The following is a 104,328-nucleotide window of genomic DNA, read 5'->3' as shown; positions in this document are numbered from 1 at the left end:
GAAACATGTATGGTTGATGAATCATGAAAGTATCGCCAATAAAATTATATATGGTTCTGAAAGTATGGAAATAGAACCATATATTATCCTAATATTTTTTCATTTGATCTATATATATCTCACCTAGGAGAGTATATCGATGTTTGGCTCGCGAGCTGCCCGAGCTAGCTCGCGAGCCAGACCGAGCTAAGCCGAGCAGATTTTTGTGCTCGTTAGCTGAGCCGAGCCAGCTCGTTATCTTAGCGAGCCGGACCGAAGGCTCGTTATCCAGCCCCACACGTAGCCATGACCCTGCCAAAATTAGCAACCCCATCACTGAAGTATAGGCATGCAGCGCGCGAGATTGCATGACGACCATCCGCTTACTTGCCCTGGAAAGTGGCCACAAGAAACTCTCCACTACTGCAAAAAAGAAGAAAAGAAAAGAAAAATAGAGGAGAAAAAAATTAAAACCACACGAGAAGAGGACTTCCAGATTAATCAGCACTGTCGTTGTGCCTTGCAACATTTCATTTTCAGTGACTTATTAAATCCCATTTTAATTATTTCTTTATTATCATCATGAGTAGGGAAAGAAATTAGAGAGAGCACGGCAGGGACAGACAGTTCCTCCCAGCCACTAATTAACTCCACCGCTAAACGTCGAATCCCTCTCCTCCTGCCTGCTTTGCTTTCTCTCCTCCTCAGCTCCGCCGCTTTCTTCGATCGTCCGGTCCGGCCGGCCGGTGTCACCCACGGCACGGCACCAGCAGGGGAGTCGAATCGAAGCAATCCCACCCGGTGGCATCATCTATCATCAATTGTGTAGGTAGCTAGCTACAGCTAGTCGTCGATGGCGGCGGAGGGGTCGTCGTCGGAGGCGGCGGCGCGGGAGGCGCTGTCGACGGAGAAGGCGTTCGAGCGGGAGAAGCTGCCGGCGTGGTCGGAGCAGATCACGGTTCGCTCGGTGGTGGTGAGCACGGCTCTGGGGCTCTTCCTCAGCTTCATCGTCATGAAGCTCAACCTCACGTCCGGGATCGTGCCGTCGCTCAACATGTCGGCGGGCCTGCTCGCCTTCTTCCTCATGAAGACGTGGACCAGCGCGCTGGAGCGATGCGGCATCTTCCCCAAGCCCTTCACGCGCCAGGAGAACACCGTCGTGCAGACCTGCGTCATCTCCTGCTCCAGCATCGCATTCAGCGGTCGGTGTTGTTTGTTGGTGGTGATGATTCATAGCTATATATATGTATATATGTAAATCATCGGATGCATATATGTGTATATGATATCTATACGCAATGCATGCAGGCGGTTTCGGCACCTACATCCTGGGCATGAGCAAGAAGATCGCCGAGGGCTTCGACGAGGCCAAGACGAGCATCAACGTGGAAGAGCCGTCGCTGGGGCGGATCATCGCCTTCCTCTTCCTCGTCAGCTTCGTGGGCCTCTTCTCCATCGTGCCGCTGCGCAAGATCATGATCATCAGCTACAAGCTCACCTACCCCAGCGGCTCCGCCACGGCGCACCTCATCAACAGCTTCCACACGCCGCAGGGGGCCATCCAGGCCAAGCAGCAGGTCTCCATCCTCTTCAAGTCCTTCGCCGGCAGCTTCCTCTGGTCGCTCTTCCAGTGGTTCTACTCCGCGGGGCCCGGCTGCGGCTTCAGCTCCTTCCCCACCTTCGGCATGGAGGCCTACCGCCGCCGCTTCTTCTTCGACTTCTCCGCCACCTACGTCGGCGTGGGGATGATCTGCCCCTACATCATCAACTTCTCGCTGCTGCTGGGGTCCGTCGTGTCGTGGGGCCTCATGTGGCCCTACATCGAGAGCAAGCGGGGGCTCTGGTACGACGCCAAGCTGCCACGGAGCAGCCTCCACGGGCTCAACGGCTACCAGATCTTCATCTCCATCGCCATGATCATCGGCGACGGCCTCTTCAACTTCCTCTCCATCCTCGTCCGGACCACCTACGACATGTACCTCAAGCGGACCAAGCCCGCCGAGGCCGCGGCCAAGCCATTCGCCGGCGTCGACATCAACGAGCGCCAGGTGCTCAGCTTCGACGACCGCCGCCGGACGCAGGTCGTTCATCTAGCTGTTAGTGGTTCGTTGTGTGTGTTCAATGTTCCATGGCTGCTCCCGCTCTGAAGCTGAATCGCATGCAGGTTTTCCTCAAGGACCAGATCCCCACGTCGATCGCAGCCGGCGCGTACGTGCTCCTGGCCGCCATCTCCGTCGTGGCCATCCCGCACATCTTCCGGCAGCTCAAGCCCAAGCACGTGGTGTGGGCCTACGTGGTGGCGCCCGTCTTCGCCTTCTGCAACGCCTACGGCACGGGGCTCACCGACTGGTCCCTCTCCAGCAGCTACGGCAAGCTGGCCATCTTCATCTTCGGCGCCAGCATCGGGTCCCAGGACGGCGGCGTGGTGGCCGGCCTCGCGGCGTGCGGCCTCATGATGGGCATCGTCTCCACCGCCTCCGACCTCATCCAGGACTTCAAGACCGGGTACCTGACGCTCACCTCGCCGCGCTCCATGTTCGTGAGTCAGGTCATGGGCACGGGGCTCGGCTGCATCATCAGCCCCGTCGTGTTCTGGATCTTCTACAAGGCGTACGACATCGGCCTGGAGGAGGGCTACCCGGCGCCCTACGCCAAGATCTACCGGGGCATCGCGCTGCTGGGCGTCAACGGCTGGAACCAGCTGCCCAAGTACTGCCTCCGCTTCTGCCTCGCCTTCTTCCTCCTCGCGATCGCCATCTGCGCGCTCAAGGAGGTGGCCAAGACGCGCGGGTGGTGGCTGCAGGACTACATCCCCAGCGCGCTGGGCATGGCGGTGCCCTTCTTCCTGGGCTCCTTCTTCACCATCGACATGTGCGTGGGGAGCATCGTGCTCTACCTGTGGAGCAAGTCCGACCGCGTCCGCGCCCACATGTTCGCGCCGGCCGTCGCGTCGGGGCTCATCTGCGGCGACGGCATCTGGTCGCTGCCGTCGTCGATCCTGTCGCTGCTCAACATCAACCCGCCCATGTGCCTTAGGGTCTTCTCCGCCGAGACAAACTACCAGGTCGAGGAGTTCCTCTGGACGCTGCGCAACCCGGCAGCCACATAGCCACCGAATTCACCATACATTGGCTGGCCTCATTCCAAATCATCATCAGCTTTAATTAATTCACCATACATGAATGCGTTAGCTTTAGACAGTTTAGTGCATGTTAATTTCTTGATTCGCTAGCCGTCTTGATTGTACTTGTACCTGTAGGGTTACATACAGACACAGCATGTACTTTCTTCTTCATTTTGCTGAGTTGTTAAGTGTAGAAGAAGATGGTGATTGATCCTTGTAAAACAGCATTACTGTATGAAATCTTGAGAAATTAACATGTCCCTACCAAATCAGTCCTAGGCTCAACGGCTTGCGGCTTTGCATATTCAGGTTCTCTGCTTGGAACTGCGGCACTATTTATTCTTCTTCAAAGAGATTCTTTTTGGAGATGAGACAATAAGGCCAACTTCTGTGTTCTTGCCATGGTATTTCATTTGACACGATACGGTTTACCTTAAGATCTTTTATAACATTATGTAATCTTAGAGAACCATGGTAATTCCTCTTCCTCCAAAACTCCAATTAAAAAGAGAGAGGAAACTTTACATTCAAACAGCCCCTCAGCTTTGACTACCACCATGCCTTGCTATGTAAAACAACTTAACCTGCAATTCAAAAACAATTTAAAATTGATCAAATTAAAGGTGATGCATGCTTATGGCAAATAATTCTAATCATATTGTCTGCGAATGAACAGTGCTCAGACACACGCATGGAGCTGAAAAATTGTATTCACTTGTAAATTCAGACTGCAACTCTATTACAAGTGGATACAACACGGCAACTATGCCATGGTCTCCCCTACCGAAAATTTACAAAGATCCCAAGAAGAAGCTATGTCCTAGTCAGTGTAGCCAGGAAGGCGTCCAACTTGACGTTTTCGCTGCTCGACACGAACTTGATGCAGATGGGCGCCGTTGCGGGCGTCAGCGCTATCATTGACGACAGCAGGTTCCCGAGCCCGTCCCCGCATATCAGCCCCGATGCCACCGCCGCCGAGAACGCCCGTGCTTTGCTGGAGTCCGTGTGCCTCCATAGGCACATCGCCAGGCTGCCCACGAACATGTCGATGGGCATGCGCGCTGGCACCACGAAGGCGATGGCCACGCAGATGGTGCTCGGCATGTACGGCGCCATGCGCCACTGCTTCCGAGAGGCCACATCCCGGAGCACGCTCAGAGCCAGCGCCAGCACGAAGAAGAGCTTGCAGAGCCACAGGCTGTGCAAGGGCAGCCCGTTCTGGCCGGCGCTCAGCATGGCGATGCCGCGGTACACCCGGGCGTAGGGCGCGTCGAAGAGGTTGGTGTCGCCGTCCTGCGCCTTGTAGAAGGCCCAGAACATGACCGGGTTGATGACGCACCCGAGCCCCGTGCCGATCGCCTGGCTGATGAACACGGCGCGCGGTGAGGTCAGGGTTAGATACCCAGTCTTGAGTTCCTGCATCAGGTTGTTGCTGTTGGACATGGTCGCCATCACGATCCCGCAAGAGACGAGGCCAGCAATCACGCCGCCATTGTTACAGCCCACGACCGAGCCGACGGCGAGCATTGCCAGCTTGCCATAGGTACTCGACAGGTTCATGTCGGTCACGCCAAAGCCATAGGCGTCGCAGAAGGCGAAGACCGGAGCAGCCAGGTAGATGAGGGCAACATGGTGGGGCCTTATCTGCGGGTAGAGGTAGGGGATGGCGACGGTGGAGAGCGCCGACAGGAGGATGTAGCAAAGAATGCTGACCCAGTTAGGTATATGGTCCCGGACAAACACCTGCGCCCTGCGCCGGTCGTCGAAGCTCTGCATCGCCTTCTGCTGCTCAGCAGCATTGAGGCTGTGGAACGGCAACTGCATGTCACTGTCATCATCACCGCCAGCTTGTCCTGGCATTGGTGGCCTGCGCCTCTTGTACATGGCGCACAATGTGCAGAACATGATGGATAAGAAGTTGAAGAGGCCATCGGCAAGTATCATGGACACTCCAATGAAAACCTTATAGCCCTTCACGTTGCTGAGGGTTGCCGTGCTAAGGTCAGTAGTGTACCAGATACCCTCCTTTGCTGCAATGTACGGTGAAACGATCCCCCATGAGATAACACTCCCGATGAACAAGGAGACAGTGATTATGTATGGGCATAGCATGCCGATGGCGACATTGGTCATGCAGAAGTCGAAGTAGAATCTGATCAATGAAATTGAATGTGCAATCGTTAATTCCATACATTTGCGATGTGAAATGGATGATTAGTTGGTTGACAGCCTTGTTACGTACCCACGCTTATATGCCTCAAGGCCAAACACGGGGAAGGCTCTGAAGCCGCAGCCCTTTGTAGCAGTGAAAAACCATTGGAATGCGTTCCAGAATATGGTTCCCCCCAATGATCTGAACAACATGTGCACTTGTTGCCTGTAAGAGCAAGCACATAAATAAGTAGGCATGGATATATACAAATTTTTGACCCAACAAATGGATTTACTCCTTTTGAGTTCATTCAGCTAGCTGATGATACGTGCCTTGCGTTGTTGGCGCCTTGAGGGGTATGGAAGCTATTGATAAGTTGTGCCGTGGCCATTCCACTAGGGTATGTCAACCTGTGTCGAATGATCATGACCTTCCTGAAGGGCATGAGGATGAACATGCCAGAGAAACTGACGAGGAAGAGGAAAGTGATCAACCGAGCAATGCTTGGCTCGACAATATTCTTCCCATCCCTGATATCCCCTCCAGCTGCTTCCTTGCCCATCGCGAGGATGTACGTTCCAAACCCACCTGAAAATGAAATTAGCGAAGCATTTTACAACCTACAACCAATATTAATGTAATAGGATATCAACATGATGGAGTATGGTGACTAAAAACTTGCATGCTGTGCTCATAAATATATACCACTAAATGTAATGGCGGAGCAGGCGGCGACACAGGTTTGGATGACGGTGTTCTCCTGGCGGGTGAATGGCAGGTGTTCCACCTCAAAGTAATCAAGAAGACGGATCAATGCACGAGAGAGGTAAAAACCAATGAGGCCGGCGGGGATGGTGAGCGGTGGGAGGAAGCCTGAGTTCAGGCTAATCTTCATGGCGACGGCGCTGAGGGCTGCACTAAGGATGAGGCTAACCACCAATGACCGTAGGGTGATGGTCTCCGACAGCGACGGGATGGGATCTGCCTCAAAGGCGCGTTCTGTTGAGATGCCTTCCTGGAGATCGTTGACATGCTCCATTGTGGGGGTACTAATAATTAGTTCCTTTTGATGGAACAATAAGCTTTAGCTATTTATTTGATTCTGTGTGTATGTCTTGGAAAAAACCAAGACATACACACAGAATCAAATGCTGGATGCGATGGGAGAGAAGGGGAGAGGAGGCTTTTATAGAGAGCATGGTAGTTAATTAAGGAGCAATGTTCCTTCTAAGTATAGTGTGTCCGCCTTTGCTGCCTTAAAACTATCTTTAGCTTGCCTTTTTATCATAGTTGTGTGTTCCTTCTCCGAGGGACTAATCTATAATACATATCAAAACAAGTAGATTATTAGCATCACGTGACAAACACAAAGCGCAGTAAACTACACATTCAAAGAAAATGACAAGAACCAATAATGCACTGCTACTAAAAATAGCAAGGAAATAGAGCGGAGCATGTGAGGCACGATTAAATTGAAATATATCTCATATCGCCACCCGGTCTTGTCCGTTAATCACCTTCTAGTTTCCCCAACACTGTGTGGTTAGAATTGTCCCTCGATGCCACCAGCTGCAACAACCCAACCTGCAACCTCATTCTCTCTATAAAGAGCCAAACATTTTTAGCCAATTCAAGTTCTAGTGGTCGTATGCAATTTGTTGGAGAGAGGAAAGAGAGAGAGCATGGAGCCAGTTGGTGATCCAAGGGAGGGCCCACCAACAGAGCACGCATTTGAAGGAGAGCCGGTTCGAGCATGGACCGAGCAGATCACCGTGCGATCAGTGGTGGCAAGCGTATTACTTGGCACCATCTTAAGTAGTGTGGGCATGAATCTCGTCTTCATGACTGGGGTGGTGCCATCTCTCAACATCCCAGCAGCCATGCTAAGTCTATTTCTCCTTAAGATATGGACGCACATATTACGGAGATTCGATGCGTTCCATGAGCCCTTCACCCGTCAGGAGAACACCATCATCCAGACATGTGTGGTTGCGTGTGCCACCATGGTGTCCAGTGGTGAGTACATGGATGCATCTGAAAATCTCGATGACAGCTCGTAACAATTTCTTCATCAATGCAATTATCATTAACCAAAATAATTGGATGTGATCATGGCTCACCTCTATGCTAGCATGTTATCAGGGGGTTTTGGATCATTCTTGCTCTCAATGAGTTCAAGAGAAGCAGTGGAGACCAAAGCTGGACAGGATGACATAAACATCAGTGCACCAAGTCTAGGAAAATTGATAGTCTTCTATCTACTCATAAGCTTTGTTGGCTTGTTTGCCATTATTCCGATGAGGAAGGTAATGATAACTGCCACTGCAATATCAGCTACCATATTGGCTCATACACAATAATCAAATCCATACCGTTTAGCTAATGAGTAAACGCAAGCAAGGTTACAAATTTGGCAATTGGGCTCCCCCGTCCCCTCTAAATGTGTTCTTGTTTTCTTTTCTTTTGCGTGTTCTTAGAGCATGATCATCCGCCATCGGCTAACATATGCAACTGGCACAGCTACGGCACACCTCATCAACAGCTTCCATACCCCCCAAGGAGTTCAGCAAGCAAGGTGAGACATTAATGACTGCTATAATTTGGCTAACGAACTTGTAAACATATAACTAAATCACTTACATTTCTGCACTTTTTGAATGCAGGAGGCAAGTGTCTGTCATGCTTCAATCCTTCGCAGGAAGCCTGTGCTGGAACATTTTTCAATGGTTCTACACAGGTGGACCTAACTGTGGACTTGCTTCGATCCCGACGTTTGGACTCAAAGCATACCAAAGAGGGTAAGGAATAGATAAACAATTAAAAAAACAAGGGGACACAATCGAATTTGATGTGTATGCTACCAGCAAACGGGCAATTATATGTGCAGTTTTATTTGACAAAAAAACTAGGCAAAATATGCTTTAAAAGACATTGTGGTAGAAACACTAACAAAACTAAAAAATAATTCTAAAGGCATACATATTTTTTAGAAAGCGTATAGCGTACGTGCCAGTAACACGTAATCTGCTTGAAAAATCTAATTAGTCATGAGAATTGTTTTATATCCTTGCAGCTTCTACTTTAATTTCTCTGCAACTTACGTTGGTGTTGGAATGATCTGCCCAACAGTGGTAAGTATTTCAATGCTCGCTGGTAGCATCCTCTCCTCGGGAATCATGTTGCCCTACATTGAATCCAAGAAAGGAGTATGGTACAATGCAGCATACAAGGAAAGTAGTATGATGGGCATTTACGGGTACAAGGTAATCATGCTACATACTTCACACAGCTTTAGCAACATAAATAATACTGCTAACAATTTAACAACAAATTAGTTCATTTTCCTGTTACAAATTTGCCTTCGATGCTTACTTATGGTCATCCCAATTCATTCATGTGGAATAGGTGTTGATCTCCATAGCAATGATGCTTGGGGATGGGCTATTCCAGCTTCTCCTGATACCATTCAAAGCAATGAGGAATTTACGTAGAAAACAACAGCAGCTAGCAGCAGCAACCAATGCCTTCAGGAGCGTGGACGCCGTAAGACGCACTGTCCTTAGCTTTGATGATCGCCGTAGGACACATATATTTCTCAAAGATAGCATTCCCTTCTCCTATGCCATCATTGGCTACACTGTATTGGCAATTATTTCCACAATTGCGGTTCCACACATCTATTGCCAGATAAAATATCAGCACATCATCGTTGCCTACATATTTGCCCCTCTCCTGGCATTCTGCAATGCCTATGGTACTGGTATCACAGACCTGAACCTCTACAATCAGTACGCAAAGATTGTGATCATGATATTTGGGTTCTGGATCACTGCTGCAAAGGGTGGGGTGGTTGGTGGTCTTGTGATTTGTGTAATCATGACGCTGATCATCGGCATGGCTGGGGACTTCATGCAAGATCTCAAGACCGGCTATCTCACACTCACCTCACCAAGGTCCATGCTCCTGGCTCAGGCTATTGGAACAGCGATAGGCTGCATCGTCAACCCAACTATTTTCTGGGTGTTCTATCATTGCTACCTACATGACCCCATAGGAAGCTACCCAGCGCCGTTTGCCAGGGTCTACCACATCATAGCCCTGGTCGGTGCTGGAGGCTTTGTCGAGCTACCAAAGTATTCCATTGCACTCAGCATACCCATCTTCTTTTTAGCAATAGCCACGGGTGCTATTAGGGAGGTCGCCATGCATAAGAATTGGCGCATCCAACACTACATCCCAAGCATCGCTGCAATGTCAGTGGCATTTCTCATACATCCTACCACATCCATAGACATGTGCTTCGGCAGTTTAATACTACTAGCGTGGAACAAGGTCGACCCTGAAGATGCGAATCTTCTTGCTTCGGTAGTGGCATCCGGATTGATCTGTGGTGAAGGGATGTTTGCGATACCGGACTCATTGATGGGGATTTACAATGTCACTCCACCAATGTGCATAAGGTTCTTGGCTTCAGATGTGAACGAGAAGGTAGACGCGTTCCTAGCAAAACAAGCTTCTTGAAGGGTGGTTAATGGTAGCTCTGTAAATTGGCAGACAGTCCTTGTGTAAATTCTCCTTCTGACTCGATTTTTGTAGAGGTTAATGGTAGTTATTGGCCATATGTGGATACCCCCCCCCCCTCCTTGTATTTCTTCAAATTTTGTAATGAGGAGCTCTTGTAAGTACAGAATAATTTTTTCCAATTGTGGAACGGGAAGAACACTACTGTGTACAGTCAAATTGCATATCTAGTGTGCGCCTTGACCAGCACACCTTATACTTTATCTGATCGAGACCAAGGATTTGTTGACCAATGCGAAGCAACATCGGCTGGCGAGGACCGAGAAAAAGTGGAAGAATTTCTAGGTTTTGCGATTTCCCCGTATTCATTAGGAACCGGCGGTTAGCAACCACGTCTCGAATACAAACACGCTCCTTGAGACCAGCTAAGGACCTGTTTGGATCCTCCAGCTAATGGTTAGTTAGCTAAAATTAGCTGTTAGGAATCCAAACAGATCAGCTAATGGACTAGCCGATGATCCTTCAGCTAATTGAAACCATGTAATTCTATTAGCTAGCCCAACTTAAAAATATAAAAACACCTTATTATCCTCGGTCCTTCTATCAAATTACTCGTGGCGCCGAAAAGAAGAAGGGCAGTATGGTCCATCCATATTAACAATTAAGCTTATGGCTCCAAACACATCCAGCTAATGACTAACAAACCATTATCGATTAGCTAGCTGATCATTAGATGTTGAGCTAGCTAATAAAAATTATTATCAATTAGCTAGCTAATCATTAGCAGGGAAGGATCAAACTAAGTCTAAATGACAAAAGTATCAGTAGCAAACAGGAAAGATAAGAGAGAGGTTTTTCTTACTGTACTTGTTCAGATGACGCCGCCTGTCGCCGGCTCGCCGCCGGTGTACGGACAACGCCGAGCAACGCTGGTGAAGGCGAGAAGGGAGAGGGGCCAACGCGATGCAGTAGCTGCTGGACTAGTGGGCTTCATGCTTGCAAGAGGGAATCATAAGTGGGGCCCAGCTGTCAGTCATACGCACGAGGGATGGGTTGTAAGGTGGGCTTTCAGCCCAAAATGGACTAGGCCCATCTGTGACCTCTAGGGTTTCGAGGTGACCAACCAACCACGTTATGAAAGAGCCTCTCCCCTCCCTTCTCCCTCCCGCCGCCGCCGCTCCATTCTCTCTCGAGTCACCACTGCAAACTGCAAGCGCAGAGGCGATCAGGCGAACGGAGTTCTTCTCAGCCTCCAAGTCCGAGGTGAGCAGCACTCGCGCCTTTCTCGAGTCGTTCGCGAGCACAATCACCTCGCGCGTTCCATCACTCTGCGCTCGCTCGCTTATCTCGTGCCTGTCCCGCCGTTCTAATTTGAATCCCTGTGACTAAAATTGATTGTGGGTAGTGAAAGAACGACGAACAAGCTGCAAATCGTCTTTATTACCCTAGGTCGCTTTGTAGCTGTTGTTGTTTCCCCAGTAATCTTAGCTCTAATTCCAGGTGTCGCCGTTCGAGAGAGCAAGATCATAGACCTGGGCAGATTATCTTGCCTTGAGGAGGGGGGGGGGAGGTAGATGAATAGAAGCATTTGCCACCACCTTCTCTCCCAGTGCAAAACGCTCAGAGAGCTCCAGAAACTCCACGCCCAGGCCGTGGCACAGGGTCTCCACCCACATCGCCAGTCCGTTTCCTGCAAAATCTTCCGCTGCTATGCTGACTTTGGCCGTGCAGCTGATGCTCGCAAGCTGTTTGATGAGATCCCCCGCCCGGACCTTGTCTCCTTTACCAGCCTCATGTCCCTCCACATCCAGTTAGAGCGCCACCGCGAGGCTGTATCCTTGTTCTCGCTTGCTGTTTCCGATGGTCACCGCCCTGACGGCTTTGCTGTTGTCGGTGCCCTGTCGGCCTCCGGTGGGGCTGGTGACCAGCAGGTTGGTAGGGCGGTGCACGGCCTGATATTCCGGCTTGGATTGGACTCTGAGGTGGTTGTTGGAAATGCGTTGGTTGATATGTATAGTCGGTGTGGGAAGTTTGAGTCCGCGGTACTCGTGTTTGATAGAATGTTTCTGAAAGATGAGATTACTTGGGGTAGCATGCTGCATGGTTACATTAAGTGTGCTGGATTGGATTTGGCATTATCGTTCTTTGATCAGATGCCTGTGAAGAGTGTAGTCGCTTGGACAGCACTGATCACTAGTCATGTACAAGGCAGGTTGCCTGTACGGGCCCTTGAGCTTTTTGCTAGGATGATACTGGAGAGCCATCGCCCTACTCATGTCACAATTGTAGGTGTACTCTCAGCTTGTGCTGACATTGGTGCTCTGGATCTAGGACGAATCATTCATGGATATGGAAGCAAATGTAATGCTAGCTCAAACATAATTGTTAGCAATGCTCTGATGGATATGTATGCAAAGAGTGGAAGCATTGAGATGGCACTTTCCGTATTCCAAGAAGTTCAATCAAAGGATGCTTTCACGTGGACTACTATGATCTCATGTTTCACTGTCCAGGGAGATGGGAGGAAAGCTCTTGAGCTCTTTTGGGACATGCTTAGGTCTGGGGTAGTTCCGAACAGTGTAACATTTGTTTCTGTTTTGTCTGCGTGCAGCCATGCTGGACTAATAGAAGAAGGTAGAGAGTTGTTTGGCACAATGCGTGAAACATACAGTATTGATCCCCAGATTGAGCACTATGGATGCATGATTGATCTGTTAGGACGGGGAGGGCTGCTAGAGGAAGCCGAAGCTCTAATAGTTGATATGAATGTGGAACCTGATATTGTTATATGGAGGTCACTTCTTAGTGCGTGCCTGGTTCATCACAATGATAGGTTGGCTGAGATTGCTGGAAAGGAAATTATGAAGAGAGAACCTGGGGATGATGGGGTTTATGTGCTTCTTTGGAACATGTATGCCTCATCAAATAAATGGAGAGAAGCTCGAGAGATAAGGCAGCAAATGTTGACTAGGAAGATCTTCAAAAAACCAGGGTGTAGTTGGATAGAAGTTGATGGTGTTGTCCATGAATTCTTGGTGGAGGACAAGACACACAATGCTCGAAGGGAAATTTATGAAACCTTGGAGTACATGAATAGGCAGTTTAGGATGGAGCTTAGATCATTTTCATGGGAACAAAATGGTTCATCCATCTTTGTTGATGGAGAAATAATAATATAGATTCTAGATTCATATACTGTCCATTTCCAGTGTGATTCATTCATATGGGTCGTTCCACAAAATAGCATTTTTATTACTAATAAATCGAGTTTGATAATCTTACTGTAATTGGGATCGTATTGGTTTGGTCCATGTGACTCTAGATCAAAATTGTAGACATTTAATGCTTTTAAATTGATGGTAAAGCATTACTATAAATGTGGTGGGATTGCTTTTACATGTGTCATTGCAAACACAAAGTTTCAGAGAAATTTCTTTTAAATAGCATGTTGTTCTCCTTTAGTATATGAATCTGTAATAACTATTTAATGGAAATGTTTCATTCAGATGCTTCCTACATTATAACGCATGATTATGCATGTCACCTTTTTTTAATTGTGATTCTGTGATTGTTAGATGTGTTCTGGAGATGAGATCGATGGAGATGCAAGTGTTGGGCAGAAGGGTTTCAAGGATATAAGGCGCTACAAGTGTGAATTTTGCACTGTTGTCAGGTCAAAGAAATGCCTGATTCAAGCTCACATGGTTGCACATCATAAGGTACAAGCATTCTATGATATATTAGATGCATGTGCCAGTGCCTTTATCCTTGATAATGGCTGTATTGATATCCACATGTTTATCTTGTTTGTATTCTTGTATCAGTGTGTTCTATTGAGTTATCTATATTGACATCATTTAACTTTCTTATGACTGCCTTTGTATTATCATTGTTTTGGAGCATTGCAATAATTCCAGAGTTTTCCCCAAAATTTATCTGCAGGATGAACTGGACAAATCAGAAACTTACGACTCAAATGGGGAAAAGATTGTTTGTGAGGAAGAACATAGGTGCCTACAGTGCGGAGCTTGTTTCCAGAAACCAGCTCATCTAAAGCAGCACATGCAAAGTCACTCAAATGAGGTTGGTATTCAATATTCATCATTTCTGAGTCCTATATGAGCCGTCTTCTTTTATAGTGTTGGCACTAATGGACCGAAACATGTCAGATTTAAGATTTTGTAAAGAACATGCTTTAAGCATATTATATGCATTTGTGAGGCTGACTGTAGCATTGTTATTTTTTTACTACATGATTCACTAAATATTGTTTTGCAGGATATAGATAGTTAACAGCGTGAAGCATTGGATCCCATTTAAAGAACTCCAAAATGCGATGAGGCAATTTTCGTCTTGTCTGAACTAGTAACAGGTTGGGATGACCACCTGTGAAGCTTCAACAAGATTGCCTCCTTCACGCTCATTGAGTAGGTTGGTCCTTATGCAAACTTTCCTTTTCTTTTTACCATGGTGCTCATTGGATAAACACTGCATCCCTTGATTTCGAATGAAGGAATTACTTCTCACTCTTAACACACATGACGGTTTTATAGTTGACAGTGCTAATTTATATTTCACCTTTTGAATTCAGTGAATTTGGGAGTTCATTTCCTCCTTTGTTTCCTTATTCGCTATCTATTTATTTTTTATTTGGCCTATAACTTTGGAGGCCTCTGGCAATCTGGTGATCCAACATCAAAATATCATCTCAGGAAGCTTGGGCATTTGCAAAACGGGCTCCTTTAGCTTGTTATGGTGTTGAGTTTTGTTCGTCGACATTAAGCAGTTTAGTGCTGCAAAGATTAGATGCATATGGATCCTTTGGAGATAAGGCTGGAAATACCCTCCCTTCAGTCTGCTATGTCTTCACAGGCTTCCTCATGGGGTCGAGAAGATACTTGAGGATCCAATATCAAAATGTCATCTCAGAAAGCTAGGGCCATTCTTCATTGGCTCTCAGCTCGCTATGGTGACAACAGTCCTTTACCCTGTCACCATGCAAGGAAAAAACATTGTACTGAAGTGAAGTGCTGAACTTGGTCTAGTGCTGTAAGCATTAGGTGGGTATATGGATTCTTTGGAGATAAGGGTGGACTATCCTCCCTTCATCCTGCCATGTCTTCACAGGCTTCCTTATGGGAGCTTTAAGGAGATGATTGAGGATCCAATATTAAACTGTCGTCTCAGAAAGCTAGGGCCATTCTTCTTTGGTTCTCAGCTCGCTATGGTGCCAATAGTCCTGGTATAGTAGTACTCACAAAGCTGAGATTTTTTTTTTGCTTTGTTATATTTCTGTTGCTCACTTCACATGAAGTTACATAGTTTAGAAGTATATTCTTTTTACCGTTTTTGTTTAAGAGCGTTTTCTTCTATTTCTGTGTTATACCGTTTCTTCTGAATGTTATTCTGAACGAGATTCTACATTTGATTTTAATGGCTACAGTGAAATGATGTTGCTAACAGTTCCTGTGTGGTTCCCTCATCATAATCCAATAGTGTTTATAATTCTGAGTTGTTTTAGATAATCGATTGGTTAAAATGTTTGAAGCATCTGCCACAGTTGTAAACGTACCAGAATACTTTTCGAAAAAAAGTACCAGAATGGAAATATGTTCCTAACACATGTTCTTGCTTTGATTGTAGAGACTCTTCATTTGCCCACTCGAAGACTGCCCCTTCAGCTATAAAAGGAAAGATCACTTGAATAGACACATGCTTAAGCATCAGGGTAAGTTGTTTGGTTGCACTGTGGACGGTTGTGATAGGAGATTCAGTATCAAGGCAAATATGCAACGGCATGTTAAGGAATTTCATGAGGATGAAAATGTCACTAAGAGCAACCAGCAGTTTATCTGCAAGGAGGAGGGCTGTAACAAGGCTTTCAAGTATTTCTCAAAGTTGAAGAAACACGAGGAGTCACATGGTATGTCAATACTACCAGAAATATAGTTAGGATATTAAATCGAATTAACTGAAATTTATTTGGTGTTATGTTCATCAGGACCGTGCAATTTTTTTACAGCTTTTGGGATCTCCAAATTTGAGTGTTTTTATGTAATATTTTTCTTGCAGTTAAATTGAACTATATTGAGGTAGTGTGCTGTGAACCGGGCTGCATGAAGATGTTCACAAATGTTGACTGCCTGAGGGCTCATAACCAATCTTGCCATCAGCATGTTCAGTGTGAGATGTGTGGGGAAAAGCACCTGAAGAAGAACATCAAGCGCCACCTACAAGCCCATGACGAGGTGCCCTCCGGTGAAAGGATCAAATGCACCTTTGATGGTTGTGATCACTCCTTTTCCAATGTAAGCAATATTTATAGATTCTCAAGTGTACCTGGTGATGTCTCCTTTCAGTCCAATACTTAACTGTTTTGCAGATTTTGAACTGAAATGTTCATGTGTTCCTTTGCAGAAATCAAATCTGACTAAGCATATGAAGGCATGCCATGACCAACTGAAACCTTTCACATGCCGAGTTGCTGGGTGCGGCAAGGCGTTCACCTACAAGCACGTCAGGGACAACCATGAGAAATCCAGCGCACATGTATACGTTGAGGTTAGTGCCACTACCTGACCTATATAATTTTCAAACTAATAGATGGCCTTTGTCCTCGTAGACAAAACTACGAGCCGTTGAATTGTATCTTTGGAGCATAATGCTGCTCGTGCCTTGTGATCAAATCATTAACAAGGTACCACATGCAGGGAGACTTTGAGGAGATGGATGAGCAGCTGCGCTCGCGGCCGAGAGGTGGACGGAAGAGGAAAGCACTGACTGTGGAGACATTGACACGCAAGAGGGTGACCATTCTTGGCGAGGCATCGTCATTGGACGACGGGGAGGAGTATCTACGCTGGTTGCTATCGAGTGGTGATGATTCAGCTCAGTAGCCACGCGGCGTCTTTTGCTATGCTGGGAAGGTGTCACGCTGTTCTGTACATGGATATATTTTGGGGTATGTAAGTTGGTGTAGTTAGGTGTGTTTTTGTGTATAATGCAGCTGATCTAATATTAGTAGTTTAGTACAGTAGCGCTTGAGCTTTTGTAGGGAACTTGTTATCTCTGTTGTAGTTTGTGGCCAGTCAATTTAACGTCCTCACCCTACTAGTGTATCTTGACCATTGCACTTTTAAATGGAATGTCTGATCTGAGCTATGTTTGTTGGAAGAATGTTGGGTTTCTGCCGTCTCTTGGAAGATTCTTGCATTTCAATTGTGTGTTTTCTTGTTCGAGTCATTTGGTGGTTGTGAAGAACTAGGGAAGAATTTCTCCTGCTCCGAGGCTGATACTGTGAGTCAAGATCTATCACGAGCCTTTCTCCTTGCTGCATGCGTGGAGAAAAGACGGGCATGATTCATGAAGTGGACCCCTGATATGTCAGAGGGGGGAACTTTTGGTGCCGCCTCCGAGTCGCTGCTTAATTAGATTTAGAGCGCCTCAATTTGCTCCATCACAGGATCTACCCCTAAGATAATTGATTGTCCTTTGGAGCTTGATCTTGCAACATGGCCTTTTTGCCTTGCGTGGTTGCAAGAAAGCCACACCAAGGTTGGAGGCTTGGCATTCTTTGGTGGTAAGTCTCTAGCCTTGTGGCCTGGTCCACTCTACGATGTACTACTAATAACTTTGTCCTAAAACATTTGGGAATCGTTTTATTTAATTCTTTTTCTCTACATGGAAGTTGGGTCTATGTTTGTCAATTACTCACCGAAGGTTCATGTGCACAATATTTGAAATACAACAAACTAACTATGTTTTGAAACTGCTATCTCTTCGTACCATTTTCTTAAGTTCATTCAAATATTATATCAAGGTATAAATGATTGAACTAGAAACAATGTGATGGAGTAGAGTTTTGAGAAAGAGCTGAAATTAAAAGAGATGGAGAACAGGAAACTGAAGCACCAAAATAATTATACTATGTTGATGATTTTGTCAATATCAAGATCAGACAGCCACCGATACCTAATAGGAGGTGAGTGCGCGTGCGTATGTTAAAAAGGTGTTGACGTTTTTGGCTTAGTCTTTCCCTTGAAAGTGATTTATTTGCCTATTAGAATTTCCCAACCGCCCTATCGATTTTTTTGTTCAGGAAAAAAAAAACACAAAAAGTGCCTGAGAAGAACCCGTGGGCCCACATGTCAGCTGGCCGGTCGACGCAGGAGCCACGCGGCACGCCTCTCTCGCGTCCCGACCATTCCGAGTCCGGGCCGGGTCCTGCCACGCGACCCCAACCAATCCCACGGCTCCGCGCGGAAGAAGCCCATCCCGGCCGTCGGATGCGCTGCACGGACGGCCGCGGCGCCCCCAGCACAGAGGCCACCGCGATTGGCTCGGGCTTCCACGCGTCGCGCTCCTATTGGCCCAGGTCGGACGCATGACGTCCCGGCCAACGCGACGGGCGCAGCGAGATCCCGAGCCCCCGTTCACGGCAACCCACTATATAAGCCGGGGGCTCCTCTCTCTCCCCCTCTCCATCAGATTCGTCAGGCGCAGTTCGAAACCGAGGATCAAAAGCCACTCCCACGAAGAGAGGAGAAGCTTCCAGAGGAGAGGGAGCGCGCTGGTGCTGCAGCTGGTCGTGGTGCGGCCATGGATCGGGTTCGCGGATCCGCGTTCCTGCTCGCCGTCCTGCTCGCAGGTACGACGCGATCTCGTCTCGTCCCCCCTGCGGTTTCTCTGGGGGGTTTTGCGTGTTCGTTTGTTTTATTTGCTACGGGATCTGCGATTGGGATAGGTTTACTGCTGCTCTGGCCTCGATCTGCGATGTTTACGTACGAATGGATTGGGTGATGAATTGAGGGGATTGATTAGTAGTGAGGCTGGTGGATCAGAAAAGTTGATCACCCGGGGGGTTCGAGGACTGGGTGCTCAGTTTGATAATTGATAGGACCTGTTCATGTGATCTAGGGTTTAGAACCTTGCTTCTAGTACCGCCTTGATCTAATACTTGTAGGTAGTTCTGTCCCGCGAGGAATGGGTGTGGTGAATGCGATTTTCCCCCCTGTAAAACTCTGTTGCACTGGCTCTGACTGGGCTCTCGCAGTAGCTAGCGATTTGATTACACCTAATTGAACTGGTGCCTTGCCTTGATCTTGTGATTGGCTTGATCGGGATCATGGTATGACAAAGAGTTGGTGTTGTAATGTAAGGGTATGAAGTAAACTGTGATTTTCATCTCATGTCCTAAACATCCAAGGGCATAGAATTTGGAATTGGGATGAATATAACTGGCTAGTTTCCTCCCATAGAGGCACATTCAGTTTCAGTGGAGTAGTTGGGATGTATGTGCATTGGCTCTTTACTGATGGCAGTGTTGCCACAATTACATTTCAGTTGTAGCTGCTGTATATGTTCTGGTGACGTCCAGAGCAACCTTATGGTCAATGTCACTTAATCATTCTTGTTCTGTATGCAGGATCCCTGTTTGCATTCTCAGTTGCAAAGGAGGAGACCAAGAAGCTCGGGACTGTGATCGGTATCGATCTCGGTACCACCTACTCCTGTGTCGGTGTCTACAAGAACGGTCATGTTGAGATCATCGCCAATGACCAGGGTAACCGTATCACACCCTCATGGGTTGCCTTCACCGATGGCGAGAGGCTCATTGGTGAGGCTGCTAAGAACCAGGCAGCTGTCAACCCGGAGAGGACCATCTTTGACGTCAAGCGTCTCATTGGAAGAAAGTAATACCTCTCTCCCACAACCACTTTATCACATTTCTTCTTTCTGAGGACGTCTGGTGTCCTAACTGTAATCCCAATTGTTCAGGTTTGAGGACAAGGAAGTCCAGAGGGACATGAAACTTGTTCCCTACAAGATTGTTAACAAGGATGGTAAGCCCTACATTCAGGTCAAGATCAAGGATGGAGGGAACAAGGTCTTCAGCCCTGAGGAGATCAGTGCCATGATTCTTGGTAAGATGAAGGAGACTGCTGAGGCGTACCTTGGCAAGAAGATCAATGACGCTGTCGTCACTGTCCCTGGTTAGTAACGGTTCTGCAGCTTACCTATAAGTAGTTGTTATATCTATGTTGTGGCTTACATCTTTCTGTTCATGTTGTCAGCGTACTTCAACGATGCGCAGAGGCAGGCAACCAAGGATGCTGGTGTCATTGCTGGCCTCAATGTTGCTAGGATCATTAATGAGCCAACTGCTGCTGCTATTGCCTACGGTTTGGACAAGAAGGGTGGCGAGAAGAACATCCTTGTCTTTGACCTTGGTGGTGGTACTTTCGATGTCAGCATCTTGACCATTGACAACGGTGTGTTTGAGGTGCTTGCCACCAATGGTGACACCCATCTTGGAGGTGAGTGAAATGTTTTTTTTTGTCATTAAGTCAGCTGACTATCCAGCACATTTAGGCAATATGAAGCTGCTGATTACTATAAAATCATGATAATGACATACATTCATAGGCTTCTTTGAGAACCTGTATGGCTATGACTTCAGACATAATTGTAATTATATACATGCTATCTGCATTTAAATTTTATTATGATACATGCTCTGGTTTGAGATGAATTAACCAATCATAAATGTGGTATTTACGTTGAATTTTGTCTGCACCCTTACTTGACATGCATTGCTTCAGCTCTGTGAATTATTACTTGAGCAATCTGTTAGCACATTTACTGTGAACTTGTATTGTTGTTGGCATGACTGAAGCTGAGTTGTATCATGTCTTCAGGTGAGGACTTTGACCAGAGGATCATGGAGTACTTCATCAAGTTGATCAAGAAGAAGTACAGCAAGGACATCAGCAAGGACAACCGTGCTCTTGGAAAGCTGAGGAGGGAAGCTGAGCGTGCCAAGAGAGCCCTCAGCAACCAGCACCAGGTCCGTGTTGAGATTGAGTCCCTCTTCGACGGGACCGATTTCTCGGAGCCGCTGACCCGTGCCAGGTTCGAGGAGCTCAACAACGATCTGTTCCGCAAGACCATGGGCCCTGTCAAGAAGGCCATGGAGGATGCTGGCCTTGAAAAGAGCCAGATTCACGAGATTGTCCTTGTTGGTGGAAGCACCAGGATTCCCAAGGTCCAGCAGCTCCTGAGGGACTACTTTGATGGCAAGGAGCCCAACAAGGGTGTGAACCCTGATGAGGCTGTTGCCTTTGGTGCTGCGGTGCAGGGTAGCATCTTGAGCGGCGAGGGTGGCGATGAGACCAAAGGTTCGTCTCATCTTTCTGTGCTCTCTTTTTGACTGCTAGAAGATTTTTCAGTAGATCATCCTGCTTACACAAGTGTGGTTTTGCCTTTGGTGCAGATATCCTTCTCCTTGATGTTGCTCCCCTCACCCTTGGTATTGAGACTGTTGGTGGAGTCATGACCAAGTTGATCCCCAGGAACACTGTCATCCCCACCAAGAAGTCTCAGGTGTTCACCACCTACCAGGACCAACAGACCACTGTCTCCATCCAGGTAATGACGAGCAGCCTGCTTTGTACTCTGCTGGAAACTCCCACTATCAGCTGTGTCCTATAGGTGGTAACCTGCTTTATCTGCGTCTCTGCAGGTCTTTGAGGGTGAGCGCAGCATGACCAAGGACTGCCGCCTTCTCGGCAAGTTCGACCTCTCTGGCATTCCACCAGCTCCAAGGTGCGTTGCTTTTGTCCAGAGAAGAGATAACAGTCTGTGTGTTTAACCTAGTGAATGAATTGAGTCCGGTGTTGTCTGACCGATGATGGTACGTGAATTTTGCAGGGGCACTCCCCAGATTGAGGTGACCTTCGAGGTTGACGCCAACGGTATCCTGAACGTGAAGGCTGAGGACAAGGGCACTGGCAAGTCAGAGAAGATCACGATCACCAACGAGAAGGGCCGCCTGAGCCAGGAGGAGATTGACCGCATGGTCCGGGAGGCGGAGGAGTTTGCCGAGGAGGACAAGAAGGTGAAGGAGAAGATCGACGCCCGGAACCAGCTTGAGACATACGTGTACAACATGAAGAACACGATCGGCGACAAGGACAAGCTGGCCGACAAGCTGGAGAGCGAGGAGAAGGAGAAGGTGGAGGAGGCTCTCAAGGAGGCCCTCGAGTGGCTGGACGACAACCAGTCGGCCGAGAAGGACGACTTCGAGGAGAAGCTCAAGGAGGTGGAGGCCGTGTGCAACCCCATCATCTCGGCCGTGTACCAGAGGTCCGGCGGCGCCCCAGGTGGTGGCGCTGACGGCGAGGGCGGCGTCGACGACGACCATGACGAGCTGTAGATGGTTCTGGAAGGCCAAATTTTGTAATGGTGTTTAGGAGGGGGCATATGAATGACTCTTGGGGCTGGCCGGAAAGTTACGGAGACTAATCTTTCTTCCTCTGAATGGGTGCATCGCTGCTCTGTCTCTAGTCTTCTGAGTGTAGAACTCTGTTTTTTTTACTTCCTTGTGATTTTTCTTGTTGTTATAGCGGATTCGATTCGGAATTTATGTGAAGAAAAGAAGATGCTTGGGAATTTATCTTTGGTTGCCTCTGCTCTGCTTGTTAAGTGGTGCCACTTTATGAATCTGGATTGAATGGTGACGTGTTTGATTGCTTTGAACATAACGAATTTTGCAGAGACCTGAAGGTGGGGTGGTAAGTATGAGCACGAGAATCTGAAAGATGGGATGATCAATTTGAAAAGTTTAGAGGATTGAGTTGAACAAGAGAAGTGGCCCCTCCATCTCCTTATGGAGTGAGAAGTCAGAAAATCTGCTCCGCGTGGCAAACAAAACTCAGAGGAGAGGGCAGAGAGCATCAGCAGCAGGCAGACAGAAGAGTAAAAAAAGGCCAGACGGGCTTTCGCTGTAAAGCGCTGGGCTGGCAGATGATGTCGTCTAGGCCCAATACGTCGTTCCTTTCGGGCTCCTACCTACACAGCCAACTCCGCTTAATAAGTAATCCATCCCTCCGTTTTTAAAAATTATTAATCTTTTTGACTTTTCTAGCTACATAAGAATACATTTTACTATATATCTGCATACACGTTATGTCCAGATACATACATAGTAAAAGTCGTGTATCTTAGAAAAGTCAAAACGGCTAAATAATTGGAATCGTAAGGAGGAGTATTTTTTTCCTAGGGTTTTCTGGTGGGCGCAGGATCCTAGGATCTGAATCCAACGTTTCAACCAAATTGCCACCAGTGTTTCTGGCACTTTTACACATGAGTCCCCCAGCTCCTTTCCAAATTGCCACCGAGTCCTGGCAGGCCAACCAAATCCGGAGAAGAAGCTCGCTCTTTAGGCGCCGCCCCTCACCCCGTCGTCACGCCGCACTGGCCCCGCTGTGGCGCCACCTTGGCCCCGCCTCACCGCCGGCGCCTCCAGCTCGCCCCGCCTCACCGCCGGCGCCTCCACCTGGCCTGACCTCGTAGGCGGCGCCCACCTGGACCCGCCGTCTCCCTAGCCTCCGACTAGCGCCGCCGCAACATCGCCGCCCCCCCCCCCCAAACACCAAGAGCCCTCCTCATCCTCCTCTAGCACCACGGCATCCTCATCCTCCTCTGCCACCACGGCATCCAACTGTTCCTACTCCACTCAGACCCATGCCGTTGTCGTGTAGTACTGAAGCTTTCCCTGTCTACTTTCTGAGTATTACGCTAATTGCAGGTTTCAACATTGATGGTTGTCAGCTAATTGCAATGTCGTGAATTTGAATGTTGTGCCTCTGGTACTTTCTGACTATTGCGCTAATTGCAGGTTTGAACATCGATAGTAGCACTGCATCTTCTTTGCCAAAGGCCCTGGGTTTACTGCCTCTCTTTATGATTGACAATATTGTAGAGCACACGATATTAGACATTGTATAGCAGAGAATTATATTGTATAGCCATGAGAATTACAGATTGTATAGCACAGCAAATCAGACATTGTATAGCACAGATATTTAGAGATTGTACAGAGTTTTGTAAACTGAAATTGTAAAGCAAGCAAATCTGGAATGAAAGTACTGAAACTTCTCATATCACGTTGTTCTCCTTGACATTGTTATGAGTCAAACAAGATAATACAACACAAAGCAATATTAAGGGACTGATTTATTAGGGCAATTGCGTGGATCATGGTGCCCTATTTGCTTACAGCTGCTGCACGTACGAGTGCCTTTTCCCTTGCCTATCTCCTTGCTTTTCTTAATTCTTTTGCATCTCCCTTTGACCTGAGATCATTTGGTGGGTGAATGACTACTTCATTTGGAATTTTTGCACCAATGAAAGACTCAATTTCATCCTGTTTGGTACTGCTAACAGATGGTACCATGTCTTTGATAGCTACTTGTAGATTTGACAAACTGGAAGTTAAAAAGTCCATTCCTTCATTAGATTGCTTTGCCATATGGATAAGATCTTCAAACATGTTGCGCGCATCTGATTTTTTTTTCCGCATTGCCACCTCAACAGGATCTGCAGGTACATCTTCTAGTATGTTACCGTCATCATCAAAGAATACAGCCCTGCAAAAAAAAGGAATTAGAATATCACTAGAATAGAACATGTCACAATTGCATAGTGGCATATAGAAGACAAACCTTTTACACCGTTTCTGCCATCTTATCATAATATAATGGTCTGGTAATTCAATTAGTTTCTCAGCTCTAAGAACTTGTATGATGTGACGACACGGGACACCGTGAGACTCAAATAATTTACATGAGCACCTCGCCATCAAATTTGGCTTCATGAAATGATGCAAACGTTCCTTTCCAGATAGGCTGCCAATGGTGAAGATTTTTTGCTCCTCACCATCTGTTATACCTCGATAAAACAATGACTCTTGAGGCTAGTATTTGTTCCTGAAATTTAGTAAAAATTTCATGTGTATATATCAAACTACACTGCTTCTCCATGGCCCATTCTGTCTTCAATTTAGAAGTACCATGTAGCCTTTTGTGGTCCTATTTCAACTCATGTTCACGTTGGCATTCCAAAGTTGTGTCATACCTTAGCTAAAATTCAACGAACGACAATTTTCAGTGAATGAAACGACTGAAAAAGGAATTTTCACTCTCTGAGCATGATGTAGTCCTAAGGATGCCTGAGAGAGGTATATCCATCAGGTATGCTGGGATCCACGATTCACGAATGAGAAACATGGTGGAGAACCATTCATTACCCGTGAGCTGAAATTTAGTGATGAGAGAATACCATTGTGTCTCAAATTTCTCGATAGTTTCAGAGCCCCATACACATGAGTTCAGTGTGGCCCAAAACTCTTGATCCTCCCTTAGAGATGGACTGACCCTCTCAGGTACCTTCTCCATGATATGCCATATACATAGCCTATGAGTGGTATTTGGCAAAATCTGATTGATAGCAGCCTTCATGCTTGCACATTCATCAGTTACGATTAAATAAGGTGCTGCTCCTCCCATGGCTTTAAGAAAGATCTTGAACAACCATACATATGACTCGATCTTTTCATCAGCAATGAATGCCGGAAAAGACTTTGCAAGTGGTGATTGACTCCAGTAAATGGCACAAACTTCATGTTATATTGGTTCGTAGTGTATGTTGCATCAAGAGAAACCACATCACCAAAGATACTATAATTTTTTCAGCTCATGGCATCAGCCCAAAACACTCGCATCAGTCTTCCCTGATCATCCACCTCAAAGTCATAAAAAAATGCAGAATTAACTTCCTTCTTTCTCTCAAGCTGAGACACAAATATCTGGGCATCTGCATCCTTGATTTTTATCCTTAGGTCACGATGATAGTTTTTTAGATCACTCAACGTGCACCCAACATTCTGAAACCCACCATCACTTACCTGCATCAATCTAAATGCAAGGGATGTGCCAATACTAATTTTATGGCAATTCTGCAAAGTACTCTTTGTCAGACCCGGGGCCGCGGGACTGTGTACATAACGTAGTTTAAAGAGGTTTAAGAGATTAAGTCCGTCTTATCTCTTATTTATCTCGTTTATCTCTTATTTATCCCGTTTAGGTAGGAGATAAAGCTAACCGATACAGAAGAAATCTACTCGAGATATGTTTTGGTACGATTCCTTAGCTGGTGTTGGTTAGTATCCTTGTAACCCTGACCTCTTGGATATATAAGGGAGGACAGGGACCCCTCTCAAAACAAGATCTCTAGGTCATTCTACACCTAAGCCAATACAAACCACCATACAGGACGTAGGGTGTTACGCGCTTTGCGGCCCGAACCTGTCTAAGCTTTGTGTTACTTGCACCTTTGAGTTCCTGATCTCGGCGTCTCCTCACCCAAAACTTATCACCTTGGGTATACCCCTCAGTGGGCAGCCGGTTAAACACCGACACTCTTCGCTCTCTCTATGTAACGCCCATATTTTTATCTTATTTAAATTGCACTATCAATCACTCGCTTAAAAATCTTTTAAACGTTTCCGCCGCTTGAGCTCCCGAAGCCCACCTCCCGATTTTCCGCCATTCCGACATCACGCAATCTCTCCCTCTTTTTCCGTGGAGCCGCCCGTCCCTTTTCCTTTTCCACTGGCCCCGCTGTCCCGTTGCATCACCATCGTGTCGCGGTCGGCCGCGTGCGCCTGCCCGGCCGTGATCGTCGATGCCGCGCGCATGTTCCCTCTTTTCTTTTCTCATATTTTGTTCAAATCCATTTTATTTCTCTCTTCTAACTTTTTTCCCAGACTCTTTTTTTTTGCGCTGGCTTCCTCTTTCTTTTTCTCCCCTGTGCTGTCTGCTGCCTGCTCGAGCTGTAGCCCGCTCCTTGCACGCACGCGCGGGCCAGCGCACAACCCGCCACTGCCCCGTTGCTGGCTGTGCACACGCGCTCGCATCACGCCGCCCGCGTCACGCCACGGCCACCGCGGCCGCTGCTACTCGCTATGCCGCTGCGTGCTTGCTGCCTGTGCACGCCAAGCCGGCGTGCGGCCCGCTGCTGCGCCGGCCCGTCTCCGTCCCATCCCCTCGCCCTCGCAGCTTGCGCCTTGTCCCCGAGCATCCCGGCCGCCATTAATGGCGAGGTTCCTGTACTGCCCGTGACCCTCCCATGCCAGCCATCTCCCCTCTTCCTCTCGGCCTATACATTAGATTCCAAGCCGTCCCTCACTCCGCCCACACCGCCCCAGCACCTCCCCTCCTCTACCTCGCGCTGCAGCTCGCCGCCGCAGCTCACCATTGCCAGCCACCACCCATCCCCGTGGACAGCCCTCCGTAGACCGTCTCCGCACGAGGTGATGGTCAGAATTGGACCCCTTCGGCCTCCTCTCCGTTTTCCCCTCCTCCCCGGGTGTTGCCATGCACCAGGGACCAGCGCCCATGGCCTGGCCGCCCCCCCCCCCAATTCTACCATTCCCCTCCCCCTCCTATTCTGTCTCGAGGAAGAAGAAAGGCAGACTTGTGCATAACCCCCTCCATTTTTCCTCCTTAGGCAGTCCGCAACCCTCCACCTCCCTCTCACAAATATTTAACCAGAGCTCTTTCTATCTCTTTATTTCATTACAAATAGGTCCTCGTCCTTTTAAATTACTCCCTAAATGACCTTTAACTTATCAGTTCATGCGATATTTTGTTCCGAATCGATTCCAAACTCCACCACGTATCAAATATTTTCTCCAAGTCTCAGGATCCACATCCGACAAATATAATAGTCTTCTCTATTTTTTTATCGAAGCTTTCTATTTCCCTCTCTTTTTTTTAGCTCGTCAGCGAACTTTGTTTTTATTGTGTGATTGTTTGTGTGTCGTAGCCGACGGTGTGACTGAGGAGGAGCAGGACCGTGAGCCGGAGCCCGAAGACCCGTACCTCGAGGAGGAGCTTCCGGAAGGCTTCGAGGACGGCAAGTCCAATCCCATCCTTCGATGCATATTTATTCCAGTTTCATAAACACAACCTATTGGCCTGTTTTATAAAATGCATTGTTTTATTGCAAGACATGGTTGGATAGCTACCCCTTGATTGCTATGACTATTCCATGATGACCTAGGTTAATATCTATATAGGATTTGCTTTGTTGGACGTTAACTACAGCTAGAGATGCTTAGGACCTTTTATTCCTTTTATTATAGTTTAACCATTACCACAACGCGCTTTATCGAAAATAAAGGTGTGAGTGTTTTAAAAGATAAAACAGGATTTCGGGAAAATAAAAGAAAAATATAACTTGACGAGATGGACGGTGTTTCCTGCGTGAAATGGTACTGGTGAGCTTGTACCTTTGTGGCTGAGCATGGTTGGGAGATGTCCGTCTTGTCAATGTAAGGATGAACTAAGGTGTCATCTTGCCTAACCCACTTATCGTACAACCACTCGATCGTTGTGTGGGTAACGGTTTAGCATAAACCCCACTAGTTGTTCTGCTAGCTAAAAGGAGAGATGGTGAGCAATGGGAGATCATGGAGAAGGAATACGATCTGTGTGGGTTATGTCCCGGTTATGACTTTATTGATAGGTCACTAACCCCATGGTTGCTTCCGTGTTGGCTAGTTAGATTCAGCTAAGGTGGGTAATGGCTTTGTTAGGATCCGCAGCGACACTAAGGTGTTCGTAGTGCGGTACCCTACTTGTGGGTAAGTGTACAACCTTTACAGAGTGTAAAATCTATTCGAATATCCGTGTCCACGGTATTGGACGAGTTACGGCATGGTCACTTCAATAGACATTTTGGGATGCTTGGTTTTGTGGCGTGAGTTGTTTTGAAAGTGTCCGGTGGTTGTGCCATGAGCTACTGTGGATGTGGAGTCTGTAGCATTAAAACTTAGATCCTTTGTGTAGGATCAAACCCACTTATTATCCTATCACTACAGAAATATTTTGAGAGAACTCTTTTATTAAATGAACCCTTGCATGTGTAAAATCTCGTTTTATCGCAAACGAACCCTAGTCTTATCCTTGATATATCCTGTGCATGATCTTTATTATTCTCCTCCCTGGGTGTGGTTGGACTTGTTGAGTACATATATATTCACTCTTGCCTAGTTTTTACAGAGGAGGATCCGAACTTCGTTCCTGAAGACGTCGAGTAGATCGCCGTCCTGCACCCAACCTTGTCTGTGGTTCAGGGTCTCCACAGGAAGCTTACCATGGCGCAAGACTCTGATGTTATTTTAAATTTCGTTGGCATTTTAGTTTGGTTTGTAGTCCTTATGTTGTCCCTCTTGATAGTGGCGCTTCAGTGCCCGCTATCTCAACGGTTTGTACGGTAATAAACCATCTAATGTAATAAATGTATTATCAGCCTCCTGGGACTGATATTTGTATCGCATTTAGTCACCTCAGATGAGGAGACTTCACTCTGTAATATGACGGTTGGATTGGATAAAATGGCGGTGAACGGGGGATACAAGACCATGGTTGTGCTGCTCAACCATTCTTATCAGTACCAAGGGTCACATAGATGTGTGCCTCACACCCACACCTTGTTTCCATCACATTATGCGTCTTCTTTCTCTTTTTTTCTGATTGATCAATAACTTTTTTGTCCTTCTGCACTCTATAACCTTCCCTTGCACAATACAAATACTTGCATTTAATTATCTCATTTGCCTTCTTGTGCTGTCCAACACGAACCGAAAATCCTCCGTCATGTGCATAATCTTTGTAAAATTTTTCCACATCGATGATGTGTCAAATGCCATCCCTACCACAGGCTTCAAACTTGGACCAACATCAGTAGTAAATGAGGAACGCTGCAAGGTTAAAATTACTGTTATGAGTAATCAACACATAAGTTAGAGGAATTGCAATTAACTTCTCTTGTATACTCACAATGACATTGGAAGAAGATTTTACTGGAGTGGTTATGCCCTAATCTGGACTGGCAGGCACGTGCTCAAGGAGAATGGCCGGTGCACTCGTGATTGGGGAGGCTGGCGCGTTCACCATCAGGGACCCCGGCGTGGTCGAGATCATGGAGGCTGGCACGTTCACGATCAGGGACCCCGGCGCGGTCGAAATCATGGAGGTTGGCGTGTGCTCGGTGAGGGAGGCCGTCGCGCTCGTGCTCGAGGAGGCCGTGGGTGGGCTCGCGAACATGGAGTCTGGCACGCTCGAGATCATGGAGTCCGGGATACTCGCGATCAGGGAGCCCGGCGTGGTTGCGACGAGGAAGGGCATGGTGGTTGCGATGAGGGAGGGCATGGTGCTCGCGACGAGGGAGTGCGGCGCATCCTTGGCGATGTCCAATAGAGCATCCACGGCAATGGCCGGCGGCAAGTCCATGGCGGCGGCCACATCGCTTGGTTGCATGGCGGCGGCCAGATCGTGAATGCCGCTGGCTCGGTAGGTCACGTTGCAAATTGGGACCAGGATGCAATGTGGAGTGCTGGTGGAGGAAGTTATTTGCAAAATTACCTAATGACTAACGATACACGTGCGATGCAGATCGGCTGGCCTGTAGACAAATTTGCACCGGTTTGCACAGGACCAGGAGTTTGCACCAGATCTCACGCCTTTCCGGTGTTATGTTTCACTCAAGTGCAAGTCTCCAAATGTCCTAGTGTGTTATTGATTCCGACACGCAAATCTATCTTGTGACCGGGAGTGAGTAGCTAGACAGATAATAGTCTGCTAATGAGACGGATCAGGCCGGGCCGGTCTCTTCTGTGATGCAGCGACAGCTTTGTCCGTGCGCTCATTCTTCCAATGCACATCAGAGCGAGGTGGAGTGGACGAGAGGATGTATTCGGATCGGACGGCTGCCAGGAGTCGCCGATCGATCGAATCATCACCAATGCGTGTGTGCATGTGGAGTGCAGCTAAGAGCGAGCGAGCTGACTCGATGAGATATTTTCGGAGCTAGCTAGTTGTTCGTTGGTCCATACGGTCCTGCCTGCTCGTCTTCATGCATTTCCTCCCTGCTCATCTCTTATCCCTTTCTCCACTCCCATCGATCTGATCCCCATCCATATCAGAAGGAAGCAGCAGCGGCGACCCAGCGTCCTCCGATCCTTGTCAGGTACCGGACGGACACGAATAATCTCACGTCACCTAGCTACCTTATTAGCTTGGAAACGGAGAGCTAGCTACCACTACCACACTGCTGCTGCTAGTCAAGCTCGTGCGTGCAGACTGCGTGCCTCCGCTCTCTCTTTCTCGCCCCCCCCCCCCTGTGGTTCTCACTGCAAACTATAAGAAATATCTGTTCCTGCTGTAGCATGATGGAAATATATAGGTGGGATAAGAAATATCGTGCAGACTGCATGATTGCCCACTTTTCTCAGTAACACTTCAGAATCAAGCCAGCAATGATAAATGGAACTTTACCTTTTTTTCCTTTTGTTGTGGGCCACGTCTCTTTAATTATTTGTATATATACCGCATAGTAGGTACGCACATCTCCTGCCACTAAAAGAAAGAATATCGCCGGTTAAATTTTAGAATAATTCAGAAAAATATCCGAGTTGAGGACTTGAATCCGTGTGGGCGGGTTCCACCAAAAGAAATCCTACCAGCTAAGCTATATGTACCATGCTAGTAAAATAATCTATATGTACCATGCTAACACTGTGATACAAGGGAAACAAAAAAGAAAGTTATAGTACAGTAAAGATTATTTTATTTTTCGTGCCCCTAAACCCTAAAGCTCGCTAGAATCCGAAGGAGGCTGTGTCCCGCACGCAGGCACGACAAGTTAGTCGCCGTCGCCGCAGCATGCAATCCTGTCAACCAATACAGCATTATTGATGATGTGCATGTGCCTGCATATATAACAAAATACACCGAAATCCAATTCCACGAGCGCGCGTCAGCACGCTTCGTGGCGCGCGACGAGACAACGACGCGAGCTGCTCGCCGCTCTGCGTGCGTGTCGTATATGTACGAGAGGCTAGCCTGAGTCCGGTTAACACACATCATCGACGGCTAGTATCTGGGGAGCTTATTTTCTCTTCTCCTTTCTCCCTTCCCTCCTTTTCTTCTTCTTCCTCTTCCTCTTCTTCATTCATGATTAAAGATAGTTGGAGAGGTTTGGTGCAGGTGGAGAGGGCTCCATAGGCTACATAGGGGTAGGGGCTCCAGCCCCTGCACCCCCTTATGGTCCTTTAAGTTCTATTAAGCCATATATTATCTTTTTTCCTTTTTTCAGTTTTTACCTTCTATTATGTTGTCTCCTAAGAAGTTTTTGTTTGATAAATATTTCATTAAAATTGTGCTAAAAAGTTTCTCAAGAAGTAGTATAGTGAACTTATGTGTAAAAGTTGTATGAGAAGTCTTCCTCTCGTAATATTATCATGTAATAAGTCATGCTAAAAAATGTTCTCTGATAAGTTTTCTCAAAAAAGTTATACATGTAAGTTGTACATATCATGAAAAGTTATGCTAAAAAATATTCTCTAAATAGTTGGTTGGAAGAAGTTATGCGTAAAAGCTTTATCTATTACGAAGTTGTGCTGAAAAAGTATGCCTTGAGAATCTGTTTGGGAAAAAAAATATGTGCAAAACTACATAACTGCGCAAAAATTATGTGCAAAACTACATAACTGCGGAGAAGGAAAAAATCGCGTGCTGTCGGAGATCGCTCGCTAGCAGCCCTCCTGGCGAGCGAGCGCGGATTAGAAAACCTCCAAAATACATGTTCTTGTTCAGATCTTGGCCCAAAAAAAAGATCCAGATCTTGGCAGGATGCAAGCCTTTTGCATGCGTTAGTTGCTGTGCGTTCATGGTGTGTAGCGACTGTAGTTAATCTCCTCGGAAATAAAGGACATCAACCAAACATAACCATTTAACCATGCATGGGGCCTTGTACCTTCTTCACCAGTGCAGCTTGTGACTCGCGGCCACTTTGTGTAGTACTCTGTCACTAATACTTTGTAGTAGTAGTGAGTGAAGTGACACCACACCACACGCACAGCAAAGGAAAGGTACGGTGCAACGTCCTATCCATCTGATTCTGTGCTCGAGCCTCTCATCGGCCCTTCACATATCTCTCTCTCTCTCTCTCTCTCTCTCGATCATCACTCGTCAGGTGCATGCCGTCTCCTCACTGATCCTCGAGTTGGGTACAAACAATCAGTAAAGAATAGCTAGCTAGAGAGTCACAAAAGCCCTTTGGCGCCGCTTAGCTTGCTCCCGAAAGCTCTTTTGTTGCAACATTAGTGAGTCATTAACGCACTAACCCGGCCAGCAGCCCCTCGCCTAATCGCGTGGCCCTACGCTAATTGGATCATCACCGGCGATGCGATCATCTATCTTATCTCCTCCAGATTTTCCACACGTGGCGGGCCCCTGCCACCTCATCCCACTCCTCCCCGTCTTCTCCGGCCGGGGCCCCTGTCTGCCCCGCTCTTCCGGGCCCCGCCTGGCGGTGGGTGGTGGCGGCACCGCTCGCCTCGCCGCTATTTAAGATCCAGGCATCCAGCAGAGAGTGTGAGCAAGGGCAAGGCATACTCCTCTCCTCTCCACTCCACTCCTGCAGTCCACTCGCAGCTAGCTAGCTAGCCATGGATCCCACCAAGGTGAGCGCAAGCCATCCATCTTTTCCATCTATCGGCATCATCTCCTGTTTAATTCTAGTTAGTTAATCTCTGATAGATGAGATTATTACAGATATAATGCATGGTCACATATATAGTTAATCTTGTTGCACAAAGTTTTCTTTTTATTATGAACTACTCTAGCTAGTAATAAGTACTACTCCTATCTGCTATGCAATACGGCACGCAGTTCCGTCCGTCGAGCGGGCACGACGGCAGCGTGACGACGACCAACGCCGGCGCTCCGGTGTGGAACGACAACGAGGCTCTGACGGTGGGCTCCCGCGGCCCCATCCTGCTGGAGGACTACCACCTGATCGAGAAGGTGGCCCACTTCGCCCGCGAGCGCATCCCGGAGCGCGTCGTCCACGCGCGCGGCGCCTCCGCCAAGGGCTTCTTCGAGTGCACCCACGACGTGTCGTCCCTGACCTGCGCCGACTTCCTCCGCGCCCCCGGGGTGCGCACCCCGGTGATCGTGCGCTTCTCGACGGTGATCCACGAGCGCGGCAGCCCGGAGACGATCCGCGACCCGCGCGGGTTCGCCGTCAAGTTCTACACGCGCGAGGGCAACTGGGACCTGCTGGGCAACAACTTCCCCGTCTTCTTCATCCGCGACGGCATCAAGTTCCCCGACGTGATCCACGCCTTCAAGCCCAACCCGCGGTCGCACGTGCAGGAGTACTGGCGGGTGTTCGACTTCCTCTCGCACCACCCGGAGAGCCTCCACACCTTCTTCTTCCTCTTCGACGACGTGGGCGTGCCGGCGGACTACCGCCACATGGAGGGCTTCGGCGTCAACACCTACACCTTCGTGAACGCCGCCGGGAAGGCGAGCTACGTCAAGTTCCACTGGAAGCCCACCTGCGGGGTGCGGTGCATCCTGACTGACGAGGAGGCGGCGCTGGTGGGCGGGCGCAACCACAGCCACGCGACGCAGGACCTGTACGACTCCATCGCCGCCGGGAGCTTCCCGGAGTGGCAGCTGCTGGTGCAGGTGATGGACCCGGACACGGAGGAGCGGTACGACTTCGACCCGCTGGACGACACCAAGACGTGGCCCGAGGACCTCCTGCCGCTGCGGCCGGTGGGGCGGCTGGTGCTGGACCGGAACGTGGACAACTTCTTCAACGAGAACGAGCAGCTGGCGTTCGGGCCGGGGCTGGTGGTGCCCGGGATCTACTACTCGGACGACAAGATGCTGCAGTGCCGGGTGTTCGCGTACGCCGACACGCAGCGCTACCGGCTGGGACCGAACTACCTGATGCTCCCCGTGAACGCGCCGCGGTGCGCGCACCACAACAACCACTACGACGGCGCCATGAACTTCATGCACCGGGACGAGGAGGTGGACTACTACCCGTCGAGGCACGCGCCGCTGCGCCAGGCGCCGCCGGTGCCGGTGCCGGCGAGGCCGCTGGCGGGGAGGAGGGAGAAGGCCACCATCAGGAAGCCCAACGACTTCCAGCAGCCCGGGGAGAGGTACCGGTCCTGGGACGCCGACAGGCAGGAGAGGTTCGTGAGGAGGTTCGCGGACCAGCTGGGGCACCCCAAGGTCAGCCAGGAGCTGAGATCCATCTGGATCGACCTGCTGTCAAAGGTACGGTACTAATCTGTTCATCCTTGAGTTCCATCTATCAGTTCTGGAGATGTAGTAATCTGAATTCTGAATTTGCGCATGCAGTGCGACGCGTCGCTGGGGAGTAAGATCGCCACCCGCCTGAACGTCAAGCCAAGCATGTGATGGATCTGCAGACAAAGACGACGTACGAGTTGTTGTTGCTGTTGTTGAGTCCGTTCTCTCCTCTCCTCTCCTCTGATCCTCTCTCCTCTCCTTAGTCCTTATCGAGAGCAATAAGACAGACGACGACGATACGAGCTGAGCCAGCAGCAGGACACGAGATACGAGTTGTTGTTGTGTGTCGTTGCTGCTTACGACGTCGTCGTTAATGTGTCAGTAGTCAAGTTTGTTTAATTTGTAGCAAGCAAGTCAGCCGAAATGATTCAGCTGTAGTAAGTATGTCACGCATGCATGCTATGCTACTATACCTGAATGTGTATCGACGAGTTACATCACATTATTACTACACTACTCTTATATATACTATTACTGCTGCTGCTCAAGTCCTACCGATGATCCAACGTTGCCTGACACTAGCTGCTTGGCCGGCGTTCGTCAAGTACAGCCAGCTAGCTAGCTCCTGCATGCTGTTGATCGATGCTTGCTGCCGGAGAGCTGAACCTTTTCAAGCCCAGCATCTCTGAGGTCTATGCTGACATCTATCTGCTGAAATCAGCTGGCCAATGGAGCTCCATGCGTGTGCCCATCCTCTGCAGCGACGACCCCGATCACCTCTGGCAGCTCTGCCTGTGGCAGACCGACGCCGTTGTCCCCGTCGACCGCTGGCTGTGCTGGGTCGACTACTACCGAGGCATCCTCTTCTGCGAACGGTCTCCTTCCTCCGGTTCCCTCCGGACAACTTCCCTGATACTCACAATCGCAGCATAGCATGCAGCTGGCTGTACCGTGGCGTGTCCGCCATCGATGCCGGCCGTGCGCTGATCAAGTTCGTTGATGTCGCCCGCTATGATGACATTGTCTATGGGGCACTCAAGCCTGGTACTGGCCTCACCATCACCTGCCACACTCTCACTTTAGACGGCATGGTGTGGAACAAGAAGACTTTAGGCGGCAAGGAGTTGTGGAGCAAGGACTGCACATTCACCTCCGACGAGCTCTGGTCGTCGGCCGACAACCCCCCGGAACGCCTCCCACGCGGCATCCTCATGTTCCCCCAGGTGAACATCGACAGGCCACACGTCGTGCACTTCGTTGTCTTCACCGAGTTCAAGTACGTGATGAAGAAGATGTGGCTGGTCGCCATTGACATGAACACCAGGACCGTGGAGTCGTGTTCTGAGTATACCAATGGGAGGGAGGATGTTTACTTGACCTATGTCAGGTCCTGCCTTCCCATGCCCTTCCTCCACTGTGAGTTCTCCAAGTACGTCCATCCCTCAAGGTAATATTATATTGCATTGCTGCTGGCTTAATTTTATCTATCACCGCCTAGCTATACTTAATAGTAGGTTTTTACCGGCCGGTTGCATATTTGTTGCTGCATATATGGAAGTTGTTCATCACTTTAATCGATCTTGTTATCATTTCATTAGTGGGGGAGCTAGCATCCTAGCTATTTCTCCAACTAGAACAGTAATGTAGCCTGCAGGCTACTTTGATATATAGTGAAAGATGGGCAACATGCTTATGAGTTATGAATGATAGACTTGTCAATACCTTCTTTCATATGTTGTTGGAAATAATTATTAGCAGCCGGAAGTTAAGTGAAGTGTACTTTTTTTCAAATACGCAAGACATCTGTGCATCTTCGCCATAAAGAAGAAGAAGAAGATGATGATGATGATGATGATGATGTTTACGAAGCTTGGTTACAGGACCGGCAAGGCACCATTGCAGCTGCGTGATTTGCTGGACGCCTACAACCACCTAGTAGAATCCTAGTAGGAAGAATCTTATTTTCTATTTTAGGCTGTACGATAGGATAAGTTATATCAAGTTTACGGTGTGTTCCGTAGGTTCATCAAAAAAAGAACTTGTGAGATTCTAGGTACAATTTTTAAATTGTGTTCAGGTGGTGCTAGGGACAAGTGCAAAACCGGCAGTGACGGCGATGTCAATTATCTGCTTATATATGTTTTGCTCATTTCCTATCCTTTTGATAAATAAGACCTACAAGTTTTCACTTTTCAAAGTTCTTTCTAGAAAAAGGAAAAGGTATGATTTTTGAGAAAGATTTTAAGCTTTTTTTTACATTTGCTAGTTTCCACAAGATCGCCCCTGCCCTTCAAACTCTTAACCTTACATCAGTAAGCCAATCACGAGAGAACATATGTTTTATACAGCCACAGTATTTCTGTACAGACAGACCTTTGCCAGTCCTCCCAGGGAGAGCAGGGGAAAAAGGAAAAGAAAGCAAAAACACATCAAAATGACACTCAAAATTATCACCGGGAGGGTCCCGTCCAATGTGCAGCACCGAGATCCTAGCTAATCAGCTAACCCTATTTGTGCACGTCAAAATAGCCTCCTTCAACCGCTCTTTGTCCAGTGTCGTCTCCACCATCACCTGCGCAGCAAAAATAAAAGCAAATGAGAAAAAAAAACTCTATTGTATTCAATCTATACTTAGCAATTATGTTCATTTGAACCCGCTTCCATACCTCTTGCACATTGTTCCCATACCGTGCGAGCAGCTTGTATTTTGGACCAACCACAGGCGCCATGTAAACCTGGCAAGAGAAATCAATTTATTTAGGAAATAAAAGATTTCAGTGGAGGCATCCCAATAACCAAGTTGCAGATCTTACCTGAAAGGTTGGAGCTAACCCTGGGCTTTGGAAGAACCGTCCTTTATAAACATCTCTTACGGCCTCTATTTTTCGCATCTCCTCCATAAGGGCATCCACCTCAGGCCACTAGAAATATTCAAATCGTACATCAAAGGGTGAGTCCAACTTTGCCGAACAAGGGCACTTGTTGAAGGACAAAGGTAACATGAAACGAACAAAAGTAGATTGGTACAAGGCCTTATACTTGATGCAAGCACACAACCATTACATGTGACTTTGGTACTCAACAAATATTTACATATCTGTGAAATGAACATGTGACTTTGATCGAAGACAACCAAAAAAAAGGACTATGATTCTGTTTTCTGCAGGAAAAAGGACTTTGATTCTAAGACTCCAGAATCAACATTTAGGAAGGTCCCAAGCTTAAAATGCCGTATTTAATTCAGATAGAGCAGTCCAAGTTCTTCATGGACTCTAACGCAGACATGTCCCTACGACAACACAAACCCATGTGTGGTGTGCACACATGCGATACAGGCCCCATCAGCGGTTATGGAGTAAAGCGTGCCATTGCAGGAAGGGCTTGGTCCTCATGGTACACACTATGCTTTTGCAAGACAGAATTTCACGCCCTTCAAAATATTCTTTATTTAAACCATGCTTAATGAAAGATGAGAACGTGCAAACCTCAAAATCTGCCTGTACAGGTTCAAGAGCTCCACCTAGTGATAAATCCTCACCAATGACTGCTTCCAAAGCATCTACCAATGGATTTGGCTGCATAACACAGGAAAGGGCAAGAATTAACAAAGGAAAATCTGAAACCACAAATTTAACATGCTGAAAACTTAAGAGATAAAGGGATAAGTCTAGTACCTTTACATCTTTAAGTGACAAAAAGATGCGGTTATTATTATAGTCCAGTTGAATAACTTTAGCATCCACAACCTGCAAATGAAGAAATGTATCTCAAAAAATATAATATTATGAGCACTTTAGCAGTATTAAAGAAAAAAAATAAAGCATTTCTGTGAGAGTTGAAGGTAGAAAGATAAAATCAGGGAAAAAAAAGATGACAATCTATGAGGTCTTCTCTAACATTTTGTCAACATAATCGTATCTCAAAACGATCACAGACAATATTTCCAAGCAAAACATATTGATTTGAAATACCTATTAGAGTATATGGAAGAGACCCAATAGGATCTGGCTGCTATGGTAGGATTGAATTAGTTAGGATTGATTGATTGTAATCCCCTGATTCTCTACGATTGCTTGAGATCCAAGCACCATACACTATATAAATAGTCTATGAGTCTCAATACATATCATCCAATATTCGAAGTTTATTCATCTTCTCACAGTACCAATAGTCCAGCAATTAAAAGAGGAAGAAGATCAATAATGGGAGCATCACAACTGCAAGTTGCCTACCTGACCAATTTTGTAAGAAACTGCTGGATCTAAGGTATCATCCCAAGATACTTCCCATTGCTGAATCAATGCAGGAATCCCTTCAACCTTTGAACAAAATAGTCAGCTGCCAATCCTTGATGAAAAATCATATAACAACAGATGGAACTAGACCTACCTCGACAAATATCCCGAAGTAAACAAATCGCTTGATGGTGCATTGAACAATATCTCCAACATTAAGCTTAGCCTGCATAATAAGGCAGTAGTGAATACCGTGCAAACCAATTAGAGTAATAGAGAGAGCATATAGCGTATTTCCATTTCAGATACAAGTAGTACTACAAAAATGTTATGGATTCCAATCCTGAGCTCATGCTGCACAAAGACTGAAAGAGTTATATATTCCATACAAGACTTCTCAATTCCCCTCCTACTTGCTGTTAGATATCAGTGCTTTGCACTTAGATAGTTTAAACTTTTGCTGGTAAATTTATTTTTATGTTTTTAGGTGATATAAATATATCCGTAAAAGTTGGAACATATAAACGAGAAAAGTACCATCAGACTTTTCTTCTTCTGAATCAATTCTTCACTCTCTTTTGGCTTCATAGAGAAAAATATCTTCTTTGAATTTCTGTCAGCCAGGACAACTGATACTCGGAGTCTCTGCGAAACGACAGCATGCTAACTACAATAATATAAATGCAACAGAATGATAGGACGATAAATCCAGATGCATACTTGACCAATAAATGAAGATAAAAACTTGGATTTCTCTTGGTTGTATGCCCGAAGAAGATCTTCAAACTTCGGCTTAGATGGAAGAGATTCTTGATCCTCACCAGCTACTTCAGAGACTGAGCTAGATTCTGGTTCTATATTCCTGTCATGAACATCATAACCATCCTCTAATCCCAGACTCTGTTTGTACAAGGAAGGATCACCACCCTTCCTTCTTAACCAAGTCTCAAAAGCTAAGAATTTCCATTTTGTAGCAAGATTCCGGTATGGCAAGAAACCTATCAGTGAGTCAAGTGACACCTGGCAAGGAAGTCATAACAGAGCTCAGAAAAGAACAATGCTATAGTTTGATAAAATAGGCAAATATTCAAAAACTAGCTAAAAACTTACAACAAATCCCTTCGGGCTGCAATTTATCAGCTCCACCTCAACTTTTTCCCCAGTACTTGCATAATGCTCTAACCTAGTCCAGTCACCCTCGGTGATGTCCTGCAGTAGTGACTCAGTAACTTAAGATTCATATAAATGTCAAGTACAACCCTATAGGGGGGACATCTCATCACTGAATCTACATCCATTCTAAGAAGTTTCTGTGTTCTGAAAAACCTTGAGACATGAAAGCTAAAATATCAGGAAATTACCTCTAGTTTTGATGGTAAGACATTTCCCCCGTCATCAACATAATTCCTATTATCAGTAGCATTCATCTTTTCATCAACTGGAGATGGCAATATTTCAGCAGATAGATTTTCTCTACAAAGCAATAATCAACATGTTAGTTTCAAGGTGACAGCATGCATGAAACTTTAAAGATACGATATTTCAAAAAGCAAAAGAGCAGGGAACAATGGGACGTTGTTAATATGTTACCAAAATAATACATGTGCACATGTCATAACCACCTATCTAGTCATGCAACTGCAAGTCTCTGTGCGGAGTAAGCAATAAGCTGTGCATGAAACATGGTAAGGAGCTTCCTAAAATAAGTAAGGTTTCAGGACATTTGCACAAAAATTGCAAGATGTATGTGTATTAGATAATTTTGTAACCTTATGAAAAGCACGTGAATACCATGACGAGAAAATACAGGAATGGAACAGATCTTTCATAACCACTGTAAAAACCCTACTTTTCAACTAGCATGTCAGTAATATTCCATGCGAGCTTCAAATAAAGATCCAGATATCAAGTGGTAAAAGTTATATGCTAAAATATAATTGCATTGTCCCAGTTTCAGAAGCAAAGTACCTTTTAGGTTTTCCTTGTAAGAAAGCCTGCATAGAGAAATTGTTGCTAGTAGCTGATTGGTTATCCACTGAACCAGCAGATGTATTAGTTTCTTGAATGACAGTTTGACCGGATGGCTGTAGTCCTTGAAAACACCAACATTAAATTAGCATATTAGTTGAAAAGAAACAAATTACAACTTCCTCATGCCTTCCTTACCTGCACTAGAATCGTCATCAAGACCAGATGATTCATGAACATTTTCAGTCACTAATTTTGTGCCAAGACCTGAAATTTGGAACATGTGTACAGCATCAGCTTCAAAAGAATAGTTTGCGTGTTCGAGAAGAAAAAGAGAGAATAGCTTGCTTTTTGGGTCACAAATTTGGGGGCATTGCAACTCAACATTAGTTTCGGGCTCAAATACGCTGTTATCCTCTACAGCAGAAATAGTGGCAGAGCTAGCAGAGGCATGGTCCTGGTCTGGATTAGCAACATCTGGCTTTTGAAGAAGAGAAATGTTTGTTAAGTCCTCATTCATATCTTTCCTCATTTTCAGGTTAATGTTTGGCTTCATTTTCAGCTTTGACTTCAAATCATCATCCTCACTCTGATGCACGATGGGTTTCCGCAAGGTGACATCCACATCAGTTGTTCTTGAGATGCTCCCCACTTCACTGTTATCTGTTGCAGCAGCTAAACTCTCTTTGCTAGGCCAACTATCTTGTACCGGAGTGCCCTGTACTATTGGCTTGCTCCCAATTGGCCGTGACAAGGTCAGCGGAGGAATATCTTCCTTTGCTTTGCTTCCTACTGGTCGCAACTGAGACAGAGAAGGCTCTTCTTGCTTCAGTTTGCTTCCTGCTGGTCGCAGTAAAGTCAGCGGAGGCCCCTCTTGTTTCGGTTTTCCCATCACAGGCCTTGAAATATTCAAAGAACTCTTGCCTTCAACTGGCTTGCTTATTGTCGGTTGTCTCGTGTTCATCAGGGATACACTTTCTGGTGTTTTGAAAGCCTGATCTTTCTTATTAGCATCCATGAACTCCCTCAAAATATCATCTAGCTTGTCCTTTTTAGTGGCAATCAGTTTCTCTACATCAAGGGATGAGGCATCTGGGTCTGACTTCTTAACCAGAATCTGAAAGAATGATCACGGGAGATACAAGTCATGCCAATTGTTTGTAGAGGAAAAAAAATGAAGAAATATAAACAATGCATTCCAGACATGTGTTTCAAGTGGGTGGTGTCACGTGTACATCAGATAGCATCACGCAAAGCATGCCAGAAGCAGTAACCACGCATGGCACAGAGTATTTTATCGGATTGGCATGGTTTCGTAATTACTACCAAGGCAGTAACTGAAGGTCTGAAGCAATAGCAGACACAGCTAAATTAGAGCACTAAGTTGCACATAAATGCTTTTACGACTGTTCTAGCAATGCTCCTTTCACTAAAACTGTGCCAATGTGAAATCCCGGCACAAATTATTCACGAATTTCCACCGAAAGAGTGAACAAGACGACGTTTTTATCCTACTCATAGTATGTATTATCTAGGCATGGGATGATTAGCACTAGAAACACGTAGAAATGGGGCGACCTTTGCGAGGGTGAGCTTGGGGTCCTCTCCGAGGAATCGGCCGAAATCCAGCTCCATCATGTCCCACTTGTCCAGCGGCGGCAGGTCCCCTCCGTCCCCGCCGACGCGCGGCGGCGGCACCCGGAGGAGGCGCAGCCGTCCGAATCCGGCGCGAGAGGCGCCGCCGCGGCGGTGGAGGACGAAGGGGCGCGCCGCGGCGGCTCCGGAGCCCGCGAAGACGCCGGCCGCTGGGGCGGCGCCGGCGAAGGCTTCCATGTGGCCGGAGCGGTGGGGGAAGGCAAGCGAAGTGGGGGTTTAGCGGAAGTGGGACGCCGTAACGGATAAAGCGCGCGTGGGCTTTTCGGGTGCGGCGTCGACGGCCGTACTTTTTGCAATTAACCCTTTTCCTAAAAAACATTCACATTTGGATCCCTGGAGGAACAAAATCCAGTTTTGACCCTCGGGTTCGGCGCAATGACCAACGGCGCCGAGGTAACACACCTCAGTGCCATGACCCATGGCGCCGAGCTCAGCGTCAAAATCCACGGTGCCGAGGTCGGCGTCGTATCCTCACGCCCGACTCACCTCTTTGGGAACCTCATCCCCACGCCATCCTCTCTATGCCTGCCGCTGCCGGCGCCACCTCCGACCGCCCTCGCCAGCCGCGCCTTCCCCCTTCCGCATGCCGGCCGTGGGCCTCCCTCTTGCCGTGCCATCCTCTCTCTGCCTGCCGCTGCCGGCGCCACCTCTGGCCACGCCTCCTCCCTTCCGTGCGCTGACTGCGGGCCTTCCTCTGCTGCGGTAGGGAGAGCGCCCCGCCACGGCACGCCCGCGGGCCGGGGGCCTCCGGGTCACGCTCCGCCTGCACCGCGGCCCCGGGGCACGGTCCGGTGGCGCCACCCCGGGCCACGCTCCCCCGGCAATGCGGGCAAGTAAGCTGAGTTTTTCTATCAAATTAGTTTAGCTATTTTAGTTACTCAATTTTAATAGTTTAGTTAGGTAATGTAGATGTCAAATTAATGTAGATAGTTACCTAAATGTAGATATTTAGAAAATGTTAGTTAGCAAATTTAGTTGGCTAGCAAATGCAGATAGTTAGATAGTTAGCAAAATTAGTTAGTTAGAAAATATAGATTTAGTTAATTTAGTTCATTAGTTTAAGTAATTTAGTTAGGTAATTTAGGTATTTAGTTAGGTACTTCAGTTAGGTATTTTTAGGTAATTCTAGGTATTTCGTTAGTTAATTTTGATAGTTTGGAAATATTATCAGTTATTTGTTTATATTATCCCTATCATAATTTTCGTGTTTGTGTTGTGTATATGGACGAGATGGACAATTTAGTCATCTTGTATTATGTAGGCAGTGTCGAGGAAGATGTGTTTGGGAATGTCACTTTTGATAGAATGCACAAGGTCTCTCTGATATTCGATTATCGGCTATTGTTTGGTGAGGTGTTTGGTAGGGCTCGTGATGAGTTTCAATGCAATTCAAATGAGGATGCCATCTCAGGAGTCATTCACTTTAGTAAATGGGGCCGGATTTTTAGACGTCCGGTCCCAATTGCATGTGAGACTGAATGGGAGAAGTGTGTGAAGACTGTCATGAAAAATAAGTATTAATATTCGGATTTGGTTGTGCGGAAGTTGTCAAATGCTCCCACCCCTCATGTACATTCGGCCCCTGATGTGCATTCACCCCCTCGTGGATTTTCGCAAGAACAGGAGACTCCGCCACCTGCTGACCCTCTTTTACCAAATTTTAAGGTGGATCAAGAAGATACGGTTGTAGTCTCTGATGCTCAATCCGGCCCGAATGAGTTTGGCACTTGTCCTGATACTGGAGCATATTGTCGGATTGATGATGTTAGTATGGCCCTTCATGAGATTCTTTTGACCTAGAACCATCCAAGTAAGTATCGTAGTAACACCATCTTTTCTTCTGTTATTCACCTTTGATTCCATTCTTTTATCCCAATATTATCTTTAATTGTTGTTTAAATGTAGGAGATATTCTAGATATAGAATGGGTTTCTAATAGTGTGGATGTTCAGATAGATGATGACGAGGAGCTTTATAGGAATGTAAGAGCCATTGATTTAGATGGTGAACACCCCGTTGCAGCATTGAGCGAAGAAGATATGGAGCTCATCAGACTTTTTTATCCTGATCATGATCTACTAGTTCATAAATTCAGCGATCCCAGTCGTTCTCGTAGTGCTTATGTAGAAGGAAGAGATGACGAGCTGCTAGAGGCTCCTAAGGTCGGGCTCCTAAGGTCGAGGATAGCATGAAAATTAAGAAGGACCTTCTATTCAAATACTTACCTCAGTAAAGTGTAACTAGAAAGTGGTTACAAGAGTATTATGTGAAATGTAAAAGACCATTCAACATTAGGCACTCCTATATGGAACAACGCTATATAGTGGTGTGTGAGAAGGCTGATTGCAATTGGAGGGTCGGAAAGAGAAGGCCACGAGAAAGTTCAAAATCACAAAAATTGTAGGTCCACACACTTGTGCCGATATAGATCTACAGCAGAGGCATCGACAGTTGACCTCTACCCTCTGTGCCAGAAAGTTGTACTCAACATTAAAATGTGAGCCCAATTTGAAGGTGAAGATAATTATGGATATGGCTGAGAAGATATTTGGTTACAAGATCAAGTATAGGAAAGTATTGTGGGCAAAGTAATTGGCTTGGAGGATGATATACGGGGACTGGGAGGAGGGGTATGAAAAGCTACCTGCGCTGTTCAATGCAATGAAAGCATATAATTCAGGCATACACTACGAGTACATTCCAAAACCGAATGAATGGAAGGATGGGAGATAGATTTTCTTCTGTACTTTCTGGTGCTTTCCCCGGTGTGTGGAGGTCTTCAGGCATTGTCCTCCAGTGTTATCCATTGATGGTACTTTTCTGATCGGTAAGTACGAGAGCACGCCATTCATAGTCATTGCAGTTGATGCGGACAACGCATTGGTTCCTTTGACCTTTGCTTTGGTGGAGGGGAGAACAAAGCGAGCTGGGAATAGTTCTTGCAGCTAGTTCGGATATATGTTGTAGGCTCTGGCACGGAGGTTGGTGTCATATCTAATAGACACCAGGTACACTCAGTGCGGTATAAAACTAGATTTCAGGATATGCGCCATTGCACCACCGTTGCTGCACTCGGCACATGGTCTAGAATTTACTAGATACAGATGGGAACAAGGATAACTTTGCTCTATTCGAGAATGTTGCTCGCCAGCTTGAGGAGCGGTTCTTTCAAGAGAAGTTGGAGGAGCTAAAAAGGGCAACAAACGAGCAGGGTAGGCAGGGCATGTGTCACCTGAAACGTGTTACCTTGGCACCATGGGTCATGGCGCCGACCCCTAGGGTCCAGACGTGGGAATAAATCTGCCAGGGATCCAAATGTAATTTTTTTTGGAAAGGGTCAAAATGTAAAAAGACGGTGTCGACGGCTGGATTTGGGAAGCGTGGCAGCACCTGGGCCGTCCGAAGGGTAAACAGAGCTCATGTCCATCCAGTTGGGTGAAAAGCTTTCCATTGGCCACATCACAGACAGAGTATGACTTGAAAGTAGTAATCTTGCCGTTGAATCCTTGAAAACCAGAGTGTAAGAATCATAACGTAGGTCGTTGTAGCTGGTCGTCACATCCATTCTTTTTAATAAATGGATGCGCAAAACTAATAAAACTATAATGTTGTAAGAAGCAGCCGTACGTTTTGATCGCAGATCAGCATGCTTGGAAAATTGTCATGCCAAATACTATGAAGTGGCTTTGCACAACTTGAGGGCAAAAAGAAAAGAAAAAAACACACACATTATGTTGTTGCTGCATGGGCCGTGAGCTGATGACACCGGTATGCCAAGACGGGGTTAAATCATTCTCCGCGCGCTCTGTTATCTCGTTGTAATGAATGTCATCGTCCAGCCCATCGAGACCAGTCCGGTCCCGACAGCAAGCACTGTTCCTCGTACGGGGGCATTGATTTGCACTGTCATCCTCTTCTCTCTTCCCGCGTTTAAGTACTCATATCGACCTTTCTTTGGAAAAAAAAAGGCAATTAAGTACACACTCATGGATCATCAATGAGCCGTGCTAATAATATAAGAAAAAAAGAGACATGAAAAAAGAATGAGCCGTGCATGAAATGCAACGGCCTCGATCCAATGCAAGCTAAGTTTCCATCATATGCCGCAATGCCATGGTCGCACATATATTTCTTTTCTCATGCATATGTCTACCCGCATGACATCCTGTAATAACCTATATTTATCTCTATCTCTATCTCTACTATGCAATGATTTCTTGGTCCGCCAATTGGAGTTCTGATCGAAACCGTTTAGAATTAGCATTTAACAAGTAAAATAGAAAACGATTGAACTATGTGAATATATATGGTGTATAATACATACATTTTTATATGCTAATTAATATACTTATACGGCTTCCCGTGGCAGCGCACATGCATATTTTTGAAAACTTTTTAACAGTTGAGAATTCATTATCGTCAGTCTGAAAGTTTTGTTTTCCTGCCCTAATTGACTGTGGGGGGTGCGAATAATTAATGGGAGCGTCAGTGCATCGACCACCATCTGAAAACAATATAATGTTGCTTGGTCCTTTCCATTGCGATCGGGATGGAATGCAGTAGTGATCTGATGTGATCATCATCAGTGGTACGTGTGATTATGCGTGCACTCCCATGCGCTTAAAACATGATCAGTGGCAGGTAACAAGTTCCTGGTGATCTGATCGATATTTGTGGCCGACCGGCGGCATGCAAAGCTTAATGGGCCAAGAGATGCGTGTGGCACCTCCAACGAACCCATCCAACTTTATTGGAAGGACGTGCTGTTGGTTGGCTAGCTCTCATCTTTTCTGTTCCTTCCTTTTTTGCCCTCGCTACGTTCGATCCTTCGAAGGTGAGAACGAAACGTGTGGTCCACTTTGTGGCACGTGCACAGCAGCAAAAGAGAAGAATAATACAGTGTGTAGTCTACGTCGTCTCTCTCCTGTTCTCTCTCTCTGTTTTTTTTTCCTTCAACTGTGGCCGACATGTTCTGCGCATAAACATTATTATTATTAGGCTAACTGATTACCGTGTCGGCTATTAGTATGTTGTCTCTGAAATAAATTCACAAATAACAGATATATATAGGAGGAGTACGTAGAAGGAATAAAGAAACACGTGTATTGTTCCACCTAGCTTGTATCGGTGAAAGGTCATCGAGAGTGTCCGAATCAGCACGAGTCCACGAAGAAACGAATGCTGAATGCTTTGTTTATTGGCGAAGCACAATACAATTCTTCTTGGTAGATCAGGTGACGAGGACGAACTCAACGTGGTACAGAGCATCGCAAGCAGCAGCAGTTCAGATTCTCAGAATAAGCTTTTTTGCATCAGTGATGCACAGTTCTGCATTTGTGGTGGTAAAAGAATGAACAAGCTAAGGGTATAAAAGGGATGTAGGAATCCGATCCAGAGTTGTGGGCTCGTTGGTCTCATTGGGCGCATCGCCTGTGCATGAGAGGCGTACGTGAGCACACGTAGCCACACTCCTGCCCATCTGTCTCTCTCCCTCTCCCATTAAGGCTAGCTTAGCTGCTAGGTGGCCTGCGCCGATTGGATCTGCATGATCACGCGTGTACGTCCCCTTCCCATCGAATCGTTGCTCGCAGCTTGCTTTTTTCTTCTTATCCACTCCGCATCGTCAGCTGCATGCTTCTGTCACGTCTGTGTGGAGGATCTACAAGGTTTATTAGCAATAATGTTGCAAAATAAGTAACTAAGATTATCCATTCATGCTGCATTTAGTATGCATGGATGGTAAAAGTAGCATCAGTAAGCTGTAAACTTGTTGCCCACAAGAGGAGGTGGATATTGATTAAGACTTTGGGTACGGTATGATCGAGTTTGTTGTTTCAAGTCCTGGGATCACAAGAGGTGGGGGTACATCTTTTTCTTTTTTGTTTTTCTAAACAAAGTCCTGGGAGATGACCTCTAGCTCCAAACAAAAAGTAAGTATAGTAGCTCACAAAACTAAAAGGATCCAGTCCAAGTCCATAACATCCACTTGCATTGGCTGCCGTACATACCTGTCAATAGTGTCACCACCAACGAAAACACTTGGACGCACTCGGATCTCATATCTAAAGCGTAATTTAACAACCAAATTTAGGCCCTACGTGTGGGTATCTTGTACATAGAATAAAATATTAACTAATTAATTGGATTAGTATTTTTTGTACAACAAGATCATTCATTAGCCACATAAAACTCTCTCTCTTTTTCCCAATTTCATTCATGCATGGAGAATAAAGAGATTATTACTAATCCCTTTAAAATCACGTGCGCACAAAAATATATATCACTCTCTTTTTTTAAAAAAAAGAACCAAAATTACTTCTCGCAATAAGCTAAAAATCAATATTGATGGGAATAGATCACACGTTTGCATTCTTGTTCTTTGTTTTCAAATGTCTGCCTTTTCCTTTTCATATCAAAGAAAATGCATATACCCGACCGAACACTGATACATCCATCTTTTAAGAGACCGATCCAATGCCACAAATATATATCGAAAATATAATGCAGTCTTTAAACAAGACCACAGGTAGATAAGCACCCCAACTAAAATTAGTATTAATAAGAGCATCTTTAAGAGTCTTTCTAAAATCTACTCTCTAAATCATTATTTAGTGAGTAAAAAATATTTTCTATATCTTTAAGAGTCTTTTCTATATCTTGTGCGTAGTCTAGATAGCAACTCTCTCTCTCCATCTTTAGCTAGCGAGAAATCAGAAATAGAGAATGTCTGTATTTAGATATCCAATTGAAGAGATTGTTGGAGGGTAATTTTTAACTAAAATCTCTATTCCTAAGATATAAAGAGTCGCGTGGAGATGAGATGGTCTAATGATCCAAACTAATCGGAACACACGACACACAAGTTCTTAATTTCTGCAGCCTGCTGGCTAACCTAACTAACTAAACAGCCACGTACGGCAAGGCTAGCTGTACCTCTCCCGCTCCACTTGGTTTGCTCCTACTATTTGCAATTTGCAGCCACGACATGACCACAGCTCCAACCACAGAAACCTTCCAACCTCCCAAAACCTCTCCTTGTCCTCCCATTGGCCGGCTTGCTACTGTGGCTGCCCACACCACCACACATCTCTCTCTCTACCTCTGTGTCGATGTTCATCTCCCTCTCTCTCTCTAGGCTGGGTCGTTTGGGTAGGGAGCGAGGCTAGTGCGACTCAAGTAATTAAAGCGAGATTAGCCCCGGTCCAAACCCCAAAACTAACAAGAGGCACCAAACCAAAACCAAGAAAAAACCAAACTTTCCCATGCATTATTCGGCTAAGATTGTAGTAGAACAGCTAGCACATACACACCATGATGAAGAGGAAGCAGATGAGCTGGTAGCTAGAAATACACTTCAATCCAGCTGCAATGCCCGCCTATGAGGAGCTCTAGTCCATGAGCAACACCTCTTCTCCGGCCTCTTCCAGCAGCGCCGCTCAGCACCACGAGACGACCTTGCAGCAGCAAGAGCTATCCGCCGGAGCCAGCGAGGCCACCGGCATTATTTCTCTTCCCCCTGCTGCAGCTGCCGCCGACGACAAGGACGACAACGCCGAGCTGTCGCCTCCGCGGTGCGAATGGGAGTTCCGGCTGGCAGCCACCCTGCCGTCCACCGCCCTGCCGGGGGCGTCCGACGCCATCGGCAGCGTCGACTTCGACCCCACCGGCCGCCTCCTCGCCACCGGCGGCATCGCCCGGAGGATCCGGATGTACGACGTGGCCTCCCTGCTGGTGGATAGCGGCAACGACAACAGCGCTGGCCCTGGCCCCGGCCCCGCGGCGTGCATCTGCGTGCCGGCGAAGCTGAGCAGCGTGCGGTGGCGCCCCGGCGCGCCGTCGGCGGTGGTGGGGTGCGGCGACTACGACGGCGTGGTGACGGAGTACGACGTGGAGCGCGGCGTGGCGGCGTGGGAGCGCGACGAGCACGCAGGGCGGCGCGTGTGGTCGCTGGACTACGCCCCCGGCGCGGCCATGGCGGCGTCCGGGTCGGACGACCGCACGGCGCACGTGTGGGACCCGCGCGCCCCGTCAGCGGGCTGGGCCACCGCGCGCGCGGGCGGCGCCGTGCTGTGCGTGGAGTTCGACCCCTCGGGCGCGCCGCTGCTGGCCGTCGGGTCGGCGGACCGGCGCGCGGTGGTGTACGACGTCCGCGCGCTGGGCCGCGGCGCCGTGGCGTGGATGGACGGGCACGGGCGCGCGGTGACGTACGTGCGGTGGGCGGGGGCCGGGGCGGCGCGGCGGGTGGTCACGTCGGCGGTGGACGGGACCCACCGGCTGTGGGAGTGGGGCGGCGCCGCCGCGGCGGTGGCGGCGGCGCGGGAGGTGCGGTCGTACAGCGGCCACGCGAGCGCGCGGAGCTTCGTGGGGATGGGGGTGTGGCGCGGCGCGGGCCTCGTGGCCAGCGGCTCCGAGTCCAACCACGTCTTCGTCTACGACCTCCGGTGGGCCAAGCCCATCTGGGTGCACCCCTTCGTCGGGGGGGCCCACGGCCCAGACACTGCTGGCGACGCTGCTGCTGGTGGTGGGTTCGTCAGCGCGGTGGCGTGGCGACAGGGCAGCGACCACGGCGGCGGCGGCGCGCTGGTCGCCGGCGGGTCGGACGGCCTGCTCAAGATGTTCACGTGCCATCGGCGGAAGGCGGCCGGGGACGCCGACGACGCTTCTCTTCTCCTGTGACTTTCGTCGCTTGTGCTTTCTTTTTCTCTCCTTTTTATTTTTTTTTCTTTTCTTTCGGACAACGAAAAGAAGAATTAAGTACATGTTAGACAGGAGAGAGATCGAGGATGCTGAAGATGATTCTTTTTATTTTCTGCGTGATGATGCACACATCCCTGACAGTGTACTGATCTATTTTTAATGAATAATAAGAAATACCATGACGACGCGATTATTTATTGATTAAATTTCATGGTGAATTCACATGAACATGCCTTCGATAGGGCCACTAGGAGGCTTTGGTCCTTGAGGCCTGTTCTAATAGAAGGCCCAATTTCTGCTGCTGCCCACGGAGGCCCAAACTCGAAACCCTAAGGCTGGCTCGTCATCCCCGCCGCGCCTTCCTTCCCTCTCTCCCACCTCGGCGGCGGCCTCTCCTCTCTTCCTCGTCCTTCCCCCACACGCAGGCCATCGAGGTGAGCTTACTCTTTCTGCGCCTGCGCCCTCCGAAACCCTAGCGCGCTCGCGGGGGGCACGTGAGCTCCGTCTCCCTCCGCGCGGGACTGAGGCGACGCGCTGTTGTTCTCTGCGCAGATGTCGTCGGCGGAGGCAAAGGCGGCGGCAGTGCCGGAATCGGTGCTGCGGAAGCGCAAGCGCGAGGAGCAGTGGGCGGCGGACAAGAAGGAGAAGGCGCTCGCGGACAGGAAGAAGGCGCTCGAGAGCCGCAAGATCATCTTCGCGCGCGCCAAGCAGTACGCGCAGGAGTACGACGCGCAGGTGAGCGATCCGCCTGCCCCGTCTCGGTCTGAGTCCGTTCGTGCTGCGTTACGCGCTGGCTCCTTGCGACTGATTTCATCGGACGGTGCACAGTTTAGTTTTGGAAGATTTGGTGAACACTGAATACCTTGCTGACTACAAGTGCTATGATTGATAATAATATAATGCCGATTCTTGACGGGGATGAGGTTGCTGATTTTTAGACCAATTGTTAATTAGACTTTGCTTATTGAGTTAGGAATGCCCTGATGGAATTTTTTTGTGTTATGGGCAGGAGAAGGAGCTTGTGCAGCTCAAGCGTGAAGCCCGGCTGAAGGGTGGGTTCTACGTGAGCCCTGAGGCCAAGCTTCTGTTTGTGATCCGCATCCGTGGGTATGAAGCCATCTCGTATCATTTGCTGATCCGCTTGCTGGGCTGAAATGCTAATTTTTGGCGAATTTGATGTGTAGTATCAATGCCATGCACCCCAAGACCCGCAAGATCTTGCAGCTCCTGCGTTTGAGGCAGATCTTCAATGGCGTTTTCCTTAAGGTTAACAAGGCCACCATTAACATGCTGCGCAGGGTGGAGCCGTATGTTGCATATGGGTAAGTTCAAATCTGTTTAGCTTACATGAGTGTGTTCTGTTTTCCAAATTTAGCTGCTTCAACCTTATATCTAAGACTAGGTTCGTGCCCATGCGTTGCTACGGGACAATAATTTTATATGTATGTATGGTATATTTGGGTGATGCTATTTTTTTGATATAGGGGTGATGTTATTAGGAATGCACCGTAGATGTTACTCGTGCATATTATGTGCCTTGCACATTGACTTGCAATATTTTTTGAGCTTGTGCAGTTTATTCTCTCTAATAAAACTGTAAATTTTGATCGTGCATAAAAAACGTTTTTTCCCAAGCAATAGATGAGCCAAGGACACATTCAATGGAGAGATAGCCCGAACCATCACTTCCTAATTTCCATATTAGTTCACATAATATAATAAATCACTTCCTAAAACCATTTATCTAATTGTCAAAATGAAGAAAAGCAAATCATCTTTGTGAGAGCATTTTCATAGATGTTTATTCATCTATGATAATATACTACACAAAAGTAATGACTATGATGAAGTCAATTATCTGGGTGTATTTTTCTACACCATTAGATCATTCATAACATCACGAAAAGGAATCATGGGGAAAGAATCGATCAAATACTATACTGGAGCATTGACTACCCATGAGCTTCATTATGTGGTTGCAACCATCTGATGCAAATGAAAATTGAGCAACAGTTAGAGCATCTCCAAGAGTGCCCAAAACATGCTCCTAAAAATCCTGTTTTGGGAGTAAACCAGAAAACCCCACCTCCAACAGGTGCCAAAACCTGTTCCCAAATTCCCCCCGCGCCCAATCCTAGCGGTGTTCGGAGCCAAACTTCCACCCCTCCTCTGCGCCCAATCATATGAGATCAGCAACTGGCTGACATATGTCCTACCAGTTTCTGCCTAACTTAATGATCTTCTGGCTTGCAGTCACAGTATGGTATGATCCTCATCTCTACAGATCTATACGGCAGAATGAGCTAACAACAGAAGGACTAAAATCAATATCTCACCTTACCAAGCCGCCATCACCGAACATTTTTTTTCGAAACGAGGCTCATCCCCAATTCCATTCCAGAGAAACGGAATTACAAAGTTAGATAGCTCAGGAACAGATCCAAAGGCGGGATAGAACTGAGGCAAAAGGGAGAGAGCCTAAACCTTCTAACCTGACTTTCAAGCTAGAGGAAAGCTGGGACATGCCCCGCACCCAGGATTCCCAGGTGGACGATAGCCAGCAACGAGTGTTTTTTTGCATTACAGCAGGTTCCTGAACAAAGAAAAGAAAAGAGACGACAAACGACAACTGACATCAGAACCCAACAGGCCTCCACACCAAACTCGACTTCGTCAGACTTGATTGAAGCGCCTCTTTTTCATCACTCCTCCTGCTCGTCTTGATCCTCAGGTGGCGGTAGAAGCAGCCGTGTAGATGGTCCTCCACCTTGCTGGGCGAGCACCTTGTGGGCACATGCCAGCAGAGTTTGACCCATCCAGCAGCCTCCCATGGAAGTCCGAGCTGTAGAGTCCTGCCCAATAGTTCATAAACGCACATGAGTGTAACAAAATCTCCGCAGGATGCCGAATGAGTTTAGCGTCAAAGACAGCTCTGTTGTGGCATTTCCAAATGGCCCAACACACAGCTGCAAACCCAAAAAGGTAGACATTTTGTCCAGCAGGCAGCCACCTCCTAATCCACTGCTGGTATTGTCAAAGACAGCAGCCATCACCGAACATCAGTGGTTATTGTTAGATAGGTGGTACCTTTCATATGAATATCCGACACTGAGAAAAATGAAACAAACCTTTGGTAAGTTAACCAGAAACAAATATGATGGTAATAGATGTCCCGCATTAGGATGCACTGATGTGAAACTAATTTTAAAAATGAGAAATGCCTCCAGAGGTGCACCAAAACAGCTCCGCTGAGGACTATAGTGATAAAATGCACTCCTGACTCTGTCACCTCCCATGTTATACATGCAGCTGTAAAATAGGGCATCATTTAAAGAATTAGAAACATGTGATTTTGCCCATGCTAATTTGACCAAGTGATTTTGCTGATTGTACAACGCAACACCTTTCAATCAGTCAAGCACCACCAAGCACCACTCAATCTACTATATCAAGCAACTGTACTCACTGTCAATCTCAATAATCTTCAGTGCCTCACCACTGGATCCTAGATCCTCTACATCTCCATTCCCTATTTGTCAAATATCAAATTCACTATTGCTGACAATTGTCGTGAGGACATATTCCTAGGTATCACACAAGGAGAATAAATGACATTTTCATTGCATAAACTGATCTACATGCTTGTCCATCATGAAAATAAATTATTTTGGCATGTCCATAAGTTACCAGATTGACCTATTGTGAAAAAAAATCGAAATGATTCTGTTCTTTTGAAAAAAACTGAAGTAGTTTGCATGCTATGACATTTCAACGAATAGGGGATCTGCATGATGAGCATCAGTGCATGTTACAAGCAACCAAAGACAATAGGATTATGAAAAAATTGTAGATAACCATATTTCGATGCATATGAGCTTAGGGTGGTGTACTACAGTACTACCGTTTATACTTGGCATTTGTTACTTCTGCAATCTGCCACACTCCAAGCTCACATTTGTGCCCTCTGATGCCTAGGAGAATTTGTTTGAACTGTCCATGGAATGAGGCAGCATGTGCAGTCCATTATTCTTGTAAAAAAGTCTTATGTGCTGAACAAACCCTTCAGGCCACAGGTGAACCAGATGAGCTTATGTGCCTCCTAATTCAAGTTAGCAAAATGATAAAGCAAGAAGGAAGGCATCAAATTTACCTCAGCTGGAGCATGTAGTCTCCAAACACCCCAGAAAATCCTCCTCCATTCTTGAAAATCCTCCTCCATATTGTTCAGGAGCTTGCAAATCTCACCCTCCTCCTCATAGTTTTATAATAGAGTGAATCACTTGCAAAATGGAGGAATGGAACAATTGGTAGATTTCTAATATTGGCCCAATTTTGAACACGCTAAATTAGATGGCACACAAAATTATTTCAAATTGCTGGACAACACAAAGTGAACCATTATCTTACTGCAAAAGCGCAAACATAATAAATTGGTTTACAGAATAACATATACATCAAAAGTATGGAGTCATGCTCCAATTTCCCACTGCATGTGCCTAAGCTTGCTATTTTTTCTTAAACCTACATCTCATCACCTTCGGGACTGCAGGTGTACCAAATTGCTCTATGCATCAAGTCACACGGTAATCAAATGATTGTAAATATCTGACCCAAAAATGCAGTGGTACTGAATAAAGTGGCACACGAATTGAACAAAAAAAGAAACAAGAGTGTCGAACGGAGCATTACCTCAAACACCTGCTGTGCATCTAGAACAGGAGCCCCACTCCTAGAGGCAAGATTCCACAGGCAGATCTTCTTATCATACGAGGCGCACTGCAGCCATGTCAACATGGTACCCACCAAACCCTGAACCTAAGGATCTCAAGCCCGATTTTTGCAGATGAATTAAAAAGCGGCAGGAACCTTAGGCAATGATCAATTTAGAGCACAAGCAGCGCCATAACGTGCCAGCCTCCTCAGATTCGTGAGGTCGAAAGCAATAGAGACACCCACGTCGCTACCGCCGGCACAGAGGTTATACTCACCAGTGAGTACTTGTCGTCATCGTCGTCCGCCTCGCCGTCCGACGCCTCGCCACGTGCCTCCATGTTCATGTCTGACGAAGCGATCTGACGGCATGGCAGGATGCACGGTTACGCTAAAATTGCGGATGAGGGTCATGGGAGCCGGAGGGAACAAGAGATTGCACGACGCTCGGAGGATGACTGCAAGATGGAAAGGATCTGACAGCGTGTAATATTTTTTCGGCGGGACGACGCTCGACGGGGCCGCGACATACGAGCGAATTTTTTTCGCCCTTTGGTTCTTTTTAGTTGTAGAGAATGTGGTGCAGTTCAAAGATGTAAATTCTTTTTGTTGCAATCCTTCACATGGCACACCAGTAGTAATTCTTTATGTTTCTGTTAGTGTGACTGGCACACTTTACTATTATCATGTTTAAAATGCCTAGTTTCTGTAATCGGTTGTGGTATATACCTGGACCGTGTTGTTGTGACATGAATTCAGTAGAAAGATTTGAGGTCTTTATGAATCTTCTGGTTCTGGAGAAAGGTCTAAACTTTTGTCATTATTCTTGTCCTTATCTATCCAGTTAGTGGTTCTGAATTCAAAGATTAGTAAACATTATGTCTATTTGTTCAGTCGGAATCTTGCTGTGTTTTATTGGTATCACCACCCTCAACATATGGGTACACTCTTGCAGATTTAGATTGATTACGTGTAATGTGACATAACTGAGCCCTTTTGTGCCAACTGCCAAAATCTAGTTCGGATCATAAAGCTGAGTCAGCAGAATCAGGAATAGTACTAGATACCTGTTGTCATAGCGTGTTGATGTTTCAGTTCCTCGGTAGTTTAGGTATCAATGATTTTTTATGCTTCTATATAGCCTGAAACATCTAGTATTTTATGTTCAGGTATCCGAACCTGAAAAGTGTAAGGGAATTGATTTACAAGAGGGGTTATGGAAAGCTGAACAAGCAGAGGATTCCTCTGAGCAACAACAATGTCATTGAGGAGGTTAGCCATCTTTAGTTTTTGCATTCTGCTGATTTATGCATACCAGTTTGAATCTAACTCATTTTTTTTTTCTAATCCCTGCCTGCCAGGGCCTCGGGAACCACAACATCATCTGCATCGAGGATCTTGTCCATGAGATCATGACCGTTGGCCCACATTTCAAGGAGGCCAACAACTTCCTGTGGCCATTCAAGCTGAAGGCACCACTTGGTGGCCTGAAGAAGAAGAGGAACCACTATGTTGAGGGTGGTGATGCCGGTAACCGTGAGAACTACATCAACGAGCTCATCAAGAGGATGAACTAGGCTCTTCTATCCTGTGAGATTGATTTTCTAGGACTGAAGTTTTCCTCTAGGGAGTCAACGTTGGATAATGACAGATATGCAACTTTGACGTTCCAAACAGAATGTAGAACTTGGCTCTTTCACAGCGAGACTTCCCATAGGAAATCTGTACCGTTTATGCATGTGGAAATATTCGTGTTTGTCCACTCATGCTGCCATTTCTGTGCGTGTTCTGATGTTCGAATCACTTTCACCCGCCAATCATCCAAGTAAGCCATTAGTTCATGATCAGCATCCCATCATACTGTGTAGATGGACTCTGTATTTTGGAGGGCTCGTGTAGCCCAATTGCAGAGAACGATGTGTGTCCGGGCCCCTTCAAGAGTCGCCATCTTAGGTGGTAGGGTAGCAGTGTACATCAGCGTTAGCCTGCAAAGTCAACGTGTAATTGCATCAGAACTTGCACCGTCACTGAAAGGTCAGTGTAGTGGAGATGATTTCTTGGTGAAACCGATTGACTGTACGACTTCAATCTACATCACCGCTTGCAAATGATCTCAAGTGTCACGGATGAAAGGTGTCCACGTTGCTGCAGTCTCTTTCCTATGTTGTGTCTCTCTTCTGCCATGGCCGGTTCGCCACACGAGGCTTGTTTGGATGCTGATTCCAAAAGATGTAAACTCGTTTCGTCATGGCTGACGCACAATCGGAGCACTCGTGTGGTTACTGAATAATAGCTGCGACATATCCCCTTTTATGCTCATCAGATATATAAAACAAGTAGATTTATGTGATCTGCACTGGCTTCACACTGGCTTGAGAACTTGTGAGAAATGAGTCTGCTCGTACATGGATGCCCTCATCTCCTCCACTTTTGGGCATTGGGCACCGCCCTTGGCACTGGCAGGCATGCTAGGACAATGCACCCGCACACACTTGGATAGGCTATGCAGGACAGCTCCGCATACATGGTGCAAACATGCCAGGAGACCAGAAATGGCTTTCTTGCAAATGCACAATCACCAACCAAGGCGATCTCAGCATGCTGTTTCAATTCATAGTTACCGCTCCAGCATTAGATGAGCAAAAACCACAGGATCAATGGCAGAATTTTCTATTTTTCAGCTCTACTATGCATTGCATAAACACGTTTTTTTCCCCTTCTTCCAAATATTCTTTTTGACGAATACAACATCACAACCCCAAACTGTCATTGCAATGTCCTCACTTGTTCTTCATCATTCAAGCACAAAGCCACCATGATTCGTATTTGGGCACAGATGTCCACTCAAGAGCCACAACAGGGCCTAATTATTCTAGCGTACATGCTTAGCAAGATGACATAGTTTTCTCAGCACCCCCTACTTAATTCTGCAAAGATATACTGACAATTTGCAGTGACGGCACCCTTGATTGTTCGTATGAGCTGGACCTGCGTATACAATCCCCCCATCTCGCCTGCCCCTCTGTGGATTACAATTCTCAAGCAAGCAAGCAAGCAAGCATTGACTTGCATCCCATCATTGCAAGTACAGATGAGCCCTAGTGCATGTTCCTAGTGGCATTGTTTAGTACCCAGCATATTTTGCACATCACCACCGTTTCCGTGTTCTTCTATTCAAATCGTTTCTCATGTTTACTTTGCATTCTAGATGGATGGATGGATGGATGGATGGATGTGACAAGAAGAACAAAAAGTCTTGCTGCTCAGGAAGTGGTTAACTGGGGTGTGGAGTTCAGACCTCAGAGGGCTCCCATTCAGACAAAAGATTCCTCATACCATCCCTCCATTCAGAGCAATGCAGATAGTTTAACCAGTTGCTCATAATTTTATAGTGCAAGATGCGAAACTGTATGACGATTAGGTGTTTGTCCACATGCAGCTGTGCCCAAGTCAATTTGCCAACAATTATAGTTTTGCCTAGCTTCTACTAGTCTATAGCTGTCGGCTAATGCTGAGGAAGAATTCTTTTGATTTTTCTCGAAAGCAAATCGCCGTGTTTGATGCCGAGACAGAGAACAGGAAGGGATTAGGAGGCCCCTTGAGTTGAGGTCACATGGAATTGTCCTCTCTTGTAGGACATGGTTGCGTATTAAAATAGGACAGAGATATCAAGAATGATAGGACCCTCCCTAGCTCATGCCATATTATTAGCTACCTCTAATTTCTTTCTACGCACTGGATTACAAATTTCTTCTAATTTGTGTCTCTCTTATATTGGGTTAACTATAGCCACTCACTGGATCATGCCTCTTTGTTTTCGGTTCGCGTGCCTCGCGAGCTTGAGCGCATGTTTTCAGTCTTTCAGAGAAGGTGTGGTTGCCAGGTATATACACTTGTTGAATCTTATTACTGTACCAGTTTAGATGTGACACTTGATTGCTGGTGGCAATGTTGCCTACTTATAATATTTTTCTGAATGGTCAGTTGGAAAGCAAACTGCTGGAGTGATCTGATTTGATTCAACTTGGTTAACCTTCAGAAGATTCTAAGAATTTGTGGCATTCTGCAGCAGAACAGCCTATGGGAAACTTTCATTTGTAAATATCGATGTCAATCCCACATTTCCACTTCAGCATAGTTACCAGTCATTAGTGTAATTTCCCCCTCTTAATTATGGATCATGAATGTCAGTTGTGTAAGAACATACAGAACATTCAAATCTAAAGATTTACGGGCAATTGTGTTTGAACTTCATCCATCATGTAGCAGTGTTGACATCGGTTCATCTGTCGTTATACCGAAGGTCTTTTCTTTTTCCCAAGTGAGGAACTTAAGAACAAGGAAAGAGAAAAAGTAGTGCCTGCACTTAGATTTGAAAACAACTGCTGCCAGGAAAGGACAAGAACATAGGGAGTTCATTATGCTTAAGTTGTCAGACTGAAACCATTAGTTATCCTGAAATTGAGAATCACCTCATCAATTACCAGTATTCAAGCCAAGTTCTTGAAACAGATGCTAATGTATCACCACGAAGAAAAAGACACCGGTTTGACCACACAGAAACGCGTAAACCGACCTGATTTGGAGCTCTGAACAAGCCATTCTGCCAACTCAATTGCTCTGACATTGGATGAAAACAGCACCGTGATTGGCATCCAAGCTTCCCATCATTCTTGGTGTGTGCTTCCGGAGGTCATTGTTTATTCATATACCCAAGGCGCATTTCGCCATCTTGATCCTTGCGACGCAAATCCTTCTGGATTCCAACAAAGCTGTCGTTTCTTGTGCCCATGGCTCTTCCGTTCATCCTTGGCCTTCTCTGTGCAGATGCTTCCCAATGATTGTCATCAGAAGAGGGATGGATTAATCAGTAGGGCCGTGTCATTGCCAATCCAAGTATCCGTTCATTTGCAAGAACAGCTCATGTCAATGCTCGCCGCTCATCATTGGTGGAGACAGTCTGACCTTCATCGCGCTGATTATTGGATAACGGCGCTTTTTCACTAAAGAAATTGGATCGTACATTATACTAGTTCCTGACCACTTCATCTTCTTCAGACTTACTGTCTCTGAAAATACCGTCTCTGAACTGCTGTGCCATTCAGTAAAACTCAGACAACTTTGAACAGCGTAACAAATAGGAACCGCCACCAGTTACGACTGCGACAGCATTTTGATTGCTGAAACAACCCAACATTATGTGATCCTAGTGCCAGCAAGCATTCATATTTCAAATCATCATTAGAACCAAGCCAAAGTTTAGTGAGGTACTCTGAGAATCTTCCTTGTGTAATGGCGAGATAGAGGTGACATCCTCTGACCAAGCTCCCCCCCTCATAATCTCAAGCATGTGCAGGCAGCCACCTACTCAATTCCCCTCAATTAAACTAAACCGAGAAGCAAAATGTGATAGCCCTTTAAATCACAAGGGGCACATGGTGCCGAGGGACTGCTACTACTGCAACAGCTCATCTTCAGAGACACAAGAGGCACAAGAACAAGCCTGAAGAAGGAAGAAGACGACGGCGGCGATGGGGTGCCGGTCCTGCGAGAAGCCCAAGATGAACTACCGGAAGGGGCTGTGGTCACCTGAGGAGGACCAGAGGCTCAGGGACTACATCCTCAAGCATGGCCTTGGTTGCTGGAGTGCTGTTCCTGCAAAGGCTGGTGAGAAGATGCTCTGATTTCTCCTATCCTTCCATGCAGATTGCTGCATTCATGCTCATGCATGTAGAGCAGCTCATACATGTAGAGCAGGGTGCCGCTGCCGCTGAATTCTAGTCTCGTCTGCAATCAGCAAGAGCAAATTTTGCTTTGTTCAAATTCCTGCATCACTGTAGAAATTTCGTTCAAATTCGGCTTTGTGTTTCATATGAAACGCCACATGTTTGACTAGCGAGAAACAAGAGCAATTCATGTTTTCAGCTGCAAAATCTACCATTGTTTCTGACTTTTCTTTATCCTTCTGGGACGCAATTTGGATTTGGTTCCACAGGTCTCCAGAGAAACGGCAAAAGCTGCCGCCTGCGTTGGATCAACTACTTGAGGCCCGGATTGAAACGTGGAATGTTCTCTCAGGAGGAGGAAGACGTCGTCATCAACCTTCAAGCCAAGCTGGGCAACAAGTAATTCTCTCCCGAACTATGTTTTTCAAACAAGTATTCAACGACAGAATGCTAAAGATACAATAGCAAACTAGTTAATACTTTAGAGCCAGGTACGATCTTGGCAAGCCTAGAGAAAATTTGCTAATTAACTGCAACAAAAAAAGAAGCTTTACTGTTAAAGAAAAACAACAACGATTCACATTTCATACCATGCACATGTTGCTGATGAATTTGGATCTCAGGTGGTCGCAGATTGCGATGCATCTGCCCGGGAGGACCGACAACGAGGTGAAGAACTACTGGAACTCGTACCTGAAGAAGAGGGTGATGCAGGCCCAGGGCGGCTCCAACCCCAAGAGCCCAGCCGAGCTCACCTCCATGAGCACCACCGAGCCGACCATGTCCATGTCCATGTCCATGCACCACCACCACGTCAAGAACTGCAGCGGCAGCACCGCGACGTCGCACGACCAAGACGCCAACATCAGCAGCAACGGCCTCTCAGGCCCTGCGCCCCTGGCCCAGCAGCCGTTCGATCACCAGGCGCAGCAGCAGCAGCCCAAGAACTTCGTCTTCTCCGACTGGGTGCCCGCGCCGGAGAGCTACTCGGTGTCCGCGCACTGGCCCGCCTCCACGGCGAGCTCCGGCAACGTGACGCCGTCGCACGGCGGCGCCTTCGGGGATCAGATTAGCGGCAGCTACGGCGCGCTGCCGCCGCACCAGGACCACCAGGCCGGCGTCGGCAGTCATGGCGCCACCGCCACAGGCATTGCAGGCAGCGGGTACTTTGATCTGCTCAACATGGGGGACATCTACGGGGGGTTCAGCTCGACGAACGATGATCTGCTCTTCTGAACGGATGGTGTGGGAGGTGGTGTCATGTGAACAGTGTTTGTGTTGTGCATGAGTGTAAGCAAGAAATGCCGCGGTATACTTGTTCGATTTGATTCTTCTTTTGTCAGAATTAATTGTGATGTAGAGAACACACCCTAGGCTGGACATAATTCTTTGGTTTCTTCCTTCAATAAAAATGCGTATCAATCTGTTTGTGCAAGTGCAAATGTGAGTTAGTCACGTATGCTTCTGGCAGGACTTTCCAGTGTAAAGAGGCCATTATTTAATATACTTATCATTGCTTCTCAGAGACATCTCCCTGCTCATGTAACCAATTTAAATTAAAACTCATTCCAGCTGAAATGTGTAGTAGTAGGCTAGTAGCATAACAACCTTACATAGATGTTGCCAAAACTACATAAGCTTACATGCTTTATCCACAACCTCAAAAAAAGTAAGTCTGGATGACATACTCTGCTTCAACTCGCATACTGGGACTAAAAGGTATTATCATAGGTGTGAAAAGGAACAAACGAGGCAGATGCAAGCTTCAACTTAGTGCTTCTTGCGTGAGAAGTGGTTGTCGTTTGGATTTCTTTTCCCACTGAACATCGCAAGTGCCTTCCTCACTGGAGGTTTCAGCGGTGCCTTCTTGTCACCACTGTGTGAAAATATGTCGTCGACACCCAAGAAATCATCCTCCTATATGAATACTGATAGTCAGAGTGGCATTTGAAGTACTTGTAACAAAGACAAGAAAAAGTCATATGCACCCCACAACTTGACAACTACGATATATATAATATACAAGTAATAGAAAGGCCACATGATAGCATAAGAAACCTCTTTGTCTTTATAAAATTAAGCAGTCCAGAGTATGTCCAGTATTCTTATTACCTGATTGACAATATGCTTTTTGTTTACGTTAGAAATGCTAGGGCACTAACCTGCTTGCTGGACTTCTTCGATTTAGGATGAAGAACCTTCTGAGGAAGTTGGTCTTCTCGTAGAATGGGATTCTTAGTTATGGCATCTCTTCCACCTTGGGGCATTGGGAGCGAAAACTGCAAGTGAAGAGGCAAACTCTTAGTAGCAGGAACCGACTCTGTAAAATGGTCAGGTCGACAAATGGAAAGATAACTGCAATTAAAGATTTCAAACTAATTCAAAATGACATGAAGGTCCTCACGGAAGACACCATGCTGCAAGAAATGTACAGTCTAGGAAGATATCATACTGCAATATGTGTCTGCCAATATCACAGTAGATTTCCAACTATTCTTCGAACCTAATTGAAGGCAAATTATTCTTCACTATTGCACTACTGAACGCCATTGACAATTAGAAGCATGAAAAGAAAAAGCACAAAAACATATGTAAAATGTCATGAGCAATACAGAAAACAATCAAGTAATCCACCACCCTACACTACAGGATTTAAGAACATGTATCTAGGCCACATTAAAGAAAAGCAGCATAATTGAACTACACACACCTTTGTGCCGCGAAGTGTAACACGTGGGCGTCGTGAGGCCAGAGTGATCCCATTTTCACCAACAGTTACTGAAACCTTACGTAAAGTCCCCCCATTGCCACACTTTGGACAGAATATTTTGCCAACCTCTTGGGTCACCTTATAGCAAGCATGACACCTCAAAACCCACCTGTCAAATAAAAATCCAACTACATATGTAAGGGACCTGGAAAAAAATATAACATGGATATGGACTTCAATAGCTAGCCAAACAGGCCTGAACATGTTAAATTCACATACCTATGCATTTGGCGTATTTGCATACCACCTGGCGCCAGGAGACGGAGGCCAATCTGCAGGATGACATTTTGCATGGCATAGTCACTAGTAACACATGCCACAGTAGACTCAGATAAGGACCTCAGGGCCCAACTCTGCTCACTGCTCTCATCATCCACGGAACGCGCATCATCACCTCCATCAGTCTCACTTTTTATGTCGAGGTTATCCAATTCCTTAGTGCATGCATCAGTATTATCATCATTGGCTAGTTGATCAGAATGTAAATGTTCTCCAGCAATTTCATGTTCATTCTCAAATTGACATTCCAATCCGTCAGTACTTGAATTGATTTTCTGAGAGGCAGAAGAAGGGCCATCAGTTGGATTCAAATCATGCTCAAATCCACCATTTTCTGAGAGGACTTTATCAGCATCAATTGATGGAGCACCAGAACTTGTCTCAAGACTTTGTTCAGATTCCTTAAGCGCGTCACGCCTTGCCTTCCTCCGCAGATATCTTCTGTGTGTGCTGCGGCTAACAGCAGGTGTCCAACCTTCATTATTCTCATCATCTTCCCATGCAGTGCGTGCATCCTTGTTAGGCTGGAGTCCCGCGTCATCTTGTGCCTCACAAACACTGTTGGTCTCACTCATGGGGATGTCTTGATTCTCAAGATCCTTCAGTGGAAGTATCCGAGAATTGATATCTCCACCTGCTTCAGACATCTGATCCAACTCTTCCCATTCTTTCAGATTAGGGACATTAGAGCCCCAACCTGGAAGTGGAGCTTCTGACAATTTTCTTACATTCACCTCACGCAGAGGAGGAGGGTGCTCCCGCAAATGGCTAGTCCCATGGATCTCGGCTTCTAACATGTAAGCCAAAGCAATAATCTTGACATCAACATCTGAAAGTGTTTGGATGTCACCTGTCTCCCTGGCAAATTTGGTGACTGCGGGCAATAAAAATACAAAAGTCAGCCTCCCATATGCCATATCAATACACAGTGCTCAGATCAGGGCAATTTGCAGTAGAAGACTAATTATACCAATGTGGTTTCTAGTTTGGCAAGGCTAAACACATTGCAGCAAGAATACAAACAATAATATCAGTAAGCAAACTGGAGATGTTTCAGTCCTCCTAGGACTACTGGAGGATTGAATGGAATACTAGTAGTTCACTAAACTGGAGATGTTTCAGTCTCCCAGGCACCCGACAGCACAAAATCTGAAGCGCAACTAGTGGTTCAACAAGCATGCTATTTCGGCAAGCGAAGTCCAAATTAACGACCACGAGCACAAAGCTCAGCGGAGATATAGCTCAGATGTTTTATGTAGAAAGAGCAAAGAGGCATATGAACGGATAATTCGAGACCTTTCTTGACGAACTCCGGCGCAGGATCAACGGTCTCGACTGGGACGGGGAGGAGAGCCAGGCGCCGCCGCGCGGCCGCGTCGCGGACCTCCTCGAGCACCTCCGGCACAGTGACCAGGCGCCCGGCGGCGGTGGAGAGCGCGGAGCCGCCGGCAATGACGGCGTTGGCGTCCACCACGGCCACGGCCACGCCGCTGGAGTTAGCGCAGCTCGCCACGAGACGGCTCACCGCCTGCGCAGCCGACTCCTGCACCACGGTCTTCCGCTGCGCGGTGGCCGCGGCCCCCCACGCCCCGGCGGCAGGAGGGGGCGGAGGGATCGCTGCATCGCCGGAGGCAGCGGCCGTGGGGGTGGCGGCGGCCGCGGGTGCGAGAGGCGGCCACGCTTCCATGGGGTCTAGGGTTTGGGGCTCACTTTTCTGTTTCCCCCCTTTGCTTTTCCGGTTTATTAGTATTCCCGCGGGGCGGGGCGCGCTAAATATAAGCTGTTTTGCGTTTCAGTACTCCCTTTACTAGTTAATTCGATTATTTTTGCACTGCAAGGCAGGACAGTAAGAACAGGGGCCTGATTAGAATAGCGAAAAGTTAAAGAGACGATTAGTGAAAAGCCACCACCATCCTCACCAGCATAAAGAAGAGCGCCCTCTCGCAGCGCCGCGAGCCCGCTGCCCTCCTCGCCTCCGCCATCTGTCCCCGGCTCTCGCCTCCGCCAACGGCCGAAACCCTAATCCCCTCGCCGCCGCCGCCGCCGCCGCCGCTCCCCTCTAGATCCAGGGTTTCCTGATTCCCCAATCCGTCTCCCAAGTCACTCTGCCGCTCCCCCGCCCAAATCTGGCCCATCCACCCGCCCGCCCGTGCTTTCTCTTCAGATTCGGTGCGCCGCGGCGTGCGATTCGTTTTTTTAATGGTACTGTATCGTATACTTACCGGTGGATAGTGCTTTCTCTTCCATTCATTGTCGCGATTAGCCGGCTTCGTTGATGAACTAATTTCGAGTATGAACTAGACTGTACTGAAAAGCTTGATTGTAGGAACACTGAGGTGTAGATTTATTATTTTATTTATTTCATGTCGTTTTCGCGCTAGAAGCCTAGAATTGCTGTGATGACTTACCAAGGACGGTATCTGAGCGAGGCATCTATCCTCGCATGATTATACCTGATCTGAGACAAAATGTCTGAGCAAATCGTTATGTTTGTTGTTTGGTAGAAAATGCTCTCGGGAAATTTCATGCTTTCCCTGTCATTTGTTTGCTGTGATGACATCTACAAGGACGGTATCTGAGTAAGGTGGCTCTTAAAAAGGTGCACCTTCTGTGATTACATCCAATCTGAATGAGATTCTGAGCAAACAGGTGCAGTCCTCAGTCGAACAGTTTGTGCTGTGCTAGTTGAGCTCCTACAGTGAAGTGCTATCATGTTCTCTTTAAAAAATTTGCACCCCCTATAGCTGTCAAACATCAGTGTTATGCAAGTTTTCAGATTTTGAAATTTTAGGTTCCAGTTTTATTCCATCCCTCGCTTGCGGTGATGGCTTGTACAAGGACACCATCTGAGTGAGGTGGTTCTTGAAAGGCCATTCCTTGCATGATTACATCCAGAACTGAGACTAATATCTGAGCAAACTTAAATATGTGAACAGAACACTTGTGCTCATTGCTATCGTTCCATGTAGCTCCTTGAAAGTTTTTTGCTGCCTGTGTTTTTATGGTCTTTGAGTTAAATGTTTTACAAAACTGAATGACTTCACAGCAAACCATTTTTTTCAATCTCATCATTGTTTGTACTTGAAATATTCTTCCTTCTTAGAAAATTCTAGTTGTTTTGTAACTTGTAATATTTTGATTTATTGTAGCTTGTCAATGGATGATTGCTGTGAGGACTCCTATTAGGACGGTATCTGAAGGGGTGACTTTTAGGGCACCTCATCTGATTATACCAAAACTGAATATGGTTTCTGAGCAAATTCAGGCAAAACAACTAAGGACCCAACCATGGATTTGCCCTTTTTTTATCAACTTATTAATTATGTTTGTCCTTTTCCAATGCCAACATTATTAGCATTGGCATGCATTTTTCTACTTCCTAGCACATTTTTGTCTTGTCATCATTTGGGTCATGCTTGTTCTGTGTATTTGCTGTGATGACTCCTATTAGGACGGTATCTGAAGGGGGTGACTTTTAAGTGCACCCCATCTGATTATACCAAAACTGAATATGGTTTCTGAGCAAGTCCTGCCATATGACCAAAGAACCCAACTCATGATTTATCCTTTTTGATTGACATTTATTGATGTAATTGCTTTCCTAATGCTAATGTATTATAGCATATCTTTTCTATTTTCTTATGTTCCCTCTTTTCTGTCATGCCTGATCTGTGTACTTGCCATGATGACTCCTATTAGGACGGTATCTGAAGGGGTGACTTTTAAGTGCATCCCTTCTGATTATACCAAAACTGAATATGGTTTCTGAGCAAATCCAGCCATACCACCAGAGAACCCAATTGATGCTTTTCCCATTTTGTTCGACCTGATTGATGTATTTGCATTCTTTGCTTTCCTTATGCCAATGTTACTAGCATTGGGTTAGTCATTTTCTATTTCCAATCACAGTTTGTCATCTTCTCTGTCCTATTTCAAACCCTGCTGGTTTTATGAAAAAATTGCTGTGATGATTCCTCAAGGACGGTATCTGAGTGAGGTTGTGCTGGAAAAGCCTTCCTCCTGTGATTACATCCAAACTGACAAGGAATTCTGAGTATAATTTGAGAAAGTAATAAAGCATGCTGTCATAGTTTTTTTAAGAAAAATAGTGTTGCTATAGTTTCTTCTACGCTTACTTCATTTATCCGTTTGTAGCATTCTTGTTTTTTCTGCAAGTTCAATTCCAGTTCTATTTATCTAAAAGTATAATAATGGACTTACATGTGAGTTTGGCTTTCAGATATTAATCATCGAAGATTTAGATTTCTGAGTTATTCTCACTTAGCATTTATGCTTCTCGTGCCTAGCACCCTAGAAGTGTAGTTATCTGAGTTGAGTCATTATTTGGATGTGCTTGCTCACTGTTTAATCATATTTTCTGCTTTTATGAACTTTGCAAACATTTTTCTTCGGTTATCGCACTTACATTCTCATGCAGTGCTTGTTGTGCATGAGTTGTACTGCTTAAAGCTAAACTTTCTTACTGACTAGAAATTTTGCCTTGCTCTATGTTCTAATTACATTTGCTAACTTGTGCTGTTGGCTATATTATGAAGTGGTTTTCTATCAGCTATATTTTGTTGCAATCATGTGATTACGTGTTTTTTTCCTTACTGAAGTGATCTTGTTGGAATATCACTTTGATTTGCCTCTTATGCTAACACAGGATATTTTGCAACGCTCTTATTTCTCTGTCAGGATGACCATCCACCACCAGAATAGTACATCTTTGCAAGCTGTCCACTAGAGTCATGGAATCTACTCCTGGTCATACCCCTCTTATACACGGTCTTCCTGATGAGATTGCTCTCATTTGCTTAGCAAGGGTTCCTCGGCGGTTTCATAATGTTCTCAGGTGTGTGTCAAAGAGATGGAGAGAACTGCTATGCAGTGAAGAATGGCACATTTGCCGCAAGAGGAACAACTTGGACGAGTCGTGGATCTATGTAATCTGTGGAGAAACAGGCATCAAATGTTATGTATTGGCTCCAGATCCTTCAAGTCGGTCCTTGAGAGTCATGCATATCATTGAACCCCCATGCTCAGGGAGGCGAGGTGTTACCATTGAGGCCTTAGACAAGAGGCTATTTTTGCTGGGTGGTTGTAGTTGGCTAAATGATGCTACGGATGAAGTTTACTGCTATGATGCATCCTCGAATCGCTGGAGCACAGCAGCTCCGATGCCTACACCTAGGTACTTCTAATGACAATGTTCATTGGTATCTCATGTTTTCCCTTAATCAGTACCTGTATATGACATGTAGCGTTTACCTTAAGCTGTATCCTATATATACCATCTCAGTACCTATATATACAATCACATGTTTTACCTTGAGCAGTAGTTATAGGATCTCATTTTTTTTCTTTAAGCCGTACATATATATATATAGCATCTCATGTTGCATCAGTGGTGTGTGTGTGTGTGTGTATAGCATATCTTACAAAATTGGGGACCACTTGCTGATGTGTTGTTGCTTCATTTTCAGGTGCTATTTTGTGTCTGCATCTCTCAATGAGAAGCTATACATAACTGGTGGAGTTGGTTTGACAGACAAGTCACCAAATTCCTGGGACATCTATGACTGGGCCACCGATTCCTGGTGCGCACACAAGAACCCAATGCTCACCCCGGACATAGTAAAGTTTGTTGCATTGGATGAGAAGCTGGTGACCATTCACCAGGCTGCCTGGAATAGAATGTACTTTGCTGGCATATATGATCCGCTGGACCGCACCTGGAGGGGCACAGAAAACGAGATTGCGCGCTGTTTCTCCAGCCCAACAGTTGTTGTGGATGGGACACTGTACATGCTAGAGCAGAAGCTTGGCACGACGCTGATGATGTGGCAGAAGGACACCAAGGAGTGGGTCATGCTTGGCAGGCTCTCGGACAAGGTTACGAGGCCCCCGTGCCAGCTTGTGGCCATCGGCAGGAAGATTTACGTGATTGGAAGAGGGTTGAGCGTAGTAACAGTCGATATGGATACAGCTGCCAGAGTTGATGGGTTCTTGGTTACCACTTCCACTGGTCCATTGGTGGAACAAGATTTGTCTCCCGATAGATCCAGGGTTATCACCATCTGAAGGTGGCATATGAGCTTGATATGACTGACACTGATTACCATCCTTGTTGCCCATATTTTTGGGTTGTTGGGATTATTCTTGCACATATACTGTGAATTGAATAAGGCTTGACACCATGCAGTCAGTAACTGTTTGGATTTGTTTTGGCTCTTTTGTAGTTTGTGCTCTTTCTACTGACTGTAAGAAAAAGATCCGAGGCTGGGCATGCTGTAATACTTGTTTATAGATGACATGATTGATACCTGTTTATAGCCGAGGAGTGGGATGCTTGTTTATGATAAAAAAAAAGCATTCATTCTACTCCAGCAAGTGTCAAAATCCGGCTTATAGGTGCACATTTGTAATGAAGACTTGACATCATACTGTCTCAAGTGATTGGATTTCCGTGCATGATGTATTTTGTTTTTCTCAATCTTGACTGATAGCCGGTTTTGCACGTCATTTGTAATTCTCCTGAAGATAGGTGGTGCGATTTGGTCTTGGTCACCTGTTAACGTAGGAAGCAGATACGTGTGGCCATTTGCTGATGCTGCTTGTTAATAGACTCATCGACCCGACTATTCCACTTGGCGATGCTTTTTGATGAGTGGCATGATGTGAGATGCACGTCGCAGAAATATCAAATATGCTTGAACCTGGGGGGAAAAGAAAATTCTAAAAAACATATCAGAGCCAGGTTTCGATCCTGGGACCTGTGGGTTATGGGCCCACCACGCTTCCGCTGCGCCACTCTGATGCTTTTGATGTAGGTGCAAACATAAATTACTTATTGGATGTCTGTTTCCGCCAGGTCCGCAACAGGACAGACAGAGAGGAGTGGAGATCGGCGTGCAGGCCTCCGATGGTGGTTTGCGGTAGGCAGGCTAACAGATCCGACGACAGGGAGTGATGATGCTTCCTTCTTTCAGCAATTTTCAGGCAGGTGAATGCGGCATGGCTGCTCGCCTGCTCATCCACGATTCCGCATCGCGTCGGTCGCCTCCCGCCTCCTCTCTCTACCCCTGTTTGGAAAAGACGGCGTGTGTGTGTAGGCAGTGGCAGCCACCAACGGCCGCCGGGGCCATGCGTCCGCCCGCCGGCTCAACTACCGTACCGACGGATTCAATGCAGCGTCAACAACAGTCAGCTGGGTGGGTCGAGCGTCGGCCACCTGCCATACCACACTGCTCCTCCATGCTGGAGCCGCTGCAGCAGCAACTCCGGGCCGGGACCAAGCCTCGCAGGTACCAGTTCACGTCACCGACTTCATTGCTGGCTCTCCCTCCTTCCTACGAGATCACTCTTGAACTCACCGGTCGGTCACCGCCATCGAGTCGACGTCCGTCGTCAACAGAAGATAAAGAAATCACAGGCGAAGAACGCGGGTACGATTGGGCACGCACAAGATTGTCAAGTCTCAACACGAGCACGACGACTAATTTGTCCTTGTTGATCGAGCTCTTCTAATCTGGTGGCGTGCGTGCCCGTGTGTTTCTTGAGCTCGCCACCGTGCAAGGCGCAACGTTTGTACAGTACACCTCTTGATTGACGGATCGCGTGGCGCTCCAACGGAATCGGATCCCCAGCAGCCCGGCTCCGTCCGACTCTTCCTCTGCTCCCGCTCCGACCAGGACCCCTGCTCGGCCCCGGCCACCGTGCCGCACCATATAATAACCCCCCTCCGCCTACGAGCAGCCTACTTGGCAGCTCAACAAACGCAGCAGCCACCGCCGCGCCGACCATATAGCCGCCGCCGCCCGCCTCTCGCCAAGTCCCAACCTTTTTCCCGTCCCATCCAAGCCAGAGCATCACCTCGCCGCGCGAGAAATCCCAGGGCAGCATCTAGAGCCATGGCCGCGCCCCCGGCCCCCGCCGCCGCGGCGCCGCCGGGCTGCGCGAGGTTCCCGCCGGTGCACCACTACGACGCGTCCGCGCGCCCGCGCCGCACCGTCGCCGCGGACCTCGACGGCACGCTGCTAGCCTCCTCGTCCGCGTTCCCCTACTACTTCCTCGTGGCGCTCGAGGCGGGGTCCTACGCCCGCGCCCTCGCGCTCCTGCTCGCCGCGCCGCTCCTGCTGCTCCTCTACACCGCCGTCTCCGAGGCCGCCGCCATCGCGCTGCTCGCCCTCGTCACCTTCGCGGGGCTGCGCGTCCGCGACGTCGAGGCCGTCGCGCGCGGCGTGCTGCCCCGGCACTACGCCGCGGGGGTGCGCGCCGACACCTGGGCCGTGTTCCGCGGGTGCGCCGCCCGCCGGGTCGTGGTCACCGCGTCGCCGGCCGTCATGGTGGGCGAGTTCGTGCGCGAGTTCCTCGGCGCCGAGGTCGCGGGGACCGAGCTCGAGACCTGCGCCGGGGGCGCGAGGTTCACGGGGCGGATCAGGGCCGCGCTCGTCGGGGAGAGGAAGAGGGAGGTCGTCGAGAGGCTCTTCGCCGGCGGCGACATGCCCGACGTCGGACTCGGCGACCGAGAGAGCGACCACGACTTCATGGCCATCTGCAAGGTAGGAGAGGAATCCGTGCAACTACCAACCATCCTTTTGGCTTTGTTTTGCTTAAAAAAACGATTCAACTTTGTTGTCGAATTACTAATTAACTACGGATTTGCTACTCTTTGGTTGGCTCAAACAACAAGTTTAATTGATTAATTGCAATTGTTCTTCCAATAATCCAACCATACTACTGTCCCTGGAGTGCTCACGGTCACATCTTCTGACCCCAGCTTGTGTGGCTGCAAACCTTTTTCTACAAGAATAACTTAAATTTTCTACAGGAAAAAATAAGATTTTTTTTTTTCTGATAGTGATTGTCTGACACTGATGGAAGACTGCATATATATGTTGTGCGTTGGGCAGGAAGCTTACATGGTGCCGCCGGACCGCCGCGCCCCTCGCGCCGCCGCCGACTCGCTTCTGTCCCGCGCCGTCTTCCACGACGGCCGCCTGGTCCGGCGCCCGGAGCCGGCGCAGGCGCTCTTCGCGCTGGCGTACCTCCCGCTGGGCTTCCTCCTGGCCCTGTTCCGCGTCTTCTTCAACCTCATGATCCCTGTGCGCCTCGTCCGCCACACGTACCGCCTGACGGGCATCCGCCTGGCCGTCCGCGGGACTCCCCCGCCGGCGCCGCGGCCGGGCGCGCCGGGTTCCCTCCTGGTGTGCAACCACCGCACGGCGCTGGACCCGATCATCATCTCCGTGGCGCTGGGGCGGCCCGTGACGTGCGTGACCTACAGCGTGAGCCGGCTGTCGACGGCGATCGCGCCGATCCGCGCGGTGGCGCTGACGCGCGACCGGCGCGCCGACGCGGCGCGCATGGCGGCGCTGCTGGCGGAGGGCGACGTGGTGGTGTGCCCCGAGGGGACCACGTGCCGGGAGCCGGCGCTGCTGCGGTTCTCGGCGCTGTTCGCGGAGCTGACGGACCGGGTGGTGCCGGTGGCGCTGGACGCGCGCCAGGGGACCTACTACGGGTCCACGGCGCGCGGGTGGAAGTGGCTGGACCCATACTTCTTCTACATGAACCCGCGGCCCGGGTACGAGGTGACCTTCCTGCCGGCGCTGCGGCCGGAGGAGACGTGCGGCGGCGGCGGGAGGAGCGCCGTCGACGTGGCCAACCACGTGCAGCGGATCATCGCCAAGGAGCTGGGCTTTGAGTGCACGGCGCTCACCAGGAAGGACAAGTACATGAAGCTCGCCGGCAACGACGGCACGGTTAGGAAGGCCGGCGGTAGGGATGATGACGATGCTGGCCCGGGCGCCAAGAAGTTTGCATGAAGAAGAACATTGGCCGTAATCTGGTTTGATTGGGAACAGTGTGACAACACAACAGCATGCATATACACAGAAAGTAGTTAGTAGGCTGGAGTACGTACTGGTGTTTTTTTATATAAAAAAGACTGAAGATGGTGTAAATCTTTGGGTTTTTTTTTTGTTTAATGATGAAGGAACGAGACATAGTTGCCAAAGCAATGGAGGAGTAATGGATGTTCTCTTTATTTTACGTTGCTTCTCTTGACTTGAGGAAGAAAAATAGTGGAACGGCAGTCATATGCTAGCTCCAAGAATCTATTTCTTACATTTTGAAATTGTCAGAAGACATCTTAAAATCGACGCCATGTTGTGGGCTAGGTTGACGGGTCCGGGCCATTAGAGTAGCTGGGCCTCTATGTATTCCAAGCAACGGAACTTAAACAGGGCAGTACTCCCGACGCAACTGACTGGGCCTGCCGTGTGCACCTGGAGTCCCTCTCGAGGTGGTCTGTCGTAAAATAATCGGAATCGTTTTAGTTTCTAGAACTGAGATTTCAGAAGTAAAAGCGTACTAAAAGTCCTAATCCTTATCCATTAGAGTAATAATCACAGAAAAATACATACATTTCCAGCACACAATACTAGCATCAAACCATGATCCAGCACACAATACCAGCACAATATTGTGGAGTAATAATCACAGAAAAAAGTGCACTGTGATCTATGAGTTTTGAGTGATTACCATGATCTATGAGAAGAGGGATCATCGCCGGCCGCATCAAACCAAGCTGGAGACGGTGAAGGAGGGAACGAAAATCCATCCATTGACGACGAAGAGCTAGGGAAGCCACCTCCGCTGGATCCATCCATGGAGGATGGCGCCGTCACCACCCCCATGCCGACACCACCGGTAGTTGGGCGAGTTACTGCCACTGTTGAGCTGCCACCACGTTCGAGAGAACAGGCCGTCGGCGCCGAGCCGCCACCACGACCGAGGGAGCGAGCCGTCGCCGCCGAGAAGCCACCGCGACCTAGGGTACGGGCTGGGGCTGCCGCCGCCGCAGCATCCAATGCCGATGGTGTGGATCCCTTCTTCTTCCTAGCTGCGACCGGTGTGGACATCTCGGGCGCACCCAAATCGGAGACGAGGAGAGTGCGAGGTGGAGATGGATGAGGCAGATTGGGGGAAAGTAAGGACGCGGGGAGGCGGGAGATATGGCAGGCAGAGATGCATTTGGCGCGGAAAACTCCCGCGTGCACCCAAATCTGCTGCCTGCGCGCGCCCTCAGCTGCTGCTGCACGGGATCCGAGCGCGCTGTCGTCTCTAGGAGACGAGGCCGTTCGGTTCCGCCTCAGAGCATGGGAGATGGCCGTCGCCTCGCGAGGCGATGGGTCGCCCGTCTCTCGGCTAAGCGAGGGGGTGTGTGTTTCCAAACAATGGCCATCACGGAGATGAGAAAAAGACGCCCATTGCACGTGCCCTTATGGTGAAGGTGGGCTTGCCGACTTTCGTGGAGAAGATGGTCTGGGAAGCTAGGCGGGAGGCCATTGACGCTCGTGAACGGGAGAGGAGGTGGCACAGGAGGGCATTGCGCACACTCAAGCGCTGCTGCTGCTGCTGTTGCGACTCTAATGCTTCTTCTGATGATGAAAGTAACGATGATTATTACCGCATAGTAGTGGCGGAGGAACCAATGTGGCAGGGTATGGCGGTTCGCATACCTACCCACCGAAAATCCGAAATACCGATTCTCACGAAAAATTTTGGCCGCCCGCCCGCCCGTGCCCAGCTCCCCCCCCGCGCCGCCCCGGTGCCCCGCCGCCGCGCCCCCTGCTCCCCCGCGCGCCGCCCGCTGCTCCTGCAGTCCTGCTCCGCTGCTCGGCTGCTCCCGCAGCTCCCCCCGCGACGCGCGCCGCCCCCCGCTCAGTCCCCGCGCCGCCGCCCCCGGCTCCCCCGCGCCGCCGCCCCCGGCTCTCCCCGTGCCGCCGCCGCCCCCTGCTCCTCCCCGCGCCGCCGCCGCTGCCGCAGTGCCGAACTGCCGCCCGCCCGCCCCTGCTCCCCTCCCCCCGCGCCACCGCCCCCTGCGGACCACGCCTCCACACTTCCACAGCCACACTGCCTAGGTACACGAGGCTTCGATGCAGATTGACATTTTTAAGTATGTTTCTTTGTCCCCTTTTTTTCATTTGCCTCATTGCTGACTGCATTTATGTGAAGCTTAATTGACATTTGCATAGCCTGATTGGAAATTTGGAATTATGATTATCCATGTAGCAGAGAAAAACTCTATTGACATTTCTCAATTTTGGATCACACTCCCTTGCAGGTTAACTCTATTGTAAATGCCACAGGGCCGCCGCCGCCCCTTGCAGCAGGCTGCAGGCCTGCAGCCCTGCTCAACGCCTCCACAGCCACAGCCCACAGGGCGACTTTTGGCATACAGAGAAGTGGGGAATTCTAACATCGCTTGTGGAGGGAGCATAAATTACAGCAGAAAAATTTCAACACAAAATTTGTAGGTTCAAGAGCAGGGCCGCCGCCGCCCCTTGCAGCAGGCTGCACTGCTGCAGCCCTGCTCCACGCCTCCATCCACACTTCCACAGCCAACGAGTACAAAGTGAGGTAATCTTTTCATATTATTCTGGTACTTAAACCGTTGAATTAATTGCACACTCATTGGTCAATTAGTTACTCTATAATACAAAGCATGTGCATTTATGACTATGGACACACACGATCCATGGATCCATGTTATAGCCCTAGATATCGAGTGAATCTATTCTTTTTATGCAATAGTTCTGGGAGCTTACAGGGTACAGGTGCTCTTTACCTAATGAATGACAACTACATTTGAGTCTTGAGATGTGCAGGCTGGTTATTATAATTATTCACCTGTTGCCAAGTTTAAGAACTGCTACTTAATGAACATTATGTTCTTTGATTTTGTTCGGTTAAAAACATGTGTATACTGGTCTAGAAGATTGGATATCAACAAAAGATATAAACAGGCATGTAGCTGGTTCTCTATGATTTGGGAAATAAATAAAATACATGGGCTGTTGCAGTGTTGGTTACTTGGTTGTTTTGCAAATGCAATTTTGCAAAGCTTCAAGAACTTAAATTGCTGTTGATATATCTGCTTTAACAGAACTACAGAAGAAAGAACTCCAGTAAGAGATGGCTGGTAATGGAAAGGGAAAAGGAAAGATATCTCAAAAAGGTATTCTTGTGATTTGCAAAAATTGATTGATTCATTTTACTTTTATATTGACTGATAATTGATTTTATTTTTACAGATTTAAAAAGCTATTTTGGCACTGATTCCAGTGGTTCAAGTAGACAACCAAGTACTCGTGGTAGTGGAATTGCTCAATAAGAGGTTGAAGATGGGCAAGATCATTTTGCGCTTGTAACAACCGGTGTAGAAGATGAATTTGCTCAAGCAACAACTGGTGTAGAAGATGAAGTTGCTCAAGTAGAGCTTGAAGAAGGTATAACCGAGTTCAACCCGGACTATATCATATAGGATCCAGGACTTCGTATTTCAATTGATCGTTTTGCCCCTAATATTAGAGATGAAGTTAGAAGGGCTTTTATAGCTAAAGGTCCTTTTCAACCAATGGATCATAAGTTTCCTACCTCGAATGATAGTAGGAGTTTTTAAAAGAAATGGTTTAAGCAATACAATTGGTTGGAATATAGTGTGGAGAAGAATAAAGCTTATTGCTTCTATTGCTATCTTTTTAGACATGATCGAATAGAAGAGAGATTTGGTCATGATGCTTTTACAAAAGCCGGGTTCTCGCAATGGAAGAATGGTTATTTAGCACTTTCAAAAACATGTTGGTGGGCCTAGTAGCATTCATAACTTTGCAGCAACATCATATCATGATTTTGATAACCAAAGATCAAGTGTAAGAAATAAGGTGTCAACTCATACGAAAGATGCATTGGTCAAATATGAAACCCGAGTGGAAGCTTCTTTGAATATTGTTGCTTATCTTGCATTGCAAGGTGAGCCGTTTCGGGGGCATGATGAAACTTGTACTTCATTGAATAAGAGCAACTTTTTGGAAATGCTTGATTGGTACAAGGAAAGGAATGAGGAAGTGAAACGTGCCTTTGATGAGTTGTGTCCAAAAAATGCAAAAATGACTTCCAGCACGATTCAAAAAGACCTTGCAAACTCTTGTGCACAAGCAATCACAAAGGCAATAAAGGAAGAAATGGGGGGTTGTGTATTCTCTATTCTTATTAATGAATCACGTGATATATCTATCAAAGAGCAAATGGCCATAGTTGTTAGATTTGTGAACAAAAAAGGGGAAGTCATAGAAAGATTTTTGGGTATCAAGCACGTCAAGGATACAACATCGGAATCATTGAAGAAAGCATTACTTGAAGTGTTAAATGATCATGGTTTAGTTGTTGCAAATATACGAGGGCAAGGGTATGATGGTGCTTCCAATATGAGAGGAGAATTTAATGGTCTTCAGAAATTGATTTAGAGATGAGAACCCTTTTGCTTTCTATATCCATTATTTTGCTCATCAATTGCAATTGGTAGTAAGTAGTTGATGAGTAAGTCAAGTAGCAGGCCAATTTATTTAGTCCAGTTAATTTATGCACATGATTGATGCTCACGGAACCAATATCAATGTGTCTCAAAGTTCAATTTGCACACGCCTCGCTACAATTAATGAGGTGCCAAGCAAAAGTGGTATCATTAATTTAATGAGTTTATAGTATGTATCCGATGCTTTTTGATAGTAGTATGGTAAAGTTGCTGGAATTTGTACGGTAGTCATCGTCTATGCAGTTTTATACGGTGAACCTGTGCATACAACTGACCGTGTGTTTCATTGATGATTTTGACGGGAAATGGAAACATGGTATAGCGATTAAATACGATGCAGTTCGAATTGCAAGGGTCTCCTTGAGGGAAAAAAAGATAAAGCCCACCAGAAAATTTTTATACGGTGAACCTGCAAGAAATTTTTTATCACTCAAATTAAATATTAGACGCCCCTAGAAAAGTGAGGAGTGAGTCTTGCTCAGGAAGACAGTATGCCCAACCCCACCATCTTCTCTCCCATACGCGTTGTCTCACCGCAGCACCAGCACCAGCACCAGCCCTGCGCCCAGATCACCACGCCCGGCCACTCCTCCCTCTCCCCTCCCACAGCACATCCAGTTCCTCCCGCCGTCCGGTTGCTTCCTTTACATTCCATTCGCTCCTGCGCCATCAAACCCTAGCGCGTTGCCGTCACTTGCTCCTCCCTCTCCCCCTCCCACAGCCACCATGCCACACCCTGTTCCTCCCGCCGCCCGGTTGCTTCCTCTACATTCCATCCGCCCCTCCCCCTCCCACAGCACATCCCGTTCCTCCCGCTATCCTGTTGCTTCCTCTACATTCCATCTGCTCATGCACCATCAAACCCCAACGGCTCGCCTTGCTGCGGTTCAAGGCAGCAGCGAGTCCACCGAGTGCGTGGACTCGCAGGCGAGTGAAGGAACCGGAGGGGAACCGCGCCGGGACAACTCCTCCGACCAGAGCATGGAGTTGGCCGGCGCTCTACCACCGGTGCCGAAGGGCCAGCGCCAGGTGCGCAAACGCAAGGCCCAAGAAGTCGAGTCCTCCAGGTACGGAGTTGCTGTTTTGGCCAGTTGCAAAGTTTCCATGATGCTGAGTACTGACAGCGTCCCCTTGCAGTCTCCCTGCTCTGCCACCTGGGACTGAACCCGAAGGGGTGGAGGCAGGCCCCTCTGCCGCCGCGGCGGTGACAATCGCCGTGGCGAGGACCCCTCCATCGGCCGACCAGGCCTCGCCATCAGCAACGGGCGTTCCTCAACGGGCCTGGCGGGTGAAGAAGGCCGCCAAGAAGAAGTCGACACTGTAAGTTTTCCTTCAATCGCTTGAAGATCCTGCTCATGCCCACTTGGATAACGATGTTGTCGACATTGCCAGGGCTGCAAGCGCGGTGCAACTCCAGCTGGAACCAGGCACGGCTGCAGCGCCTGCCTCGGCTGCTGTAGCCCCCGAGCCCGCGGCGCCTGAGGGGCCGGTACCCGCCGAGGTGACCCCTGAAGCGGATGCGGCGCTCCCCAACTTGCCGCCTCCTGAGCCCCGACAAGAGGGAGCCGGACCCAATGGCGGGGAACAAGTCGAGATCCCTAATGCCGCTCATACTGATGGCACAGGTACGCACTTACCCGCCCGCGGCTGGTTGCCGAGGTCTGGGGCATAATGTGTTGACCACGTTGTGTGCTTGCAGGTGTCCAGCCGCCGCCGTCCGAGGATGCCGCCGGGTCCTCGGGGAATCCCCGTGAACTGTTGAGGGCCGGGCCGGGGCACCAGAACGTCATCACCACCGACCTGGTGGACGACCTTCTGCTGTCGGCCGAGAATCTGAAGACCTTCAAGAGCACCTTCAAGGAGTTATACGACTTCTCCATGGTAGTGTTCGGGTAATGTTCCAGATGTGCACATTGGTGAGTTGTTTGTGACTCAATCTCTGCCTTTTGCACAGCATGTAATCACCAAATCCCAGAAGAAGTCGGAGAAACTCCGCGCGGTCGTGAGTGACGCGCGAGAACTGGCTGCCCTAGACAAGCGCGTCTCCGAGGAGATTACCAAGAATTTCTATCTGCAGCGAGAGCTGGACATGCTGAAGCACGAGAGAACTCGAGAGACCTGGCTGCTCAAGAATGATCTGAAGAACCTCGAGAAGGCCAACTCTGAGCTCCAGCAGCAGCTCCAGGAGCAACGAGCAGAGTACCAGGAGCAGCTCAAGGCAGAGAAGAAGGCGCACCAAGGTAGGCCCTCGCTCCCCTCGAGTACTTTTCCTTAGTAACTCCCCATTAGATGATGAAGTACCCTTATCACAGAGCTTAGGAAAATAACGAAATACAAAGAGGAGTTGCTTACTGACGTGAAGAATATGCTGTATCGACGTACAGATGATGTCGAAAGGCTGCAGAAGGTGATCGGCGACACTGAACGTCAGTTCGTCGACTGCCTTCAGCAAGTCAAAGCGCTGGGCGAGAAGGACGAGCGGCAGCGCAAGGAGCTGGAGGACCTCCGGGGGGCCGTCCAGGAGCTGGTGGACATGGTGGATCCGCCAGAAGAAGGCGATGCAGGCCCGCGGCCCCTGCTGGAGCGACTCCACGAAGCCCCGAAGAAGATGCTCAAGTTCTTATCAGAAGCTCCAATTGCGTGCGTGAGCAATGCCCTCGCCTATGTAAAGTCCTTCGTGCCAAACGCGCAACTGAGCATCTTTGCGCAAGGGATGGCGGCGGACTGCACAGACGAGCGGTTCGAAGAGTACTTGCAAGAGGCCCAACCTGTAGCAGAACAAATTGTACACAATGTACTGCAGGATTAGGGTATATGAAACACTTAATTATTCTCTTATTGAAATGCTTCCCTCGACATCTCTACTTTGTTTGCGTGTCTCGGCTGAATTGCGATCCAGGCTTACGAGACTCAAGTAGTAGACGCGTCCCTAGGTGCAACGACCCGAAGGGCAGCTGGAACTCGCCTAACAGAGTAGCCACAACTCGATCGAGCGGGTCTAGACTTGTTAGGAAAGAACGCGAGCATCATCGCGGGGTTGCCGTGCATAGAGCAAAGAAGGGACCACCACGAGTACGATGCCTCGGAGTGTAGTCGAAGAGCGCTCCCCCTGTGGGCGTGCTCCGTAAGCTAGGTAAGACCCGGACGGACGGATCAAGCTTGCAAGGAGCAGGTGCGGGCAGCGCCGCGAGTTTGCCATTCTTTTTGGCAAAAACAAGACTGTTCTGAGTGCAGCCACTCAGAATGTAGTCAATGTGGCTCTTTATGCGAGCCGTTCCAACGTACTAGGTGTAGGCCAGTCGAACGGATCGACTGTGTTGGAAAAAGTGCGACTGCTGTCGCGTGCGACCATCGAAGGTCGCGGCGGAACTCGATATGCCGTGGAGTTAGCCGGAGCCGAGGGCTTCGTCAGAAACGGAAGTCGAAAGGAGATGACCGTGGCCGTGGCCTCCGCGTCATGCACGACAAGAAGTCGATTTGTATGTATATATGTTTGCACATGACACCTGCCATCGTGGAAGTAAGAAAGCATGTACAACCCGAGTTATGTGGCTCACGGCCTCCAAATTGGTTCGGGGAAAGAAAATCTTCTGAGCCCCCTGGGAAATGGCGATCACGGGGCCTCGACTTAAGGGTAGAACTTGCGCAGGTTCTGAACGTTCCAGGAGTTCGGGACCTCGCGACCCTCGGGGAATTGTAGTCGATAAGACCCTGGCCTTGTGACCTGCTTGACAACGAACGGGCCTTCCCACCTTGAATTGAGCTTGTGTAGGCCAGACTCGTCCTAAATACAACGCAAGACCAAATCGCCGATGCTGAATGACCGCTCCCTGACGTCGCGATCATGGTATCGCCGGATCCCCTGCAGGTACCGGGCTGACTGAACAAGGGCGGTACAGCGAGCTTCCTCCGCGGAATCGAGCTCTAACTGCCGCGCCTCGTCCGCCTCGCCTTCATTGTACATTTTGACCCTTGGGGACCTCCACATGATATCGGCTGGTAGGATAGCTTCGGATCCATACACGAGGAAGAAAGGTGTTTGTCCTGTGGCTTTGGACGGCTGAGTCCGAAGCCCCCAGATGACATGTGGTAGCTCATGCACCCATTTGCCTCCCTTCTTGCTGTTCGCATCATAAAGTTTCTTCTTGAGGCCGTCGATGATCAAGCCGTTCGCCCGTTCGACTTGTCCGTTAGCCCTGGGGTGTGCAACCGAGACATATTTGACTTCAATGTAAGCATTCTCGCAGAACTCCCAGAACTGGTTCGCCGTGAAGTTTGACCCCAAGTCCGTGATGATGGAGTTGGGGAAGCCGAAATGATGCAGAATATCTGAGATGAAGTCGACGACCCGATCTGGTGTGAGCTTGGCTATCGGATTGTACTCGATCCACTTAGTAAACTTATCGATAGCCACCAGAACATGGGTGAAACCGCCTGGTGCGGTCGTAAAGGGCCCGATCATGTCAAGACTCCAACAAGCGAAAGGCCAGGATGGTGGTATGGTGATGAGGCTGTGAGCTGGAACATGCGTCTGTTTGCCGAAGAATTGACAGTTTTGGCACCTGCGCACGAGATCCTCCGCGTCGGTCACCGCGGTGGGCCACCAGAAGCCGGCTCTGTAGGCTTTCCCCACCAGCGTTCTTGAAGCCGCATGGTTGCCGCAGACGCCGTCGTGGATCTCCCACAGTATGTCGTAACCATCTTCCTTTGTGACGCACTTCATGAGAACCCCTGACCGAGCGCCTCGCCGATAGAGCTTGCCGTCGACCAGGACGAAACCTTTGCTTCTTCGCAAGATGCGAGCTGCATCAGCGCTCCTGGCGTCGATTCCCGCTGGCAACCGTTGATCTCGTATGAAGTTGATAAAAGCCTCTCGCCAGTCTTCCTCCAGCACCATAACCTCTCGATCAGGTTGTTGGAGACCCGCGTCAATGGCTACCTGCGGAGAAGACTTGATGGATGGCTGTTTGAGCTCCTGGATGAAGACTTCCGGCGGGACCTGGGCACGCGTGGACCCCAGTTTGGATAGGGTGTCCGCGCCAACGTTGTGCTCCCGCAATACATGATGAACCTCCAGGCCGGAGAACTTGCTTTCCAACTTGCGCACTTCCTGCACATAAGCATCCATTGTCACAGTAGTCGCTTGATCCCTAGTGATATCGCCATATACAAGTAGTCGCTTGATCCCTAGTGATATCGCCAAACGAAGCCCGTGAAGCAAAGCTTCATACTCGGCTTCATTGTTGGATACCGCCCACAGGATCTGAAGGACATATTTCAACTGCTCACCTCGTGGAGAAATAAGCAGAACCCCAGCGCCGCCGCCATCGAGCTTGAGGGACCCATCGAAATATATGGTCCAATGCTCTGGCTTGTCCACTGGAGTTGGGACTTGATTCTCCCTCCATTCAGCCATGAAGTCGACTAGAGCCTGTGACTTAATTGCAGTGCGTGGCTTGAAGTCTATTGACAAAGCCCCCAGTTCCACTTCCCACTTGGATATGCGCCCCGTGGCATCTTGATTATGAAGAATATCCGCCAGCGGAAAGTCCGTGATCACAGTGATCTTGTACTCGTCGAAGTAATGGCGCAGCTTTCTGGATATGATTAAGATAGCATACAAAAGCTTTTGAACAGCGGGATACCGTACCTTGGATTCGGAGAGGACCTCGCTGACGAAGTAGACAGGCTTCTGCACTCCAAACGCATGGCCTTCTTCGCCTCGCTCGACTACAATAGCACTGCTGACGACATGAGTTGTTGCCGCGATGTAAAGTAGTAGATCCTCCCCTGGCAACGGTGCTGTGAGGATTGGAGGTGACTGCAGATGATGTTTCAGATCTTGCAAAGCCCGCTCAGCCTCCTCCGTCCATTGAAACTTATCTTGGCATTTTAGGAGCTTGAAGAAGGGTAGTCCTCTCTCCCCGAGCCGGGAGATGAACCTATTCAGAGCCGCCATACAACCTGTTAACTTTTGCACATCTTTGATTGTGGCCGGAGCCTCCATATCAGTGATGACCGTGATCTTCATAGGGTTGGCTTCAATGCCCCGGTTGCTGACGATGAACCCGAGCAATTTCCCTGAAGGTACGCCAAAGACGCACTTGGTGGGATTGAGTTTCCACCAGAATCTGCGCAGACTGCTGAATGTTTCCTCCAAATCCGCGATCAAGTTATCGGAATCCCTGGTCTTGATGACCACGTCATCCACGTAGGCCTCGACATTCCGATGCAGCTGATCCGCGAAACACATCTGGATCGCGCGCTGATATGTCGCTCCTGCATTCTTCAACCCGAAGGACATTGTTTTGTAGGCGTAGGTCCCGTACGGGGTGATGAATGCAGTCTTGATTTGGTCCTCCTCCTTGAGCGCAATCTGATGATACCCTGAGTAACAATCAAGAAAACAAAGAAGGACACATCCAGCCGTCGAATCGACGACTTGGTCAATGCGCGGCAGCGCAAAATGATCTTTTGGGCAATGCTTGTTGAGATCGGTGTAGTCGACACACATTCTCTATTCATTGTTCTTTTTCTTTACAAGGACGGGATTCGCTATCCACTCTGGATGGATTACTTCTTTAATGAATCCAGCCGCGAGAAGTTTAGCGATCTCCCGTTTAATGGTCTCACGCTTGTCGTGGGCAAACCTCCGCAGGCGTTGCTTCTTAGGCGTAACCTTCGGGTGCACATTCAAAGCATGCTCGATCAACTCCCTGGGCACCCCTGGCATATCCGCTGGTTTCCATGCGAATATGTCTCAGTTAGCCCGAAGAAAGCTGACGAGCGCGAGTTTCTATTTATCACCCAAGCTCGCACCGATGATGGCGGTCTTGGATGAATCTCCCTCCTGGAGCTGGATCGTCTTGAGGGCCACATCATCGGTCGACTGGATGCTCGACTTGTTGGCCTTCTTGGAAGAAATCTCCAGCCTGGTCTGGGAGAGCTGCTGCACGGCCGCGAGTACTTCTCCCGAAGCATCTGGCACGCGAGTAGTCGAAGCGTACTGGATCGCCTCCTGATTGCAGTCGTACGACTTCTTCAAGTCACCGCGGAGGGTGAGCACACCACCGAGTCCTGGCATCTTAAGAAGCAGATATACATAATGCGGCACTGCCATGAACTTGGCAAGTGCCGGTCGATCCAGTATTGCATGGTAAGAAGAGTCAAAAGTAGCCACTTCGAACTTGATGAATTCAGTACGATAATTCTCCCGCGTACCGAAGGTGACTGGGAGGACCACCGTACCGAGCGGGTGCGCCGCATTACCTGGGACGATGCCGTAGAAGGGGGACTTGCTGGGAACCAGCATATCCTTGAAATCCAGACCCATCTTCTTCAAAGTGCTGACGAAGATGAGATTGAGCCCGCTCCCGCCATCGATCAAGACTTTGGTAAGCTTGACCTCCGCCACCACAGGATCCAGAACCAAGGGAAACTTACCGGGCTCGGAAAAGCTCGTCCACTTGTCATCACGAGAGAACGAGATGGGGACCTCCGACCAACGGAGTGGCCGTGGTACCGTCGGCTCGATGGACAAAATCTCTCGGAGGAGCAGCTTCTGATCCCGCCTGGAACAGAAATCCTCGTCCCCCCTGAAGATGACATTGACCACCTTCGATGCATTCTGAAACTTCGGGTTGCGCCCGTGATCCTCGTAATCATCGTCCTCGGGTTCTTTGTCTGCAGGCTTCTTGTTCTTCTTGCCGCCACCGGAGTTGCTGAACGTCCTCCGAAGGTGGTAGCAGTCGATGGCAGCGTGGTTGGCGCCCGGATGCCACGGGCACTTCTTCTGCAGGAGCTTCTCGAACTCCTCCTGAGTTGTCGACTTCTTGCCCCGCGAAGGACGATCGATAGCCGCGATGACATCATCTGGCTTTCATTTCCGGGGTGGCCCGAAAAAGTCCCGCTGGCCTTTGTCGCTGCGGTTGTCGTTTGGGCGCCGCAGATTGCTATCGTGGCGGTGCGGGAACCGCTCCAGCATCTTCTCCTCCTGCTCGGACCAATCGTGCATCATATCACGAAGGCCCGCAACAGTTTTCGGCCTGTTCCGCCTGAAATCCCTGTATATGCTCGGGTCGGTGATGCCGTTGTAGAAACAGTCGATGATGTCCTCCTCCGAGATGTTCGCGATGGTGGCGCGAACATTGAAGAAGCGACACGTGTAGGACCGTAGAAGCTCGTTACATTCTTGCTTGCACTGGGTAAGATCGTGTCGAGTACCTGCACGGGTAATCGCTCCCTGGAAATTGTCGATGAAGACCTTCTTAAGTCGCTCCCAGGAATCGATGGAGTTGCTGCCGAGGCTCTCCAGCCAAGTGAGCGGCGCAGGGTCCAAAGCCATCGGGAAGTAGACGACTTTGGTGATATTCGAGCCCCCCGCGACCTCAATGGCCGTGGAGTAGCAGCGGAGCCACTGCTGGGGAGCCTGCTTGCCGTCGTACTTGGTGATGCCGATCGGCTTGAAGCCCTCCGGGTATTTGTAGCTGCTGAAACGAGTAGAGAAAGCAGGAAATCGATCGCTACAGTCAGTACCTTCAGCTTCGACTTCTTCGCGGGTCTTGCGCCTGGAGGAGATCACGGTGCGCGCGTCGCGACCGTCATTGATGTGCTGGCGCAGGTCCTCTGGAGGAGGTCGTCGACTGGCCTGTCGCAGATGACCCCCTTGCAGCGGCTGTTGCCTCCCGCCAGGGGCCTGGCTCCCACGTGTGTTGTCGTTGCTGATCTGGTGTTGAGGACGACCACCAGCCGTTCGACTGCGGGCCTGGCTTCGGCTCTCGTCCACGCGCTCTTCCTGGATGATGGACGCCGGATTATGTTGATCCAGCTGGATTCAAGCCCTCTGCGCATAGAGGAGTGCTTGACGTACCTCCGGGTCGTGGCTGCGCTCGAGGATGGCCGTGACCCTGGCGATGTTGGCCACCGGAGTCCTGAAGCCCCGCTCGCTTACAGCGGCAAACTCGGGGTCGAGCTCACGATGCATAGATCGCCTTCGCTCGTTAGCTCTCCTCCGTCGGATTGTGCGGGCCCTGTTCCTGGCCCTCCGCGCCTCATGATCAGCGTCGTTCTCGTTACCGGCGTTGGCCGTGATCTCATCTTCGGAGACCACGTCAAAGTTGTCAATGGGAAGATCCCCACCGTCCTCGCCTTCTTCGGCCATCAGCACCTGGCGGGAGGAAAGCTCATGAGAACTTTCGTCGACTAGCTCTGTCGACCCCTCCGCCGCGGTGGCCAATGGCCTGCCCTCTTGGAAGGGCAATGGCTCGAGGTGAGCCACAAGCCGGCTCTCCGCCTTGAGTAGATTGGGAAGCATCATGCCTCTCCAATGCACAATGTGCCCCTTCGGCGAGGAGGTGATGACCAAATCATCGGGGCCAGAACAACCCGAAGCCTCCCGAAACGCGGTGGCTTCAGGATTTCCATCCCGGAGCAGCAGGTCTAGATCCTTCTCTAACATGGAGAGGGATCCAGATGCGTTGGTCTCCTGAAGATCAGTGGCCGGTTCGCACAAGCCGGGTTGAGTCCGACCATGCGAATCCCTAGATTGGAACAAGTCCAAACCAGGGAAAGTTGTCACGACACCCAAAAAAGTCGAGCTTGGAACAGATTCCATCTCGACATGTGCCGCGGAAGCATGGAGCGGCAAGTTGTCGAGCTCGTCGACGAACTTGTCGAGGCCGCTGCGAGGATCCGCCGCGACGGTTTTCGGCGTCATGTCGACGAGGAATCGCCGAAAGTTGCCTGCACCATCTGCGATGCAAACCCACGAGCCAAAAACAAACGTCGTACCCTGAGAGGGAACTGACCTGATGAAATTGAAAGATGCCATCGAGCTCGCCGGCGGATCTTCGACGCGCTCCCCTACCTGGCGCGCCAGCTGTCGGTGTTTAACCGGCTGCCCACCGAGGGATATACCCAAGGTGGTAAGTTTTGGGTGAGGAGACGCCGAGATCAGGAACTCGAAGGTGCAAAGAACACAAGACTTTAGACAGGTTCGGGCCGCACGGAGCGTAACACCCTACGTCCTGTATGGTGGTTTGTATTCTCTTTGGTGTAGACTGACCTAATGATCCTCTGTTTTGAGGGGGGTCCCTGACCTCCCTTATATATCCGAGAGGTCAGAGTTACAAAGATGCTAACCAACCCCCACCGAGGGATCATACCAGAACTGATCTCGAGTAGATCCTCTCTGTGTTGGTTAGCTCTATCTCCTATTTAAACGGGATAAACAAGAGATAAACAAAATGAATAAGAGATAAGACGGGCTTAATCTCTTAGACTACATAACATGCCCAGCCCGGTGGCCCCGGGTCTGACAACAACGTCACCATCACCGATAAGGATTCCGTGTCAACCCCAAGCTTGCTGCAGGACCTTCCTCGGAAGGTACTCTATCCCTCGTTCCCCCCTTCGCTAGGCCACATTTGAATTGCTCACTTCTGCTTAGTTTGTGCAACCTTCTGTGCAATTGCTTGCTGACCTGGTGCAAACTATATATTCGTATTTTTGATATAGGGTTAGATTCACCTAGATGGTCCAATTATAGATCCACACCACTAGAGATGCCCCTAGGGTCTCAGAAGGGACACAACTCTTTATATTTTCTAATTTGCTGTTATATGCTGATGGAATGCAGTCAAATATGGTGAAGTTCATAGAGGAAATATCTGATGCCATCATGGAGAAGGATGACAATGGGCATGATAAGAGTGCTATTAGTGCTGAGAGAGTTCGCAATGTAGTCATCATATGCCAACAGAAACATGCATGGTATGCGACTTTTTTTGCTTCATCTTTACTTTAATAGGCAGTGTATTTAATTTGCTACAGAACACTACTATAATTTACTAGTTGCGTCTCAACATCTTGTTTAACTCAGACATGCCGGTACTATCAATATGTTGATTACATGCAATCTGTACATAACTGTTTCATTGAAAACATGTAAGTCGGGATTGTAAGGGTTCCCATTTTACCATTGGATAAATTATTTATGCTTGCTTGTTGCAAGTTATGATTTATTTGAAAATTGATTAGAAACATATCATATGTAGGAACTAATTTCATTGTCGCGATTAGTCGGGTTCGTTGATGAACTAATTTCGAGTATGAACTAGTGACCATACTGTACTGAAAAGTTTGATTGTAGGAACAGCGAGGTGGATTTATTTATTTCATATCGTTTTCGCGTAGAAGCCTAGAATTGCTGTGATGACTTACCAAGGACGGTATCTGAACGAGGCATCTATCTTCACATGATTATACCTGATCTGAGACAAAATGTCTGAGCAAATTTAAAGAGTACCAGTACTTTACTATATTCAGTATTGAGACAAGTGTCCCCTTGCTAGAAAATTTCTAGATATTCTAATATTTTTTTAAATTTTATTTATTGCTATTTCTAGAGTGCTCCTTGAGAAATATCTTCTTCTTGCATAATTAATGGAAAATACTCTAGAAGATTGTCTTGCATTCCTTTTAACAAATTTCTAGACATTTTTTTTTTTGCCGATGGTAGAACCCTTGCTGGGCATTCCGTCAAGTTGGGTATCCCTAGGGGGGCAAATATGAACTAATCCATGTGATGTTTTTGCGAATGATATTTGTAACGTGAGATTTACGGTGGTTATTAGAGGTGGATCTGGGAATTTGTTGGCGGCGGATGGCCTGGATTTGATTGCTTGCTCTGTCTTTGGGGCAATGTGCTTCTGCTACTTTTTAGCTTTGTTGTGCATGCATGGATATGGATGAGTGCATCACTTTGAAACAAGGCGAGTGTATGCATTTTGAGTTGATGCCAACAATCTCTGTTAATAAGTCTGTCCGTTTAATCTTATTCGTGAAGCAAGCGAGCAAGCAACACATGCATAGTGCTGCCGAGATGCATGATAGTTTGCCTTGTCCCCTGGATCTGGATGGATGCTGCTGCCACTAGTATAGTACGTGTTTGCTAGCAGGGGAAGCCAAGCAAACCGCCGGCCCTGCCAAACCAATCAACCATCGTGTCCTCCATCCTCCCTGCTTCCCAGATCGATGGAGCGCCAAGCAAAAGCAACCTTCTGCAACATCTTTGATTTCTTTTCCTAGATCAATCGATCGATCGGTGATGGATCCCTGCTGCGACGTGCATGTCGAGGTCTCGGCAGGGATCATCATCTGCTAATTGCCTAAGTGGGTCGAGAGTGTTCGCCTCCTAGACGGATACGGCGATCTAGGAAGATCATGACTGTTGCCAATATTTATTTATACAAATCTATGCCCACACAATGTCGAATCATCTTTAATCATAAACCTTTCTCCTTCGCCGCATCTCCGCCATGAAATCGACGAAGAAGACGGGCGCCAAGAGGAAGAGGAGCGCACGCGCACCACGGCGTGCTCCGCCGCAGCTGATGGAAGAAATCCTCGTGATGGAGATCCTTGCGCGGCTGCCCGTCAGGTCCCTCCTGCGGTTCAGGTCCGTGTGCAAGGCCTGGCGAGCCGCCATCTCCGACCCCGTCTTCATCCGGGCACACCTCCGGCGTTCGGCCGCCAAGTGGTAGCAGGACCCATGCTTCGTCATCAGCCCCCAGACCCTGGACGATGGCTGGCCGGCCATCTTCTCCAACCACATCCTCTTCTACCAATGGCAGCTGCAACGACGTGGTGGCACCTCTCCCAATAATAATCAGGTGACGTTCCTGGACGAATTCTGTCGCCCGTTCAACATCCTGCGCTACTTGACGCACTGCGATGCCCTGCTGTTTGCTCTCACCAACACCGGGCTCTACCTCTTCAACCCGGCCACCAGGGATGCCATCACGCTGCCTGATAGTCACCGCAACGACCTACGAGCTCTTGGGAGACCCAAGTGCTACCGTGCCGGTCTGGGCCTGGACCCGCGCATCGGCAGGTACAAGGTGGTCCAGGCCTTCTACCGGTCAGTAGTGGATCCCGACACGGGAACAGGGACGGACATGGGGATGGAGGTGTTCACCGTCGGCGACGGCGGCGGTGGTTGGAGGGAGATCGCCGGTGATCCTCCGTACCCTGCGAGGAGAGTGCAGAACGCCCTGGCCGCCAGCGGGTTCATGTTCTGGCGCCTCGCCGAGCCCCTGGAGCAAGAGCCGTGGGGCATCCTCGATCTCAGCCTGGACGACGAGGAGTTCGACGTCACCGGGCTGCCGGATGACCTGAACCCTGAAGATGAGTTCTTCCTGGACGTGCTGCACGGCCGGGATCTGTGCCTGACGGCCTGCAACAGCAGCCAGACAATACTGAACATCTGGGTACTGCCCATTGCAGACGAGGGCCTGTGCACGATGTGGGACTGGCGATACGCCATCGAGTTCACAGCTGGTCTTTGCCACACCATGGCGCTGCCTTCTTTCAGCAGCAACGGAATCATCCTGTGGCGAGCTGAGACTGTGTACTGCTACGAGCTGGCAACTGACGAGGTGAAGGTAGTGTGCGAGTTGCGCGACATGAGATACCAGCGGGCGCGCGAGTGGAAGAGTCTCTTTAACTTCAGTACTGCCATGCCCTTCACAGAAAGTCTCGTTCAGATCACGTCCAAGTCTCATCAGGGATCATCATGGAATCCATGGATCAAGCTGCTAATGCTCTGAGATGCAGACCACAGCCGCACCAAACTAATCATCGTTTTCCTCCTCACTGATCAAACCCCGCCACACCGAACTGCATGTCTCGAAAAACTGAATTAAACCAATCTGCCGGCATTTTCAACCCAAAACCAAACTGAACCAATTCCTCCTGATGGTTTGCACAGCGCGTTCTTCGTCCGCATGCTTTGCGTACGTTGAGGCCGCTTGTGCTATGTTTGGTTCTGTTCTGTGGAATCGAATCTTAATTTGCAGCGGCAACTAAACCTTATTTTGCATTCTATCCTAAATTATTAGTCCTTTTAGTTTAATATATATCTAAAATTCTAGATGCATGGAAAAAATTATATACCTAAAAATGCCAGAACGATAAATAATTTGGAAAGGATGGAGTACGAAAGAATGAACAATTTTAATTTACAACGGACCATACCATACCATACCAACCAGTAGTCCCCCAGTCCAGATGAATGCATGAAGCACCGATTGATCGGTGATGGATCCCTGCTGCGTGCAAGCAACATGCATGCATGTCCAGGCCTAGGGATCATCATCTGCTTGGGTTGGGGGACCAAGCAACAACATGCGGATGCCGGCGAGTCGATCGATCGATCACGAGCTCTCGCCCTTGCGTGACGGAATGCGCATGTATAATGTACTCCTAGGTGATAGATGCATGATCCATCCATCGATTACACGCTTGCTTCTGCGTAATTGCGTTACGCGATTCATTCAGTGTCAGTGACACGCTAACGCCATCGATCACCCTCTTGCTAATCTTGGCAAGCACATCTACCCTATCCGGGCGTGAGATCGATCGACCTGTACTAGTAGCTAGAATAATGCAGCAGAGAGCTAGTGAGGCATCACATCACCTCACCTTCTAGGCCTGCCTTCCAAGCCAACCCCTTAACTTGATCGAGCTCACCAACAAGATGTCATGGCCACGCGAGTTTTTCGGATCCATCAGGGTATTGCCTGCTAAAGCTCGTGCTAGCTAGGTGAAGGCCGGAGCCGGACCCCGGAGAGGAGTCGAGCCCAACAAGGCCGCATGGCCAAGCTGACAGTGACAGCAGCCAGCAGATGCAGTCAAGCAAAGCTGCACCAACAGATTCACGAAGAAGATTCAGTTGCGTTTAACCACCGTTATGGGCGGGCTTACCTCAACTGAAACGGTGCCGCGATTTCAGTAATAACTGGCTGATCGGAGAGCAGGGGAGAAGCATCAACCATGCTGCTTGCTGCTGCTGCTTCAAAGCTCTTTCTATAACCTGACGACGAGTGCACTGTTCCTGCCTGATGTCCGCGAAATTGATGGCAGCAGGGACAGTCGCGTGAATAACTCGACAATTTACCATGAGGATCTTTCCTGTACAAATAAGTACAAATTTCAACTCTGACAGCATGTACAAATTTCAACTCTCAATTTGTAAGCCCCTGATTTTTGCCCCCTTCTTCGTTTTGCACGCCGTTATAGGAGAAGAATGCCACTGGCAGTATAAAGTTGAAAACCGATGAATTGTGTAGTAGGTTTGTACATGAAAGTTTCGCAACGAGATGAATGATATTTGAATGCAAAACGAAAACGAAAGGCTAGTAGTAGGGGAAAGAAAAGCCCAAAGGAATCTCTCTGGTCTCTGCTTGCAAGCAAAGCTAGTAGTAGTTTAGTACTGAGGCCAGTCAGTCTGAACTCTGAAACCACCAAACCTGACGGGAAGAAGAGCACTAGTCCGTTTCAAACGCCAACTCGATCCAACGCGCGCTCGCTATAAATTCGAGGAGAAACCGCTCCCCGCTCCAATCCCTCCACGAACTGCAACTCGTCCTCCACTCCAATGGCGACCTCCCGCCTCCTGGTTTCCCTCTGCGTCGCCGCCGCCGTCGCGGTGGCGGCCGCCGGAGAAGACGCCCTCCGTCTGCCCCGCGGCGCCAGCTTCCCGGCGGCGCAGGCCGAGCGGCTCATCCGCGCGCTCAACCTCCTGCCCAGGGAGGCAGGGCCGGTCGGCTCCGGCGATGGCCCCACTGTGGCGCCTGGGGAGCTCCTGGAGCGCCAGGTGAGGCTGCCCGGCGCGCCCGACGGGGCCCAGGACCTAGGCCACCACGCCGGTTACTTCCGCCTGCCACACACGCACGACGCCAGGTGAGGGAGGACGCATTGCCTGTTTGCGCCGAGAGATTAGTAGTATAAATAATCCCGCGCTCTTGGGTAGTAAAGCTTGGATCTTTTTGTGGGAATTTGCTCCGTCTTCTTGATGAATTTAAATCTCCAGCTTAATTTGAAAAGGCAGTCGAATTGCGCTCTTGGCAACTGCAGCTTCGATCTTTGCTTGGGAAAGTAGCGTTCTAAGAAACCAAAACTCTGACCTATTTCCCTTGTTCCTATAAAATTAAATGTTCCAAGCTTGGTAATGGTTCTCCAGGCGAGAACAATTTCACCATCTCCTTTTTTCGATATATAACCAGCAGAGGTACCCACCCCTCCTGTTCCATAAAAAAAGCAATTTCACCATCTGAAATACTAGCTGTACAAAGATGCGACCTTGTCCCTTTCTATCTGGTAGCTTTGCGTGTAGTTGATATAAAGAATAAGGCCCTGTTTGGAGGAGCTAAAATTGAGTGCTAAACTTCAGCACCTATTAGCACTTAAACCTTTGCTAAAGTTTTTGAGTCTTAGCTAAACTTTATCCCACCCTATTAGCACTCGCGTTTGGATACGCTAGTGCTAAAGTTTAGCAGTTCCATCCATCAGCACTTGGATCCAAACAGGGCCTAAGCCTTGTGTGCCTGGGTGGTGCTGCAGGATGTTCTACTTCTTCTTCGAATCGAGGGGCAAGAAGGAGGACCCAGTGGTGATCTGGCTCACGGGAGGGCCTGGTTGCAGCAGTGAGTTGGCCGTCTTCTACGAGAACGGGCCTTTCACCATTGCGAACAACATGTCGCTTGTTTGGAACAAATTTGGTTGGGATACGGTAAGCAATGATATTGATATCATACCTCTCTTATGATCCCTGTCACGTCAGGGGAAATCAACCTGATCATGTAACAACTCAAAGTCTCAAACTGAATATTCCAATTTTGGCAGAACCAAATTTGATGAAGAGGTTATTAAGCCTTAACTACTTCATCCTAAGTTCACTAGAGTACCAATAGTCAACCTATCAGTGGAAACAAGGTCGACTTCAAAGTATCTGTTAAAGCCACTCACTTTTGGAGGGGAGAAAAAACTTTTTCTTATCCATAAATAAGAACATTCATATTTGTTATCTATATACTAACTTTAGGTAACAGTTAGATGGTTACAACCAACTCAGTAGTTTTTTGCTATTTTATCCATTCTGAGTTGATGAACTCCTTATTGACCAACTTATCATAGGTCCGTGGTATTACTTAGTTGTAAACACAGCAGCAGCAAGTAGGTATTGCCGCTTGACTATTCAGAGAGATGTTTCTCCATTCTCCAAAAAAGGGACATGTACGAAATTCAGTTTATTGTTACAGGACATGCTGATTGATGCACACCTCCCACCATATGTTGAATTACTAGATACGCCAATTACATTGCTATTGTTATTTGCCTCCTCCAATTTTGATATGACTTGATTTCTGCAGATCTCAAATATCATATTTGTTGATCAACCCACTGGAACTGGCTTTAGCTACAGCTCTGATGATCGTGATACTCGTCATGATGAGACTGGTGTCAGCAATGACCTATATGACTTTCTCCAGGTCCTACTTTTCTGTTGATTCTTTATAGCTGATTTGTTTTCTTTCTTTTATTGTATCAAGTTCATGTGATGTGTGATAACAACATAGAACTATAGAAGTTTGGTCAGGTTATTTTTCAAGAGTACTTGGGGACAGAAACAGAAACTATAAGGAAGCATAACATGAATACATTGCTAAAAGACAGAAGGGGAATCTATTCCTAATCATTTCAGAAAATAATGATCACACAAGATTTTTTATACTTAAAACTAGATTTCCAAATGTGACCCTTTTTGGCAGCAGCATGGGCCTTCACAAGGTGCCTAAATGGGCTGCTGCACCAGCCACCAAAGATTTGGCCACACCACGGCCCGTGCCTTTCAAAATGTGTCTGATTTGGAAGTTTATGGAGCTGAGTTTTTTTAAAAAATATTTATTAAAGGAAGGGTTAAAAAAACTAAAAGAATCATACACGGTGGTATTTAAGTACTAGGGCACCAACAGTAGAGGCATATGTATGCTTAATCTTATTATTATCTTCAGCATGTCCATTGTGTGGATCGATGTTGACTGAGTTTTTGGATATCAATGCTATTGCTATATATTGTATGAATGAACGTTTGCCCTGGTAATGTAGATATTTCTGCTTAGATATTGTTAGGGATCCTGATCGCAATCTCCCTCTACCATATAATTTTTCAAGTATGGTTGTATCACCTTGATGTAACAGTACTTGAAATTAATAAAATTTCCCTTTTCGAAAAAAAATATATAATTTTTCAACTTGGAACCAGGAATTCCTCTGTAGCAGAGTTGTATATTGGGCTGCTGGTATATGGCTTAATATTATTCAGTTGAATTGAGTACAACACAACATTCATGGGTTCTAGCTAATTGTTTTGAACTGCCATTTCAGGTATTCTTTAAGAAGCACCCAGAATTTGCAAAGAATGACTTCTATATAACTGGAGAATCTTATGCTGGGCACTACATTCCAGCATTTGCAAGCAGAGTTCACCAAGGAAACAAAGCAAATGAGGGCATTCATATAAACTTAAAGGTTTGATCATTGTCCTTTCTGCATCAACTTTACAACCCTTTTTCATCCTCAGTTCCCTGTTTGTTGACATATGCAATTGTTAACTAATTTTGTTCTAGGGTTTTGCTATCGGTAATGGTCTCACAGACCCAGAAATCCAATACAAAGCCTACACTGACTATGCATTGGAAATGAACCTTATCGAGAAATCTGACTATGAAAGGATCAACAGGTTCATCCCACCATGTGAATTTGCAATTAAGATGTGTGGTGAGTGCTACATAAAAGTCTTTGAGAACATTGCACAATATTAAATTCTTTAGTATCATCACTAGATCAAGAAATGGCATTATTTTCTGGTTACCTGAAAATCTTTTATTTCAACATATGGTGACCTTCCTGAATCTAGCAGAAGAGGATTATGTATTACTCAAAATGTTCATTAGAATGACGCATCTTGAGGTTTAACTCCATATTAAAAGTATCCATACTAAGCCAATGATTCAGGTACCAATGGAAAAGCATCATGCATGGCAGCTTATATGGTCTGCAATAATATTTTCAACTCTATCATGAAGCTTGTTGGGACAAAGAATGTAAGTTAGCAATACCCTTCTATATTAACCTGCCGTTGCAGTTCATTAAGGTAGAGAAACCTTAACACTGGTGACCTCTTTGCAGTACTATGACGTTAGGAAGGAATGTGAAGGGAAACTTTGCTATGATTTCTCAAACTTGGAGAAGTTCTTTGGTGATAAAGCGGTCAAAGAAGAACTTGGAGTTGGTGGCATTGAATTTGTCTCTTGCAGTACTACAGTTTATGAAGCAATGCTCACGGACTGGATGAGGAATTTGGAAGTCGGTATCCCAGCTCTACTAGAGGATGGGATCAATGCCCTTATATATGCTGGGGAGTATGATCTTATATGCAATTGGCTCGGTAAGGATACAGCATGCTCCATAATTTTATTTACCTATGTATTTATGTTGCACTTTTTTATCTATTGGTGCATCATAATTATGGAAATGCCTTCTCTGTGGAGATAGCAGCACATAGATCAATATTATGTTGAGAGTGGAATGACTCAATCACTAGGCTACGAGCAGTAAATTCAAAATAAGTGTAGCTCTGACATCCATCAGATCTGGTAATTGCTTCAATCAGTATTTGGTTAGCACAGTATTATTTCAGCTGCATAAACACCACTTTTGAATACATAACAAGCACACTGAGTTCACCTGACAAGTTATTTTCTGTCTGCCTGCTTATGGATGAACAAAAAAAAATGGTAGCATGTTCATAAGAAGAAGAAATTATTACTACTGCAGATAAATGTGGACCATCTAGAATGATCATGTTTTGCAAATAATGGAAACGAATGATGTCAAATTAGTTCACTTGTTAATTCACGAAAGGCAAAATGTGAAACATCTAAACAGTCCTTTCTGAAGAACTAGGGGGAATTTTTGTCTTCTTGTTCTTTCTTGTGAGACTGAAAAGACAGGGTTACATCAGATCTACATCTCTCCTTTGGAAAAAGTTGCAGAATGTTCACACGTGTCAATTCAACTGCAAGTTTTAAACTTTCAGTTGTGGAGGAGCTTTATCAATGTTGATCTAACAAGTATCCTACTTAAAATTATCATTCATTGTCTGTTATCTTACATGTGCATCACCAGATTGTTTACTGTTTTGCAACTAAGGTATCAAGTATGAAGCTCTGAATTTTTCTGTTTGAGCAGGAAACTCGAGGTGGGTACACTCGATGGAATGGTCTGGCCAGAAAGACTTTGTATCCTCTAGTGAGTCATCATTTGTAGTAGACGGTGCCGAAGCTGGGGTTTTGAAGAGCCACGGACCACTCAGCTTCCTCAAGGTTGTGATCTAATCACACTCTTTTCACTTTACCTTGCTGCTTAGTACTTGGTTCTTTCCCCAAAAGGAAATACTTCATGTTGGCAAACTTGTGGCAAAATTAGGACAGGTTTCGCAAGGAATCTAGGAGTACTTTTCAAAATGTGCCCAGATAACCTAGTAAAATCTAGTCATAACTGCATACAAAGGACCACTGAACCGGGCTGTCTAATGCTTTAGAATTCTTTCGCACCTAAGGATCAACATCGAGGAAAAGCAAATATAGGTAGCATCACAAGGCTAAACAACTCACGAGGTATACGTTTTCCATTCAAATGCAGGTTCACAATGCTGGCCACATGGTTCCAATGGACCAGCCGAAAGCTTCTCTCGAAATGCTGAGGAGATTTACCCAAGGAAAACTGAAGGAATCCCTTCCAGAGTCGATGGTTTTTAAGGCAGTGATGTGATTGACCTGATCAGAATTGCTTGCTAGGTAGTCTGAGGTGTCATTCCGAGGAGTGTGTCGCTGAAGCTTCTTGTTTGCATTAATTTTTATCCACGGTGTGAGCTGAAATATACCCCTGATAATAACTTTGGTCTGAAATGTGACTACAATTCCAGTCATGTATGCTGCTGATGAGAAACCAGTACACGAAGGGGACAGTGTTGGAAGCCTTGTCTGCTGCTCTTGTAAAGCATCTCATGTATACACGCTCTGACCCCAAAGAAAAATAATAATAAAAAGTTCGTTTCTTGAATCTTCTTGTCATTTGCTGTCCTAATCCTCTTGGTGATTTGCTATCTGATCCGCACGCTCACTGACTGGAACTCACATGCAATTCTCATCTTTTTTTTTTCCGAACGTTGTCGCGGCATTGCTGGTTAGTATCGAGCGGCGTAACTTGCATGAAAAAAAGAGGTGGTCCTTAGATTTGCCCTGCTGTTGAGTTTGCCAACACTGTGCCCCTCTCGCATTCGCACATTCAGAAATTTTTTGAAAGGGGCACACTGCTGCAAAGTTGAATCTTTTGGGGATCACCGCCAGATCTCATTCACCAACTGACCCCAGGCAACTCAGGATTAGCCTGCTGGCTCACATGACGAAAAGGTTTTGAGGTGCCACTGCATGTGATCGCCGTTCTGCTAGGCGTGCGATGTAGTAGCAGTTAGCAGTGTGTCGAAGGGAGTCTTTGAGTTTGAAGACAAAGCTAAACAATTGTGGCGCGTGACAGGAGAGTCATGTAGGACCACCAGAAAGGATTTGGCATTCCCTCTGTTTCTCCAGCTAGGTAGATTGAGATGCAAGAATGTCAGCACCCAAGAGAGACAAAACACCAGCAGCTAGATCAGGTCTGCACCTGCATACATATGTTTTTCTTTATAAAAAAAGTCACCAGGCATGGTAACTCAACATTGTACCAAGCAGCAAGTGGTTGTTTCACTGCACACATTTATGCAGTGGAAGAGCTTTTTTTTTTTCTCGAAGCCATTGCATCGTGTCCTCCAACCACAGCAAGGTATGTACATGTACGCAACCTCGGAATCGCGGCACACTCCTCAATCGCGTGTCAAAGAAAAAAAAATCTATATACCCCCTCCGTTCTTAAATATATGACACCGTTGACTTTTTTTCTTCGTTTGACTATTCGTCTTTTCTATAAATATTTATGCAAATAGCTAAATCTTCAAGTTAGATTCAAGAGACTCTTGATAATAGAAGTAAAGGTACTCATTTCACTTCATTTACCTAACTGATTAATTAAATAATATTGGTCAAAATTGAAGGAAAAAGTCAACAGTATTACATAATATATATATATATATATATAAATATAAACAGTATTATATAAAATATATATATATATATATAATATTTTCCACGTTCGGTGTCCGATTTTAATGAAATATTTTTGGTGGAGAGCTGAAGCATTGGACACCACCCTCAAAACAAAATTTCAAAGAAAAGACTATAATTAAATTTTCTAAAAATATAAACAATTAGCAACTAACGTGGTATTCCCTCCGGATATCATCAATATTCGACCCGCAAGCTATTTTCAGCGTCGAACTCCTTCCCGGTGGAGGCCAAGCACACCATAAGATGGATTGCATCTTAACTCCTGCATTTATTGGTAGTAGATGTAGAATAAGAGGTGCCCGTCAACATCCGGCTAAGCAATCCATTTAACCGTGGAAGCTAGCACGCGAAAAATGGGACTAGTCTGCTAAAACGAGCGTATTTTCCACGTATGGTATCATGTGGCAGAACAAAAGCCATTGTGTGGCTGCCACCCACTAGCACCGTTCACATCTGATTGATGTATCTAACATCCTAATTCCTATGTATAATGGGGAATTTCGTTACAGATTTCTTGTTTAATATTTCCCCTTTTATTAGATCAAATGTTTTGATTTATGCATCTTACATGGAATATATGAATGTTAATTTGCAGCAGTTGACTTATTGATGGAGCTAGCTGGGTAGTGGGTAGAAATGGATAGCAGTCAAGATTTCCAAGAAGAGAGGCATCAGAGAAGGGAGAATGGTGAAGAGACAGAAAAGGCAGCTGATTATGGAAATGCTTTGAGTCGCAAGGAGGCAACAGAAGAGCTCCTTGGTTGTGTAGTCCATAGTGAGGAAGAGGCATACAGATTGTACTGTGACTATGGCCATCGAATCGGTTTTAGTGTGCGGAAGGGCAAGCAGTCGTACTTTATTGGTACCAAGAATATTCGAACAAAGGACTACTACTGCTCAAAGGAAGGGCTTAAGTATGATGAGCCTGTTACAGAAGCAAATTTCAATCGACCAGACACAAGAACTAATTGCAAAGCAATGATCCGCTTTAGAGTTGACGAGAAGGGGCGATGGACCGTTATACGCTTTGTTCCTGTGCATAATCACCAATTGGCTAAACCTGGGGAAAGGCACATGCTGAGGTCAGCCAAGTCGCTAGCTGTTGGCAAATCAGGTGTCATAGTTCCATCAGCATCTACAGAATCACATCCTATAAATGGTTTCTCTGACATGATTGAAGGTTGTACACCTGAGAATTCAGGGTATACTATAAGGGAGTGTTACAATCAAGTGGGCATGCAGGGTATAACAGTAATTGAGGCAGGAGACGGCCAAAACCTTGTCAGTTATTTCAAGCGTAGAACCAACGAGGAAGGCATGTTCTATTGGGATGTCCAAGTTGATCAAGAAGGGCGCATGACTAACTTCTTCTACAGAGATGGTAAATGTAGAAATGATTATGACTGCTTTGGGGATGCTATTTGATATGTGCTCCATTTGTTGGTGTTGATCACCATTGGCAGAATGTTGTTTTTGGCTGTGCATTCTTGTTAGATGAGTCTGTAGCTTCCTATGTCTGGGTATTTAAATCGTTCTTGGAGTCAATGGGAGGCCAGTCACCAAAATCAATATTCACTGATCAGGATGAAGCTATTATGCAGGCAATTGAGCAGGTGTTCCCTAACACACAACATTGCTTTTCCTACTGGCATATTCTGAAGAATGCACAATCTCATTTAGGCTCACTAAATACATCGCAAGCATTTCAAACTTTGTTTACCAAGTGTATGCAAGGATCTGACTCAGAAGAGGATTTTGAGGAATCATGGACTGCAATGCTTCGTGAATACAAACTACAGGATAATAGCTGGCTGATTGACCTTCATAGGTTCCGCCATAAATGGTGCTCAGCATTTAACAAAGATACATTTGATGGTGGGATTAATTCTTCTCAGTGGGGGGAGGTTTCAAATAATATTCTCAGCGGAATTTCTGATGAAAACACCTCTCTTACACGTTTTGCCCTCTTACTAGAAAAGGTTGTCAAGGATCTACGTAGAAATGAATCTGAAGAGGATTTTCGCTGTAGCTAAACTGCTCCAGTACGAGCAGTTAAGCATAGTACAGTTCTGAAGCAGGCTGCAGAATCATATACACATCGGATCTACAAATTATTTGAGGCAGAATTTCTGGATGGATGTGGAGCAACTTCATGCCATGAAACTTCAAGTGGTGGAAATTTATTGAGGTTTGAAATTACAATGCAGGGGCGAGGTTCAAAAGTATGGGCTGTTGCTCTTGACACTTCCACCATGGAGATCACTTGCGCTTGCAGAAAATTTGAAAGGATGGGTCTTCTTTGTTCACATGCCCTCAAAGTCTTCACCCTGCAGAATGTGGACACAATTCCAGAAAAATATGTTTTGCAACGCTGGACAAAAGATGCCAGGAGAAGCATGTATAAACTTACTCAAGATGATTCAACCCAACAGGAATGCACAGAGGCTGAACTTGCATATCGCAATCGGGCAATGCAGTACGCATATAACCTAATTATTAAGAGCCAGGAATTGGAGGAATCAAGAAAAATATTCTGGGACTCCCTTGAAACTGGAGAGAAGGCACTGGAAGTATTCTTTGAAATGAGAAGCATGCGCAGTCAAGCTGCCAAAGATGCTAGTAATAAAGAGAAAAAGAAGAAAAAACCAACAAAAGGACCAAGCTCAAGTAAGTAACAATTTTAAACTCCCTTCTCAAGTAAGTAACATCATGTAGGCATATGACAAAGTATCGAGAAATGTCATGTGGTGGGCTTTGGAGAAGCACAAAGTCCCACCAACTAAGTACATTACCCTCATTAAGGATATGTACAAGGATGCGACAGCGTTTGTCCGGACATGTGATGGCAACACCACTGACTTTCCTATTAACACAGGCCTACATCAGGGGTCAGCATTGAGCCCTTATTTATTTGTTTTAGTGATGGATGAGGTCACAAGGGATATACAAGGTGAGATCCCTTGGTGTATGCTCTTTGCTGATGATGTGGTGCTAGTTGACGAGAGTAGGGTAGGGGTTAATAGGAAGTTAGAGCTATGGAGACGTACGTCAGAGTCGAAAGGGTTCAGACTTAGTAGGACCAAGATCGAGTACATGATGTGCGAT

General features: G+C 47.5%; 16 protein-coding genes, 9 non-coding genes and 1 pseudogene across 33 annotated transcripts; 22 read left to right on the top strand and 4 right to left on the bottom strand.

The window, feature by feature from the left end:
- The first annotated feature begins 602 nt into the window (after positions 1 to 602).
- Positions 603 to 3,359, top strand: LOC112903387 (probable metal-nicotianamine transporter YSL8). The gene is made up of 3 exons (XM_025972645.1): positions 603 to 1,181; positions 1,288 to 2,060; positions 2,144 to 3,359. Exons 1-3 carry the CDS (start codon positions 833 to 835, stop codon positions 3,086 to 3,088), a joined length of 2,067 nt encoding a protein of 688 aa, XP_025828430.1. The 5' UTR covers positions 603 to 832; the 3' UTR covers positions 3,089 to 3,359.
- Positions 3,360 to 3,884: 525 nt separating this feature from the next.
- On the bottom strand, positions 3,885 to 6,294 carry LOC112878761 (probable metal-nicotianamine transporter YSL7). Its single transcript, XM_025942972.1, has 4 exons — positions 5,961 to 6,294; positions 5,588 to 5,843; positions 5,346 to 5,480; positions 3,885 to 5,255 (listed from the first exon to the last, which is right to left on the bottom strand). The coding sequence occupies exons 1-4, from the start codon at positions 6,292 to 6,294 to the stop codon at positions 3,917 to 3,919; spliced, it is 2,064 nt and encodes a 687-aa protein (XP_025798757.1). The 3' UTR covers positions 3,885 to 3,916.
- Positions 6,295 to 7,423: 1,129 nt separating this feature from the next.
- LOC112883559 (probable metal-nicotianamine transporter YSL18) lies at positions 7,424 to 9,776 on the top strand. Its single transcript, XM_025948873.1, has 6 exons — positions 7,424 to 7,561; positions 7,733 to 7,830; positions 7,919 to 8,053; positions 8,329 to 8,518; positions 8,661 to 8,798; positions 8,943 to 9,776. The coding sequence occupies exons 1-6, from the start codon at positions 7,424 to 7,426 to the stop codon at positions 9,774 to 9,776; spliced, it is 1,533 nt and encodes a 510-aa protein (XP_025804658.1).
- A 1,127-nt stretch (positions 9,777 to 10,903) lies between these two features.
- Positions 10,904 to 16,949, top strand: LOC112875827 (transcription factor IIIA-like). 2 transcript variants are annotated; one of them, XM_025939820.1, is made up of 7 exons: positions 10,904 to 11,039; positions 13,352 to 13,495; positions 13,719 to 13,859; positions 15,420 to 15,699; positions 15,849 to 16,084; positions 16,194 to 16,337; positions 16,487 to 16,949. In XM_025939820.1, exons 1-7 carry the CDS (start codon positions 10,911 to 10,913, stop codon positions 16,670 to 16,672), a joined length of 1,260 nt encoding a protein of 419 aa, XP_025795605.1. In that variant the 5' UTR covers positions 10,904 to 10,910; the 3' UTR covers positions 16,673 to 16,949. The 2 variants fall into 2 exon arrangements, with proteins under 2 accessions (XP_025795605.1, XP_025795613.1); XM_025939828.1 differs by lacking the exons at positions 10,904 to 11,039; positions 13,352 to 13,495; positions 13,719 to 13,859 and adding an exon at positions 14,446 to 15,018.
- LOC112875820 (pentatricopeptide repeat-containing protein At2g22410, mitochondrial-like) lies at positions 11,073 to 13,172 on the top strand. The gene has a single exon (XM_025939805.1). The coding sequence runs from the start codon at positions 11,351 to 11,353 to the stop codon at positions 12,953 to 12,955; it is 1,605 nt and encodes a 534-aa protein (XP_025795590.1). The 5' UTR covers positions 11,073 to 11,350; the 3' UTR covers positions 12,956 to 13,172.
- Positions 16,950 to 18,240: 1,291 nt separating the features above from the next.
- On the top strand, positions 18,241 to 22,230 carry LOC112875811 (heat shock 70 kDa protein BIP1). Its single transcript, XM_025939794.1, has 8 exons — positions 18,241 to 18,423; positions 19,201 to 19,468; positions 19,554 to 19,768; positions 19,850 to 20,092; positions 20,474 to 20,953; positions 21,049 to 21,203; positions 21,298 to 21,380; positions 21,486 to 22,230. The coding sequence occupies exons 1-8, from the start codon at positions 18,375 to 18,377 to the stop codon at positions 21,988 to 21,990; spliced, it is 1,998 nt and encodes a 665-aa protein (XP_025795579.1). The 5' UTR covers positions 18,241 to 18,374; the 3' UTR covers positions 21,991 to 22,230.
- Positions 22,231 to 31,548: 9,318 nt separating this feature from the next.
- Positions 31,549 to 35,264, top strand: LOC112887553 (catalase isozyme 3). Its single transcript, XM_025953781.1, has 3 exons — positions 31,549 to 33,147; positions 33,356 to 34,762; positions 34,847 to 35,264. Exons 1-3 carry the CDS (start codon positions 33,133 to 33,135, stop codon positions 34,904 to 34,906), a joined length of 1,482 nt encoding a protein of 493 aa, XP_025809566.1. The 5' UTR covers positions 31,549 to 33,132; the 3' UTR covers positions 34,907 to 35,264.
- An 85-nt stretch (positions 35,265 to 35,349) lies between these two features.
- LOC112887632 lies at positions 35,350 to 36,930 on the top strand (annotated as a pseudogene).
- Positions 36,931 to 37,004: 74 nt separating this feature from the next.
- LOC112878722 lies at positions 37,005 to 42,826 on the bottom strand. Of its 4 annotated transcripts, none has more exons than XM_025942930.1 (15): positions 42,520 to 42,826; positions 41,290 to 42,058; positions 41,140 to 41,208; positions 40,942 to 41,065; positions 40,335 to 40,446; positions 40,084 to 40,182; positions 39,694 to 39,993; positions 39,511 to 39,618; positions 39,128 to 39,199; positions 38,971 to 39,057; positions 38,413 to 38,484; positions 38,224 to 38,313; positions 37,552 to 37,659; positions 37,405 to 37,473; positions 37,005 to 37,310 (listed from the first exon to the last, which is right to left on the bottom strand). In XM_025942930.1, exons 1-15 carry the CDS (start codon positions 42,772 to 42,774, stop codon positions 37,236 to 37,238), a joined length of 2,409 nt encoding a protein of 802 aa, XP_025798715.1. In that variant the 5' UTR covers positions 42,775 to 42,826; the 3' UTR covers positions 37,005 to 37,235. The 4 variants fall into 4 exon arrangements, with proteins under 4 accessions (XP_025798715.1, XP_025798716.1, XP_025798717.1 ...); XM_025942931.1 differs by having other exon boundaries at positions 41,326 to 42,058; XM_025942932.1 differs by having other exon boundaries at positions 41,530 to 42,058.
- Positions 42,827 to 49,549: 6,723 nt separating this feature from the next.
- On the top strand, positions 49,550 to 51,491 carry LOC112878723 (WD repeat-containing protein RUP2-like). Its single transcript, XM_025942933.1, has one exon. The coding sequence runs from the start codon at positions 49,993 to 49,995 to the stop codon at positions 51,271 to 51,273; it is 1,281 nt and encodes a 426-aa protein (XP_025798718.1). The 5' UTR covers positions 49,550 to 49,992; the 3' UTR covers positions 51,274 to 51,491.
- Positions 51,492 to 51,584: 93 nt separating this feature from the next.
- On the top strand, positions 51,585 to 57,778 carry LOC112878725 (60S ribosomal protein L7-3-like). The gene is made up of 6 exons (XM_025942935.1): positions 51,585 to 51,728; positions 51,847 to 52,029; positions 52,304 to 52,401; positions 52,479 to 52,616; positions 57,174 to 57,276; positions 57,366 to 57,778. The coding sequence occupies exons 2-6, from the start codon at positions 51,847 to 51,849 to the stop codon at positions 57,579 to 57,581; spliced, it is 738 nt and encodes a 245-aa protein (XP_025798720.1). The 5' UTR covers positions 51,585 to 51,728; the 3' UTR covers positions 57,582 to 57,778.
- Positions 57,779 to 60,665: 2,887 nt separating this feature from the next.
- LOC112881510 (transcription factor MYB10-like) lies at positions 60,666 to 63,253 on the top strand. Its single transcript, XM_025946245.1, has 3 exons — positions 60,666 to 61,671; positions 62,000 to 62,129; positions 62,354 to 63,253. Exons 1-3 carry the CDS (start codon positions 61,536 to 61,538, stop codon positions 62,964 to 62,966), a joined length of 879 nt encoding a protein of 292 aa, XP_025802030.1. The 5' UTR covers positions 60,666 to 61,535; the 3' UTR covers positions 62,967 to 63,253.
- A 14-nt stretch (positions 63,254 to 63,267) lies between these two features.
- On the bottom strand, positions 63,268 to 66,510 carry LOC112881484 (RNA-binding protein NOB1). The gene is made up of 5 exons (XM_025946193.1): positions 66,076 to 66,510; positions 64,720 to 65,653; positions 64,441 to 64,609; positions 63,893 to 64,009; positions 63,268 to 63,647 (listed from the first exon to the last, which is right to left on the bottom strand). Exons 1-5 carry the CDS (start codon positions 66,464 to 66,466, stop codon positions 63,501 to 63,503), a joined length of 1,758 nt encoding a protein of 585 aa, XP_025801978.1. The 5' UTR covers positions 66,467 to 66,510; the 3' UTR covers positions 63,268 to 63,500.
- Positions 66,511 to 66,729: 219 nt separating this feature from the next.
- Positions 66,730 to 71,253, top strand: LOC112881492 (F-box/kelch-repeat protein SKIP4). Of its 4 annotated transcripts, none has more exons than XM_025946212.1 (3): positions 66,730 to 66,981; positions 69,446 to 69,973; positions 70,266 to 70,863. In XM_025946212.1, the coding sequence occupies exons 2-3, from the start codon at positions 69,531 to 69,533 to the stop codon at positions 70,861 to 70,863; spliced, it is 1,041 nt and encodes a 346-aa protein (XP_025801997.1). In that variant the 5' UTR covers positions 66,730 to 66,981; positions 69,446 to 69,530. The 4 variants fall into 4 exon arrangements, with proteins under 4 accessions (XP_025801997.1, XP_025801989.1, XP_025802006.1 ...); XM_025946204.1 differs by having other exon boundaries at positions 66,731 to 66,981; positions 69,478 to 69,973; XM_025946221.1 differs by lacking the exon at positions 66,730 to 66,981 and adding an exon at positions 67,002 to 67,428 and having other exon boundaries at positions 69,478 to 69,973.
- On the top strand, positions 67,168 to 67,262 carry LOC112879202. The gene has a single exon (XR_003226023.1). It is a non-coding gene; the product is annotated as a small nucleolar RNA Z118/Z121/Z120 (small nucleolar RNA).
- On the top strand, positions 67,322 to 67,427 carry LOC112879197. Its single transcript, XR_003226019.1, has one exon. It is a non-coding gene; the product is annotated as a small nucleolar RNA Z118/Z121/Z120 (small nucleolar RNA).
- LOC112879200 lies at positions 67,593 to 67,700 on the top strand. Its single transcript, XR_003226022.1, has one exon. It is a non-coding gene; the product is annotated as a small nucleolar RNA Z118/Z121/Z120 (small nucleolar RNA).
- Positions 67,941 to 68,041, top strand: LOC112879205. The gene has a single exon (XR_003226026.1). It is a non-coding gene; the product is annotated as a small nucleolar RNA Z118/Z121/Z120 (small nucleolar RNA).
- LOC112879198 lies at positions 68,206 to 68,308 on the top strand. The gene has a single exon (XR_003226020.1). It is a non-coding gene; the product is annotated as a small nucleolar RNA Z118/Z121/Z120 (small nucleolar RNA).
- LOC112879203 lies at positions 68,454 to 68,555 on the top strand. The gene has a single exon (XR_003226024.1). It is a non-coding gene; the product is annotated as a small nucleolar RNA Z118/Z121/Z120 (small nucleolar RNA).
- On the top strand, positions 68,736 to 68,840 carry LOC112879204. Its single transcript, XR_003226025.1, has one exon. It is a non-coding gene; the product is annotated as a small nucleolar RNA Z118/Z121/Z120 (small nucleolar RNA).
- Positions 71,254 to 71,527: 274 nt separating the features above from the next.
- TRNAM-CAU lies at positions 71,528 to 71,599 on the bottom strand. The gene has a single exon. It is a non-coding gene; the product is annotated as a tRNA-Met (tRNA).
- A 724-nt stretch (positions 71,600 to 72,323) lies between these two features.
- On the top strand, positions 72,324 to 74,804 carry LOC112899564 (glycerol-3-phosphate 2-O-acyltransferase 6-like). The gene is made up of 2 exons (XM_025968079.1): positions 72,324 to 73,343; positions 73,695 to 74,804. Exons 1-2 carry the CDS (start codon positions 72,693 to 72,695, stop codon positions 74,604 to 74,606), a joined length of 1,563 nt encoding a protein of 520 aa, XP_025823864.1. The 5' UTR covers positions 72,324 to 72,692; the 3' UTR covers positions 74,607 to 74,804.
- Positions 74,805 to 90,359: 15,555 nt separating this feature from the next.
- Positions 90,360 to 90,454, top strand: LOC112879109. The gene has a single exon (XR_003225936.1). It is a non-coding gene; the product is annotated as a small nucleolar RNA Z118/Z121/Z120 (small nucleolar RNA).
- Positions 90,455 to 94,519: 4,065 nt separating this feature from the next.
- LOC112878855 (serine carboxypeptidase 3) lies at positions 94,520 to 100,123 on the top strand. 2 transcript variants are annotated; one of them, XM_025943094.1, is made up of 9 exons: positions 94,520 to 94,900; positions 95,561 to 95,729; positions 96,370 to 96,489; positions 97,385 to 97,528; positions 97,627 to 97,777; positions 98,003 to 98,103; positions 98,189 to 98,447; positions 99,251 to 99,384; positions 99,704 to 100,123. In XM_025943094.1, exons 1-9 carry the CDS (start codon positions 94,596 to 94,598, stop codon positions 99,830 to 99,832), a joined length of 1,512 nt encoding a protein of 503 aa, XP_025798879.1. In that variant the 5' UTR covers positions 94,520 to 94,595; the 3' UTR covers positions 99,833 to 100,123. The 2 variants fall into 2 exon arrangements, with proteins under 2 accessions (XP_025798879.1, XP_025798880.1); XM_025943095.1 differs by having other exon boundaries at positions 94,596 to 94,900; positions 98,015 to 98,103.
- Positions 100,124 to 101,859: 1,736 nt separating this feature from the next.
- Positions 101,860 to 102,648, top strand: LOC112883550 (protein FAR1-RELATED SEQUENCE 5-like). The gene has a single exon (XM_025948862.1). It carries the CDS (start codon positions 101,860 to 101,862, stop codon positions 102,646 to 102,648), a length of 789 nt encoding a protein of 262 aa, XP_025804647.1.
- The last annotated feature ends 1,680 nt before the right edge of the window (positions 102,649 to 104,328 follow it).

This window comes from Panicum hallii, chromosome 1 (assembly GCF_002211085.1).
Source record: "Panicum hallii strain FIL2 chromosome 1, PHallii_v3.1, whole genome shotgun sequence".
In the NCBI taxonomy this organism is placed as follows: Eukaryota; Viridiplantae; Streptophyta; class Magnoliopsida; order Poales; family Poaceae; genus Panicum; species Panicum hallii.
This window is presented reverse-complemented; position numbering and strand designations above follow the sequence as displayed.

Coding starts and splice junctions, on each gene's coding strand:
- LOC112878761 (XM_025942972.1), bottom strand. CDS start 6,294: ATGGAGCATGTCAACGATCTCCAGGAAGGCATCTCAACAGAACGCGCC. Junction 5,844..5,960: donor CTCCGCCATTACATTTAGTG/GTATATATTTAT, acceptor TTTCATTTTCAG/GTGGGTTTGGAACGTACATC. Junction 5,481..5,587: donor CAAGGCGCCAACAACGCAAG/GCACGTATCATC, acceptor TTGCTCTTACAG/GCAACAAGTGCACATGTTGT.
- LOC112875811 (XM_025939794.1), top strand. CDS start 18,375: ATGGATCGGGTTCGCGGATCCGCGTTCCTGCTCGCCGTCCTGCTCGCA. Junction 19,769..19,849: donor CGCTGTCGTCACTGTCCCTG/GTTAGTAACGGT, acceptor TCATGTTGTCAG/CGTACTTCAACGATGCGCAG. Junction 20,954..21,048: donor GGGTGGCGATGAGACCAAAG/GTTCGTCTCATC, acceptor CCTTTGGTGCAG/ATATCCTTCTCCTTGATGTT.
- LOC112875820 (XM_025939805.1), top strand. CDS start 11,351: ATGAATAGAAGCATTTGCCACCACCTTCTCTCCCAGTGCAAAACGCTC.
- LOC112881510 (XM_025946245.1), top strand. CDS start 61,536: ATGGGGTGCCGGTCCTGCGAGAAGCCCAAGATGAACTACCGGAAGGGG. Junction 61,672..61,999: donor TGCTGTTCCTGCAAAGGCTG/GTGAGAAGATGC, acceptor TTGGTTCCACAG/GTCTCCAGAGAAACGGCAAA. Junction 62,130..62,353: donor CAAGCCAAGCTGGGCAACAA/GTAATTCTCTCC, acceptor TTTGGATCTCAG/GTGGTCGCAGATTGCGATGC.
- LOC112887553 (XM_025953781.1), top strand. Junction 34,763..34,846: donor GGATCGACCTGCTGTCAAAG/GTACGGTACTAA, acceptor TTGCGCATGCAG/TGCGACGCGTCGCTGGGGAG.
- LOC112881492 (XM_025946232.1), top strand. CDS start 69,531: ATGGAATCTACTCCTGGTCATACCCCTCTTATACACGGTCTTCCTGAT. Junction 69,974..70,265: donor GCTCCGATGCCTACACCTAG/GTACTTCTAATG, acceptor CTTCATTTTCAG/GTGCTATTTTGTGTCTGCAT.
- LOC112878723 (XM_025942933.1), top strand. CDS start 49,993: ATGAGCAACACCTCTTCTCCGGCCTCTTCCAGCAGCGCCGCTCAGCAC.
- LOC112899564 (XM_025968079.1), top strand. CDS start 72,693: ATGGCCGCGCCCCCGGCCCCCGCCGCCGCGGCGCCGCCGGGCTGCGCG. Junction 73,344..73,694: donor ACTTCATGGCCATCTGCAAG/GTAGGAGAGGAA, acceptor TGCGTTGGGCAG/GAAGCTTACATGGTGCCGCC.
- LOC112881484 (XM_025946193.1), bottom strand. CDS start 66,466: ATGGAAGCGTGGCCGCCTCTCGCACCCGCGGCCGCCGCCACCCCCACG. Junction 65,654..66,075: donor GCCGGAGTTCGTCAAGAAAG/GTCTCGAATTAT, acceptor TATTGCCCGCAG/TCACCAAATTTGCCAGGGAG. Junction 63,648..63,892: donor CGAAGAAGTCCAGCAAGCAG/GTTAGTGCCCTA, acceptor GTATTCATATAG/GAGGATGATTTCTTGGGTGT.
- LOC112878725 (XM_025942935.1), top strand. CDS start 51,847: ATGTCGTCGGCGGAGGCAAAGGCGGCGGCAGTGCCGGAATCGGTGCTG. Junction 52,030..52,303: donor CGCAGGAGTACGACGCGCAG/GTGAGCGATCCG, acceptor TGTTATGGGCAG/GAGAAGGAGCTTGTGCAGCT. Junction 52,402..52,478: donor TTTGTGATCCGCATCCGTGG/GTATGAAGCCAT, acceptor TTTGATGTGTAG/TATCAATGCCATGCACCCCA.
- LOC112883550 (XM_025948862.1), top strand. CDS start 101,860: ATGGATAGCAGTCAAGATTTCCAAGAAGAGAGGCATCAGAGAAGGGAG.
- LOC112878722 (XM_025942929.1), bottom strand. CDS start 42,774: ATGGAAGCCTTCGCCGGCGCCGCCCCAGCGGCCGGCGTCTTCGCGGGC. Junction 39,058..39,127: donor ACTTCGGGATATTTGTCGAG/GTAGGTCTAGTT, acceptor TTTTGTTCAAAG/GTTGAAGGGATTCCTGCATT. Junction 38,485..38,970: donor TTTCTTACAAAATTGGTCAG/GTAGGCAACTTG, acceptor CTTCATTTGCAG/GTTGTGGATGCTAAAGTTAT.
- LOC112875827 (XM_025939820.1), top strand. CDS start 10,911: ATGAAAGAGCCTCTCCCCTCCCTTCTCCCTCCCGCCGCCGCCGCTCCA. Junction 13,860..15,419: donor TGCAAAGTCACTCAAATGAG/GTTGGTATTCAA, acceptor CTTTGATTGTAG/AGACTCTTCATTTGCCCACT. Junction 15,700..15,848: donor GAAACACGAGGAGTCACATG/GTATGTCAATAC, acceptor TTTTTCTTGCAG/TTAAATTGAACTATATTGAG.
- LOC112878855 (XM_025943094.1), top strand. CDS start 94,596: ATGGCGACCTCCCGCCTCCTGGTTTCCCTCTGCGTCGCCGCCGCCGTC. Junction 97,778..98,002: donor ATTTGCAATTAAGATGTGTG/GTGAGTGCTACA, acceptor ATCCATACTAAG/CCAATGATTCAGGTACCAAT. Junction 99,385..99,703: donor GACCACTCAGCTTCCTCAAG/GTTGTGATCTAA, acceptor ATTCAAATGCAG/GTTCACAATGCTGGCCACAT.
- LOC112903387 (XM_025972645.1), top strand. CDS start 833: ATGGCGGCGGAGGGGTCGTCGTCGGAGGCGGCGGCGCGGGAGGCGCTG. Junction 1,182..1,287: donor CTCCAGCATCGCATTCAGCG/GTCGGTGTTGTT, acceptor CAATGCATGCAG/GCGGTTTCGGCACCTACATC. Junction 2,061..2,143: donor ACGACCGCCGCCGGACGCAG/GTCGTTCATCTA, acceptor AATCGCATGCAG/GTTTTCCTCAAGGACCAGAT.
- LOC112883559 (XM_025948873.1), top strand. CDS start 7,424: ATGAGTTCAAGAGAAGCAGTGGAGACCAAAGCTGGACAGGATGACATA. Junction 7,831..7,918: donor CAAGGAGTTCAGCAAGCAAG/GTGAGACATTAA, acceptor TTTTGAATGCAG/GAGGCAAGTGTCTGTCATGC. Junction 8,519..8,660: donor TGGGCATTTACGGGTACAAG/GTAATCATGCTA, acceptor CATGTGGAATAG/GTGTTGATCTCCATAGCAAT.